Raw genomic sequence first — 144,179 nt, forward strand, 5'->3', positions numbered from 1 at the left:
CCCCTTCGCTGCTACTGCATCCTACGTTGGCAGTAATATCCCTAGGCTCCATCTTGAGGAAACAATTGAGAAACTTGCTTAGAAACTTAATAACCTTCATAATAGCTAATGTTACCATACTATAAGACTAGTTTAACATTCCCAATATCGACATACCCTAATAACTCAACATTCTCATTCTATCTCAAGTTCTAGCCCTCAACTCAAAAACAAAAACCGTCAATGGATTGTCGTGATTTTTTGAATCGTCAACTGATCTAGAAAAACACAGAAGTCAATCAATGGATTTCTGTCTCCAGGTTTACAAAGCGAAACTCAAAAATCTTATTTTCATCATATACTCTACTAAGGTCTAGTCTACAGAACCTAGCGACCTAAGTTTTGAGCATTTCCATAACCATGTAGTGTGGATCTTATCACACTTACAGCTAGCTATGGCTCTGATACCATCTGTAATGCCCCGACCCAATAGGTGGGCTCGAAGTGCTACTATTCATACATAGTGTAACAACACAAAAATTTACACCATTTTTTAATATAATTTACTCTGATACCCCTGTAATACCTACTATAACATCTCAAGGCCCATATGGCATTGAGGTATCCCTATACATAAATCGACACACCTATGCAGCGAAAAACATAAAGTCATACATTCATATTTATAATACCAGAATTCAATGTTTCCAAACCATACATACATGTTTATACGTCACCCCAGTTTCATCTACTCCAAAAATACCTTCCCCTAAACACACTTAACCTTTAAAATAGGGCAGTACAAAAGAACTCTCTATCTGCGAGCTTGATCTGCTCGCTTAGTTAGATCACCTGAAAAATGTTAAACTACTAGGATGAAACAACGCTCAGTAAGTGGAAATATGTTATTACTAGCATGTGACAACTGAATTTCATAAATGTTATATTGACATTATCTGTGACTGTAAAAGCTGATAAATCAATATACAATATAATTTGCATTTATCATAGTTTAAAGTATAATTGTAATGTCTGAGTTTTCTACTTTTTCATACTTCTAGAATCATACTATATTGCTAATATTCTATAAATCTGTATACATATACATAAATGAAAATTTTAACCTAGAAAATTGTATGTCATGATTTAACCCCTCATAACAAGGTTCTTCGGCTCGTAGGCGGGACTTAATCCTAGTAGGCCTACTAGGTAAGTCAACTGTACTCTACCAATCTTCAGTCCGGCCAAGCTACAACCTCTCCTAGGCTCAGAACTGGTAACTACCTCGTCAAACCGGCCTCCTTAACCCAAAATACTAGGGAGACTGCAATCTCTCCATAGGTACAGTTGATGGAATCCATATACTATCTGAGATATGTGGTTGCACTCTGATATGAAAATAGCAACGGTACCGTGCTCTGCTAACTGAACATAACTTGATTCATCGGGGTTTGATACTGTATATACTATTTCTATAGATATTCTACTGTTTTCATCATGATTCCAAAATAACCATAACACTATAAATTTGATCTGAAAATACTATAATATCTTACTGTAATATATAACTATTATAACTAACTGAATAATCTATAATGTCTGAGTGTTATGGTTTTGGAAAACATGGCATTCTGTAAATACTATAAAATACTTGTCTGTATAATATTTGTAAAATATCTGTCTGGTAGATATCTGTCTATAAAATATATCTATCTATGTATACACTGTAAATCATGATGTACTGAAAAACTATATAAATTTTGTACTTAACAAATATCTACTCAAGCCACACAATTAATAAAACTCATGTTATGAAATCTGTAAAACTGCGTAATTTATACCCTATATATTAATAAACAAATACTATAATTTACTAATAATATTTTGAATTTCCTACCATAGCATATTTCCCCTACCTAACTGGCTAGGAGGCTCGCCTCCAACTTAATCCTCACGCTCTCAGTGTACTATCCCCAAAATCCTGAAATAATACATATATGCATATTCCCAATAAATCAACTATATTTCCCTGAACCTACATACTCATAAATTTCTGAATTATAATTTACTTGGGCTCCTGAGAATATTCACTGGGTCCTCAGCCCTTGCCTATAGGGTCCCAAAAACACCCAGTCCTGAAATCATGACATCCTAATTTTATTTCACAAAACTCCAGTATATTCTCATATAACTTAAAATTTAAACTCAAATAAGTCTGATACAACTGAAAATACTCAAATATTCAACTTACCCAAATTTTGGGATGGTACCCAAGTTGGCCAAACCAATAATTTATTCCAGCAGACTTGTAGAGAATCTCCCCAAGATCAACGTGGCGATTTCAGATCGTCGAAACGAGGGACGAAGTGAGAAATGTAGAGAGAAGTGAGAGGAACCAAGCAGGAGAGAGAGAGAGAGAGAGAAATGAGGAAAAGAAATTTTTTCTCGCTGAATCCCAATTTTCTGCTATTTATAGACCTTTTGTCACGTGGCCTCATTGACGAGCCACGTCACCTCGTTGACGAGTTCAAGAAGGAAGTTCATCGACAAGCCCCTAACCCTCATCAACGAGTTTTAGGCCTCGGAAATGGCCCCTCAGTAAATTCTTGTCGACGAGACACATGTCAACGTTGACGAGCCCAAAAAGACTGTTCGTCGACAAGGCTCTACTGTGTCCCCCTTTAAAATTCTTTCTCCTTCTCTTTTCTTTATTATTTAATTCCTATAATTATCCAGGTTACTACACATAGTCTGCACATATTTGATAACATACATAGACTACCCGCCCTAAATAGGGACATACGGGTGTATTCATTTGTGCTTTCATACATTGCGAAAAACATAAACATTCATATGGATTCTAATAGACATACCAGAGTTTCTAACTATATTCTTACATACATATGATCGTACTTAAAACATAACCTATATTACATTCCCAAAAATACCACCTGAACTAAGTCCAGTACATATACAAAACACTTACATAAGCTAAAAGTACTAAGCTTCGACGTCCCTCTAAAAGCCTAGGATCGGTATCTTGAAGGACCTAAAACAAAGGTTGTAAGTTGGTGTGAGACACTTCTCAGTAAGGTGGAATATATTACATCAGTGTGTGACAACATGTGTTTAAACCAATTGCAAGCAGTTACATAAATAACATATTCTCAATACTGTAATATAAGAGATATAGAGATATAAATTCTACAATAGCTAATTCAGCATCATAAAAAGCTAGAGTTCCCAAGGTTAGGGTAGGGTACATGTCCATACACTATACAATCCCTCCGCCCGGTACTCAAACTTGTGACTTTGCCCATTTTTGTTTTTAAATCATGCATATGTATATTTAGAACACCGTCCAACTTTGAAACAATAATAACTATACCGTCCAGCTTATCAGGTGCCTCATAGAGGCCAACAGAGGAATGTAGCCCTGGCGATGGTTTATGCTTTGACTCCGGGAGACGCAGAGGATGCAAACAATGTCGTGACAGGTACCTTTACTACTTTATCTTAACAAGCTATTGTTTTATTTGATACAAGTGTCACCCACTCTTTTGTGTCTATGGGGTATGTTAAATTGGTTGGTGTTGAGACACGATTATTAGATGTTGAACTATCGGTAGCAACACCGACAGGGTTAGTGGTGAGGTGTCATAGGGTGTTTAGGGGCTATCTAGTAGAAATTCAGGGGAGAGTATTACCAGTTGACCTAATTGTGCTAGATTTACATGGATTAGATGCAATACTAGGTATGGACTGGTTGGCTACTAACCATGCTAGTATCGACTGTCATTTGAAAAAGGTGATTTTCATACCACTAGGAAAGTCAAAATTTAGATTTTTGGGGTCGCGGGTGCATTCCTCACGTTAGTTAAGGTCAGCCATGCAGGCAAGAAGACTACTTCTGGACGGATGTTAGGGGTTTATGGCTTATGTAAAGGAGGTGACAAAAAATGAATTGAAACTTATCAGTACACCAGTGGTTAAGGAGTTTCCAGACATTTTTCTAGGAAAATTACCCGGGTTGCCTCCTGACCGCGAGATAGACACTATCAACTTACTTCTAGGGACGACGCCGATCTCTAAAGCTCTTTACCGAATGGCTCCAGCAGAATTGGGAGAATTAACAGATCAATTGTAGGATTTATTGAATAAAGGGTTTATCAGACCTAGTGTATCGCCCTGGGGAGCTCTAGTGTTATTTGTGAAGAAAAAGGACGGGTCTATGACGATGTGCATAGATTATAGGGAAATAAACAAAGTAACAAATAAGAACAGGTATCCTCTACCCCATATAGATGACTTATTTTATTAGCTTCAGGGTACATGGGTCTATTCCAATCAACCTCAGGTCAGGTTATCACCAGGTGAAAGTTAAAACTGAGGACATCTTAAAGACAACTTTTAGGACCAAGTATAGGCATTATGAATTCCTAGTTATGCTATTTGGTCTAACGAATGCTCTTGCTATATTCATGGATTTGATGAATAGAATCTTTCACCAGTATTTGGACTAGTTCGTTATAGTTTTCATTAATAACATACTGGTCTACTCAAGGAGTTTTGAGGAGCATGAGACGCACCTAAGACTAGTACTTCAGATGCTTAGGGAAAAGAAATTGTATGCCAAGTTTAGCACATGTGAATTCTAGTTGGATAAAGTTGTGTTTCTAGGGCATGTTATATTAGGGGATGGAATTTCAGTAGATCCTAGCAAAATAGAGGCAGTGGTAAATTGGGCCAGACTGAGAAACGTATAGGAAGTCGAGAGTTTCTTAGGACTGGCAAGTTATTACCGATGGTTTGTAAAGGGATTCTCAGTATTATCAAGGCCTCTGACATGACTAACCGGAAAGAATGTTTGGTTTGAAAGAGATGACAGTTGTGAGCAGAGCTTCCAAGAGTTGAAACAAAGGCTCGTCACAGCACCAATATTGACTATTCCATCAGGAAGTGATGGTTACATGATCTACTGTGACACGTCTTTGAGGGGGCTTGGATGTGTATTGATGCAGTAGGGTAGAGTAGTAGCATATGCCTCTAGACAATTGAAGGAATATGAAAAGAATTACCCCACTCATTATTTGGAATTGGTTACAGTGGTTCATGCACTGAAGATTTGGAGGAATTATCTGTATGGAGAGAGATGTGAAATATTTTCATATCATAAAAGTTTAAAGTACTTCTTCATGCAGAAGGAGTTGTAAATGCGGCAAAGAATATGGTTAGAGCTCATCGAGGATTATGATTGTACAATCAACTACCATCTAGGTAAAGCAAATGTGGTGGTTGATGCACTGAGCCGAAAGTCCATGATAGCAGCTTTGTCAGCAGTGGAAATTTAGCACCCGATCTAGATGAACTTGGAGACGCTTGACGTAGAGTTAGTTGAGAGTGATCCCTAGGCATTGATTGTCAACCTAGTGGTGCAGCTTACGCTATATGAAAAGATTAAAGCAGCCTAGAAGAATGATGTAGAGTTTATAGATTTGATAGAGAAAGTACAGGACAGATAAGGGGAGGAGTTTAGTATATCAGATGATGGAGTTCTGTGGTTCCGTACCAGATTATGTGTGGCTCACAGGTCCCTATACACAGTATATCCAGGTAGCACTAAAATGTATAGGGGTCTGCGAGAGTTTTTCTGGTGAAGCGGCATGAAGAGAGAGATTGTCGAATTTTTGCAGCAGTGTTTGACATGCCAGTAGGTAAAGGCTGAGCACCAGAGGCCGGCGGGCTAGCTACAGCTACTTTACATCCCGGATTGGAAATGAGATCACATTTCTATGGACTTTGTGACGAGTTTACTGTTGGTACGACAGAGGCAGAATGCTATTTGGGTTGTCGTAGATCGACTGACAAAGACTGCTCACTTTATTCCTATTAAAGTCAACTACTCCATGGACAGACTGGTAGAAATATATATTCAAGATATAGTGCGATCACATGAGTGCCAGTGTCTATAGTATCAGACTGTGATTACGCGTCAAAACTGCGTAATTGGGCACTTTAATCTAGTCTTTACGGCTTATATTCTTAATTAAATGTCCAAATTTATCCAATATTTAAATAAAGTGCCAAAATTATCATTCTTGAGTTTTATTGTGCAATTTATAAATTTTTGGTAATATTTTATCGTAGGAAAATTCTAGGAAACCAAAACTGATACCTGTTCGTATTTCATATATAACTTTTCTGTCCGAACTCTAATTGAGACGATTCAAATTTTTGGACAAAGAGGAAAATATTATTTACAACTTTTGTGTTTTGAGTTTTGCGAAAAATAGGCTCCAAAAGGGTCAAAACAGGCTGTGAATGCAGAGAACAAATAAAATAAGAAAATAATATATATATATATATATATATATATATATATGAGTATTTGATGTGACCCGGCCATGCATGGCCGGGTCGGTTTAGCTAATCTGGGTAGGGCAATTTTTCTCTTTTCTTTATAACTGGCCCGCGCAGCTGCTCCTCCTCTCTTCTTCTTCTTCTTCTTCTTCTTCTTCTTCTTCTTCTTTAATTTTTTTCTTTCTTTCGATCTTGTCTCTCTTCTCAGCTCTCTCTCTATCTTTCTCCTTCTCGTTCTCTCTTCTCCTCTCTCCTTCTTCCTCTTCTACTTTGTTCTCTCTTCCCTTAGCTCTGTCTCACCCTCTATTTCCCCTCTGTTCTCTGAGTTCTCCTCTACTACACCAACTCTGGCAGCATCTTCAGTCCTGCAACTCAGCCACTGCACAAGCATCACACACAACCAGCCCCGAAGCCCCAACACAGCTGCAAACTCCACACCAACTGGAACCCGAGCCATCCTCTCCAGCAGCAGCTTCAGCAAGCATCTTCCCATGGATCTCTCTCTCTCTCTCTCTTTTATCTTTTCTCTTTTAATATTGATATAGGATGGTATTGTCTTTTTTATTTACTGAAGGTATTTAAAAAGTTTGGGTTTTGAATATTTTATTATCTTTGCAATAGTTGATTGTTTAATTATTTGTTTTTTGTATTTTATTTTATTGGTAGATTTAGTTGGAAGTTCATATTTAATTACGCTTGGGTTCATATTTAAATTAGTTATTTTTTTCTTTCCAAGATTTAATTTTTTTTTCGATGTTCAGTTTAGTTAGGACCGGTTTTATCAAAGTTCGTATTTTTATTTTCTGTCATCGTTCTTTTTTTATGTGTTGCATTTTGATTTGAGTTCTTGGTTTGTGTTAAAGTTCTGTTTTTTAGTGCGTGTGTGTGTGTGTGTTTGATTGAGTTTCCATTGCGTGTTTTTGATTCCATGTGTTTAGGTTGCCATCTTTGATTAACGCGTATTTCAGTATTTCCTTGAGTAGATTAGAGTTTCCATTTTTGCTCTCAATTTCAGTGCATGTTAGGTCTAGAGTTTTAATTCGTGTGTTATTTAATTCGTCAAAAGTGAAATTGAACCATCTTGAAAATCCCGAATCTGAACTGAGTTCAGTGCATTTTTATTTTCGATGGGACGAACGTAAATTTTGAGATTAAAACGCATTCCCTAAGGAGACGATTTAGCCTTTGGGCTTAATATTACACGACAGAACTCCTATACTTGGGATAGCTTTCGAGCTGCTCATTTTTTGAATGAGTCAGACCGTGACCCACGCTTTACGTCATGGTTTTGGAGGAGCTTGTAGGAGGCTCTAAGGTGTCATTCAGCACGACATTTCATCCTCAAACGGATGAGCAATTAGAGAGGAAGATTAAGATATTAAAAGATATGCTACGAACATGTGCGCTGGATTTTGGGGGTAGTTGGACCTCGTATCTACCACTGGTAGAGTTTGCATACAATAACAACTATCAAACCAACATCAGCATGGCACCTTACGAGGCATTATATGGTAGGAGATGTCGTTCTCCTCTATACTAGGATGAGGTAGGTGAAAGGCGAGTTTTGGGACCAAAAATAGTGCAACAAGCATACGATAAAATCTGACTTATTAAAGAAAGAATCAGTACAACTGAGAGTCGGCCGAAAAGCTATGCAAATAATTGTCGCCAAAAATTGGAATTCGAAGTAGAAGACCATGTATTTCTGAAAACAGCACCATTGAAAGGTACTATGAGGTTTAAGAGGAAGGGTAAGCTGAGCCCTAGGTTTATTGACCCTTTCGAGATACTTGAGAGAGTGGGGTCAGTTGCCTACCGGCTAACTTTACCACCAGTTTTATCCAGAATACATGACGTGTTTCATATTTCTATGCTGAAGAAATATGTCTCAGATCCCTTCCACGTGGTCAGTAATGCAGGGATAGAACTCAAAGAATCACTAGCTTATGAGAAGCTTGAGGAAGAAATATGATAGAAATACCCGTATCTATTTAATGGGGATCAACAATATTTAGGAAAATATGCAGGTAAATATGTTAAGTTTCTTTTGTGTAGGTTAGTTAGTACATGTAATAATTTTCTGTTAGTAGGTAGTATTTTGGTTTAGGAGAATTTTTTTTATTTTATGTATTTGTAATCTCCAAGAACCCTAGACGTAACCACGGTATTTCTCCGCCACAAATGAGGGTAAGTAATAAAATAAATAGCCTATTTTCCTTAAAGGATAGTTTTCAATATAGATAGTAAATTTTGAGGACGAAATTTAATAAGGAGAGGAGAATGTAGAGACCTGAAGAATTATAAAAATTAAATAATAAAAGAAATGAGAGAAAAGAATTTTTCAAAAAGGGATTCAAAAGGGTCTCGTTGACAAGTGCAGAGTGCTCATCGACAAACAGACTTCTTGTGCTCGTCGACGTGGACGCATGTCTCATCGACGAGGCATTACTGAGAGGGCTGATTTTAGGGCTTGAAATTCTTCGACGAGGGGTAAGTGTTCGTCGACGAACTCCCTTCATGGACTCATCGACGAGGTGACGTGTCTCGTTGACGAATTCGCACCTTATAAATAAGTTGAGCTCATATTTTTTCACCGATAATTTTGCATGAACCTATTTCTCTCTCTAAGTTTCGACTTCCCCACTTTCTCTCTAGATTTTGGATTTCATCCTTCGCCAGTTCGACAATCAGAAGCCGCCACGCTACTTTTGGGAATATTCTCTTCAAGTCTGCTAGAGTAGTTTGTTAGTTAGGCCAACTTAGGCACCATCTCAAAATCTGGGTAAGTTGGGTATTTTGAGTTTTATAAGGTATTTGATGTTTCTAAACTGAGGAAAATGCTTAGATAGAATAATACTGAAGTTTTGTTGGGAAAAATGTAATTTCAAGGCGTTGAACTGGGAACACCACAAGAGTAGGTTTGGTTAAGTTTGTAGGCTTCTTAGTAAGTTAGGTAAGGGGATAAATTAAGTCAGACTTTTTCATGAAATTATTTATTATTATACAACATTTATTTTCAAGAAAATATGTATGATATAGAACTATGTTTGGGAATACTGCTGTTGAACAAGGAAATGATTTTAACACATTTATTATGGAAATATGATTTCAGAATAAATTATGAGTTTATGAGGCTATGTACATTTGTGTGGCATGAGTATAACATTCCCATGAAAATTATGTTATATTGAAATATTATGATTTCTCCAAAATAAGCATGTTATAACAGTTTTTAGGAAAACCCTAAAAACAATACAGGAACTATGGTTTTAAGATTAGATTAAATAGTGTGCGAATTTATGTTTATTATGTTATGAATTATGCCAATGTAAATGTCGTGATTTTTACATTATGAATTATGCCGGCGTAAATGTTGTAATTTTTACGTTATGAATTATGTCAGCATAAATGTCGTGATTTTTACGTTATGAATTATGCCGGCATTGATGCTATGATTAAGTATGATGTGTAAGAAATTATGAAATATGTTGATGTCAAATATTACTCTGAATTACGAAATAATTATGTTTTAATATGGAATGTATTATATATTATCAGAACCTGGATAGCTTAGTTTAGTTTTATAAAGGACGGTATTGTAGCTATATGTTCACGATTATGAATATGTTAGTGCTACCACACATTTTATGTAGAGTGTGGGAGATGGAAGTCGATGCAGCTTTATGGGAGTGTCATAGTTCCCTTAGTAGTCCGGCATAGGTGGAACAGGCCCATCGTACTTACACACCTATGTTTGACTTAGCATAGTCGACCAGCCATTACTAGGTCCTGCCTTCAAGCCGCACAACCCTGTCATGTGAGGGGTAAGACATGACAATAGCTAACTAACTATCTATCATGGGTAATAATTTAAGTATGATATGTTTATATAAGATGATTTTTCAGTAGAGAAATTTAGTATGTTAACCTATGTCATGACAAATCATGTTTTATTTGAATATGATACAAACCGTTTTTACCAAATATGAATTATGTACTGTTTATATGTATATCATGAACAATACTCATGTGCTACACACTGATATTAGTTTATCTCCCATACTGAGAGGTGTCTCGCCCCAGGATTACAAACATTTCAGGAAATCCAGGTAGGAGGAAGGATAGAGCCTCGCAGCAGTAGAAGTAGATTGAGCTACCCTATCTGTAGGGTAAGTGGGTGAGCTAGGGTCAAATGGATTTTTGGGTTATGACCCTAGGATACCTTTTAGCCTTTTTGGGATGTATGTATATGTATATGATAGATTTAGTATAACTCTGGTATGGTTTCTAGTGTTGTATGACATGTATGTAATTTTATGTTTCCCACTACTTAGGTATTAGAGTTGTATGATAGGTATATACCCGGTACCCACGAGTCTAGGTTGATCATGATTAGTCCAGTTTATAAGTAGGTTAACAGGTTATTAGAATTATTATAAATGTTATTATGTGGAAAAAAATAAATATAGAAAAATAGGCAGGTCATTACAAATCCCTATTTTTTTATCCTTCAATATTTTTATATATCTAGAATACTAGCGGAGCACTTGGGTGAAGATCAAATGCTTGCAGTTGTGTGCACATCCTATGCAGTTGCATGTGCTCTTGAGAAATATGAACAAACTAGAAAAGTACAATTATCATCTTGCACCTCATTCAATTGCAACTGAATTAGGAAGGAACATAAGTGGTCGATTTCTTGTTATATGTCTTGAGGATATAAGGTAAAATGGGGAGTTTTTTCATTGTATTTATGAAATATAATTAGTGATTGTTGTGGCAGATTTTCCACACGTGTATGTTTGCATTTATTGGTATGATTGTTTTGCATACACTCCTTTAATTTTAATTGGGATATGGCTTGGTGAATTAGAACACCCGATGTAGGATCCTTACACAAAGGCCCTATATGTAAAACAACTCTTATAGATTCATATAATAAGTTTCTGATGCTATATTGTTATATGAACTCCATGAAAACACCCGCATGGTTTATGGACTTTCGATTATTTTGGGAAAATTCTAATGAAATGTTGGCAACATGCTGTCAGTAAATAGAGCATTTCCCTATAAAGACATGCTCTAAAAACCTGGTTGTTTACAACAAGTAATTTAGATTCAACATGCAAGAACCTAAAAATATCTACTAGCATGCAATACACAAGTCACTGCATCAGCCATGCAGTCAACGTTGCAGACAAATATGCGATCCAGAATATTTAAGCGATTCAGTATAGTCCAATATAGTTCATGCCAAAATATAAACTATCCACAATATGGATAGTAGGTTGTAATGCTGATCTCATAAGGCATATTGGACTAGAAAGTCACAATGAATATCTCTTTAGGTTTACTTTGAACCATTCAGAGGAATGACATGAAACATGTGGAGACTAACGTCTCATTCTTAATTAGTATGCCAAAGGTGTATAGTGAATTCATATACCAAGATTTGTCATTTTAGGCACAAACCACTTCCTAAGCCTTTTAGTCATCTCTACCCCTAATCCTAAGAACTAAGGAAGGATTAAGCAATTATGTAATTCCAATCGGAATCCATTCCTCCTTAGGTCTTAAGGGGTTTGCTTTCATGATTACCCATATCAATTTCTTATTCTTGCCTATGGCACCTCTAAATGAACAAGTGAATTTGAGGTGCCCTTGCTTTAAGGTCTTTCCGTATTCAAATGAGTGAAGATTATGAATTCCAATATCTTGTTTGTAGTGGTGGGTTAACGACATCCACAAGAATGTCAGCTCAGATACAAAATGAGAAGACCCTGGGGTTTTATCATGGATAAATTAGTCATATTTAAAGAATTAAAAGAGAAATTAGGTTTTATCACTTCAAGGGGATCTGCCTCCAAATTTGCCAAAGGCTATGAATTATGTTATTGCTTCATTGCTTGCTTTAATGTCAAAAGCCCCATAGGGGTCACATATATATAAGGTAAAGAAACTGACTTCTATTAGGGCTGTAAAATATCCCCTCGAATCCTAACTAGTTTGGGAATCCTAACAAACACTAAATAATCCTAACATTAAATAGAATCCTAATTGATTTATGAATTATATTAATTATAAATCGCAATTGATTTGGGAATCCAAACTAACATTAAAAAATCTTAACATTGAATATAATGGCCATGTACAACAGTAATATCAAAAACCCTAATGAACAATATATATATACCAGAAATATTTAAAAAAAAAATGAAAACGAAAACGTTAGCCAAATTTATACCGCTTAAGTAAACGAACTAACATCAGTTTTAGGTTCAAAAACCACTGAAAGTGAAAAGCCATACAGCCTCGAATTATTTCTTTAATAAATATCTTTTGGGAGAAAATTATTTGTTGCACAAATACTTCCTTGAACATAAACTCCAAATTATCCAAACACTCTTACTTGCAAAAATCTTTGTTGGAGAACATATTTCTCGTTTATATATATTTATATATATTATTTGTGCAAAAATTATTGATAGAGCAAACCCTAGGTTCTCCTATATTACTATTGAAATATCTTTTTGGAGAAAACTTTTTATTAGGATTTAAATATAGTTAAGCACCCTTACTCTACTTAGCATTATTGCATATCATATTAGAGTGCATTTATTTGAGCCTAAACGTGTACATCTCAACTTGTGTTTTTAGAAGCATTTTCATGTACAAAAATGGTTTTAATGTACTGGTTGGGTTCAACCCATGAATTGAACTAGGGAGTCTCAGCCCCGTAAATGAGACCAGTTTGGTTCAGCCCGAAATAGAACTGGGAAGGCTCAGCCCCGTAAGTAAGACTAGTTCGGCTCAGCCTAATAATTGAGTTAGGGTTTTGGTTTTCCTTACCCCGTAAGGAGAGGATGTAAAAGGCTTTTGCTCCGCCCGGTTAAGTGAGTAGATATAGTGGAATCCTTGGGAAATATGCCCAAGGCGGGGATGTAGGCTGGTTTGATCGAACCTCGATAACAAATTTGGTGTCACTTTCTATATCTTATTTAAATTCCTCTACTTTAATTTCAACATATGTATGAATGTTTATTTAATGTCAAATTATACTCATGCACACATTTGATTTAAATAAGATATTGCACACGTGTATATTTGCTTTTATTGTTAAACTTGCTTTACATACATGTGTATATGTTGAATGGGATATGAACTGTGGTGAATCGGTGAAACATTTAAATCAGCCGAAATATTTTTTTAAAACCCAATTCACCCCCCTCTTGGGATCACACCAATTCCAACACACACACACACACACACACACACGCGCGCGCGCGCGCGCATACACGGATACACACACACACTCACACACGCTGAACCCTCACAATTTGCGCACACACACACACACACACACATACACGGATACACACACACAGACACACACACACACTCATACACGCCAAACCCTCACGATTTGCAAAAGACCAAGATAAAGAAGAAGAAGCAGAACCTAAGGAGCTTTGGCTAGATGGCTCATCTAGGTCAGGCGAGCGGTGGCAGCAACGGCGGTGGAATGACCTCAGGTGAGCAGTGGCGGCAGCGACGGGGGGAAGAGCTCCCATGAGCAATGACGGCGGTGGGAGCAACGGTGGCAGGACGCACAGGGAAAGAAATTTGGGAGGAGGGAAAAGGAGGAAGGGAGGGAAATGAGGGGTCATCAGCGCGGGCATAGGGTTATTACAGGGTTAGAATATTAGTGGCGGTTTTAAAACTGTCACTAATACCTTAAATCTATCACTAATATGTAAGTAAATTGTTTTTATCTTTGTTAAATAAAAGTAATATTAGTGACGATTTTTCTAAACCGGCACTAAAAACATACTATTAGTGACGATTTAGAAAAACCGTCACTAATAACTGACTATTACAATTACTTAAATTCTATGCATAATATATATAATATAATATTAAATGATTTTTAAGGGGATGCTTAAAAGTTATAACTTGGCACATTTATTTAGCATTAATTAATTTAGATTAATTTTTTTGTTTGAGGAGAAAAAGAAAAAAAATAGCAAGGAAATTAATGCTAGGTATGTGTATATATATAGGTGGCATGCAGCACGGCAAACTGACATGCATGGATCATTGTATGTACTTTCTTCTATATATATTTTGTAAGAAGGAGCTACAATTTGCTACTCCCATTTGCAGTGTCCCCACATGTGCGCGCAAGCAGTACTTGCTCGATCTTATATATATATATACTACACCTTCACTAGTCTGTATACGGTCATTCCAAAAGGTATGGATTTGAAAAGATTGAAATTTATAGAATCTTATCAATCAATATTCACTATCAATGACAACTCTTCCATTTTTTTCATCCACTATAAGTTAAAAACAATCCCAATCCATGGCCAGACATATATTTATTTACTTAAGATTTGAAAGATCGAGGTTGCTTCTATTAGGAAAAGTGATAATAGATCTTCAGGACTTGGTTCATCGAAGAAGTTAAAAATGAGTAATGCTTCTGTGAAGTCTTTGCACAATACTACAAAGTTCATCTCAAAGAAACTAGAAAAATCTATCTTTCGTACATTATGAGGCATGAAAGTGGGGCTTCCTTGGGGGAAAAGCTATATACTATGATGTGTAACTGCTATGGTCCCATTAACCCTAGGATCGACATGCTCTTCTAGCTCATTGTCTCATATGCTTCAACTCATCCAGATTTTTATTTGGTTTAAATTGATAATTAGAAGATGTCAGAGCTTTACCTCCCCTACTATTGACCGAGTGTGTAGTTGCTTGTCTCACTTACCAACATCTTTGGTCTTAGGGCGCTGCTTTGGAAAGTAGAATGATTTTTGGGGATGACACCTGAAAAGATAAATTTTTGAATCTGTTTGGATACCTGACCACATCCTAGTTTGAATCACGTAGCGCCTGACTCTTAAATTGCTCATTCAAAATGTACATGATTTTAGGTAGTATTGGTTTTGTCTTATTTTCATCTTGGCCACTACTTAGGTGACCTAGAACAGTACTAATGGGGTTGGCATGTTTATCTAGCACGACAAGGTGAGGTAATTCTTTGGCCATCTTTATCTCTGTGGGAAGGCCTTACCTTTAGGTGTTAATGATCTGTAAGCTAAACTGTTTGTTTTAATTATTAGTGACAGTTCCAAAAAATGTTACTAATATGATCTGTCACTCTTCATTTGTTTTTATTTTATTTTATTTTTCCAATACTATATATGTTAAGAACAATATCAGTCCATATATGGCTAGACATATAGATTGATCTTTCCCTTCATATAGATTTGAAAGAGCTAGCTAGGTTGCTTCTATTAGGAAAAGTGAGAAAAGATCGACCTTCAGGACCTGATTCATTGAAGAAGCTAAAAATGAGTTGTGGAATTGGTGTATTCCCAAGAGGGGGGTGAATTGGGTATTTAAAAATTTCTCTTAGGCCAAATCCAAATCATAGACAGTATAGCTCAATCTAGGGTCTGTCTAAACAGATACCAATTACCCAACAAGAATTTAACTGAGCACATAATCAAAGTAAGTATAGCAGGCTCAGTTTATCCTAATCATTCACAATATTTAAATCATGCACATATTCATAAATAATTAAATATTAGCATATATGTGCAGGAAATTAAAGTGCAAGAATTTAAAAGCGGACACAAGATATGTTATCGGGGTTTGGCCAATACTGCCTACGCCCCCGGCTCAAGCTAACAAGTAAGAGGATTCCACTAAGTTGCTCACTTGTGGGTGGAACGACACCATTTACAACACCTTGCAGGCTGGTGCAACTAGTTCTCTTAAACCGGTTAGAACCAGTTTGGTGCTCTCCTAACCAGGTCTGAGCAAATCCGAGAATTTTCACAGGGAAAGTCTCCCTCTTTTGACCACACATCGGGAATACAACAGGTAATGATTTGTGTACAAATAAATGCTTCTAACACAAGTAGGAATGTACCGATTTAAGCACAATGCACTCACATATGATATGAAGTAAGCTCAAATGAGGTATTCACAAAAATATTTTTTTCGATCTTTGAGTGAGATGTATATGATAATTACCTCAAAGATTTGAACCCTAATAACTATTTCTCCAAAAAAAAATTCAAAGAAAATACAAGAGAACCTAGGGTTTATGCTTTTCAAATGATTTTGCACAGTAAAAAATTTTAATGTTTTTGAAATCTATGTGCAAAAAGGTTTCCAAATCAAAAAATATTTCTCCAAAAAAATATTTACCAAGAAAATATGTGGAGAAACTTATAAGCTCACTCTCAAAAAAGGTTTTCAATAGATAAAGACAAGCGAGGGAATAAAGCTTCACAAAAAGGAAGGCCCAAAAAAAATGTTCTTATTCAACAACCTTCAAATGCAAAGAACTTGCAAGTGAAAGAAGTAAAGGAATTAAACAAATTCTCTCTTCAAAATGATTTTGAAATAAAAGTGTAAAAGAGTATGTACAATAAAGCTTTTGAAGATGAAATGTGATAAAAAAAAAATTTGGTAGAATTTTCCTCACTAATCTGCTTTAAAAAATAAGTAATGAGGGGTTATAAATAGACTCATGGAAAATTTTGACCGTTGGGGACACATTAGAAATTGCGAAAACAGTATATTAAATTTTTAACCCCAATTACCGCAGTTAATTTTAATGAACCCAATAGGTTCGGTCGCTCGATCCTTAGGGCCGGTCGCCCGAACAGACGCAAAGCTGTTTTTGGGTTCAGGTGACTGTGGGGAGAATCGGTTGGCTGGGCCAAGGCGATTTCCCAAACCTTTGTAGGTTCAGGTGCTTGGTTCACAGCTCGGTTTGCTAGTTCTTGGCATTTTGGTCGCCCGACACTCATTTGAGCTAAAGGTTCAATCGGCCAAGGAAGGTGAAGGAACTTAGTTTTATCGTTCGATCAACTGTGGCAGTTTAGTTCAAATAGGGGTTGGTCGCTCAAGTCTTAGTCAACATGTTGAATTTTGGCCTGTTCGGTTGATTGAGGTGTTTATAATGCCCTAAGGTCGGTCTCAAGAGGCTATTTAATTTTACTATTTTGCCCTCAATTTGACCCAAAAAATCCAACGTCAGCCAACCGTTGTAAAATTGTTTTTAACCCTAAATGATTTTCCTAAAAATTTGTTGGTCCTTAGGGTCTGTCTACGGTCGTTCTAAGCTTGTCATTCACATCATGCATGCAAATGCATTATTACAAACCAAATTATAAAACAAAATGCAATACAAATGAAATTTAAATGTCTTCAATCTTCTTTACTCTTGTGACTTCCTTGGAATGTGCCAGATGATATGATCTTGGAGTTTCTTCTGGCTTCCAAGTCCCTTAATCTTATGTGTGCAGAAATTTATACCTGTTCACATACTTAACCACACATAAGATACAGGTACTTTGTCAACATCAAAACAGAGACCGGACTCAAAAAGTCAACATGAGTAATGCTTTCGTGAAGCCTTTGCACAATACTACAAAGTCTGTCTTAAAAAAGTTGAAAAAATCTTCCGCGGATGATGAAAGTGGAACTTCCCTGGGGGGAAAAGTTATATAATATAATGTGTAACGGCTCTGGTCCCATTAAATAGAGAATACTATTAGTGATAAAAAATTCGTCTCTAATAATAAACTATTAGTGATGGTTTATAAAAACTGTCACTAATAAAAGACTACTAGTGACGGTTTCAATAAATCGTCACTAATAAGTGCCTTTTAGTGATACTTTAACCTCGTGACTAACACTCCAAAAAATGTTGCTAATATTTTTCCAAGTTAGTTCTCACACGAAAAATGGTTTCCTGTAATGGTTTGGCGGGAAAATTTGGGTTTTAGTGACAAACGTATTAGTGATGGAACCGTTACTAGTACTTACACTAGTAGCAACGATTTTTAAAAATTGTCACTAAAAGCCACTTTTATTGACGAAATTGAAACCGTCACTAATAATTTCGTCACTAAAAACCAGTTTTTTTGTAGTGTATGTTGGGAGCCACACTATAAGGCCATAAAAACAAACATTGGGAGACTACATTATAAGACCATGTACAATATAGGCCATCAAACTATGCAAGACTCACCATGAGACAAACAACATGTGTTGACTACACAATACAAGTATAGCTGTTAGACCCTCGATGACCTTGAAATTGCCAAGGCATGTGTTGTAGGTTACTCATATACTAAGGTAGTAACATGAGATGGCATGTTATAGCTTACCTTGACATCCGATGCCTTGACAATCTAAGGTACTAAGGATAGGATACTTAATTGGTAAGTTGCCTACTTGACATGAACTGGGATGGACATGGTTAAAGTCATGATCCTTGACAAGGTTACTAGAAATGACTAATTTCATCTAACATGGTTGATGGACTTGGGTATGTCAAGAGTCTCATTGACATGTTGACTAGGCAAGGTGATTACTTAGCAGTTTTCCTTGTAAGGCTGATAAATAGGTTTGTCCAAAGGATTAGCTCATGAGTTGAAATTTGATAGGTTTCTAGCCATGTAATTGTAAACATAGTTGTTTATGCCTTATAGGAAAATGTTGGTCGCATTTGGTACAATATAGATAGCTAGGGTTGTCTATAGATAGCTAGGGTTGTCAACTGCAAACCCTAAATAGTAAAGGATGTCAACTATATTAATATGACATGTGGGTGGCATAGGACATTAGAGGGAATTCATGTATGATGTTTTTGTAATGAGTTTGCAATCCTTGTCTTTTGTCAATAGCCATTATGACTAAATGCCTAGAACGGAATTTGGCAAGTTTTGTTTTTTTTTTTTGCATTTTTGTACCTTCTACCTTTATGTTTTTTCCTTTTATATTTTATTTTTGCCATTTTTTATTGTCCTATGTGATCCAGAATGGCCCAAAATGGTATGGTAGAGTTTGACAACAATTTTGATCGCATGCATGCAAATTGGGGCAAAATTCCTATCATTTCAGGCTTTTCTGCGCTCTTTCTATCAAATTTGACTACACTAGGTGATTTGTAGTAGTTTGAAATAGTAAGAAGTCATCTAACAGCGATTTTGACTTTGGATACACAAATCGAGGCAAAGTTCCTATCATTTCAGGCTTTTATGACCTTCTCATGTTAAATTTGGCTGCACTTCAAAATGATACAAAGATGTCTGATAATGATTTTGACTTTGGGCATGCAAATCGAGGTAAAACTCTATCGTTTTTAGTTTTCGTTGACTTTTTGAGTCCGATCCCTATTTTGATACTGACAAAGCACAAGTATCTTATGTGTGTAATTAGTGTGTGAATAGGTTTACATGACAGCATATACATAAGATATAGGTGAAATGGAAGCCTAAACGGAACTTAAAGCTCACATCATCCGACATTCCATGAAGACACATGAGCAAGAAGATTGATGACATTCAATTTTAATTGTAAATGCATTTGGATTTTATATTTTGGGTCTATAATAACTGCATCTAATGCATGATAAGTATTTAATGCTCAAAACCATAGGCTGACCATTAGGACCTAAATGCTATAACTTATTCACTCATGGTTGAATAAGTTCAAGGACAAAAACAAGACTTACACAGACTTCAATCGACCGACGTTGGTTTTTTGGGGCAAAATTGGAATTTTAACGCCCTTGGTCGACCAAATTATTCGTATGCTATAATCTTATGGTTGACCGTGTTGACCTCATAGGTCACAACCAATTTTTATAATGACAAATACTCAAGTATTTGATGGCTATCTAGTTTATGTGCAGGTTTATATTCACAGATACTTTGATGACACATGAAGTAGAGCGTGAAGACCCTGAAGATCATTTTATGTTGTAGTTCATTATTATTCAATTTGGGTTTATAATAGTAATTAGGAAAAAAGGTCTATAATAAATCTCTGCATATCATGCATATAGGCTAATTGTAAGCTCATAGACTTTAGAGAGACCTTAGGTCCCTAGACAAGTGCACAAAATAGTCCCCATAATCACTTATAATATCAAGGGAACAAATTGAAATGTAAATGGACTTAATAAGAAAAATGAGGGAGGACAGGCGACCGAACCCTTTGTGTTCAAAACACATCGAGCACCCAAACCGTGGACAAGTCAACATGTTGACTTGGATTCGGGCGGCCGAACATATTTGACTGCACCGTCCACGGTCCACCGAACAGCTGAGGTGACCATTCTCACCAACTCAACCAACCGAACTTTATGTTCAAAATGTCCCCAGGCGATCGAAACGCGGACAAAATGATTTTCGCCTTGGATCAGCCAGCCAAGCCCAGATTTAGGCACCTGAACGTTTAAAAGTTGCTTTTTTAGCTGAATCTATTTGGGCAACTGAACCAAGGTTTAGCCACCCAAAAACTCTCGAGGTGCTTATTTTTTTACCGAGGTTAAAATGCTTAAACAGGGTTAAAATTTCTAAATTATTTTTTAAACAATTCTAATAATACCCTACATGTCCTAAACGGTCATAATTTGCCCAACTTCTATATATGGGCCCTCATTTGTGTGGATTAGTAAGAAATTAAGAACATCATTAGTGCAAAATCCTCTCAAACTCAAAAACCTATTTTGCCTATAATACTTCCAAATACTCTCATACCTTCATTCCTTTGATCAATATTAGCTTTATGAGAGTTCTTGTTTGTGTTATTGCTTAGTATATATTGCTTAATGCTCCCATTACTTTTGTTTGATTGATTTATTTATTTTGGGGAGTTAAGCAAAGTTTATCCCACAGATTTAAGTTTAATAAATCTTGTGTTGGGATAAACTCAGTAGCTTGAGGATCTTTGCATTGTCATTACAAGATTCCCGTAGCTATATTTTTGGTGTGCAAATTTTTTTTACAAGCTATATTATCTTTCAAACAACTCTTGAGCCTATTTCATTGAAGAAAATATTTTTTGAGTTGATTTGAATATTGTTGCAGCATCTTTAAAACCCTGATTTATTATTGAGATTGAATATTTTGTTTCAAAGAAATAGCTTGTTTGTACACTCTTGAGCATACTTGTGATTATATCTTGTTGAGTGTTGCTTGCACAAAAATCACATCATAGAGCTTACATTACCTATACTGTTCATGTGTGGTTGATTGATTACATTTGGTACATATATGCTTGATTGAGAAGCATAATCATTGTACCCTATTTGTATTGTGAAAATACTATTGTATTCCATGCGTCGCCTGAGGGGATGGTAATCCAGTCCGGTAAGGATTGTATGTAAAGGTTGAAGTCAGCCCTGTGCTAATTGTCCTAATTGTTTAGGTGTCGCTCCACCCATTAAGTGAGCTTATAGTGGTACTCCTTGTGCATGTTAGCCAAGGCGGGGACGTACATTTTGCCGAACCTCGATAGCATTTCTGGGTGTCATCTCTATTTACTGCTTCATTGTGCATGCTTAGCTAAATTAATTGTGCAGTTTAATTTACACTGTATATTTATATTGATTTACTTTATCTGCACTAAATTGACCTTAGGCTTGCCTAATACTACTGTTAGGGGATTGACCTAAGGGATAAAATTTGAAAATATCAAGTCACCCCCCTCTTGGGATTACGGTAAAGCTAACAGACCAAAACACTATTTGCCACGAAGTCAAAATGTTGACCATAGCTCGGTCGACTGACTTCTTGGTGTGTTAAATGCCTTGGTCGACCCAACCTTGAAAAGTCAACAGTTTGAGTTAGCTTTACTGTAATCCCAAAAGGAGGGGTGAATTGGTATTTTAAAATTAATCCACTAGGTCATATTACCAACCGTAGTATTACACAAGCCTAAGGTCAATCTAGTGCGAATAAAATAAATCAATATATATTCTGCGAAAATTAAACTGCACATGTAATCTAATTAAGCATACAAGGGAAAGCAGTGAGAGAGACAACACTAGAAATGTTATCGAGGTTCGGCAAACTGTTTACGTCCCCGCCTTGGCTCACTAGTACAAGGATTACACTATGGGCTCACTTAATGGGTGGAGCGGCACCTTAATACAACTAGGTCAATTAGCACAAGGCTGGCCTCAACCTTCACAACCAATCTTTCCGGGTTGGATTACCGCCCCCTCAAGTCACACCTGGAATACAACATTATTTCACTACAAGATGCGTACAAATATAGTTCTTCTTAATCAAGCATATTTGCACCAATGATAATCAAAACACACCGATCATGTAAGAACAATAAGTTTAATGGTGTATATGCCTAATCAACACTCAGAATAGTGATTATCTCAAATCAAGCACAAGAGTGTATCTACAAGCAAATCTTTGAAACTAAGTAATGATAAAATCTCAATCTCAGTTTAGGGTTTCAAAGATTCAAACCAATAGAAATTTAGAATATCTCAAAAATTGTTTTCTCAATATTAAAGCACAATGAGATATTCATATCCAAGCTTGTAAAAATATTTTTGCACACAAAAATACAAGCCCTAATGAGTCTTGCAATGATAATGCAAAGACCCACTTAACTTTAAGATTTTTCCCAAACAAAGATTTATTAAATAAAATCAAGGGGAAAAATATTTGCTTAACCCTCAAATGAAAATCAAATGCAATATACAAATGAGGGTTTTAGCACACTAGAACAATCAATACACACTCACAAAGATTTGATTTCTTAAGAGAGTAGTAAAATATGAGTGTATGAGTTTGTATAGCAAAATAGGGCTTAGGATTTTTCATAGGATTTTTGCTTAATCTCTTTTACTAATTAATCTCTAATCTAAGCAAATAAGCAACTAGATATAAAGAAAAGCTTAATTTTGACCGTTGGTGTGATGACCCGAAGAATAATAGTATTTAAATAATGATTAAGAGGGTGGAAAATAGAGATAGTAACAGAAGGAGGAAGTTGACTTTGTCGATGAACGCGAAGCATTCGTTGACGATATTACACTTTGGAAGGAATAACTGGAAGAAGTTATCAAGGCCTCGTTAACGAACACAGGGAATTCGTCGACAAGGAAATATCGAGAGAGGTTTTTGAGCAGACTGAATTTCGTCGACGAGGAGTGGGTTTTGTCGACGAAATTATTAAGGGACCCGTCGATGAGATGACGTGGCTCGTCGATGAATCCAGTCCTATAAATATCAAAAATCCAGATTTAACTTCAAAGTTAAGAAATCTCTCACTCTCTCTCTCTCTCTCTCCCCACGGTTTCTCTCTCTTCTTTCTTCGATTTTGGGCCGGACTTCCGCCGGTTCGACGATCTGAAGCCACCACGACGCTCCCGGGGAAATTCTCTCCAAATCTGTCGGAGCGGATCGTTGGTAAAAGCAAGTTGGAAATCATCCCTAAGTTGAGGTAAGACTTTTTAAGCCAAATTTGATCTTACGGTAATTATAGGAAATGATATACACGTGAAAATATTGAAATTTAGTACTGAGAGTTTTCATTTTCAGGGTACTGATCAGGAAACCCTACGGGTGTTAGACCAAGATTTTTAGGGGCTTTCTCAGTAGCCAAGTAAGGGAATAAACTAAAGTAGTTATTTTTCCACGCAAATTACCATTATTTCTCAGCAAATTGATTTTCAAAAAAACATGTATTATATATGAATATTATTGAGTAAATGTATATTTGGGAAAATATTGTTGTATACAGGAATTCTGATTTTAAATGGAACGTATGATTTAATTCAGCATTGTGTGGCATGAGTATTATTTTTCATGAAACGTATTATGTTACGACAATTTTACGAATAAGCATGTTTTCAGGAATTACGTAATAATGCAGTATATGATGATTTTGAAATACATGATAATTGATTTATTTTCAGAATGATATATATGAAACGTTCGGCATGAGGCCGTATTTATGAAATGTTCGGCACAAGGCCGTAATTATGAAATGTTCGGCACGAGGCTGTAATTATGAAATGTTCGGCGCGAGGTCATATTTATGAAATGATGAAAAATGCTATAATATCATGTATTATATGTTATCAGAACCCAGATGTTAGTTTAGTTCAGTTCATGAGCACAGTACCGTAACTATATAGATCATATATCTATGTTCAGACTTGTGCTAACCACCCCACGAGGGGGTGGGAGATGGATAGTCGATGTCGCTTTCAGTGTAGAGTTGTAGACGTCCACTAGCAGTCCGGACCGGGGTGTGGCGGGTCCATCGTACTTATAGACATTTTTGTCTCGACAGTGGTCGGCCAGCCATTGTTGGGTTTTGCCTTCAGACTGCACAACCTGTCATGGGGGGTAATACATGACATCAGCTAACTATTCATCCTGGGTATGTTTTCGGTATTATATGATATAACATACGATTTATGAATGATATGAGTTACTAGAAAAATATGAAAGTATATGAAGATTTAGTATGTTATGATGAATGTTTATAGATATGTGAAATGTATTGTGTATGTATAACTGCATTATATATTCATGTTGTCACACAACTATATTTAGTTTATTTTCCCTTACTGAGAAGTGTCTCACCCCCGAACCTAATTAATTTTTTAGGAGACCCTGAGAGACCGGCGGGTTGTGGCCGCCGTTGAGCTTATTGAGTTACCCCACCAGGAGGGTAAGATTTTGTACTAGGATCATAATTATTTTATTATATGATCCTGGGGTTATTTTGATGTTTTGGAGATTGTATATAAATACTGCATTTTGGAAAGTAGTAGACTCTGGTATTATGTAATTAATGGTTTGATGGATGTAATTTATTTTTTACTACTGCTTAGGTTTCTGCTTTTCATGTCAGGCTATCCCCGCTACCCACGGGTTCGGGTTGATATTATTATTATTTATGTTTATTATGAGATAAGTTAAGCAGGTCGTTACTGTTGGGGACATAGGGATAATTGTTAAAATTATTTCAAAACTATTTAAGAAAATTAACCTTATTTAACCTTTCTTAACCGTGATAAAAATTAAAACAACTCGAGAGTTTCAGGTACCTGATCCACAGTTCGGTCGTCCGAATAGATACAATGAAAAAAATTGATTTTTGAAGTTCGGGTCTATGAATCATGGCTCGTTTTGCTAATTAAAGGTGATTTCCATTCTGTTGCGGTTCGGTCGCTTGGTTCAGCATTTGGTTTACCGAACTCATGTGTTCGATAACCCAAGGCATTTTTGAACATGAAGTTCGGGCTGCTGAGTTGGTGGGAAAAGTCAGAATTGTGGTGTTGACCAAGGACAGTACGTTCCTTTTGGTTCGGTCGCCCGAGACCAAGTCAACATTCTGATTGGTCAATGGTTTGGTTGGCCGAAGTGTTTTGAACACAACAGTTCGGTCATCCGAAGCCTCACTGATTTTACCCTATAAGTCCAGTTTTACTTCAATTAATTCCCATGATAATATATGTGTTTTTGGGGACATCTTATGTGTATGTGCAAGGACCTAAAGTCTTTCTAAGGTCTTTTGAGCTTATTGCATTTACATGCATGATATGCAGTGATTATTATAGGCCTTTTCCTATATTACTATTATAGACCTGAGTGAGCATAAAATAAATTACAACAAGAAAAAATCTTTAGGGTCTTTAGACTTTAAGTCTTCTCATGTCATCAAGTGATCTTGCAAATATGAATCTGCACACAAACTTGATAGATATTGAATACCTGAGTATTTGTCATAATCAAAACCAAGTATGATCAATAAGGTCAACAGTTTGACTTGCCTTGGTTGACAGACCTATTTTGAACTAACCTTTCTCGGTCGACCGAACTGTAGAAATATACTTTTCCAACTCCTTAGTCGATCGAACTCACAGTTCAAAAACACCATGGTCGACCAAACCTTATGAATGGTCAACCGGCCTCTTATCATGGTCGATCGAACCCACGAAGGGTTCAAAATCACCCTGAGATGATCTACCAAACCTACAGTTTAAAATTGTCACGGTTGACCGAACCTTGAATATGGTCGACCGAACCTCTCTAGTTGGTGAAATTTTTACCGCAGTTAAACATGATTAATTTTCATTAAACATAATTAAACAATTTTCAAAATACCCTTGATGTCCCCAATGGTCATATTTTGTGGGATTCCTATGTATACTCCCTCATTTGTCCTAATTAGTAGAGAATTAGAAAAAGTGATTAGCCAAAAATCCTCTGAAATTTTTATTGTGCTAAAATCTTTCATACTCCCACATTTTCATAAGCTCATTGTTAAAACTCTTTCACATACTCCATTGATTACATTTTTTAGAAAGAGTGCAATGTGTTCTTCATCTTCATTTGCAAAGTTATTGCAACTTGAGGATTGAGTGAACACTCATATCTCGTGGGCATGTATACATTTCTTTGAAGCTTAAACTCTCATATACTTGTATTGGTTGATATTGCTTTTTGAGTGTTAGCTGAAGTTTCTCCCATTGTATTTTCATTCATAAATATCTCTTGGGAAAAACTATTCATAGCTTGAGAACTTGCATCCTTATTGCAAGATTCAAAAGCTTGCTTTGTGTTCTTGATAAAAATATTTTTTTGCAAGTTTAAACCCTAATATCTATTGTGCTTGATATTTGATAAAATATTTTGAGATATTTGCTTACGGTTTTTAAAGCACCTTTGATTATTCATTTGTTGAATATACTATATTGAATCAAAGGTCTCACTCTCACATATGTTTATATGTATACACACACACATACACACACACTGTAACGACCTACTATTTAATTGGGGTTTTCTTTTTTCTTTTTTTTTTATACTGTAAAATTTACGATGCTCTAATACCAAACTGAATTAACCCAACCATTAACTTAAGCAACGAGAAGCAGAAATCAAATAAACATAATTGTATATAATTATATACAATACCAGAGTGCTAAAATGTTTCTCAAAATACCCTCAACTGGCTAGGGCTATACAAAATACTCCCAAAAATACTCACTCTACTGTCAGGGCAATACTGAGGCCCCTCTATCTGCGAGCCTGGTCTGCTTGCCTACCTGGATCACCTAAAAAATGTTAAAGTAACGGGATGAGCCAACGCTCAGTAAGACAAAATATGCTATTGCTAGTGTGTGGCAAATGAGTTACAATATTATGAAAATTTGTTGCTATATAATCATGTATAATTCAATCTATAAATACAGTACAAGTAATAGAAACCACCACCATTTCCATGTTGCTTAACATATCTGCATTTTAGGTTTCTACTCAAAACACTTTTAACATAGATAAGTATATTTTTTGTCTCGGTAAATCTGTATATATTTTTTGTCTCGGTAAATCTGTATATACATAATAATAACTGAAAAACTTCCCTGTAGATAACTGTGTGTCATGATTTAACCCGTCATGACAAGGTTGGGAGGCCCGTAGGTGGAATCTACCCTGGCTGGCCGACCAGGGTAAACCACTACACTCCCTCAATCAGATTGGCAACTCCTCAACCCATATCTGATGGGGAACCTGTCCATGTCTGGGCATGATTGACCTACTACCACGTATTATCTGAATAGGTGGTTGCACTCTGAACTGAATATTTGTAACTACGGTATCGTGCTCTGCTGTACGGTCCAACAGGGTCTGATACTATATAATATATTTCTATATACAACTATCTGATTTACCATGATTTTGAAATAATTATATTAACCATGACACTGAAATAAACTGTAACTGTGTCAACTGTATTTCTAAACTAAACTGTAATCTATAAGTCATGGTACTGAAAACTATATAATCATGGTATTCTGTAATTACTATAAAACATATCCACTGGCTGTATATTCTGTAAAACATACCCTCAAAACACGGTAAACATACTTCTGTTCTATATTTATATTCTCAAGCCACACAGTATTTTAATACATAATATTCATAATTAATAAACTGTATAAAGTCCTGCTATGAATAATAACCTGGTAAAAATATACATTTCATATTAGAAATCATCTTAGAACTACCTAGCATAGCATATTTCCCTTACCTGATTTCTACTAAAATCCCCCTACTGAGATGGGCCCTACACCCGCAGGGCTTCCTATTCCACACCCTGAAAACCACATTTTCCATAACAGAATATCAATATTTCTTGGCCTACATCATTTCCTACAACTTCCAGAAGGCCAAAATTTGACTAAAAGGTCTTACCTTGATTCTGGGAAGAAATTTGACTCGATCCCACCGACGATCTGCCACAGTAGACTTGAAGAGAACTCCGTCAGGAGTGTCATGGTGACCTTAGATCGTCAATCTGGTGACTAATGGGACCGAAATCGAAGAGAGATGGGGGAGAGGCCGTAGGAGAGAGAGAGAGAGAGAGGATAGAGAGCGGCGCTGATTTTCTGTGTTTAACCGAGGTTTCGCACTATTTATACTGCTGGATTCATCGACGAGCCACATCACCTCATCGACGAGTCCTATAGAAAGTTCGTCGACGAACCTACCCCCTCGTCGACAAATTTCAGACTTCCTAATAATTCTCTCTCGGTATCTTCTCGTCGACGAGATCCTGAAGAACCCTCGGCGACGAAACCCTTGTGTTCGTCGACGAGTGCTTGGAAAATTTCTGGGGTTATTATATCCAAAATGCAATGTTATCAACGAAGTCTGCTACCTCCTTCTGCTCCTGTTTCCATTTCCCTCCCTCTTTATTATTTAAATGACATTATTTTTCGGGTCGTTACACACACATTCTTGAGAGTTGACATGTAACTTCACATTAGCATCTCTCACATTATTATATAATTTATTTGATTGAGAGATATATTTAATATACTCATTGGAGCATTAACTCTTATCATATTTGAGTGCATTGGTTGTATTTTTCTTATTATGATACATATCTACTTAGTGTAAGAAGCATCTCAATTGTACACAAATTTTATATTATCCGATTGTATTCCAGGCGAGGCCTGAGGGGGTGTTGATCTAGCCCATAAGGATTAGGTTGTAAATGTTGGGGCCAACCCTGTGAATTTGACTTGGGGTTTCCCTCACCCAATATGGAGAGGATGTTGTAAACGGTGATGCTCCACCCATAAGTGAGCAAAGGTAATGAATCCTTTTGCTTGTGGGCTTGAGGCGGGGAAGTAGGCAGTGTTGGCCAAACCCCGTTATCATACTATGTGTCATTCTCTCTTTTCCTTATACTCTTTATATTTCTGCACTTTGATACATGCACATGTATGTTTAATTATTTATTGCTTTGATCGTTTCTCATACATGTTTTGAATATTGTGGGTATTGGAATCTGTTTAAAAAGACCCTATGTTGCAATACATTGCTTGTGGACTCGAATTAAACCTAGGAAAGTTTTAAAATTTCAATTCACCCCCCTCTTGGGAATACACCAATTCCAACAATTGGTATTAGAGCCTCGTCACATAGACTTAAACGTTTTTTGTAAAAGATTATGGTGGCTTGAGTTGGTATATCCCCATCTTGTCAGGGTAGGTTATCTACAAACCCTCCAATGTTTTACGGTGAAAATTCCACCAAATGGAAATTTAGAATGACTATATTTATTAAAGCATTAAATTGGAGGATTTGGAAAGTTATTGCTCATGGGAATGTTGTGCCTATAAAAACTATTGATTATGTTGAAATTCCCAAACTAGAAAATGAGTTGAATGAAAATGACAAGAATTTAATGCAAATAAATTTTGATGCCATGAACACTTTTTTGTATGCCTTAGATACTAACATCCTTCATGAAGTTTTGGCATATCAAAGTGCCAAAGAAACATGGGAGGCACTCAAAAAGAGGTATGGTGATATTAAGTATGAAAAGACTATCACTCCAAGCGACTCAAGCTCAAAGGATAATGGAGGAGATAATCAATGCTTTATAGCCTTAACCGACGAAGAGGTAAATTCATCTCCTTCTACTTCTTTAAATAATTCATGCAATGATTCTTGCAATAAATCTTATGATACTTCCTGTAGTGAATCTTGTAGTGAATCTAATGATGATTGCATGCTCACTTATGAGGAACTCAAACAAGAATATATTAAAACTCATAAGTCTCTTGTTAAAGCACTTAAACGCTGTACTATTTTGAAAAACAAGAATGAGGCATCATTGAAAGAACTTGAATAAAAAATTCTTGTTGAAAAGGAAAATGATGTGAAAATAAAAAATTTAGTAAACAAGAATGAAAATTTGGAAAAAGAGCTTAATGTCTTAAGATCTCAAATCTCTAATGATAACAAAAAGGATCTTATTGCAGAACTTGAGTGTAAAGCAAACACAATATCCAAAGAATTCATAAAACTACAAAGTGTTTGCAAGGGTTTAAAAGATATAAAAATTCAAGACCTGGAAAGAAAAATTGAGGACCAAGTTAAGATCATCCATACATTTACTAGGGGCAAAGAAAACTTTAACAAGCTCCTAGGTTCACGAAAGAAGACCTTAGATAAAGAAGGTATAGGTTTTAATGGAATTGAAAATAGGAAAAGAAAGAACCTATGCATGGAGTACTTTGTAATAGCTTCAAAACACTATGCTAGTACCTCCTCCAATCCGCATACTCACACCACCTGCATCTTGTGTAAAAAGAGGGGGCACATAAAATTTGATTGCCCATTTAAAAGGAAAGGTGTGAAACCCAAACTGGTATTGAGTGTCAAAGTACCACTTGGTCCTAACCCATTAAGACTCAAAGATAGAAAAATGGTATGGGTTGCCAAGAAAGCAAACTCCTTAGGACCTAAGGAGGAACGAATTCCAAATGGAATTACATAAATGCTTATTCCTTCGTTAGGGTCTAGGCTTTGGGGGAGTGATGTCAATTGGCCTATGAAGTGATCTGTCCCTAAAATGTCAAATTTTAGTAATTTCATTCCACCTTTGATATACTAAGATTATTTGAGAATCAAGTCAATCTGCAAATCCAAGGATATAACCAATCTAAACTTAATGCACATATTCATTGGTTGAAATATGAAATCATTGAGTGCTTAAGTAAAAATCCACTTCCAAATGGACAAGGCATGTTTGCCTAGTACTTAATTTTAAACGCTTAACTCATACTTAATTATGAAAATCTAACGTCAAGCATACTCTGTCTATTGTGCAAGACCGAGCTTTAGGAAATGAATCATATGTTAAGCATCATCTAATCCTAAACTCATCTTGGAGCCTTAAAAGCCTAATAAAACTTTAGTAATCTCTCTAGGCTTAATTAATGTTGATCATAACTCCTTAATTCATCTGGTGCTTATCAATAGACATCCTTCTTGTAATCAAAATTAGAGGCATTCACTAAGGAATTCAAGTTTTTTTGTCAAATTAAAATATTTCCTTTGAACCTTAAATGCAAATTTCTCTAATTTTGGTTCACGCAAAAGCCTTCCTCCTCCACAAGAAATCTTTACCACTTCATGATTATATTTGGTAAAGTATTATCCATCCATGGGCTTGTATCCTTACCTTAACTTGTAATTATATTTCAATGGATACCCTCCAGCCATGATTGATCTGAAATTACCAAAGAGCATCATTCTTTAAATACTCATACACTTCATACTGCTCTTTGCTAAAATTAGTTAGGACATTTTGTTTGGCGTGCTCATCATGCATAATGTCCTGCTTCCTTAAATACTCTTCTGAACATAATAGAAATTTAATCCTTAAGAGTATTTATCCTTACTAGCTTCATAAGCTCTCAAACGTTAACATCAAATTATTTAGAGCTTCATCTTATTAGAACAAGTTAAATGGCAAAGATGATTGCCTAGGTTTAAATCTAGAGGAAGTCTAAATTTCAAAGAAACCTATGCACATGCAGTTTAAATCGAAAGCCATTTGAACTTGTGCCTCTTTGTTGACTTTTTGAATTCTATCTTGTTTTTTATAATGACAAATACAAGGTATATAATGTTTTCCGAGTTTGAGTGCAGGATCAAATTGGCAATATCATATGGTGCACATGGACTTGAAGTGATTTGAATACAAAGTATTTAAATTGTTGTAATCTTTATTTTAATTCTTTCGGGTCTGTAATATTTATTTATTCAGACAAGGTCTGTAATAATCTGCATATCATGCATGTAGGAACTACAAGCTCAAAGGCCTTACAACGACCTTAGGTCCCTACACATCACTTGGAAATCGAAAGACCTTAGACAAGACTTCGGATAGTCTTGTCCTTGCACTTACACCTAGGATAGTCTCAAAATCACATATACTATTAGAGGAATGAATTGAATTAAAATAGGACTTAAAGGGCTAAAATAGTAAGGTTTCGAATGATCGAACCTTGGTGTTCAAAACACCTCGGTTAACTGAACCATTGAAAGGTCAAATAGTTGACATAACTTTGGGTGACCGAACCAAAAAGGACTTCACCATCCTCGGTCAACCGAATATGTACCCTGTCCTTTTCCAACAACTCGGGTGCCCGAACTTTACGTTCAAAATACCCCCGGGGGACTGAATGATTAATTTCGGACTAAACTTGATACCAAGTGATTGAATCATAGACTTTTGGAAAATTGCCTTGGTTCAGCAAGTCGACCCTTTCCTCGGGCACCTAAACGTGAAAAACAACTTTTTCACCTGTGTCTATTAGGGCGATCGAAACTCTCGGGTTGCTCAATTTTTACTGCGGGTAATTGAGATTAATTAAGGGTAAATTGATTTTAAAATTCATTAAAAAAATTAAGAATACCCTTTGTGTCCTAACATTTATATTTTTGTTGAAGGCTATATATATATATATATCTTCATTTGCAAAAATTAAGAAGAGATTAGAGATTAAATTAGCTAAAATTTCCTCAAAAATTTTGAGAGCTCTATCTTCCCATACTAAGCCAAATACTCTTCCATTGATCATTCTATTACAAAATCCTTTTAAGTGAGAGTATCTTAAGAGATCCTACCCTAGCTTATACTCTCATATTGATTGTTGATTTTTGCGAGAGTTAAGCCCAAAGTGTTCCCCATTGGTTTAATCAATAAACTCATTTATGGGGAAACTTTTAGCTTGTGAGTCTTTGCACTATTATTACAAGACTCATTAAGCTTGTCTTGCATTATTTTCTTGCAAAAATTACTTTGACAAGTTTATACTACAAATATCTCTTGTGCTAGATTTTTGAGAAAATCATTTATAAGATATTTTTTTATTACACTTGTTGGAGATCTTTGAAACCATACTTGTGATTGATATGCTTTGGTTTATTGTTTCAAAGATTTCTTGAAAATACACACTAGGACTTGATTGCATATTGATATCAGATTGAGTGTGATTACACTTCCTTGGCACTGAGCTTATAGTTCTTATCTTGTTGATGTGCATTTATTAATACTGTGCTGAATTGTTGTATAAATCTACTTATGTTAGAAGCACTTTTCATTGTACGAAAAAGTTTACCTAATTGTATTCCAAGCGTGGCTTGAGGGGGTTTGATCTAGCTCGTAAGGATCAGGTTGGGGTAAGCCCTGTGAATTTGACCTAGGGCCTTCTCCGCCCTGCAAGGAGAGTGTGTAAAGGTTGAGGTCATCCCTATGAATTTGACTTGGTTGTAATTAGTGCCGCTCCACCCATTAAGTGAGCAATAGTGGTAATCTTCGGGCTTGTGAGCTAAGGCGGGGACGTAGGCAATATTGGCCAAATCCCAATAACATATCGTGTGTCTACTCTATAATTCCGCAATTTATTTACAGCATATGTACGTTATTTTCATTAGAATGTGAAAGTTGCGCATGATTTAATTTCCGTATCGTACATTTATCTGTACATTTGGGTTTATGAGCATATAGACAGGCCCTGGGTTGAGTATTACTGCTGTTGATTTTGACATACCTAGAAATAAATTTTAAATATCTAATTCACTCCCTCTTGGGAATACACCAAAGTCAACACTATTACACATTGAAAATCATAAAGAGACAGAAACAGACTTGTCACACCTAAACGAATATACATTGTGACTTTTTGGTCCAATAAGCCTATGTTTACAATGCCAAGTTTAAATCACTGAAAAATCTTATGGTACTTGGTTTAAGAATTTGAAAAATTGGAAAAGGCATAAAATGGATTAGGGTATAATTCAGGGGGAGCATGTCTCTTTCATGGCTATAAATTTAATGCTCTCATGATTCTATTTTTACCTATATGCCTTTATGAGAACTGCACTGAACTCATAACTATCCATTGTTATTTTTTGTTCATATTATCTTGATGGATAGTTTATTTTTTATGAATGGTTGATTAAACTGCTGAAATGCATGCTTGTGTTGAATGCCTCCTAGATGGCGGATGCAGTGACGAGAATTGCATGGCGGTAGATAATTTAGGTTATTGCATGATTTATATGAATATTTTGTTGAAAACAACCAGCTATCAAGTACAGGTTTTGTGGGAAATGTTCTATTTACAGATGACATGCTGCCGAAATTTCGGTAGAAATTTCCTAAAATAAAACCATGTACTAAGGATGATTATGATAAAATAAATGTTCTAATATTTTGAAAGGATGAGTGAAAACTAATTGAATATTAAATTTATTCTAGCATAATCATCAAATATTTAAAGGAACTCAGCTCCATCCCTATAGAAAAAGCTTAAAGAACTCACATGCATATCTTTGCTTTTTGAATATTGAGGCTCTTCTGAAAAACCTTGAACATCATATCCAGTGTTTAATGATCTATAAATATATATGGATTGTTCTAAGTTATGAGCACTATTGAAATGCCTTAATGTATATTCTCCAATTCATTTGTGGCTTATAAGGACGGCCATACTAATCATAATATAGTTGATAAATCATTAGTATAGTTGGTTTAAAGGATTTAAAATGAATGGCTTATACTACTAGGCATATTGAAATTAGTCTTTAACTAGTATGAGCAGCTTATTTCGTCTAAGCCTGAATTCAAAACGATAGGGAGGGCATCCAAAATTAAATTTCTATCTTATTATGTTCACCAACTTGTCTAGCTTAGATTTGTTTTGGATTCACTGTGGCTCATATGCTTAATTATGATGATTTTATTGAATATCTTAAATGAAAATATATTTTTTTGCCACAAGGTCTTTATTTTTTGCCATATGATCTTGAATTAAATTGTCTATCTTTAAGATTTATATGGTTGTCCTATTCTAGTTATATTATGAAATTGTACTTAAATGCAAAATCAGAATGATAGTTGCTTGCTTGCTTTAAATTAAAGTATCTTTTTCAACAAGCACATCCCTAGTATTCTTTGAAAACATCAAAATTGGAGAATATCTTTTTTGTCTTATGGCAAGAAATACTTTAAAAGCTAAAATTCTTTATATCTTGCCTTATTATTATTATTATTATAATATATTTTAATTGGTTTGCTAATCATATATGAACATGCATATGAACCAGTTAGACTACATTTATAATCAAACCTACACTTAGTGGTCACAAGCCGCACACTTTGAAATTCTAATTTTTGTGGGTCTTATGCCTTGAGAAAATTGAAATGGTTTGTGTATATTTCTGATCTAACCTAGTTTATCATGTTATTTTAATCTTTTATGACCAGTTATACTATTTGCTTCATGTGTGCTAAATTGCTATAATTTTAAACACTTGCAAATTTTTATGCCCAAATGCTATATCAAAAAGGGAAGAATTTATTTTTTAGCTTATATGACTAACGGGGAAAGTATTTCAAAATGGGGGAGAATTTCTTTTTAAGCTAAGGTTTCTTTTAAAATGAACAAATATTTTTTTTACTTAGTTTAACCCTTTTGCTGATGCCAAAAGGGGGAGAGGTTTGTTGAGCAAAATGCATGTGTGTCTGTGTTTTAATGTTAAAACAAAATGCATGTGCATCTATGCTTTAATGTTAAAACGAAATGCATGGTTTCTTTTGAAATGTCTTCTTTCACGAATATGCTTAAGTTATACTATTTATCTTTAAATTATGCATATTGTTAGGGGGAGCCTTTTCTGACTTATCCCATTTTTTGTTCGTGTGTATTTGTCATCATCAAAAGGGGGAAGACTGTTGACTTTTTGAATCTGGTCCCTGTTTTGATGCTGACAAAATACAAGTATCTTATGTGTGCAATTAGTGTGTGAACAGGTTTACATGACTGCACGAACATAAGATATAGGTGAAATGGAAGCCTAGACGGAACTTAAAGCTCACATCATCTGGCATTCCATGAAGACATACAAGCAAGAAGATTGAAGACATTCAATTTTAATTGTAAATGCATTTGGATTTTATATTTTGGGTCTGTAATAAATGCATCTCATGTATGAAAAGAATTTAATGCTCAAAACCATAGGTTGGCCATTAGGACCTAAATGTTATAACTTATTCACACATGGTTGAATAAGTTCAAGGACAAAAATAGGGCTTACACAGACTTCAGTTGACCAACGTTGGGTTTTTGGGGCAAAATTAGAATTTTAACGCCCTTGGTCGACTAACCATTCGTATGCTATAATCTGATGGTCAACCAAAACATTGTTTGCCCTGGAGTAAAAATGTTGACCATAGTTCAGTCGACCGACCTCTTGGTGTGTCAAATGCCTTGGTCGACTGAACCTTGAAAAGTCAACAATTTGACTTGCCTTGGTCGATGAACCTGTTTTGAACTAACCTTTCTTGGTCGATTGAACTGTAAAAATTTACTTTTCCAACTACTTGGTCGACTGAACTCTTAGTTTAAAAACACCATAGTCAACCAAACCTCATGAATGGTCAACTAGCCTCTTGCCATGGTCAACCAAACCCACAAAGGGTTCAAAATCGCCTTGAGACGGTTGACCAAACCTACAGTTCAAAATTGCCACAGTCAACCAAACTTGTTAGTGGTCAACCGAACCTTAAATATGGTCTACCGAATCTCTCAGGTTGGCAAAATTTTTACCGCAGTTAAACAGGGCTAATTTTCATTAAACATAATTAAACAATTTTCAAAATATCCTTGATGTCCCCAACAATCATATTTTGTGGGAATCCTATATATACTCCCTCATTTGTCCTAATTAGTAGAGATTAGCAAAAGTGATTAGCCAAAAATCCTCTGAAATTTTTATTATGCTTGAAAGTTGAGGTGTACTCCCAAGATAGGGTGAATTGGATTATTAAAATTTCTTTTAAATTCCTTCTATAAATTCTTAACCCCTTGTTGATTTAACAATTACACAACAAAGTTTTATTTACTTATTCAATCCACAAAACTAATTGTTAGCTTTACCGTGATCCCAAGAGGGGGGTGAATTGATATTTTTAAAATTTAACCCCTAGGTAAACCTTCTAACAACAGTATGTTCACAACCCTATGGTCAATCTAATGTGAATAATATAAATATATCAGAAATTAAATGAAACAGTTTAATTAATCGCACAAGCACCAGAAAGCAGTAAAGAAAGGGTGATACACAGATATATTATCGAGGTTCGGCCAACTACCTATGTCCTCGCCTTGGCTAACCAACACAAGGATTATCACAATAACTTGCTCACTTACCAATCCTTACCGGGCTGGATTACCGCCCCTTCAGGCCACGCCTGGAATCTCTCAGATATATAATCAAAAGGTACAATATAGGGGTGCTTTCACGTAAAGCAGATTTGTACCACAAATGCGCACAAACACATACACCACAGATGATTTAAAATGTAAGCTCAATGTGGTCTAAATAGTTTAACTCTCAAAGGTATTTTCTATCAGTGTAGTACGTACGTGAGAGTATCAACAAGCAATCTTTGTATTTCAAGATGTTCTCAATCAAGGTGTTCAAACAAAGATATCATGCAAGATTCAATTATCCCAAATAGCAAAATATGTCAATCACGTGAATAGTGTATTTGCTTGGTTTGCAAGATATATGTAATCTTTGTATTTCAGCAAATGATATAGACTTGAATGGATATTGCCACAAAGATTAATATAACACACACAAATATCTTTTCATAAATATATCAATATAAATAACATAAGATATTTGAGTACGTTTGAAAATATTTTTGCAAGCCAAAAACAATTACAAACTTCCTAAGTTATTACAATGAGAATGCAACACTTGGAAGTTTAACAAGTCTTCTTAGGATAGACTTATTAGAAAAGTCTCCTAAGAATACTTAGGTTATGCTCTCGTAAGAAAATCGATTCAAAGAACTTCAAACAATGAGAGCAAACCTCTAAACAATAACACTCAATACACTTGCAAATGATACAAAAGGATAAAGAAGGTAAGTTTGAGTGGATTTTATAAGAGTATGAGAAGTAGGATGTATTTAGCTTGGGAGAGAATTTTTGAGTATGTTTGCTAAATCAATTCTTAATTCTTCCAAATGAAAGGGTATATATAGACATACCAAAATATTTGACCGTTGGGGACCTATTAGGGATTGTTAGAAATGATTAATGACATTTAAAGCATTTTAACACTGTTTAAAAATTTTAACTGTGGTAAAAAATTAAGTGCAACCCGAAAGGTCCAGTTGGCCAAAACAAGTTCGGTCGACCAAGTCTCATATGGTTCGGTCGACCAGGAGACTTTTGAACTGAGGGCTCGGTCGACCAGGAGAGGGCGATTTCTCAATTTTCTGAGGTTCGGTCGACTAGGCCATTTTAAACTGGTTGGTTTGGTCGACCAGACCGCTGGGATTTCTCCTGAGGACCCTCGGTCGACCAAGTAGTTGGAGTATAAAACTGGTTTGATCGACCAGATGGTCAAAATGTTGACCCAGGGAGGTTTCGGTCGACCAGGCCTTTTTGAACTACCTGGTTCGGTCGACCACGGCCTTGGTCAACAGTTGACCGAGGCTTGGTTCGGTCAACCAGGGCAGAATAAACTGCCTGGTTCGGTCGACCGAAAGTGCACCAAGTGTGCATTTCAGTCCCATTTTGAAACATACAAACCCTATTCAAGTGCCTAATAAACATATGTGCAAATGTGAGTGTCCTAGGATCATTTATGTCCAAAATCAAGACACCCAAAAAGTCCAGTGTCGGTCGACCTAGGTACACCCTAAGGTTTCTCTATGGTCACTTTTAGTTCGTATTTGGTTTTAAGCTTACGAGATAAATCATACATGTGTTGTGTGTGCTTATTACAAACCAAATACCCTAATTATTATTACAGACCAAATTAATATGAAATGCATTACAAAAATAGATTTGGTCTTCAGCTTCACTTTCTCTTTGTGCCGTCAATGTATCTGCCAATGTGGACCTGCACATGAACTAGATATTCATTAGATACAAGAGTATTTGTCATTATCAAAACCAAGGCGTGACCTATAAGGTCAACACCAATACTTAACATAAGTAAACCAAAGCTCAAACAATCCACCAACAACTTTAAAGTAAACAACCAAAAATACCAACTCAAGATATAATATGCAACTCTATGGTAATTCTCAACTTTTATAAGAATTCAAAGTATTTGTTTGTTGGCAGCCCTGTGTATATAAATTTAATTCAATCCTTGTATTTAATGAATTTGATTCAAGCCCTATAGATAATGAAATTTGATTCCTTAATGCAAATCACAACTCAAATTTCCAACAACTAAAAATTTAAATAAACTCTTAGTTAATTTGTCTTTGGGTGTTAACTAATCAACGTACTCCCTTTGAGGTTTTCGCAATTAATATTGATCAACCAACGTACTCCCTTTCGGTTTCCGCAATCCCAAAACCAAATTAAACCTTGGTTTATTTAATTTCCAATCCACGTAATATTTATGATTAAAAATTAAAATTCATCCACGCAGTTAATATATGCTAGAATTTAAATGAGAGTAAGGAAGAGAGTGAGACGAGATTTTTACGAGGTTCGGCTTATCCCCAGCCTACGTCCTCGCCTTAAGCAAACCACCTAAGGATTCCACTATATCTATTCCTTTCTGGACAAAACAAAACCTTACACACTCTTTCAATAGGCTAGAGTAATCACCTCTCCAAGCGATACCCCACGCTTGGGCACTCCTTCAATAGGTTATAGTAATCACCTTTCCAAGTGATACCCCATGCTTGGGCAACAATCCAACAACCTAGAATCGTCCAAGAACTACAAGAACTACAAAATAATTGCTGCGTACAAGAACACTCTCTTAAAGAGCAAATTAGTACAAATTCAGCACTATGTACGTCAAAATTTAAATATCAAGATGAAATAAGATGAAACTCAAGTATAGAATTCACCAATTTCTTATCTAAATGAATATCAGTAGTAGGAACTCAAAGTAAGATGGATTAGCAACTCAAAAATTCAGCAAAGCGGATTCTGCAATGAGTGAGCAAGAGAGAGCAGCAAGATAGCTTTCAGCTAAAACAAAATTTTCAATTCTTTTGATCTTTGTGTAAATTTGATTTGAAAAACCATGTATTTATAGACTTCTGAAAGTATCTTCGTGATGCCCAAGTTTACTTGGAGTATCTTCTATGTTTTTAGAAAATTTGGGGCACAAACAACCTTAATTTGAAATTTAAAACATTTAAATTTTCTGACCGTTAACAGTGTTCAGACGACTAAATTTTCGGATTCAGTCTTCTGAAGTTCCTTAAAGTTTTGAAAAATTGAACTAGACACAGGGTCAAGTGTCTGAAGCGTAGGTTCAGACTTCTAAAGTTTCTGTTCAGATGACTGAACTGACCGTTCAAACGTTTGAAGGTGTTCTGCCTGTTCTGCGTTTCAAAAATAAAATCTTCAGTCTTCTAAATTAAATCTTCAAACTTCTAAAGAAATTCTTCAGACGTCTCATCAAGTAATAATTTATTTGAATTTGGCCTTCCTAAAATGCTAGAAAATAAAGGAAGGCAGACAACAATGGAAATTTTTTTTTCCCCTAGCTAGATAAAGTCATACAAGAAAATAAAAATGTGAAAGTGAATTTCCTCATCCTCATTTATTGTTAATACTTGTTACATCTTATGTTACTCAGGCAGGAAATGTTGGTATCTAACTAGTTGCAATTAAAATTAATAAGATGTTCCGAACACTTACACCATTAAAGTTGGAATTCGAACAAGTTAATTTTACATTATTTTTAAATATGTATTCCAAATAGTGAAGTAGTTATAATAGAAGTTGATAACTATTGGCACTTGATATCTATTGACAAAGAGAATTATAATTGGCAGTCCAAAAAATATTGTTAATATTTATTTATTTATTTGTAGTAAATGACAGTACCCTTTAGCTTTTACTTTTATTTCTTAATTTTTTCATTTTATAAGTGAAAAGGTACAAAAGAAAGATGGTGGTAGGGTAGCAAGCGTAAATAAATTAATGTTATAATTATCTTTTTATATTTATTTTTTAAATATCGTAAAATCTCAAAATGGAAGAAATTATAATTTAAAGTATAACATTAAAAATTGAAAAACACCGAACAACTTAAATGAGCGCATACCACACATGCATCTTATATGTCAGATGATTTGTTCCAACTATCATGAAATAGGTATTACATGACTGCTTTCAAATCTCATCATGAGAATATCTATTCTTATCTTATTTCATATTGGTTGAAATTATATTCACTTGCACATATATGGTCTTTTACCGAATAAATGATACTGCATTTTGAAAATTCTTCAATGTTATCAAAAAAAAAAAAAAATTTCTACCTTTGCACATTATTTATTGTATTTTCATCTTACCAACAAGTCATAAAATAGAGGTACTAGACATTTTAGGTACCATGTGCTTGTCCCGCAAGCATGGACTTTACATGTCAATTCTAAAAAAATCTATATTTTTTCTGCTTTGTTTGAAAAATTTGAGTTTTGGAAGTATAATTTTCATCCTAAACGAAATTTGAAATTATAAATTGAAGTTGTTTGCATATGAAACTTTGACATTAAATTATGGATGGCGCTTCCTCATGTCAATTGATTTGTAATTAATTTCTCATTAATTGACTTGTTCGTCAGTATCATTCATTACTTTGACTCATAACAAAAAAAACACTCAAAGCTAAGTTCTTGGAGGCAAAATTAAAATTAAGTGATAACGCAAGTATAGTTACTTCATTTAACATAACAACCTTCTAAGAATCATCTAAATACATGTTTACGTGAGCATCCGCATTCTTCCAAAACATATGGCATCCACATACTTCCACTTCCCAAAAAATTAATATTAAAAATAACTCCTTTGTGAACAAGAACTCCTTGCTAGAGTGGGATTTGGCAATGATCGGATCTGCCTACATACCTTACCATGAGTAAGGTCTCCATATGGAGTATGAAAATAGCAATTTGACCTATTTACCCTCTGCGAGTAAGGACTCCTAGTTAATAAATTTGCCTGCTTTTCGTAAGGTCTCCTTGTCAATTTCTCGCACAAGAAATTGGTATTAGAGCCTATGTCCTAATATCAGTGTTTCTCAGGAAGAGAAATATGGTATTATGATCAGCAGAAGAGATAGAGAACAAGGGTCACTTTTCTATCAGAAGGCTTCATTAAAATCCAACATAAGATTTTATGAGAATTTAATAGAAGAAGTTTGGAGAGAGAAATACTTCAAACTAGATTCTTCTAAAGCTAATTTTGAATCAATCCTATTGTGATAGATCTAAAAAGAGTTAAGAAAGGTCTAGAATCACAACTAATAGAGATTGAAAGACATATTAATCTTTATCAATATAGGATTAGACAGTGTGAGTGGCGGTTAGAATAACTCCACAGAACTCTAGGATCAGAATCAGACGGCCAAAATCTCCTTCATCTTCAAAAATGAAGGATAGTCAGTCCATCACGAATAAAATTAGAGAAATAACGAAAAGTTATGAGGACAAAATACGATCTCTCAGCAGGGAAGAAGACACTCAAACATCTCAAGTCAAAAGTAGCATGTCAGGAAGATACACTGCTAAAGACCATGAAGATGCACAGGAACAGGAGGTTCAGAGTGCTCTCAAAGACATTGATGAGACAAAGGTTTTGTCAAACATAACTAATGATATCCAGAATGCTTAGGACGATTTGGATAAGCTTCTTCATCGTGAAAAATGGACAGAGAATGAAGTCTCAGAGATTCAGAAGAGAATCAATAAAAGGCTTAATGAGGTAGAAGACCTCAAGGCTAAGAAATTAGCCAGTGCTGAAAAAATCCTTGCAAGAACCAGTAAGGGTTCAGCAAGAGGTGGAACTACAGAAGCAGGACCATCAAGTTTCAGGGAAATAGTACCAGTAAGTTTTCCAGAAGTTTCATCTTGGGATGCTAAGCCAGTATGGCAGCCCCTAAGAATGGAACCGCACCCGTGGGAGCGAAAGAAGTTATCCTTCAAGGAAATGCTCCAAACCACGACAAAACAGTAGGAGTCTGTTTTAAATTACCCAGGAAGAATTCAGGAGGAATTCGAGCCAAGGAAGAGTGTTCCAGAGGGAGTACCCCAGAACAGAACCATCCTTAGGCTAAATTGCGAGAAGGATCCTGCAGTTGCAATTGATGATTGGGCTATGGATATTAGATATCATATCCTTAGCAAAGGAATTGAATCTTGGTCGGTGGAGCAAGCATATAAATTTGCAGTAGCCACACTAAGAGGAAATGCTGGAGATTTTTGGGAAATACTTCAAAGGAACTCAGATGTGAGTACCATCATTATTAATTCCATCAAAACTCCAGATGAAGTAATTGCTATCATAGCTGATTTCCTCAAACAGGAGTTTGTAGGATATTCGCTAGTTGATAGAGGGGACGAGCTAGTTAAGAAGGCTAGGATGGCTCTCACAAAGATTCAGATCTGTGACATGTTACTTTGACAAGTTTCTTTGTGAATACCAGTATTGGTATTATAAGTTCGGACCACAAGATCAAGCGTATGCAAAAGAAGTCTTCATCAATAAATTAACCGGTAGTTGGCCAGAAGTGGTAAAACAAGCTGTTAAGCAGAGACTAGAGAGAGATACAGAAGTATCAGATACTCTCAGAGTCAGAGCAAAAACAGTAAGGCAAATGATAAGACTTTATTGTATGCAGAGGCATATGTTTTAGGATATAAGAAACATGCCTTATATGAATTCAGACTGTTGCACCAAGATAAGTGGGGTAGCAGGAAGATATGGATGTAACCAGAAACCAACTAAATACTCAGACCGAGTAAAAACTAGTTGTGTAGATGGAGTTTGTCATAAGAAAACTAAAGTATCCAAAGTCAAAGGAAAGACTTGGAAGAAATTTGGGAAGAGAAAGAGCTCTAAAAAAGGGCATAAATACCTAGAAAAAAGATACCTTAGACCTAGTAGGGTAAGAGAAGATGTCAAGGAATCGTTCAAAAAGAAATACGAACGATATCCCAAATGTCCACAAGGAAAACCCTTGGAAAATTGTGACTGTTGTTGGTTTTGTGGCAAGAAGGGTCATAAGGCTTATAATTGTCCAGAAGCAGAGAAAAGGAAGGGTAGCCTTAAAAGTATTTTGATGGAGAACACTTCAGAATTGCTTTATGAACCGATTTGGGGTGAGGAGATAGACTTAGATTATGAGAGTGTTTATTCTATTTTCTTATAATATTCTGAATCAAAAGAAGAGGAAGATTCAGAGGATGAATCTCCTTATGATCTCAAGCTGAGTCAGTTAAGACTAGCTATGATAAGAGCAACACCAGAACTAGTATCTTTAGCAGGGGAAGAAGAAGATCTAGTGCAGAATGCAGAAACTGAAATTCCTTCCGAAAGTAGGGATTGTCAGGAATCGAGGATGCCTCGAGCCAGTTGGGCAAAAGCATACCAGACCTCATGGATACCTTACAAAGAGACAGTAAAGGTGATCGAGAAAGAGGTAACAACAGAAGTATCCAGTACGGATGCTGGAACATTTATAGTTCCATTGTTAACCACACAAGAAGTTCAAAGAGCAATGGATAAGAAGGCAAGATATGTCCACTATGGAATCATCCAGGTTGGAATTGATCCCTTAGTAAGAAAAGGACAAGATCTTCCTATTCTCATTGCAGTTATGGATGGAAGTATTGGAAATTTTGGTAGATCCTTGCTAGGAGGAGCAAGAGCTAACTTGCATTCAGGAGCAACCTGGATAAAAGTTATACCAGATTTACTTGTTGACCTCCAAGATAAGAGTGTGGAGAAAACTCTACAGATTAGAGTTAATACGCGTGACTGGCAGAATATGTTAAAATGTGGCCTAGATAGGAGGTGCATTAGAATTATTGCTAGATTATATTTAAAGTTCTATAATACGAGGAAACTAGCCATCAGAAGGGGAGTTAGTAGGTTCACTCAACTCTTCAAGACAAATCAAGCGGACTTAGTCAGAGGATTACAGCTCGAAGTGGTGAATCCAAGAGCGCTAAGCTGGCCTCAGATTTGGGTAACCCCAAGAACAGAAGAAAGATTGAAAAATCTTTTACGAGAGTCAGTAAGACAAAAGGCAAATAGATTAATCATCGCAGAACCTCTAAGTGATTATACTCCCAGTAGAGCGAGTGTATCTAGAGAGGAAGATATTAATTCAGAAATTAGGTCAGAAGGATCTGGATCATCTGAATTAAGACCATCAAGCAGCAGAAGGGTAGTTGGTCAAAGAACCATAAGAATCCCTATCTATGCAGATGAAGATGAAGATGAAGACTAGTCTCATATAGCATATATGGGAGCATCCATTTTAAGTGCCAAATTTGAAGAATGGGCAACACTAGTTAACATTTCTATCGAGAAGATAGAATGCACAGCCCTTGTTAACACTGGGTGTACTTGGTCATGCACTAGGATTAGATTTCCAGAAGTGACTTGGGAATCAGAAAGTCTTAGAGTTATAATTGGTAACAGTGCTATTCTCCAGATAGGAGAATTTGCCAGAAATGTTAAAATTAGGATGAATGGCAAAGAATTTGTATGAGGAACAAATTCTTTGCCTAATTCCAGACAATTTCCTTTTAGGAAGTAAATTCCTTAGAAAATATCAGCCATTTATAATATTTTCAGAATGAATTATCCTAGATAATCATTTCATTCCAAAGCCCTCAGGTACTACTATAAAGAATTACATGTTAGTAGAGGAAGAAAAATCGGGAGAAAAATCTAATTATCAAGAGAAACTTGATAACTGGAAAGAATTGATATCAGGAAGTATTCTAAAGGTAAATCAGTCAGCAGAAAAAGAAGAAAGTAGTCTTGAAGAAATCAAGAAGATGCTTTCAGAAAATTGGTTGGAGAATCCGCAAGCACTATGACAGAAAGTCATGCCAGAAGCTGATATTGTGCTTAAAAATCCCGATATAGTTATCAGAAGTAAAGGGATTAGTTATCCAAATGAAATGATAAAAGAATTTGAGAAGCAAATTCCAGAATTGTTAAATTTGAGACTCATTAGGCACAGTACGAGTGAGCACAGAAGTGCAGCATTTATGGTAACAAATCATGCCGAGCAAGTAAGAGGAAAAGCCAGAATGGTTATTGATTATAGAAATCTAAATAAGGAAATAAGAGACGATGGGTATAACTTACCTAATCAGGAATCTCTTAGAAATAAAATAAGAAGGGAGAAGCCCTCAGTTTATTCTAAATTCGATCTCAAATCAGGGTATTGGCAGATAAAGGTCAAAGAAAGAGCAGTAGCTCTTACAACCTTCACAACGCCCATTGGACTTTTCGAATGGCTAGTAATGCCATTTGGACTGAAGAATGCCCCAGGCATTTTCCAAAGAAGAATGGACAGAGCGTTTGGAGGAATGACTAGATTTGTTGCAGTTTACATCGATGATATTTTAGTATTTAATAAAAATATTAAGGATCATTTAGAACATTTGAGGCAGGTGGCACAAGTGTTCAGAAAAGAAGGAATGATTTAGTAGTAGTTAGACTAGAATGTTAGGATGATTAAATGAGTGCTCTCCTTATTGAAGTGTGACATAGTAGTAGTCAGACTTGCTTTCCCTCCGCGAGCCTAGAAAGACTATTTGCTGGGAAATATTATTTGGTAGATTGGGTCTACCATATTGTCTATATACTAATCCAATTAAATGTTGACAATTCTTAATTAAATAAATAAGCAAATCTTAATCAATTGTTCCTTCTCAAAATAAGCACTAATTTCCTTTCTTTTTTTCTTTTTTTGATTATATAGGAACTCCAGCCACCAACGAGCCCTTTGAATCCCCTGGTGTGGCACCAAACCTACGGATCAACGTCCTCCGCCCCCAGATCTCGTTGATTAGGGTAAAGTCCGAAATGCGGACACGACTTTCGTGCATCAATTGGACGTTCGACCAACTCAACCCCCGGGACACATCTCCATTATCATCTACGGTCCCTGCTGGCTCATAGCGAACTCTCACCATCCACGGTCTTCGCTGGCTCACAGAGCGAACTCTCACCATCCACGGTCTCCGCTGGCTCACAGAGTAAACTCTCACCATTCACAGGTATCGCTGGTTTCGTGGATGTAATTGAACACCCGATTCTCCTTCTTACTTGCTGATGCCTTTCCACCGCGCCATGCCGTGGGGGCTAGTAATTTCCTTTCTTGTTTAGGAGATAAATGTCTCTTTTTTACCTTTTTATGTTTTTAAATCTATACATTTTTTAAAAGAAAAAAAAATCACATTCAAAAGTAAAAAAACAAAAAAGGCATTTTGAGTTTAAGACATGTCATAGTCTTATTTTAGTTAAAGAAAAGTAAAAAAAAAAGTAAATTACATTTCTTACTACGTACCATAGACGAAAAATTGAGAGTATATAATTTTTTTCCAAGAAAAAAAATTAGAATATAAAGTTATCTTAGAACATAAGTAAATTATAGAAGATCCTTTCTTAATTCTTTAGGATGTGTCATGTTACAATAATATTACAATATAAATAATAAAAATATAAATTTTTCCTAATAATTATGAGAAGAAGATGATATATATAGTATATATTTAAAAAATACATTTTCTAATAATTCCTTTTATGAAATATATAAAAATATATTTATTATTTGTATTATAAGACTATTTTATTTATTTTATTTGTTTTTAAAAACTCTTATCTGGACAAGCCCTCACCTAGACAACACCAAATTAGAGGAATGAGAACATTACACTCTACTTATTGGCGCATCCTTGATAATTTATTAAGCAAACTATATGATACATTTTAAAGAGTTAAGAAAAAACTTTTATAATTTGCTTATATGTCAACTTTATCTTATTTTATTTTTTGGGTATTATATACTCTCAATTGTATAGGTAACATAATTTATTTTTTCCCTTTCTTCAAGTAAATAAGATCATGTTATTTCTCAAACTCAATTTTTTTTTTTTCAATTTTCAGTGTTATTTCTCCTTTTAAAATGTATAATTTAAATACATAAAAGGTAAAAAATATGTATTTATTTCCTAAACAAGAAATTAAGAAAACAATGATTTATTATGGAAATAAATAATAATTAGGATTTACTTATGTGGTCTATTTAAGAGTTATCACCATTTAATTCACTTAGTCTATAAATGATGTGATTAATCCAGTATACCTAATAATTAGTATAACTCGAGTGTCAAACTATTTTTCATTTTGTTACTTGTAAGAATATGCTCTTCCTTCCCAGAATAGCTTACTAGTTGGAAATAGAATAACTATGAATCTAAGATTTCAAGGAACTAGAAAGTTTAGATAGAAACAAAATTACTCACATTCACAACTCTTCTCTCTATTGAAATTTTTTATTTTTTATATTTTTTTATCATTGTAAATAATTTCTATTTTAGAAAATACATTATATGTTCATTCGCATTTATATAAAAATTTATTATATAATAAAACATTAAAACTTTGAATCACTCCCCCCCCCCCCCAACAATTTTGTTCAAGCACTTTAATTAATTATCAAGGGAAAGAGAATATTAGTAGATATTAAAAAATAATTAACAATAAACGGAGGAGCGTTTACCTGTTTATGTCATTTGTAGGTTGCGACTTTTTCTTTGTACTAATAATTCCATATGGGTGGACCAGGGTGCTGATCAGATTTTTGCAAATAACAATAAGAAACCTCAAAGGCTCTGTCCAGGAACCATGGGTCTTTCCACCTGAAAGGTTAAACCAAAAGGAGAGAGAGAGAGTGAGAGAGAGAGAGAGAGAGAGACAATGAGGGCGGAGGACGTGATGCAGTATGTGGTGGAGAAGCTGAAGGAGTTGGTGCAGCTGATAGAGAACTTTGGTGGCTATTTGGTAGATGAAGTGGACAAGGTGTTTCCGCCGGAGACAAGGGGAAGCAAGCTGCGTCACTGGCTCGAAGTGGCTGCCCCTTTACTCGTCGCCGGCGTTATTCTCCTGCTCTGCATCTGCTGTTGCCGCCGTTGCTGCTGCGGGAGGAGAAGGGTAAAGATGATGAAAGCTCCAGGCAGAGATTATCTGATGCCCAGACCCGATTTTGAGAAAGATCCCAGGTCTTATTTCAGAGGCCTCCGCGCTTCTCAAATTGATGAACTTGTCTAGTCCTCTCCGCCGGCCCCCCTCTGTTCGAACATTTGAAACTACTAGCCTCATCTAGTTTTCTTTCTTTCTTTCTTTCTGTCTTTTTTTAAGTTATGTCTTATGTTAAGGCCTAAGAGTGGTGTTTGATCTGATCAGAAGAGTTATATATGTAATGGTGTGATGTGCTGCAACGGGTGCTTGGTTAGTGGGAATATCTATGGAAAACCAGCTGGGTCTAGCCGATCGATGATCGATCGATCGATCGAGGAATGAACGAATTGTGTTTTGTGTGCACTAAGGCGTGAGGGTGTTTGATTTGATCAGAAGAATTATATATGTAATATTGGTGTGATGTGCTGCAGTGGGTGTTTGGTTAGTGGGAATATCTGTGGAAAACCTGCCGGGTCTAGCCGATCGATCGAGGAATATTGAATGAATTGTGTTTTGTGTGCCCTAAGGCCTGAGGGTTTTTTATTGGATCAGAAGAATTATATATTTAATATTGGTGTGGTGTGGTGTGCTGCAATGGGTGTTCGGTTAGTGGGAATATCTGTGGAAAACCAGCTGGGTCTAGCTGATCAATCGATCGATCGAGGAATGAATGAATTGTGTTTTGTGTGCACTTTTCTTCTTTTTCCATATGGCATGCAAGGATATATAACAGCTTATTATAATTGTCGAGCGATCATCGATGCTAAGATGGCAGCCATGTATAAATGAATATTGATTTGGTTTCATTCAGTATAACCAACTGCAAAGTGACTTCAAACGGATGATCACCTACAAGAATTTCATGGGAATTATGTTAAGACGATTCACACAAGATTAGGAACGAATTATAATATTATCGAAAAGTAGAATATAAAAAAAATAAAGAAAATACTCGCAAACTCTTTAACGACATATTTACAGATTTAATGGCCAGCCTAGTAGCAGATCAGGTGCATTCTTTGTTAATAAATTCACAAATCATTCACAAATAATAAAATGGGGAAGAAGTAAGCCAATATCCAAATTTGAGATGCAAGTATACCGTAAAAGTAAGTTTTTTTTCGATTAATCTTTTTTTTTTAAAAAAATATATTAAATAATACCATATTTTGAGAAGTATTTCTTAAAATAATTTTGACGTAATCTCGATATATAGTCCAATAAAATTTAAACAAATCTCATCGGACCAAATAGTCAGATATGTTTCGTGTCAAAATTAAATCAGTTTATTTTTTTTAAATCTCCTTACTTGATCTAAGGAGATTTGTCATGTATTAAGATCAAATTAATTTATTTTTCATGTAAATTTCTCTGGACCATCGGTAAGATTTGCACGGCATGCTCTTAACCTTAACCCTCTCTTATTAATTGACTGGAATAGATGGATGGATGGATGGATGGATGGATGGCCTGTCATACATGCACAAGTATGGGATAAGACAGTGGGTAGGAGAGGGTGGGAGTGGGAGTCGACAGTGGGTAGGAGAGGGTGGGAGTGGGAGTGGGAGTGAGAGGGAGAGAGCTTAAATATTAAATTTATATATACATATTAAATTTATAATGTACAATGAGCTCAGCTTTATAACTAAGAAATTTTTTTATTTTTTTCCATTTCAAGTTAAATGTTTTAAAAATTTTTTTTACATAAATCCAATAACAGTTTTATATGAAAATTTTGTCAAGACTACTAATATTTTTATTGTATTAAAATTTTATAATCAATTATTTTAATATGCTTCTCCAAAAAAACACGGTCACTTTATTGAAAAAAAAAATTATAAGCTCCTCCTTTTTTTAATTAAAAAAATTAATTAATTGCAAAATAATTTTAAAAATTATAAGCCCCTCTTTTTTAATTAAAAAAATCTATAAGTCCCTCCAAAAACACGCTCTCTCTCTCTCTCTCAGCTTATATAATATTTTCTGCTAGGCGGTATTTGTTTAGTTTTAAGATCTCTTTCTCTTGAGCTGCTAGACATGCATTAATTTATGTATGCGTAACTTTAAAATATAGTAAAAAAATTTTAAACATAAAATTTTCTCCCTATAAGTTTATAAGAAGAGGTAAATTTGACTTAGTAATTCCTAAATAATTTATTAAAAATAAGTACTTGTTATACTGTCAATTAAATGTGTTTAACAAAAAGTAAATTGAACTATAAATATTAAAAAGCATTATACGATTTTGTGAATTGAAATTGAACTAAACTATAAGTCATAGATCAATTTTTAGTTATTTAATTCGAGTTGATTCTTGTAATATTACACTTAAAATTAATCATGTGAACTATTTTTTTAATTTTAAAACACATTTTATATTATTTATAACCATATCTACATATGTGCATTATAAATTTAATATGTACATATAAATTTAATATTTAAAGTCTCTCCCTCTCTCTGAGCTGTAGGAGGAATTGCTAATTAATTATTAAAAAAATAGGTCCCACTCCCACCCTCTACGTACCTACTTTCCTATGCTATGTATATGCATGTGATAACACTCACCATCCATCGATCCACCAATTAATAAGAGAGGGTTAGAGTTGGGTGCCGTGCAAATCAAGTTGGTTGGTCCAATTAAATTTGTCTAAGAAATGAATTTATCTGATTTTAATACATGACAAATTTTGCTATTTGATCTAAAATAAATCTCGTTGGAGAAAATAATGAGATTACCAAACAAAAAATGGCAAGCTGCAGCTTTATTTCATTTTTTGCAGTGGCATAGGGCAGTCCAATTCTCGTGCGCATAGTTGTTGGCTGCAGGGGTTGTCATTGGCTGGGACATGGCGTAGTGCCGTAGTCCATAAGCAAGCGCTTATGATTTGATCTCACGAAAACAGGTTGAAGGTAAAGCGGGCGGCGGAAGGAAAATAAAGTCGAGAAAAGATGTTACTTAAACCAAACAATAATAATGGAGATAAAAAAAAATCATGAAAACGAAAATTAAAAATGAGAAAGAGAAGGGTTAATCAAAATTTAAAAATTAAAATAAACAAAGAATTTGATCTAACAAAAGGCTAGTGGACTTATATGAAATTTAATATATTTTTATATTATATTTTATCTCAATAAAAATAAATTTCAATATTTTTTTCTAAACATAAATATCCTTTAAAAAAGTTATAAGTTTTTTCTAAACTTGGACCTTACTCTCTCATCCACATCAAATTTAGATCTCATATTAGGAGTGTGCATAATTTAATGAAAATCGAATTTATCAAAATTATTAATCAAATTCGGTCGGTTTGGTTCGGTTAATTTTTAATTCAATTTGGTTTGATTTTATATTTCAGTAAAATTGATTATTTAGTTTTCAGTTCAGTTATGGTGAAATTATATTTCAATTAACTGATTTAACCGATTATATAATTAATTAATAATTAAATTTAAATTACATAATTTATAATTAGGTTCCCATTTCCCGCCACTCCACTCGACATGATTCCAAACTTCCCCTTCCACATATTGCCTTTGAAAATTAGGGTTCCCAAGTTTTCAACTTCCCATTCGGCTAGCGATGACTTCCTAGTCATCCAGCAATGAGCGACGACGCCGATGAGCAACTAGTGTCCATCACACCATCGACTCTTTCGAAAATTGAGACTTCAAGCCTCTACAGTCCAAGCCCTCCACCCTCTAGTGTCCATCCATCCTGATCCAATTATAGCCAACCTCCATGCCGATCGCTGACCAACCAACCTCTGCCCTTCAAGAGTTTGAGTCGCCTCGCCCTTGGCCCCTTGTTGTCGCCCTAGCCCTTGTTGTGAATTTTGAAAGCATATAATCATATATATATTTTTTCTTGATAATTAATTGTAATTAGATTCGGTTAAATTCAATTAACCAAATTAACCAAAAATTTAGTTCGCTCGGGTAAGGTTCGGGTAAGAAGGGTAGTTCGGTCGATTCAATTATGATGACTAGTTAACTAAATTTTTTTGGTTAATTCGGTTAATTGACTTCGACCGATTGCACACCCCTATCTCATATGATAATAAATAAAAAGAAACTAGGTCATCAAATTTGAAATTCTTGCCCAAATTAAAAGAAACTTCCGAATTTAATGGGATCTAAATCTAACCAACATGCATGATATAAATTGAACTTTATTAGTTTTAGGGATCCAATTTTTTAGACCTATGGGGATATAACGTCCCTCAATTTCTCAACATAAAATGTCACATAATAGATCAAATGGTTAACCCGAACCCGTGGGTAGCGAGGACATTTGTCAAACACAGCGGAAAACCTAACAGCAATAAACATAAAATCTCAAACATCCAATCATAAAACATAATACTAGAGCTTTCTATAACATTATAAAACTGTACTTCTATACATCCTCATATACATCAAAATATCTCTAGGGTCAAACACAAAATAACTCTGATCCTATTACAAAATCTTACCCTTCTCATAGTATAATCTCACTAGCTCAACGGCGGCCCTGACTCGCCGGTCTCTCAGGGGCTCCTAAAATTAATTAAGTTTGGGGGTGAGACACTTCTCAGTAAGGGAAAATAAACTAAATACAGCTGTGTGACAACATGAATATTTAATGCAATTATACGTATACAGTACATTTCATATTTTATAAACGTTCATCATATCATACTAAATAATCACATGCTTTCATATTTTCTAACAAGTCATATCATACATAAAACATCTGTTATACTGGTAATACTGAAAACAAACCTAGGATGAATAGTTAGCTGGTGTCATGTATTATCCCCCATGACGGGTTGTGCAGCCCGAAAGCTGGACCCGATAATGGCTGGCCGACCACTGCCGAGTCAAATATGTCTGTAAGTACGATGGGACTGCCACACCTTGGTTCGGACTGCCAGGCGGACGTCCACACTCTATTGAAAGTCATATCAACTATCCATCTCTCATCCCCTCATGGGATGGTTAGCACTAATTTGACGTAAATGTTTGATCTACAATATAGCGACGGTACCGAACTCCTGAACTAAACTAAACTAACATTCTGGTTGTGATAACATATAATACTTGATCATATATATAACATAATTACGGCCTCGTGTCGAAAATATAGTAATTACGGCCTCGTGCCGAAATCATACATAAATACGACCTCGCGCCGATATAAAAAATACAGCCTCGTGTCGATAACATAAATACGGCCTCGTGTCGTTAACATATATACGGCCTCGTGCCGATAACATAAATACATGGCCTCGCGCCAAAATCATTTCAGGTATATATATTCTGAAAATAAATCATTTATCATATATTCGTCAAATTCATCACAACATAACTCATCTTTTCATAATACCTGAAATCATGCTTTGTTCGTAAAATCTTTTACATCATAATACATTTCACATAAAATAATATTCATGCCACACATATGCTGTTAAAAGTCATACTTCATATTCTAAAATCGTGATTTTTCGGCATCTCATACATACATATATATTTTAATCATCATAGCAGTATTTTCCCAATCGCACATTTCATTCATAATAAACAATATAGCATATGCTCTTCTGAAAATAAATTTACTCATAATTAATAATAATTTGCATGAAAAATAATTGCTTTAATTTATTCCCTTACCTGACTACTGAGAAATTCGTTAGGACCCAAATCCTACGCCTTTGGTGCCCAAAATTCAACTCCTGAAATTTACATTTTTGTCAGATTAATTAATCTATTTCTCTAAAATAATACTCATCTAACCTTCCCTAGGCTCCATATACCTCAAATTAATATTTAAACTATTATTTAACATCCCCACTTAATTTTTTAAATTTTGCCTGCAGGTCCCAAATTTACACCCGCGGCGCTCACCCAGTCCTAAATTCTAGAAATCCTATTTCAGTCCCAAATGCTTAATATTTTAGCATTTCTAAATTAATGCTAATTAATTAAAAATAAGCCCCTTAATAACCCCTGCACCCCAAATTTGGGGTTTTGGCCCGACACCCCCACGAGAATTTCTTCCCACTAGACTTGTAGAGAATCATCCATAGATTCTCGTGGTAATGTCCGTTTGTCAATTGGGCTTATATTTTACAAGAAATTAAAGAAAAAGAAAAAAATGGCTTACCCCAGACAATACGCTTACGCCGCTCCTACCACCGATCCGCTCCTGTAGAAATGACGACAGTGGCAAATGGAGTCCAGTGATATCTTCGAATTTTTGATCGGGCGAAAATCCGTCACGAAATCGAGGAGAGAGGGAGAGAGAACGTGAGGAGAGAGGGAGAGAGAGTTCAGAGAGTTGCAGAGAAAAGAAAAGAAAAGAGAAGAAGAAGAAGAAGAATAATAATAATAATAATAATAATAATAATAATAATAATAATAATAATAATAATATTTAATTAATATTAATAATAATATTTTTTTAATAAAATAAAATTTAATTTTAATTATTTTTTTTCTTCTTTTTTTTAAATTCATTTAATTAATAATTTTTTTATTTTTATTTTATTTTTTTGAAATCATTCTACTAATATTTTATATCTCTTTTGGGGGTTTTTACAGGGGATGCTACAAATTAGTGTTGCAACATTATCTAATTTTACACCATGTATCTTGTATGTTAGGTTGGTGTTACACCTAATATTGTCAAACTTAACTTTGACTCTGAAAAATCTCTCTTTTAAAATTATTGTGTTTTTCGAGAATTTACAAGCTCAGACCTCTCTTTCATTAGTTTATGATTCATATATGTTGTTTATAGTGTGGCTCTTATACTTGGAATTTCATAAATAAGGGAAGGAAGAAAAACATGGAGGGGCTGCATAGCAGTGACTCATCGATGAGTGCCCTGAGCTCGTCGACGAGTAAATACCGAGAGCCAAAATTTCTCAGAATTAAAGACTCGTCGACAAGAGTATGGACACGTTGATGAGTGGTCTTCTTTGTATCGTCGACGAATCCTTGTACTCATCAAAGAGTGTCGCCTGGGATGTAAAAAGAAATTCAAATTTTGAATTTGGACGTTATGGTAGTTGGATATTTAGAGGGAAACCTCCGAGAAACTTCTATTTATGTACTTCTGTATGTATTTTGTATATAGAAAACTTTATAAGAACCCTGATAACATATCGTGTGTGTACTTTATATTCTCAGCACTTTACATTTCTGCACGTATATGTTATAGCACATGATTTAATTTCCGCATATTATCTGCACATTTGGGTTTGTGTATATAGAAAAACCCTAGGTTGTGTAATACTGTTGTTGAATTAGCTAAACCTGGGATTAATTTTTAAATACTCAATTCACCCTCCTCTAGGGGATACACCAAAGCTAATAGTACCTTCTCTTTACATAACTGTACTCCCAAACTTTATCTGGTGACCTAGACAATTGATTATTGATTTCCTTAGACATGAGTGTAGTTTAGAAACCAATGAATTGGTAGTATATTAAATAGGTGTTCTAATACTACCTAGAGTGGAAAAAAAAGTTAGTGGTAACTCTAGTAAATCATGTATTGACTCATTTCTCACAACATTTATTGCCCCTTTCAATTGATGTCGAGTTTGCCACCTGTTGACTTATTAAGTCCGATCCCTGTTTTGATGCTGATAGAGCACTTGTATCTCATGTGTGCATTTAGCGTTTTTGAACTGGTTCATGATTCAACACACATATGAGGTAAAGGACATGGAAGTCATAAGGGGCGTAAAGACCACATACTCAGGCGCATTCCATGACACCAGAAGTGCAAAAAAAGAAGACACTTAATTTAAGTTGTATATACATTTAATTTTTATTATTTGGTCTGTAAAAATGCATGCATCTACATGATATGGTTAAATGCTCAAACAACACCATAGATTGACCATTGGGAATCAAAGACTATAGTTTGACCTTAGAACAGACTTCTGACATTGGATTTTTAGGCTTAATTAAAAAACCTACATCGACTAACCACACATTAGGGCAAAAGTCAAACATTTGACTTAGCTCGGTTAACCAACTTGCTTATGCCTTATACCCCTTGGTCGATCGACCGCACTGTTTGATGAAGTCAAAGTTTTGACCAAGGCTCGGTCGATCGACCAAATCTTGAACGTACCTTCCACAGTCGATCGACCTTTAAGAATTTAACTTTTCACCTGCCTTGGTCAACTGGCCTCTCAGTTCAAAAATGTCATGGTCGACCGAGCCTTATGAGTGGCCAACCGACCTTTTGCCTTGGTCGACCGAACCTACGAAGGGTTTTGTGTTGCCTTTCGTTCAGTCAACCGACCCATGCCTAGGTCGACCAAACCTCTCGAGTTGCAGCATTTTTAAGGGCTTAAACATAATTAATTTTTAACGAAACAAATTTCAAAATTCCCCCTGTGTCCCTCAACGATCAGATTTGCCAAAAATCTCTAAATACCTCATCATTACTCCTGATTAGAAACTTTGATTAACTCCAATTTTTTCTCTAATCCTTTGTTAATCAAAGTTCCCCCAAACTAATTTTTCTTGCTAAAATTATTCTTTTTGGACAAAATCTTTTAAACAAATCTCTCCAACTCTCTTCCATTCTTTTATTTCAAAAATTCTTTTGAAGTTAGTACATTTATTTTTGGGCATTCATATTGTTGATCCATAGCTTTTACTCTCACATAACTTTTATCTTGAAAATTATTTTTGAAAATATTGCTTGAGTTTCTCCCAATTATTTTCTTGATAAATATTTTTGGGAGATATTATTTATTGCATAAATATTTTTCTTGAGCTTAAACTCCAAATTCTCCAAAAATTTTTTATCTACAAAAATCTTTGTTGGAGAACATATCTTTATATGCACACATGTATTAGTTGTATAAAAATTATTTGATAAGTACCCTTACTCTACTGAACATATTTCATATCATCGAAGAGTGTGTTTTTAGAGCTTCAATGTATACATTTCTGCTTGTATTTTTAGAAGCATTTTTCATATACAAAAATGGTTTTAATATATTGGTTGGGTTCAGTCCGTTAATTGAACTGAGGAGTTTCAGCCCCGTAAGTGAGTCCGGTTGGGTTCAGCCCATAATTGAACTGGTGAGTTTTTGCCCCATAAGGGAAACTAGTTCGGCTTAGCCTGGTAATTGAGTTGGGGTATTCCTCACCCCGTGAGGAGAGGTGTGTAGGTTGGAGTTAGCGTTGTAATCTGACTTGGGGTTTACCTCGCCCCATAAGGAGAGGTTGTAACGACTTCTACTCCATCCGTTTAAGTGAGTAGAGATTGTGTAATCGTTAGGGGCTATGCCCAAGGCAGGGACGTAGACTGGTTTGGCCGAACCTCGATAACAAATATCGTGTGTCACTCACTCTCTCTCTCATATAATTACTGCACTTTAATTTCCATATGTGTGTGCTTGCTTATTTACTGTTATAATTATTCACATGCACACATTTAATTTAAATGAAATATGCTACACCCGTGTATGTCTGTATTGATAGTTTAATCATTTTACATATACGCCTTTAATATTGAATGAGATATGAATTGCGGTGAATCGGTAAAATATTTAAATTAGCCAAAAAATTTTAAATCTCCAATTCACCCCCTTCTTGGGATCACACCAATTCCAACATCACCCATTAAGGTGATTCAAAGATTCAACCTTTTATCTAGAGTTGACCATTCAAGATGTTATGACACTTGCAGATTTAGCAAAGTTCTCGAAACAAAAAGAAGTATTAGAGAAAAAAAATATTTTGGAACATCCATAAATAAGGGCAATCTCAAGGTTGATGGGGATCAACATGCCTTATGTATCCCTTTTACTGATATGATAACACATGGACGACCTCGCGATCTCCACTCCTTTGCTGACATGGTGACATGTGGACGACCTCCAGATGTCCACTATTGTTTATATCTATTTTGCAGGAACACATGGGATTAATTGAAGATCTTTTACTTCTTTGATGGAAAACTTTTTTTATGTGAAGACTTTGCTATTGTGTTAATTTATATTTTTCGTGGATATGTTATTTTAAGATTATTAGGTGCTTGAAGACCATGCTTGAAGACCCAAGTGAAGTATTGAAGCAAAATCCAACTCAAAACCCATGTGGCCCCCACATGGCTCTTATGGGTCCCACACGGTTTTGGCTTTCTTTTTGGAATATGTTTAAATTTCAAATTTGAATTGTAATAATGCAAGACAACTAAGCTTGACTTGTGTGCTTATAAGTTGGAGTTCCTTGTTTTTCTTGTAAGTATTAATTGTGTTAGGTTAATAGTTGTTGAAAGTTGTTGAGAGTTGTTGACTGTTTAGTGTTTTGTCTCCCAGGCTATGCCTATAAATAGCCTTCTTATTGTAAGAACAAGAGACATGAAATTGAAATTGAATATAGAAGAAGCATCTCTTTGCTTGAGCTTGTAAAGCTTGTTCCTCTCATTGTGAGTGAGTAGTGTGAGGCTATGGCGTTCTCTTCGAAGATCAAGTGGTGAGAGACCACTAAACTATCCAACGACTCCATCAACCCTTCCTCCATCTAATACTCTCATGGCCCCCATCAACACCATTCGGCCAGCATCTTCATAAACCCACACGACGATCATCATCTACACTTCATTGCTGTGTTCATCTTGTGATTCAAAGCTTGTATGAAGGACCTACGGTGTGACCTAACTACGTGTGGAACAACATCAAGTCATCTAAACCAATTCCTTGGAAACTTAAGTACTTGTGTTTGAATCCTTTGTTATATTTTGTGAACCCTTGTTAGTAGATTAAAATCACATCTTTAAATAACCCATTTGATCCATAGATTGCAATATTGGTACTTGCTAGTTAAAATCAATTGTATGAATATTAGTTTGCTAATATAGAACTTATATTCTTGAATCTTTGAAATAACAACTTTTTAGCATATAACTTGATTCCTTTGTGAAAGAACCATTTGGGACTTAATTGCTGAACAAGTCATACACCTTTTGAAAATCCTTAGACATGTGAAATAAAGCATGATTTATTGTGTTTATGTTTGAATAATTAAATTCTTAAATTAAAGTGTTTAAGTGTATGTGCTTGTGTAAGGGTTGAATTGTAGGACATAGGTTGACCATTCCTGTGACAACCCGAATAAAAATGGAATTTAAATAATAAATAGGAAGGGAAATGGAAAACAGTAACAGAAGGGGGAAGTCAACTTCGTCGACAACATTGCACTTTCAAAGAATAACCGAGGGGAATCAATAGCAGGGCTTTGTCGAAGAATACAAGAAATTCGTCGACGAGGGCTTAAGAAAGTTCGTCGACGAAGATAGGATTCGTCAACGAAGAAATACCGATAGAGGTTTTGAGCCGACTGAATTTCGTCGATGAAGACTGAATTTCGTCAACAAAATTATTAAAGGATTCGTCGACGAATGACGTGGCTCGTCGACGAATTCCCTGCTCTATAAATATCAAAATCCAGATTTTTGACTTCCTAAAGAAGCTATCACTCTCCTCTCTCTCCTCGCTTCGTTTCTCTCTCTCTCTCTCTCTTTCTCTCTCTCTCTCTCTCTCTTCGATTTTGGGCTAAATTTACGCCGGATCGACAGTTTGAAGCCACCACGACGCTCCTGGGGAAGTTCTCTCCAAATTAGCCAGAGCGGATCGTTGGTGAAAGCTAGTTGGAAATCATCCCAGAGTTGAGGTAAGACTTTCTAAACCAAATTTGGTCTCGTGATAGTTATAGGAAATGATATACACGTGAAAATACTAAAGTTTAATACGAGGGGTTTTCATTTTCAGGGTATTGGTCAGGAAATCCTACGGGAGTTAGACTAGATTGTTTTGGGAGCTTTCTCAGTAGCCAGGTAAGGGAATAAATTAAGCTAGTATTTTATAAAAAATGTATATATATTATTATAGAACTTGATTTCAGGGAAATGAATATATTTATATATGATTTATATTCGAGAAAATACGGTTATAATGATGGTATGTTAAATTTGTGGAAAATCTATTAGTGTGGCATGAGTATAAAATGTTACGAAACCCTGTTTTTTGGAATGGGATTATGATACGGATTTTTATAATGGGAAAAACCGGCATACGGGCTGAGATTTTTATATATGTTTGCCAGCGTATGAGCCGTGCTATGATATGTTTGCCGGTGTACAGGTCATGCTATGATGTGATTTGCCAGCGTACAGGCTGTGCTATGATTTGTCAGCGTACGGGCCGTGCTACGATGTGATTTGCCAGCATACAGGTTATGCTATGATTTGCCGGCGTACGGGCCGAGTTATGATAAAAAGTGTAATACCGAAATATGGGCCGATGATTTTCATGATATATGTATATATGCAAAATGATATGATTGATGTGAAAATTAATGTTATGAAATATGTTGACCTTATAGGTCACGCCCGGTTTTGATAATGACAAATACTCCTGTATTTAATAAATATTTAGCACATGTGCAGGTTCATATTAGCATATCATCAATGGCACGAGAAAGCTCAAAGCTTGAAGACCAGTTCGTATTTTCAGTTGTAATATATTTAGTGGTCTATTTAGTTTGTAATAGTAATTAGGACATTTGATTTGTAATAAGCACACACAACACATGCATGGTTTATCTTGTAAGCTCAAATCAAATCATAATGCAAAATAACCTTAGCATGACCTTAGGGCATATCGTCGACCGACACCAGACTTTTTTGGTGTCTTCAAATTAGACCCCAAGTGACCCTAGAACACACACATATACACATTTATTTGTTAGACATTTGAATAGGGTTTATATGCTTCAAGATTGGACCGAAATGCACACATGGTGCACTTTCGGTCGACCAGCACATTCAGTTCATTTTGGCCTAGTCAACCGAAACTAGGCCTGGGTCAACAATTGACCAAGGCTTTGGTCGACCGAACCAGAATAGTTCAAAAAGCCCCGATCGACCGAAACCCTTTTTGATCAACATTTTGACCACCTAGTCGACTGAACCAGGTAGTTCAAAAGGCTATCGTCGACCAAAACCTCCTTGGGTCAAAAATTTGACCATCTGGTCGACCAACCCTTTTTGTACTCCAACTACCTGGTCGACCGAAGGGTCCTTGGGAGAATTCCCAACTGTCTGGTCGACCGAACCAGCCAGTTCAGAATGGCCTGGTCAACTGAGCCCTTAGTTCAAAAGCCCCCTGGTCGACTGAACCATATGAGTCTTGGTTGACCGAAATTGATCTTGTTGACTGGACCTCTCGGGTTGCCATAATTTTTACCGCGAATAAATAATTTTTAAATAGGGTTAAAATGGTTTAAGTGTCATTAAACTTTTCCAACAATCCCTAATAGGTCCCCAATGGTCAAATATTTTGGTATGTCTATATATACTGTTTCATTTGGGAATATTAAGAGGTGATTAGCAAAAACCAAAATCAAAATTTCTCTTTTAAGCTAAATATTTCCCATTACTCATAATCTTTCAAAATCTACTCAAGCTTACGTTCTTCATCTATCTACATTATTTGTAAGTGTATTGAGTGGTAGTGCTTAGAAGGTTTGCTCTCTCATTTGTTGTGTATTTGAATCGATTTTTATTTGAGAGCATAACCTAAGAATTCTTAGGTGGCTTTTTAATAAGCCTACCCTAAGAAGACTTGTGTTAAACTTTCTAGTGTTGCATTCTTATTGCAATAGCTTAGGAGGTTTGTATTTGTTTTTGGCTTACAAAAATATTTTCAAAAGTACTCAAATAACTTGTGGTATTCATATTGATACATTTGTGAAAAGATATTTGTGTGTGTTATATTAATCTTTGTGGCAATATCCATTTAAGCCTACATCATTTGCTGAAATACAAAGATTACATATATCTTGCAAACAAAGCATATACACTATTCATGTGATTGACATATTCTGCTATTTGGGATATTTGAATATTGCATGATATCTTTGTTTGAGCTTCTTAATTGAGAACATCTAGAAATACAAAGATTGCTTGTTGACACTCTCACGTACGTATAACACTGATAGAAAATATATTTGAGAGTTGTGAGAGTTGAACTATCTAGACCACACTGAGCTTACATTTTACATCATCTGTGGTGTTTGTGATTGTACACATTTGTGGTACAAATGTGTTTTACATGAAAGCACCCTTATACTGTACCTTTTGTTTGTATATCTGAGAGATTCTAGGCGCGGCCTGAGGGGGCGGTAATCCAATCCGGTAAGGATTGGTAAAGGTTGAGGTCAGCCCTGTGCTAATTGACCTGGTCAAGGTTGAAGTCAGCCCTATGATAATTTGACATAGTTTGTATAGGTGCTGCTTCACCCGTTTAAGTGAGCAAATTAGTGTGATAATCCTTGTGCTAGTTAGCCAAGGCGAGGACGTAGGCAGTTGGCCGAACCTCGATAACATATCTGCGTGTCACCCTTTATTTACTGCTTTCTGGTGCTTGTGCAATTAATTAAACAACTTCATTTAATTTTTGATATATTTATATTATTCGCATTAGATTGACCATAGGATTGTGAACATACTGCTCTTAGGAGGAATACCTAAGGGTTAAATTTTAAAAATACCAATTCACCCCCCCTCTTGGGATCACGGTAAAACTAACAAAATATTCGTGTATCACAGTTTCATTATATGTATATGATATCAGAATCTGGTTGGCTTGGTCTAGGCTAGCACTTACATGGTACCATTGCTATGTGTCCATGGTCTTCGTGATTATGATATCTGTGTTAACGCCGCTGTATGGAGTGGTGTGAGATTGGATGGTCGATGTGGTTTTAAGTAGTGTGTGATCGCCCTTGGTGTATGGACCAGGTCAGGCAGACCCATCGGACTTACAGACTGTACTGTTGACTTGGCAGTGGTCGGCCAACCATTGTCAAGTCTTACCTTCGGGCCACACAACCCAATCATGTGAGGGTAATACATGACAACAGCCAGCTAACCTACCAGAATGTTTTATGTTATTATTATTATATGAGATGAAATATGCTTATGAAAATACATTATGTTCTGTTATGATTTGACATATATATGTTTTCCTAGATTTGACGAAACAGTTACTGAATATATAATGTATGGTATATGTAGAACACGAAATATTCATGTTGCCACATACTGGTATTAGTTTATTTCCCTTACTGAGAGGTGTCTCACCCTTAAATTTTATAAACTTTTCAGAAGCCCTAAATAGGAGAGCGGGAAAAGTCCTGCCGATGTAGAGCAGTTATCTGCCCTTCTTGAAGGGTAAGTTTTGTAGGGACAGTTAGATTTTGGGGAAATGTCCCTAGATCTCATTTTTGGGTTGTATATATGGATATATAATGGTTATAGTGACTCTGGTAGTTATGGTAATGTGATGGATGTTTTAGTATTTATTATATTGTGGTTGTATGTTTCCTGCTGCCTAGGCTTCCATTTGTATTCAGATGTATTCTTGATACTCACGGGTCTAGGTGGATTATAATCTGTTGAGTTGGGATATGAGATATATGATATTGATTGTATATAAAAAAAATGTGGAAATTAAGCAAATGGTCACAATTCCCATCCTACATCAAAGGTCAAGAAGATCATGTTTCACAACACAACAACAAAAAGATGATAATATAAAAGATTGCACAACTTGTTCATCTTCTTAATTTAGATGAATGACATGATGCTTTTGAAGAATTATATTGCAAATAAAAAAAAGCCATTATTTTATAAGATTAATTAAAGATTGACTATGCTAATATCTTTATAACTTATAAAATCAATAATTTATACACAACACTTTTCAAATTCCAAAAACAATAGAATTGAGATCTCTTGTACTTTATTTATTTACTTACCGATTCTTGGTTTAAAATTCTAGGCGAGGTGCATATTTAAGTAGGGTGGAGTACACATCGAGATATTTGAACTTGACTTGATTTGATCAAAATATTTTAGTATTAAATCTTAACTGGAACTTGATCAATTCTCTAATTATTGACCTCGAGCTCAATTTGTTTATTCATTTGCTAATTCTCAAGACTCAAGATTTAATTTCAACTTGATTAAGCTTGTTTCGATTTTAAAATAATACAAAATATGGCTACTATTGAAGTTTATACTTAATTATTAACCCACTCAAATGACTTTAGGATGAAACAAAAACTATTTCTTTTATTTTGGTCTACGTTTTGTTAATTTTTTCCTTAGATTGATTCACGTCGTAGTAATATTTTTGCTCTACTTGAATGCTACTTTTATTTGAAAATTCATTCTCAAATCTTTGTTAAAAGTTTATTTGTTAAATGATATTAATTTGGTGCTTTTAATTGTTTATTCATTTTAATTTTTAAATGTAAGGATATGTTTATTTTTATCAATAAAATAATTTACAATGAATGATTTTTTTTTCTTTTTAAGTTCAAAAATTACTTTATTTTAAATAAATGTATGTTTTTTTATTTAATTTCTAATACTATAAAAGATATTCTTACTTTGGTGTCATTTTTTAAAATGTTAAATGTATCGTTAAAATTACCAATAATTATTTCAAAATACTCATTTAACTACGCACAACTATTTCAAAATACCCTTATAATTATATTAAATTTATCTTTATAACTACTTATAATTATTCCAAAATACTTTTATAATTATTAACAACTATCTCGATGTGCCTTATACCATTTATTTTTTTATAATTTTTTAAAAGTTTTAAAAAGCCGTGGAGCACGCAAATACTGCGTTCCCATTGCTAGTCTTAATAAAATTTATTTTTTATAATAATATTTGTCTTTAATATTTTTTCTACAAAATGATATTTTGAGCAAATGGCCAGTCAAATTGCGACGAGAAGCTTGGAAAAACAGGTCCAGACCTAATGGGTCACCCATGACCCATTCGGTTAAAACGGATTCGGGTTAACCCGTCATCCGCCCCTTTATAAATGGGTCAACCCGAGTTCGAGTCGGGTCACCCGTTTACTTGGCTACTGTTGATTATTCCAAATTCCTAATCCTTGTCGCGGATGCCTCCTTTAGGCTCCAGACTCGCCTCCTCAATTTCTCCCTCCATGAGTGACAACGATGATGAAAGCTTATTTCAAGTGTGCTGATGAGTCCTTGGATAGGAGGCTCTAGCAAGAGAGCTGTGCCACTCGCCGGTCGCCATCGCCATCGCTGGAAGAGGCAGGAAGAGCTCCTCGCCATCGCCACTCGCTGGTCGTAGTTCTTCTTCTTCTCCTTCTAAATGGCTCCGACAGGAAGAGCTCCTCACCATCGCCACTCGCCGGTCGCAATTCTTCTTCTTCTCCAGGTCTCCTTCTTCAGACTGATTTTGATTTAATGTTTTAAATCCCAGGATTTAAAAATCTAATTTTGATTCCTCCTCTTTCATCGAGAGAGACCTGATGAGAGATGAGATATGAGAGATGAGAGTTAATTTTTAAAATAATTAATTTTTTCTTTTAAATTTTAAAATAATTAATTTTTTTAAATGGGCAACCTGTGACCCGTTTATTTGTAATAAATGGATGAGTTAGGATTTATAGGGTTGTGACCCGTTTAACTTCGACCCGCTTACGATTCGACCCACTTACGATCCGACCCGTTTTAACCCCCCCGGTTGTACACCCGTTTTGCAGCCCCTAGCGAACAGGCTCGCTTCCCTCGCAAGTTAATGACCGATGAGAGAGGGGCACTGAGCGATCGAGCGGCTTCTGTACTGTCGTCGAGAGTCGGAGTGAGTGATAATGGCGGTAGATGAAGCCCCGTCCTCTCCCTCTCTGCCCCCTTCTTATATCAGGTATCAACATATAACCGTTCATTCCTCTGATTCGCATCATCGTGTTTGTTCACAAGAATCCAATTCGTTTATGTTGCAGTCAAGCTCGTCACTTCTACGTAGCCGTCGACAGACTCCAGTTCAAGATGGTCTCTCCTACCAATTTCTATTTGGAATTCTAGCATCTTCTGATTTTCTCAATTGTTGTTTCTAATATCTGTGTAATTTTTTTCAGTTTTTGAGCATTTACTAACTAAATTGGCAGGAGACGCTCGTGGATCTGCTGGGCGTCGCGGGACGGCGTCCCTGGCTGCCGACGGTGCTGTGTTGCAGCTCGCGTGACGAGCTCGATGCCGTTTGCGCAGCTGTCTCCAACATCCCTTTTATTTCTTTAGCCTCTTTGGTATATTATTATTTTCTTCTCATTTTTTTCTACTTCCTTTTAAATTTCCTTGGAAATTTGGAAACAGTTTATATATATGCAATATTTTGTCAGAAATTCTCATTCTCCTTTGAAATTTGGTTGACAACTTTCTTCTTTCGATGAATTACTTTCTTCTAAGATGGAATTTCAGTATAAATTGTACCCTCAATTTGTGTGTGCAAGTGTGGATGCTCATTCAGAGATGCATGGATAGCTGTTACTGAAGTTTTTGTTCTTGAGTTTTTGTTGAATTATTCTGTACGCCTTAGGTGTAGATGTTGCTTTGAGTGCAGTACGGCAGCACCCCTCCCTTTTCTTTTCCTCCTGTTTTGGGACTGGATATTCTCCCAGGCCATGATAAAAAGCAAGGTCCTCATTTGGAAAATTTTTATGTTCAGTTTTTGATTCCAGAAAGGCAATTTTGTTTGTTCAAGGGTCAGCGTCCTGAATAATCTGTATTTGTGTTTGACAAAATATTTAGGGTCTGAATTCATTGAGTTAGGTGCCCCAATGTCAATATCCTTGTTAAATAATCTATGGGCAGATGGAGATATAATATATTTAAAAACTCAATTTATTGTGTCTTACTCGTATCATAATGTTAATGATTATAACAAAAGATTAGAATTAATTTTGTTTTAAATAAATTATATTTGGAGCTATGCTGAAAGCAATGAATGCTTATGGGTTCTGGTTGGTGTGATTTCCTTGCGGGAATCTAAAATGTGATGGTAAATTGATCTAGTATCGTGTTTGTTTCCAATTTTCCTGCTCATCAGTGCATTCATTTTGCAGAATTGTTGTTCAGGTGTCTTAATCAGTGCTGGTTGAGAATATATGTCACTTGAGTGCAGTTATACTTAGGTTGGATTGTTCAACCAGAATAAATTGCTGTTTGAGCTTATTGGCATGACTTAGCCAATTAAACTCTAGTTATTTTCGGAGACTGCTAGTTCATGTTTTTCCTTTGCATTTGGATTTCAACCATTCTTTATCATATGTGTTCAAAGTGAGTGGTTGCAAGTGGGTAAACCGCATTTGGATTTTTTTAATTGTCCATTGTGGTAACAAAAAATTGGTGGCTTATATACTATGTTTAAACTTCGTAGAAGCACATCACACACATGGAGAAACCTTTTGTAGTATGTGTAGGCTAGAGCATATGCGATTGAAACTTGTTTCTCCCAACAAAAGCAATTGAAAAAAATCCACTATCAAATTAATATTAAATACCTCTTTGTGATGATTAAATAACAAATAGTAATAGTTGTTGTAAGACTATTCAAATAATCATAAACTTCTCAAAAACCTTCATTTTCTTCTTATGTGATGGAGCAATTAATTCTTTCATGCTTAATTGGAGATTTTTTTTCATTATTTGTTGTAAAATTTAATGCAGGAGTTTAATAAATGTGTCGATGTTGTATATTTTATAGTAGATATTTCTAATTAGATAGTGGCAACTAAATGATATGAAAAAAAATAAAAATTAATAATTTTTAAATTGAATAATTTCTTTGAACTAAACTAATTAAAGCAGAAGTAGAATTTTAAAATTATAGTGTTTCGACACTTGAAATACCAATAGATCTTAACTTCTCTCTCTTGTTCTAGAAATCAATACTTCTTAACTTGAATAATATCTTTGACCTAAACTAATTTTTAAAGTAGAAAGATAATTTTAAAATTATACTGTTTTCACATTTGGCACACCAATAGTTATTTGTTATCGTCTTGTTCTAGCACCAATAGTTTGTTGAGTGTATGTTCTTTCCTTCGTTGTTACTTGTGTATATCGATTTCTTTCTCGTATAACCAAATTGATGAATTTGTTTATTTAAAATAAATTTTTTATATGGAAATTTAAAATTTCTATAACAATAGTTAAGAGAAGATGCATAGGCTTCTTTGGAGCAGCTATCAAATATTGTAGTGCTTAGGCTGTGTTTTGCACAAGATGTGACTTTAGTGTCTATGGTTTTTATTGTGCCTTAATCATTGGTTGGAATTTTCAATATTTTTGTGATTTAAATAATAAGAAACATTTTTTGTGGTTAAATCTTACCTTGAATGAATACCATCTAGCATATGGTCAACTTTTAAAATAAGATTGGCAGAATACATTGCTGAATTTCTTAGGAAAGGTTGAAGAGTTTGATGTGAATACATAGTAGGCAGTGATAACTTGAATCCGTGTGTAAAAATGATAGATTTGTTGGAAAAGATTCTGTAAGGTAGCTGCAGGAAGAGATGGGCATCAAAATCTTCTTGTCTAGCTGCAGCCCCCCCAAAAGAAGAAAAGATGGTTGGAAGCCTCTAGTAAACCTCTGCTGTGTTTCAATAATTTTTGTTATTATTTTTTAGTTGGAGTCTTGTTAAATACTTAAATTTGAATGGTAGGTCTGAAAGTCTGATTGAACAAGTATGGTTTCTTTTTCTAAGCTTATTTTCTAAGATTTTACCCAAATTCGCATTGAAGCAGGAACATTGTTCTAGTGAAATCATTGCTGAGAGTAATATGGTTAAATCTAGTTCTCTAGGGATGTTTTTTTTATTTTAATTTTTTATTTTTATATGATAGGGATATCTTTGGCTACAAAAATATTTTACTGTATTTATATTTTCCATATAGAGAATAGACATGGACATGTGAGGCACTGCCACATACTTTTTTTGTTTATGCATGTATGCATGTGTGCGTTTTTCCCTGGCCCTAATATAATGCAGCCACTCTTAAGTATTTTTTTTTTTATTGTGTGTATCACATGCAGTTCATATTATATTCTAAAATATAATGCTGGTTTTGTGAGTTCTCTTTTTGTGATATTCTGTTTAGTGTCCTAGTTTATGATTGAAGCTTTGACTTTTGGGCTTTACCTTCTTAAAACTTAGTTTGCTGCATGGACAGGGACATTATTTGTCTAAATTTTGGTGCAATACGAACAGAAAATTCCTACATAATTTTTATACTCCTTGATATAGCATTTTATCTTGTGTTGTCAATTCTTTAAGATTAATAATTTTTAACAGTGGGACCATATATTACTGAGTATAAATGGTATCTTCCTTTTTAGACGTGTTAGAATTTTAGTCTTTGATACATATGTTGTAGTTCACATTGTTGCAATGTAAGTATGCTGTGTATCTTGTCATCATTTTGAACATTAGTACTAGGGTCAGCGATGATGTTACTGCTTAGTTGTTTCCCATTGCCGGTGAATGTTTGCTAATGCACCAAGAATTTTGTGTTGATATTTCAGTACAGTGACCTGGCTGAAGCAGAGCGTATGTTGGTCTTAGAAAATTTTCACAAAGCAACTTTAAGGTGGAACCAACAAGTCAGCGATCAGTCGGGGGATGATGGTGAAACGGGAGAAGAGCAGAAGTCTCATATGATCATTGTAACAGATGCTTGCCTTCCACTTCTAGCTTCAGGAGAGTCTCCTATTTCTGCTCGTGTGCTGATAAATTATGAGTTGCCAACAAAGAAGGTGGAGTTCCTATTGTTCCTTTAGGACTAATATGTCAGAATTGCATCCATTCTTTCATACTTGCTTGCATTATGCATTGTCATTGATGCATTACGTGCACCTTTTTTCACCATATCTAAGCTAAATTGTATGTTTTTGCTGTTGTATGTTGAGTTTGTAATGTGGATTGCAATTGTTCTTTCAGGGCTTATAATGTATCAGAATTGCATCCATTCGTTCATACTTTCTTGTATTATGCATGGTCATTGATGCACTGCCTGAACCTTTTTTTCACCATACCTGAAGCTAGTTGTATACTTTTGCTCTTGTATGTTTAGAGGTGTTTGGTATCACTGTCAAAAATTATGAAGAAAAAAAAAAAAAAACTAGAATTGGAAACTAAAAAACAAATACAGAAACTATAAACCTAAAACCAGCAACCTGTTTGGTTAATATTTCTAGAACTAAAATGGTGATGTCTTGGATGTGCACTAGTGGCATAAACTCTTCACTCAACAGCTTCAACTAAGGCTAAGATTTTCTTGTGATCTTATCATTAGCAATTTTACGATTCCCTCTTCCTTGGCACTCCCTCTCTCATGAATCTCCCTAGGGTTTCGAAGGTAGCCGGTGCTGCTTTGACGACCAGAAGAGTTGCTGATGCAGAGATAGACCAGAAGCAGCGACTCATCAGAGGAAGATTTTTCTTCCTCTTCGATTCTCCTTAGCTGGCAATCTCCTTCTCTCATGAATCTCCCTAGGGTTTCGAAGGTAGCTGGAGGTGTTCCGACGCTGGCCTTGCAGTGCTCCTGGGCTCTCCCTCTCACAAAATTACTTTCCCTCTCTCTCTCACAAATCTCCCTTGGGTTTCAAAGGTAGCCGGTGGAGCTTCAACGACTGGAGGAGTTGCCGCAGCAAAGATAGACCAGAAGCAGCGACTCATTGGATATATATATATATATAGATATATTTTCGTCTTCAATTCTTTGGCTCTGGTACTTCCCAGTTGCTACAGTGATAAGCTCTTTAGAAGGTAGTGGAAACCTACTGCCTGCAAGACTGCAAGTTCGTAGCTTCATATTCATGAAAACCCTAGCAAGGTCAAAGCTTCTTCTTTGAAAGTCATCTTCAGGGTTCAGAGTGGGAAGGTCGGGGATGTCTCTATTTCTCTTTCTTGTTCTCTCTCTTCTTCTCTCACAAAACAATCTGCAAATGCAGCAATGAAGCTTATGGCTGTTGGGTATGCTGAATCGAGTGCTACAGAATCTGTGCTTGGACAAGGGGGGGGGGGGGGTTGTCTTTGGTTGTGGTTGAGAATAATGTTGTCCGAAACAGGTGGGTTAGGTTTTTGCGAGAGGCTGCATCCTGGTTTGCTGATGGATTTTTGGTTTTCAGTTGGATGGATGGGGAATTTCAATGTATGTGTAAAGATATCACACAGTATTGGCTGTCTATTAGGTGGACAAAGGTGGGGAAGTTTTTGGATGCCACAGCACAAAGTGCAACTGGTGGCGTCACTTTGTGAGCGATTTCAGTGGGTTGGCTGAGGAATTTCACAAGGATTTTGGAGGCTGCAGATGGTTCTTCTCGTCCTTGATCGTGGAGTGTGGTGCTGTGAGAAGGTAAAAAAGGGGAAGGTGAAGTTTGCAGCAGTCAAAATCTATCTGAAAATCACGATAGGGAGGTCGGAAGAGAAGAGCGGTGCTGTAGGTGTGGAGGTACAATACAAAAGAAGGATTATGGGTTCTCGAAGACAGGTTCCTGTGCTATTCATCTGGAATCAACTGACCAGAATGCAAAGGAAGCTAGGATTCTGGGGGAAGCTGCACATCTCTCTAAGGTGGCTAGGGTTTTTTCTGGGGAGGAGATCATGAAGAGGAGTGAGCTGGGTCGTTTTTTTCTTGTATTAGGCTTGACCCAAACTCTTGAAAATGGAGGTACATGAGTACGTCTGTCTTGTCTAAATTGGGTCAATTATTTGAGTAGGTCCAATGTTTAGGTAAGTCTGATCTGGGAAGTAATATGGAGATTAAGGGAGGACCACATCTTTTGGGTTCCACGTGAGGGAACAAGGTGATTCAGGCACTTCCTTGCTGGATCCCAATAATGGGAGGCCCAAAATACTGTTCCTGGTATTCAAGAGTCGATGAGTGGGAAGGACTTTTTACGTTTTGATAATGGACTCTTTCACAGGCTCTAGCTCTCCAAGATACAAATTCAAATGATCAAGCTTTGAAACAAAATTAGAATAGTAGCAGGTCAGTTTTGAAATAAGATTGTGATGTTAAAGATGAGACTAGTATTGAAGACGTGGGCAAGTAAAGGAAAGGAGATAAAGAAATGGGGGGATTTTTCAAATTAAAAGAGTGACGATAGTGGGGCTTCTTGTTGGATGAGATTTGAGAACAATATGGTTATGTTTTTTATTTTTGGGACGAACTAGGGAATTTATCTAATGTTCATCCTCCCTCGCTGGAAGTTTTGGATGGAGCATCTATTTTTGGAAATGATGGGCTGGTTTATAATTTGTAGTCTAGGGGTGAAATTTTGCTCACATTGGTGGAGGAGATTCCTAAGAAGGAGGTAGAAACTCAAGACCCTTTGGATAAAATGGATTTAAAGTTGATTGATTTGAGAGGAAATGAAGTGCAACTAGATGTTGGCAAAAGTCAAAAGATAAAGGGTCAAAGAGAGTTAGCGAATTTAAAGAGCTTGATAACATATGATGGAAAGGGTCTAAAAAGTGGTTTCCTTGGTTAATTTAGTATAGTTTTATTTTGTGATCTTGAGTGTTTTGCTTTCTTTCTTTTTTCCTTTTTCTTTGATGATCTTTTGTTGTTATTTGGCAGACTCCTTGCCCCCGCATGTTGTACCTTCTCTTCTTATTATCTAATATAGCTTCTTTTATTATCTATAAAAAATATTTCTAGAAACTAAAACAAATTAAAAACTTGATTAAAAAAAAATCTTTTGATCTTGAATCAAATAACACTTACCAAATATGATTAAAATAATAAAAGTACAAAGTAATATAAATTAAAAATACTGTAATGAAAAACAATTTTAGTTATTTTACTTAATTATTATATTTCAAAATTCACTTTATAAGAACAATCTTATTGTATATGACAATTGAGATATTGTAATTTTTTTTTTAAATTGGCTTTTATTATTTTTTATTCTTTTGAAATTTTATGGGCATTTTTTAATTTTAATTATATTTTAAATTCATTTGATCATTTTATTTGAATTTTAGTTAAAAAGTTAGGATAAAATGAATTTAATTTATTTATTTATTTGAAATTTTATGGGAATTTTTATTTTAATTATATTTTAAATTCATATGATCATTTTATTTTAGTTCTAATTTAAAAGTTTGGATGAAATGAATGATTTACAAAAATAATGACAAAAAATCAAGCCTTAAATCCCAGGTGGGTTGACTACATGAGTCATTTTTTCCCAATTTATGCAATTGGGTATAATTTCTTTCAATAAATTCAAGGCTATTAAATCCTTACTATTTCATTCTAAGTTATTTTAGATCTACCACTATCCCTTACACTACCCTCACAGTAACTAAATCATTCTTCCTCATTGGCGCACTACGTGGCCTATATTGCAAGTGCCCAAATTATTTGAGTCATCCCTCCCTTATCTTATCTTTTACAGGAGTTACGCCTAACTTACCACGAATATATTCATTTCTTAATTTATCTTTTAGCGTTATACCACTCATTCATCTAAGCATTCTTATCTCGGCATCTTTTACTTTTTGGATATGTTGTTTCTTAGTTGCTCAACATTTTGATCCATGTAGCATAGGAAGTCTTACAATTGTTCTGTAAATCTTCTCATTAAATTTTAAGGGTATTTAATGATCACAAAGCACACTCAAAACACTTCTCCATTTTACTTAATCTGCTTTAACTCAATGTACTACATCTTCTTCAATTTCTCCTTCAACTTGCATAATGGACCCAAGGTATCAAAATCTACTAGTGTGATTGATTTCTTCATCATTGAATTTTACGTTGTCTCCAATATTCCTCCTACTATTACTTAAATTACATTTCATATATTCTATCTTATTTATACTTATCCTAAAGCCTCTAGATTCTAAAGCTTCTCTCTATAATTCTAGCTTAGATACTACTCCACCCCTAGTTTCATTAATCAAGACAATATTATCTGCAATCAACATACACCATGGAACCTTATTTTGGAATTTGGATACTCGTAGTCAATTCATCAATCACTAAAGCAAAAAGACAAAAGCTCAAAATAGATCTTTGATGTACATCTATTGTGATTGGAAATTCTCTAGTCTTTCCACCTATAGTCTTAACACTAGTCATTACTCCCATACATATCCTTAATGACATAAGTATACCTACTACATACACCCTTTTTTTTTTTTTCTAATACCCACCACAGAACTTCCCTAAGTACCATATGCAAGTTCCTTTTTTTTTTTCCTCAACTTTTCCATTAATCTTCTTAAAAGATATATAGCTTCTGTAGTGGATCTCTCAGGCATAAAATCAAATTGATTTTATGAGACCTTCATTTCTAGCCTTAATCTTTGTTCAATCACCCTTTCCCATAGTTTCATTGCTCATAAGTTTAATTCCATGATAGTTGTTACAATTTTGAATATCTCCTCTATTTTTGTGTATAGATACTAAAGAGCTTTTCCTCCATTCATTTGACATTTTATTTGTTATTATAATTGTTTTAAATAAAATAGTTAACCATATAATTCTGTTATCATCTAAGCATTTCCAAACTTCAATTGGGATTATTTGATCCTATAGCTTTTCCATTTTTCATCTTTTTTTAGTGCAAACTTAACTTCGTTAACCCTAATCTTGCGAATAAATATCATATTTTTGGTCTTTTCCTCATTTGTCAATTCGAAGTTTAAGTCTTTTACTTGGTTTTATTAAATAGCTTGCTAAAGTAACTTCATAATCTTTCTTTTATGTCTTCTTCCTTAACTAAGACAATATAATCCTCACTTTTTTATACATTTTACATTACCTAAGTCCTTACTCTTTCTTTCTTTAGCTCTAGTAAGTTTAAATATGTATTTTTTCCCTTCTCTTGTATCTAATCTAGAATACAAATTATTAAATGATTTATGTTTAACTTCAACAACTTTTTTTTGCATCTTTTCTCTTCTCTCTATACTTTTCAAAGTTATTCATGTTTCTACATTTTTTCTATGTTTAATACCAAATTATTCTTGTCTTTACAACTTTTTTGACATCTTGATCCCACCACCAACTTCCTTTGCTATTCAAGAATCTTCCTCTTTTGCTATCTTTTTAATAGAACTATCCTACTCCAAAAAGTGTTTGTGTCTACACCATCCTTCATAGTCCAATCTTCATCTTTGATCATTTTATCATTAAATTTTATTATATTTTCCCCCTTTAGGTTCCACCACCTAGTTCTCTTACATTGGCTTATTTTATCCTTTCTCATTCATTTTTTAATACATATATCTAAGATTAAAATTCTATGTTGTGTGGTTAATTTTTCACCTGGGATAACTTTACAATTCTTACATGATAAATAATCTACTCTCATAGTTAAGAAAAAATCTATTTGACTTTTATTTTGCCCACTCTTGAAGGTTATTAAGTATTTTTCTCTCTTCTTAAAGCAGGTATTTATTGTAATAAAATCATATAACATGGTGAAGTCTAAGATCATCTTCCTAGGCTCATTTTTGTCTCCATATCCATATCTTCCATGTATCCTCTCATAACCTTCATTAGCCCTTCCAACGTGTCCGTTCATATCCTCCTATGAATATTTTCTTAGTCCTTGATATGCGTTGTATGATACTATCCATATCTTCCCAAAATTATCTTTTAAGATTTTTTGCTAAACTTACTTGAGGAGCATAAGCACTAATGACATTTATTATCTCTTGGCCTAAGACGATCTTGACTTTTATAATTCTATCCCCTACTCTTTAGACATCTACAATGCTATATTTTAAGTTTTTGTCTGCAATAAATGAATGATTTAATCCAAAAAAAAGAAGAAGTTAATTTTGGATACTAAAATCTTCTATTAATATGTTGTCAAAACAACTAATAACCAAAAAACATGGTTTTCAGGATTTCACAAACTGAAAACTGTCAACAAAAACAGAAAACAGGCACTGCAAGCAAACTTGTTTCCATAATCTGTTCTTCACTATACAGAAACGAAAGCAAAAACAATACCAAACAGGCCCTAAGTTTGTAGTGTTGAATATTTGCTTTTACCATTCAGTCATTGGACTACCTTGTGTTGCTTGTTTCTAGTTATGCTATTGCATTTATATATGGTTAAATAGATACCTGGTTCATTTTTGAACATGAATCAAGTAAGTGTAATGTCTCTCCAAAGTTTAGATAAATGAAATTGAAGGGTGGTTGCAACAACTAGAAAAAAGATTCTGGTTGGTTCTTGATGGACAATGAAAATGCCATTGTGATGTCCAAATCACATTTAGTTTGTCCAGAATATATGATATAAGATCCTATAACTATGCATATATTGTATGTTTTTTCACCAGAGAATATATTGTATATTTTCACTTAAAAAATAAATATTAAATGTCTTTTTATAAAAAAAAAAAAATGCACTATATTATTTTAAATCTGATTTGAGCAAGCTTATATCAGTTAGTTTTCTGCCGGGCATCAAATGTCTTCCCTGGTGAGGGGCTGTATTAGTTATATCCAAATAATTCATCTAGAGTCAATGAAAAAATGACTCAGTTCAGTGATTAAGATTATAATTTCACTTATATTGTGTTTTCTTAACTTGGTTACGTTTCGGGCATTCATTTTTTTGATAACCAATTGTATGAAAGGCACGAAGGGGGTGCTAGCCCAATTTCAAAAAGAAAGTGGTACAGAATTTATTTCCAAAAAAAAAAAAAAATTCAGGATTGAAAGTCTGGATATAAAGTTTCAGTTTTCTGAAAAAAAAAAAAAAAAAAAGGGAAAAAATAGAAAAAAACAAGGTTCAACTGAACAAAGTTTACAGGTCCTGCATGGAGTTCTCAATCCCAGTTAAAGCTCTGTTCTTTCTATCCATGAACGCCAGAACAGACACAGGAGCAATTGTCAACGCTCTCTTTCCTCGACGAGAATCCCTGGTTCCAGCACTGATACAAAGATTTCCCAGTGTCTGGCATGAACCCAAAGCATTGCCATAAAAAACTCCACAATTCCTGGCAACTCTATAATGTAGGAGCAGATGATAAGGAGTTTCTCTATTCTAAGATTGTTCCTTGACTATAGCATCCCGTGTAGCTTACAATGTAAAAGTACTTGTCTTCACAGGGACTGGAGGAATCCAAATAGCTTTCCAAGGAAGATCTCAGCCCCATGGATCATAATACTAATGAAGGTCTACACCACACCCCCCACCACCCCCATTTAGGGGTGTACAAAAATTACTGAAAAACTGACACCGGACCAAAATCAAACTGTTTTACATTTCAGTTTGGTTATTTGGTTTTCGATTTTGATTTTGGTTTTGGTTTATAATTTTATAAAAATTCGGTTTTCGGTTACGGTTTCGGTTTTGTTGTGAGACTGAACCAAAAAACCAATATATATATATATATATATATATATATATATATATATGCATATGTTTTCTTTTAATATTTATGTTAAATGCATTGTAATTATTTTTCATTAATTAATTTTTTATTAAGACCCAAAAAAGAATAATAGATTAAATATTTATAGAGCAAGAAGACTCTTCCCCTTCATCTATTTGTTGATGTAGGACACTCAACTAGGAACAGGCTGTAACAGAGGCTGGGGTGGCAAGCATTGACAGTAGGTAGCTTGTCCCACATTGTTTAGATGAGGAAATGTGAGTCCTCACTCTTATAAAAACCCTCCCAACTTCACATTCACCGCTGGTGAGCTAGAGCCTGAACGTGTTCGCAGTGCATGAGCTAGATCTGGGCTTTATTGCCTTGGGCCTTATGCTGGGCTTAGTTGCTTAGCTCCAGTTTTAAAATACTGTTTTTTTTTGTTAGGCATTACTGTTATTCGAGAAAACTGATGAGAACTGAACGAACCGGTTTAACCGCAGTTTAGACTTTTGTTGAACCGACAGTTTTTTGGTTTGGTGTTGGTTTGAGAATTTAGAAAACCAATTATATCAGTTTGATTTTTGGTTTTGGTAAAAACTGAACCGAATAAAACTAATTACGCCCCTACCCTCATTTGACATAATCATCCTTGAGGCTCTCAGAATTTGTTCCATGCAGAACTCTCAGCTGATCTTCCACTTTAGGGAGTTCCCAATCATTACAATCCATTTGGAACTAATGTCCGAGTCACTGAGGTTGAGCCAAAATTGAAGAAGGCAGGAAATTTGTCTTCCAAATTTGCATCACTGCTCCAAATATCCAACCAAATTCTAGTACTGTTGCCTTTCTCAATTTCAAACAGTATATATCTGGAGAACTCTTCTCTGTCTTTCATGATGCTCTTCTAGACACTGGCCTCAAACATCCTCCATCTGTGCTGCCAGACTTGGCTATCACTACTTTCTTCCACTACGCCTCATTCTGCTCCGCAAATCTCTAGTGTCATTTTGCAAGAGTTGCACTGTTTTAAGTCCAAGTTTTGTCAATCCTGAACTGCCATAACTTATTGGAGATCAAACAGAATTCCAGTTAACAAATGAAATTTTTGTTTATGAGAATCACTTCCCCAGACGAAGTCCATTTGAATCCTTTCCAGCCTGTTGGAAACTGCCTTTGGATTAGTAAAAAAAGGCAAAAGTATGTTGGCATACTAGCAGGATGGAACACCTTTTGTGCGAAAGCATAAGCCTTAATGCTATGCATTTGCCTTTTGGGAGTTTGGTAGTTAGACTATGCCTTGGGGTGTTTTAGGCGGCCTCATCTAAAGGCAAGCTTCAAGATAAGCCTGGATTGCATATTTTAAAATATTCATATCGTTACGCTAAATTGATCCTGTTGTATGCTTTATGGACTAATTATTTGGAGTGAGCCAAGCCAATTGGTAATAATGGCACGCTTGTCAGACTTGTCCAATTGTCTGGGGTAAATATATTCAACTGAAGCAAAATTGACTTTCCCACATGCCTTAGTCCTTACTGGAATTGTGAACATCTATCAAAAACAATTATTTTTGGTTGCTTGTATTGTTTTATGTTATTATGTGAAATGAACGACTATGGCAAAAAGTGATTCATCTAAACCCATAATGCTAATATTTGTCTTCTTGTGTCGAATTGCGTTAAGTTAAAACACTTGTCTAGATAGAAACCTGAGGTTGAAGAAAGCAAAATAGAAATTGATGTATGTGTGTGTGTGTGTATTTTTTAAAATCTTGTGGACCAAACTATTTGTTGCGTAGGCTGATAATGAGAATATCTTGCAATTTTTATATAATTTCACTAAGACTCAATATTTGTGGTGTTTTTTTTGCTGATTTGTTTGTTAGACAACTTTTAGTGATGTGGCACAAAAGTGGATTCATCAATAGAATCAAAGTTGATCCTTAAATTTGTTTATGAATGTCCCTTGCTCTGCTGTATATTCTAGATATCACTGGCATTCCATGTGCATATGAAAATTAAAAACATCTGGTCATTTCAAGTAATGCCTGCATATCTCGAGAGAGTGATATAATCACCTATTGTTGGACAAGTTCTCTATGCTATCTGATCATAATACAATCAACTTGCCTCACATATAATTTGAAGCCCTTGGCTTATTCCTTATGGTCCTGCCATATATGAAACATTAAGAAATTGTATGACACCTGCAGGTTTTCCTTGTCCATTCTCTAATTGGCCGTGGGACTTGGGGCACGTGCATATAGAAAACGTCATTCCTGAAAAGGTTATGCAGTCTCTTGGGTTGGTGGGGACCTTAATAGCTTATCCTGTTCTCTGAATTTAGAAGTTTATATAGACAAGGATAAAAACATGCTTGGAAGAGAACAACTTTTGAAAATTATAGTGGAATATCAGAAGGTTTGGCAGAGTTGACAAATCAAGGATTGTTGAATAAACAAATCAGCTGGTTTCTTAGAGAGCAGAAAGGTGTTAAGGGTCTTCACACCTTTCTGAAGGCCGACTTCTAAGCCCGTCAATACTATATTATAGAAGAAAAGAATTTAGCTATTGTTTTCCATGTGTTCTATTATTATTTCGCAACTTGTGGCTCTTTATTAGTTGCTGCATGTCCTGTAATCACGTATAAAATTTTCCTAGTAGTGCGCGACATGTGACTGTCTTAGCACGTATATAAATCTCTCTTTCTTTCCCTCAGTTCTCTTTCTTTTCCACAGTCGATGCATATCAAAAGTGATTTTTCTTGTTTCTAATACTACTTTATTTTCAAAATAATAATTAGAATACATTCTTATATTATAGTAAATGCATTAATTATAATATTAGAGTATCATTAATATGGCAAAAAAATTCTTCAACAAGTTATCTGGGCATGGCATGGACAATCTAGTACAATTGGAAACTCTGTTTAGTAGTGTCTGCTCCTGTGCTTAATTCAGTTAGCGGGGAATACTATTCTGATGGGTGGTTTCTTTATTATATCTGTTTTAACTAGGTTTTTCAGAGGACTAAACTGGTGCATTGAACACTTGGAAAATAATGCATTAATTATAATATTATACTGCACTTAATATAGCAAAAAACTCAACAACAAAGTGTCTCTGCATGGCATGGAGCCATGGACGCATATCTAATTGGAAACTGTGTTAAAACATAGCGTCTACTCTCCACTTTGTGGTTTGTCTATTATATCCTGTTTTAACTAGTTTTTTCTGATGACTAAACTTGTAAGTTGAACACAATGAATGATTCATATGACTAGTTGAATATGCGGAATACCACAGAGCACCCTAAGTCTTACCTTTATGTGGGGTGCTGAGAGGTGTTCAGGGATGCTTTCAACAGTGCCCAGGTGTAAGCCTGCCCAGGGTTTTTGTTTATTTTTTTTGAAAAAAAAAGAAGTCACTATCCAAAGTTTTATCTGCTACAAATCATTTAAGTTACTAATTGTGTATGTAACAACAAATTTCCCTGCCACTTTTAAAGTTACCTTCCATCTGTTACAGTTGTCCCCACCATAATAGTTGTTCGAATTTTTTGTCATATGATTTGATTTCATATTGGTGTCTTTTGATTAGTCATAGGTGTCTTTTGCCAAATGCACAGTCAGGGTTGCAGAAGGCTAAAGACCTTGAGGTCCTACATATTGAGTGCTAATTCTGATGTCTTCGTGCTTTCGACATTCCTTGTTATTGCCAATATTACTGTGCATCCACAAGTTCTTCCAGTTTCTCCTTATGGTTGATGCTTGCTTGCAGGAAACATATTCAAGGCGCATGGCAGCTTGTTTGGCACCAGGTCCATCAATGCATCAATCCTTTTTTAATTGCATGACTCTGCATGGTTTTTAATGTTTGTACGTAATTTGTTGTTGCCATGTGCAGATGGAGTAGTGATCAACATGGTTGTTGGTGGTGAAGTTGTCACCCTCAAATGCATTGAAGAAAGCAGCAATCTTGTTATCGCTGAGATGCCCATACATGTAAGTTCATTGTTTGCTTTAAGACTTGGCTTTGCAGTTTGCAAAACTTGGTCGATAAAACTGAAACATGGTCATTATACTCGCAGATTTCTGAGATTTTGTGAGGATGATTGAAGGATTTGATTCCAGCAGATGAAGTGTCTATGATAACTGGATGCTGATTTGAATTAGGTGAAGAAATCGTCTCGTGTCCGAACTGGGCGTACTTTTCATTATTTCACAAGCTCTAATATGTGTAGGTGGCACCAGCAAAGGAAATGTTTAGAGCTTGTTCAGCTGCGGAAACCTGTTTTTCTTTTTCATTTTTAGGTTTTCAAATATTGCATATTTGCACTTTGTTTTCAAGCATTTGAATTTGTATAGGAAAGTTGAAAAACATATTTCTATTGTTTTTTAAGTTTTATTATAAATATTGGAGAACTGAAAAACAAGGTGGCCATTTTTGTAATTATTGGGATACGTGAAAGTAGAAAAAGGAAAAAATGTTCACTGAAATTGAGCAGACTTTTAACTTCATAGGCTAGCGTTAATTTTTTCTTACTATGGTTTGTTGGGTGCAGATGGGAAGCGGTGAAGCTCAAGAGAAGTGATAAGGTTCAGAATAACCCATTTCCAATCCTCTGGGAAGGACTACCGGCTAAGTTTTGAAGAGCATGCATTCATCGACCACAAAATTTGAGAACTAGTGGATAAGAGAGTATAGTAGGTAGTCGATACATGTGTTTATGAGAGGGTAAGCTGGCTAGATAGCTAATGGCCTACTGCCATCCATTAGGTTGCTCCATCCTTGCTGCTGCTTAATTGTTGGATTCAACTCTCCAAAACTTAGCCGGTAGTCCTTCCCAGGGGATTGGAAATGGGTTATACTAAACCTTATCACTTCTTTTGGACTTCCACCACTTCCCATCTGCACCCAATGCAGCACATATAATTATATGAGTAAGAAAAATAGCCTCCCTGACTTGCTATTTATATTTCACTATTATAACATTACGTTATAGGATTTATCATACATAATATTATATGATATCGTAACCAATTATGTTATCATAACTTAATGTAATAAAATTATATTGTTGTGACGTAATAATATAGTTTTATATTTTCAATATTGTAACAAGGAATTATCATACTGCATGATAATAGTACATTTTAAGTATATTCTTATATCATTTTGTGAATATTATGTGTCATAACATTTTGTGATAATATTATAGTACAAGGGCTAGTTTTGTATAATATTATTTAAGGCGAGCGTAAGAATGAGATTTTTCATAGGAATATTTCAATGTTAGGCAATAAAAAATGATCATGTTTTAAGTGCTAAAAATATAATGTCGTGAGCATCATATTCTTGTCAATTCCATAGCTCCAAACAAAATGTTTGTTAAAATGGTATCAAATTAAATATTTCTTGTGTATGCAATTAGGTAGGGATGGAATATAATAAAAATTGAATGAAGAGAATGAAGAAATGAGTACTAAATTTTATTCTACTTTGTCTAATTTTATTCTATTTTTATGTACCAAACATTTAACTTGATATAGAACAAGAAGTAATACCTTGGGAAGATTGTGTCGGAGAATATTTAAGAAGAATTGGGGCAAGAGATTGTTGGGTTTACTCAGTATCTAATTACATATTTAGTTTAGGATTATGTGTATTTGGGAGCATGATTGTACTATTTGTGTATTTCAATAGTATGTAAGGGTGAGCAAACTATCTGTTCGGGAAAATTCGGTTAATTAACCGAAATTTTTGGCTAATGAAAACTATTAACCGAACCGACCAAATATGGGGGCCTCACCGAACCGAACTTGACCAAATTTAACTGAATTAATTTAAAATTAATTAATAAAAACATAATATAATTGTAGATTTTTTATCAAATACTAATTAACATATTAACAAATTAACATATTAATATATTAACAAATTAGCATATACTAATTAACATATTAACAAATTAACATATACTAATTTATATTTAAATTTTATTAATTATTAAATCGGTTATTTCGGTTAACCGAATTAACATTCCTCTTAATTGAATTGATTAACCGAACTTTGTAAAACCATAACCGAACCGATCGATCCTATGTTCTTAACCGAACTGAACTGACTAATTTGGTCAATTAATTCGGTTAATTCGGATTTCTCCGGATTATGGTCACCCCTAGTGGTATGTTGTAATGTAATTAGTTTTATGGATTTATGTGTAATTTCACGTGAAGAGACTTTCTTATTAATAGTGTGCGAAAGCCATACTGTAGGGGTCGAAGTTGAATTAGAATTGAGGTGAATGCGTGTTTCCTCCTTGTATCTCGTGTCTCCTCCCTTCCCCTTTCTTTCTCACTTCAATCTCTTATTTCTCCCATGGTTGTAGACCATTGATGCTATCCATGCATCATTTGGTATAACAGCAAGCCATGATTTCGTTCTTCTTCCTCCTCTCTCTTATTCTTCCTTCTTGCCTTCTCTCTCTTTTTGTTTCTCTTCCTTCGTTCTCTCTCCTATTCTTCTTCGCCTTGAAATTGTAATAAAAAAAAAATGAAAAAACTAATTTAATTTATTTTTTTTCTTGAAATTCCAAGTGCCCCCATCTGTACAAACACTTCTTTTCCAGACACATTGTGCAAAATCACCCATCCCTTACCCTTTGAAACCACCCCTTCAAATTTTTATAACCGTGTGTGGCCTGATGTACCAGCACTAGGTTACCCAATTGTTGGCCCTGCGAAAACTCTAACCTCCTATGCTTTCCTCATCGCACCACCACCACCACTACAATCCCCATCCCTTGGTCTCCCTTTACCCCGACATTCATCACTAGAAGAACCTTTACGAGCGACGCACGCACCGGACATGCCGACGACTGCAAATTCCTCTGTCGAAGTCTTTTTGTGTTTCCAATTTCATGAGAATTTACTTCATCCATGATAATTTGATTTTTGTCAATGATATTTTAACCTGCAACAAGATGTTTTGGTTGTGGTTCTTTTATTTTTCAAGCAACCGTCATGCTTTGTTACATAGGAAAAGAAACGGCACTGAAAACTATGTCCAATTGCTGTATTTTGTCAATTTTCTAAGTAAATTTGTATCATTTATGGAACTCACAAGAACAAAGGTGAATTGAAGATGGTTCTTGAAAATGAAGAGTCAAATTTGTGGTTTTGCAAGAGTAGATTGAAATTGAGGGCAATTTTGTTAAGGGCTTTTGATGATATATGGTTGCAGACTTGCAGCATATATAAATGAGTCCAGCAATTAATATGGTGACAACTTATCGAAAAAATGAATGGCTTTTGTCATACCGTAGACATAATATCAAGTCATTCAATACCTTTCTTAAGTGTGGAGAAAATGTATGCAAATTCATTATTAATAGAAGATATCCTATGAACCTGGTTTCTGGAAGTGAAGTCTCGTATGTAATTTCATTTAGAACATTACTTAAAACCTTATGAAAGACCTTGGGTTGATAACTTTATATGTTTGTGAAATATGTTTGGTTCTATCCAAATGAATGAGTATTTTGATAATGTTTGATGTGATATCACACCCATGAATATTAGCCACGTACTTTTTGGTTCTCTTTGGTTAGATGATTTTAGGACATGAGAACACATGTCTTCCACTACAATGGGAAGAAAATCATTTGAAGCCTGCTCTACCAACCAACTAGGATAAAGAATTTGAGATTAGTGATCATGTCAAATTTACTCTACTTGAAGATGCCACAGGCAAGACAATGAACTAAAGTCTTTGAGACATTCTTATTGCTAAGTTTATTCTTTCTCGATATGTTTATTGATGCTATATGATTGTCCATCTAGGGAAAATATTTTATGTATACAGATATCAGATGATTTACGTACACAGAGAAACTTATTACAACAAAGTACATTTATATTGAAAAGTATGTATTTTAAAAATATATATATATACAGGTGTGAGTGCAGATTTACATGATATTATCAGTTAAAGTTAATTATTTGAAGTATATATTCATGCTACACCAGAACTCATGTTGTCATACACTGATAATCTATTCTGTCTTACTGAGAAGTGTCTTACCCCATGATTATCCAATATTTTTTAGGTGCCATGTGGACTATAACAGTGATCAAAGTAGTGCAGGAGAAGCGTGGGTGGGATAGAAGGTTCTATTTAGAATAGATATTAAATAAAGTTTGTTTTGTTGAGTCCAAAATTTTAGGGATATGAATTATGCTATTGAAAATGATATTATTATATTGGGATAATTAATACTCTAGTAATTTAAATTTGAGGTCTTTCGCTGTCTATATCAGTGATTACTATAGTATGAAATATTCAAGTTATTACAGCTGATATTAGAGAAATTGAACGAAATTTTTCAGGTCGTCACATATTGAGTTAAGTTAGTAGCTAATTGTGTGTAGTTTAGGATTGTAATATTTTTGTATTCTTGGTGTTGTTTGTAATGTAATTAGTTTTAGAATTTATGTGTAATTTCATATGAAGAAGCTTTTCTTACAAATAGCAATGCTAAAACTATGTTGTAGGAGTTGATGTTGAACATTTGTTTCCCACTTGTACCTCCTCTCTTCTCTTCTCATTCCTCTCTTCAATCTCTTCTTATGTCTCGCAAGGCTATAGACTATTGATGCTCCCCCTGCATCACATGTTCTTTATTGTTTTTCATTCCCACTCATGGTTTTGACTTTTGATGCTATTTTAACGAAGTTTCTTTTTGATGCATAGCTTGAAATAGCCCTAGTGAAATATAACATGCAGTTTTGAAAAGGTATTCAAATGCATGAACTCGAATAACATTGGTATGTTTGAAAAATGTAATGATGTGTTTGTGAAATGAAATAAGATAAAAACAAAATATGATAAAATATTGATATCACAAATTAAATTTTATTCTATTGATATTTACTATACATTTACAAAATGAACTTGGATTTTATTTTTCCTCTTAATATGTTATAACTAGTGGAAGTAAAAATAATAGATTTCTTTATGTTTTTCATATACTAATGACCAGAGATGTTAATGCTTTGGATGGCCGAAGCAAATTGCTAGATGTCAAATCGAGTTGAGTGTATGATTTAGTGATTTTGTGAATCAATATCAAATCAAATTCATTAATTAATTAATAGTTTGATACTTGACGGTTTGATTTGATTCAATTCAAATAATTGTAGGTTCATGAACATTAAAAATTGAAATCAATAGCCCAATCAATTTGCCCAATCCGACCAACTCAATTCGAACCAACCAAAAAGATCAATTTAGAATGGTTTATGAGTCGGTTGACGATTTTCCATTGTACATAACTCGATCATATGGTTTGGTTTACGGGTTTAGAGTCCAATCCATCTCACCAAACCTCAATTGCTTCTTTGTACACACACACACACTATATATATATATAAACATATGCCTACTATGTCTCAAGAATTATGAAATGATGCATATGATGGACATGATGGGCACACACATTTTGGGATGTTTTAATTTATATATTTTTATTTCTACTTCTATTGTAATAATGTTTATGGATATGATGTTTTAGTCGTTTTGATGATAATAGGCAAATTTTGCATTTATATTTTATATTATTAATGATATGGATGTTACAAATAGACATAATATATTTTTGATTAGTGTCAAAACCTTCTTTATGAGAGAGAGAGAGAGAGAGAGAGAGAGAGAGAGAGAGAGAGAGAGAGAGAGAGAGAGAGAGAGAGAGAGAGAGAGAGAGAGAGAGAGATGGAGTTGAGAGATAATCCTAACAATAGTTTTAACTGCAAATAAATAGTACAAAACTCATATTAAGACAGCACAAAAAAAAAGGTAACAAGTGAATAGACTATTTAATGAGAGAGAGAGAGAGAGAGAGTCGAAGAAGAGAGTGGAGGAAGGAATGGAGCCGTGGGAAGGAATGGAGCCGTGGAGGGTTGGAGTTGCTCGGGTCCTCTCCAGCAGTAGACCTGCTGCCTTCCTGCGGCACACAACCTTCACGCCCCCCAAAAAACCTTAGCTTCCGCCCCTAGGGCGTAGCTCAGTTGGTAAGGGCAAATTCCGGAAGTGCCGCTTGACGGTTAACAGAAATGCCTCCCGGGTTCGATTCCTGCCGCAATCTCCTGAATTAACCCCTTTGTGGTGTGTGTGGGGCCACCGCTACAGGGCGTTGGATTAGTCATGACCGGTGCGGCGGACCGTAAAACAGACGTCGTTGACGGTTGTGGACACCAGGCGATATTAAAAAAAAAAAAAAAAAAAAAAAACCTTAGCTTCCTTTCAAAGAAAACCCTAAAAGCCCATATATAACCCCCCTCCAAAAAGCAAGCCTCCCATTTTGACTTTTTCCTTGCCTTTCTTTATATCTCAATTTAATATATTCTGGCCTTGTGATTTCTCTCAGTGCCCAACACTTTAAGGAACGGACCGGCTGCATGGTTGAGTCAAATCAAATTTTTTTTTTTTTTTTTCTTTCTTCCTTTTGTTAACACATAATCAGTTTTATACTTTTAAGGCTGATTTTGACCTAATAAACGTCCATATCTCTCCAAGCTCAAAACATGAAAGTTGTAGAGCTCTTTCTCAGATTTTCATGGAATTTTGAATCGTCTCGATCGGAGCTCCAACAAGAAAGTTATGCCCAAAATACAAAGTAGTATTATTTTTTGCTTCCAATAATTGTCCTATGATAAAAAAAAATACCAAAAATTCATAAATTACTCAATAAGACCCAAATATTATAAATAGGACACAATGTTAAAATATTGAAAGTAATTAGACATTTCATTAAAATATAATTCGTATCGCATGAATTAAAACACCTAATTATGCAATTTAAGCGTGTAATCATCTTGCGTACCAATATGCCCTAGGGGGTTCTAACCCAATCTAACATGCCCAGAAAGGAGATTGTTCCATGAAATTGCATCTTTGTCAGTCATATCTTTGAACATTTTGTGTACCTTTATTAAATTATTAAAATTTGCGCACATATCTATAAGTGCATTCTTTGTCACGCTATTCGATTTCAGCCCAAAAGATGGGCACAACTCATTAGGTAAAGAAGGACCGACACAACTAAGGCTTGAAGACAACCCAAATGATGAGCAAAACATATGAAGGTAAGGGAAAACTAGTTCAAAGAAGCTGCTCGGCACAAAAAGCCTTCCAAAGAGCTACTCCGCACGAAATGCCCTCGAAGAGCTGCTCGGGAAGAAATGCCCTCGAAGAGCCACTCGACATGAAATGCCCCTTAAATAGATGCTCAGCACGAGATGCCCTTGAAGAGCTACTCGGCATGAAATGCCCTCAAAGAGCCGTTCGACTAAAATGCCCCTTAAAGAGCTGCTCGGCATAAAATGCCCTTGGAAAATGGTTCGACATGAAATACATAACAACAATAGGCTCAGAAAAGCCGACACTGCTTCAAACTCGGCTTGGGAAGTCATGTACCTAGAAAAGTCAACTTGGATAAGCCGATATTGCAACGGTCTCGACTCGAAAGCCGCGTACTCACCAATAATTGGCTTGGTTAAAGCCGACACTGCTTCAATCTCGGCTTGAGAAGCCGCATACCCAGAAAAATTAGATCGGATAAGCCGACATTGCAATGGTCTCAGCTCGGAAGCCACATGCTTATCAATAACCTGCTCGGTTAAAGCTAACACTACTTCAATCTTGGCTCGAGAAGCCGCGTACCCAGAAAAGTCAGTTTGGATAAGTTGACATTGCAACGGTCTCGGCTCGAAAGCTGCGTACTCATCAATAATCGGCTCGGATAAGCCAACGCCGCAACGATCTCAACTCAAGAAGCCGCTTTCTCATCAACAATTGACTTAGAAGATTTGACAATATAACAACGCTCGGCTCGGCGAGCTGTATACCTAGCAAACAATCGGCTCAGATGAGCCGATAATGCAATGATACTGGCTCACCAAGCCCCACACACGTCAAAGTCAGCTCGAAAAAGCTGATATCCCAACAAATTCGGCTCGGTAAGCTATATACTCATCAGGTCGGCTCAGATAAGCCGTCTGCTCACAAAATTTAGCTCAGCAAGCCGTAAACCCTTCCACTCGGGAAGCCAAATAAGAAAAAAAAAAGAGATAGGGCAACTTTCGAGTTTTGGAAACAAGCTTCAAAAGTTAGAAATTGAAAGAGGGGGGAGGGGGGCTGATATATCCAAAATATATCACCTGCCATATGTCAAGAGAAGATTAGAGTCCAGCATTGATAAGGGCAGTTACCACTCAAGTCAATTGTTCGGTTAGAACAATTGATGCTAGTGCCATGATGACCTGAACGATCTACGCCAGCATTGTAATAATCAGAGAGATTCACACCAAGCGCCATAAACACGCTCATAAATGACAAATCTCATAAGGGTCAAATCTCGCTAATATAAAAGGGGAGCACAGCAAAGAGGTAAGGAGATCTAATATCATTCTAACTTATTCGACTATTATTTATAACCTCTCAAGTCAATCCCTTACTTAGGTATCAGGGAGATCCTTCGAAGTACACCCTGGGTCCTCCAAGTCACTCTTATTTCATCATTTTTTAGGAAATCAAGATCGAAAAGTTCATTGAAGGTCATTCGATATTTCTATTCTGCAACAAGTAGATCCCAAGTTCAATAAAAAAAAAAAAGCATCAAGAGAGTTTAGGAGATAAGAGTTCCATAGCCAATTGTTGTGGAAGAAGAATATATCCTTAGCCATTTTCAACCTCTACTTTAAAGCCAGGGTAGGCCAAATATGTCCCTTCACAAATATGCGTGGCACCATTTTAGTTGAAGTGGAATAATACTCCCTAGCCACCTAATTTGTTTTTTGCATATTCACAGATCATGTGTTGCCATCACGTAAAATGCCTCCCTCTATGGGGCTAAATAAAGTAGGTTAAAGTGAGAGAGAATTATAAGGAGCTGTTGTTGGATTTAGGGGTGAGCAAAATTCGGTGAAAACCGAATTAATCGAATTAACCGGCCGAAATTGGTCGGTTCGGTTCGGGTAAAAATCCCGGTTCGGTCGGTTCGGTTATAATTCCATTAAAATTTCGGTTAATCGGTTTCGGTTCGGTTAAGGGTAAAAAAATTTCGGTTAACCGAATTACTAATTAATTAGATTTTAAATATAATTTATGAATATAAATTTTACTTTTGCAAGTGCATGAAGGAGTTTAATTAACATATTTCGATTCTTTGTTTTACGGTAAAATATTATTTTCATTAATAAAATGAATAAATAAGGTATTTAATTAAGTTAGATTTGGTTTTAAAAAAAATTTATAATTGTATTATATTTCTAACAATTAATTTTAAATGATTTCGGTTAAAATCGGTTAACCGAATTACCCGAATGAGCAATTCGGTCGGGGTCGGTTCGGTTTCCATCGTCAATTCGGTCGGTTCGGTTAATGGTTTTATTTAACCGAATTTTTCGGTTAATTCGGTTAATTACCCGAATTTAACCGAACCGACCGTTTGCTCACCCCTAGTGGGATTTGAAATATTCTAAGTTCCAATTAGAATTTACATGAAATAATATTACTTATTTGTGTAAATCTAAATATTATCGTAATATTTAGTAATTGGAGAATTCCAATTCTTATATGAAGAGAATTCCATCTCTTACAAGTCTTTCCCAGCCAAGAGATTTCTGATGTGGTGGCGCCAAGGAGGACGGCGAACATGACTTCTGCCACTATTGCCCAGAGGCGGAGTGTAAAATGGGCAATCATCCATTGACACGCCGCAGCTTGTTCCTGCAAGAACATATTCCTTCCTCTTCCTGATTAAAAATAAGCGTGATAGGGACAGAGCCAGAGAGAGAGAGAGAGAGAGAGAGAGAGAGGTTCTTCCCTTTTGCAAGCTTCTTTTTTTTTTTTGGATTCGTCCGGGTATCCGCCTACCGTCAACAGTATCAGTTTTACTGTCCACTGCACCGGCCAGCGACTTATCCCACGCCCCGTGGATCCGGCCCCACATCACCATGAGAAGGATAAACCAGGAGCTCAGAGCGGAATCGATCCCGGGTGGCTCATTGCTGACCTCGTGAGAGGCACACCCTGGAAATCGCTCCACCACCTGAGCTTAGCCCTGGGGGCCCTTTTGCAAGCTTCTTTGCATCTCGGCCTACCTTCCCTCGACGATTGGCCCTTGCTCGCGTTCGTATTGATAGCTTAGAATATAATTTTTCTCTCAAGTTGAATGAAGCTGACGCGGAATAAGAATCCCAAACTCAACGCACAGGACTACCTTTACTTTTCCATTCAAATGGGCGAGCAAACAGCACAAATCCCACAAACGTTCTAACTTCTAATTGATTTTGCTCGCATCCTACCGCCTCACCACAATGTCGAATCTGAGTTTCCTCAATTTCCATTACGGAGTTTCAAAAACGCCCAACCCAAACCCACGAACCCCGAGCTTTTCAAAGGCAACACAGAGACCCAACTCCTCAAAATCTAATTCCCACCGCCCAATTAACATCAAAGCTCAGGATTTGAAATGCGTGTTCGACAAATTCGACACGAACAGGGACGGGAAGATCTCGCCGGAGGAGTACAAGTCGGCGATGAGGGCTCTGGGCAAAGGGGAGGCAGAGATAGAGGGGTTCCGGGCCATGGACTCCGACGGAGATGGGTTCGTGGACTTCGACGAGTTCGTGGAAATGTACGGCGCCGGAGGGGTGACGGCCGGCGAGATGGAGCGCGCGTTTCGAGTGTTCGATTTGGACGGGGATGGGAAGATAAGCGCGGAGGAATTGAGGGAGGTATTGAGGGGGTTGGGGGAGAGGTGCAGCTTGGGGGATTGCAGGAAAATGGTGAGAGGGGTGGACAAGAACGGGGATGGGTTAATAGACTTGGATGAATTCCTGGTCATGATCGGGCACTCACTGAAAGTAGCTTGAAATCTTGGAAGCATGCTCATTGCTCTGATTTTCTGGTTTTCAAATTTTATTCTTAGCTTGTTTCGCGAATGTATCTCTAAATAACATTCTTCTTTCCTCTACTTTTTTTTTTCTCCAAAAATATCAAATTTATCTCTAAATTATTTTAAAATACTAACTATTCTAAAATATTTTTATAATTATGTCAAATTTATACTTATAACTAGTCATAATTATCCAAAAATACCCTTATAACTATCTATAACTATGGATATAACCATCTACAAATATCCTAAAATACCCTTGTATTATTTAATTTTTTTATTATTTTTTATGATTTTTTAAAAAAATTTAAAAATAGAGAACCGTAGAGTAGACACATAGTGCATGCCCATGACTAGTAATATATTATTTTGATGCACAATAGGTTATTATCGAAATGAAAAATGCCTTGTAAGTGGTAATATCTCATCTTTTATTTTTTTATGACCCAAAATTTTTACTTGGTCAAGTCCTTTAGAGTTACCTAGATCGCACCAAATTGGAGTTGAAAATATTGGCGCTCGACAATTGATACATCCCTGATATGAGACAAACCACAAATAAAAAATTAATCTTGTGACATTAGAATTACCAATGCCTAACTTTACCGTGCCACTTGAACAAATTCAAATGATTGATAATATACATTTTATAGTTTCATTTCTTACCTTCACAGTCTATACTTTCTTGAAGGTTGCATTGGATGGGCACACTATAAAATTAGAACTGAAAATCAGGTTCATTATTTTTTGGATTTAAAAAAAAAAAAAAAATTGATTATTGGTTTAGTTTTGATTCATTAATTTTAGTAAGGACTCTTATTTGAATCAAAATTACATCATATTCCTAATCTTTAATACTAAAAAGGAGACTTTGCTTTATCAATATATATATTTTTTATTTCACAATATGCTCCTAAAATTACTTCCAATATTACATTAATATATCCCAAATTACCCATCTTTTATTTTAAAAAGAAAAAAAATACCATTTCATTCTTCTGCAGTAGTCTATGTAGCAAAAGTGCAATTAATAGTCTAAATGATGGAAAGTAAGGTGTAAGATGATATTATATAGATATATATTTTTAAGAAACTAACATTTTTTTTTTGTTTACGATTTTTAAAATTTGTATTGCTTTTGTTTTATGATGATTATAAATAATAGAAGCAATAAGCAGCAGCAACAACAATAACAACAACAACAACAACAACAACAACAACAACAAGAATAATAATAATAATAATAATAATAATAATAATAATAATAATAATAATAATAATCTTATTTAGGTTGAGTTTTTAGGATATGATACTCCATTCCTTAAGTTTTTTGAAAATTATAAAAAAAAACCTCTTGAGTTTTGGAGGTTATGGTCTTTAAAATTTTCAAGATTTATATTTTGAACCTTACACAACTATTAAATGTCTAAAAGATGAGAATTTCTATCTGGAGCCAAGGTTATGCCTAAGAATTTTGAAATTTGGTGGGCTGCTAATTAATATATCAATATTCTTTAAGATTGAATTTCATAATTTTTTGAAGTCATTTGATATGATTTTTTATTTTTCAAAACTATAGTTGGTATGCTGTCAGTATGCTGTTAGAGCTACAACTAGATTTAGGTTCCGAATTTATTTTATAACTTCTACTTTGAACCTAATCATGAACTTTGGTAGGCTCATATATAACATATATAGGAACATATGGATTTAATCTGGTGATTTTTGAAACTCGAGAAGATGACTTTTTGATTTTTCAAAGTAAGTGTTGAATTCGGGGATGCCCAGTTCAATTAGTAGAAATGAAAGTCAATTTCAAAAAATCAAGTTTAATGACCAAACAATGTTGTATGGATACAAAATTTGTCTTTAAATTCTAAGCATAAAAAGAAGATCATTTCGAGACAAGTCTCATATTTTTTCCGAATAGTGCTTTATTAAATACATTCGAATTTAGAATTAGATCTTTGAGGGGGTTCAAAACGGAATTATAATTCATTTTCTAAATCATGGATTTGTGGTTATCTTGTGATAGGTTAAGGATTTACTAGAAAGTTTTATAATCTAGAGGAGATCAAGGTAAGTGATTTTGATTATGCTAGCTCTTTATAAAATATACCCGAGTTTATTTTTAAAGAAAAGATTTTAATTCTCTTGGGTAATTTACAGCATTATGATATTTATATTGAGAATAAATGTTTTTAACACAAAAATCGTGTGATATGAGCTTAATTTTATTAAAGTTTGTTACATGCTTTATGAAACAATGAACAATGCTGATATTTTTATTATGCTATTTTTATTACATGATTTTATATATTAGTATGTTTTAAAACCCTTATGTCTGAAAGATTACAAAGTTACAGATGCTTGGTTTTATAGCTTACAGTTTATAGTTACAGAGAGTGCACCCACACTATTCTATAGAGTGGTTTTTAGAGCAGTGGATTCTCTCAAGTACACACCTAGTTCCAGACCAGGATTTAATAGGGAAAATATCACTTACAGTTATAGTTTGACTTAGTTTGGTTGACTTCTGACTAAATTCAGTTTTCGGATTGCACATCCTTGCCATGGGGGTAAACATGACTCAGTTTACAGTTATAGCCCAAAGGATGTTTTATAGAACAAGTATGAGAGGAGTTACATTTCACTGTTTTAAAAAACAATTACAGTTTACAGCTAATAGTTACTGTTTTACAAATGCAGTTTTGAAACTATAGTATTAAATGTTAATTATTACAGAATTATGATACTGTAAAGCTCATCATAGTTACACACTGATATAATCTTTCTAACTTACTAAGTGTCGTCTCACTAATTTATTTTCCCACCTTATAGACAACTTTGAGGAGCGTATTGAAAATCAGGCATAACAAACACGTAGGTGGGATTAGAGAGAGCAGTTTAGAATAAATACTAGTATAGTATCAGTTGGAAATGCTTTTATGTTTTGGATTAAGAATGTTAATTCTAATGCTAAAGATACTCCTGTAATGCAGTTATTTAGCACTCTGGTGTAAAAGTTTATGAGGTTATATTTATTTTCGTTATTTCTATTTCTTATGTGGTTTGTGCAATTTTTATAGGAAATCGCACCTTAGATCCTAACAGATTTGGGGTGTGACAGACATCACCTGCCCTAGCGTCACCCTGCCACATGGGAAATAGCGATGGAACAGGTGATTTAAACTGCAATCGCTGACATGGTGAGTTCCTAGTTGTTTAGAGAAAACAAAAATTCAACAGCTAGGATTGCACCATATTACACGGGTTATGTCACCCACTTCTATGGATGCAATGGTGCCACTTGTCATGTACGAACTGTGACACGTTTCCTATTCTTTGCCCACTCTCTCTCTCTCTCTCTCTCTCTCTCTCTCTCTCTCTCTCTCTCTCTTTCAACCCACTCGTCCCCTTTCTATATCTAGTCGCCGCCATGGTCACCAACTGCTGCCTCTCTAGTGGCCTTCGTTGCCTAAAGTGGATATAGGTCTCTCTCTCTCTCTCTCTCTCTCTCTCTCTCTCTCTCTCTCTCTCTCTCTCATCTCATCTCATTCCTCTTTCTTTTGCTTTTCCTCTCATTTCCTAAATCCCTCACTTTGTTCTTTCTCTAGACTCCCTTCTCTCACTCTCTTTCATTTTCATCTCTTTAACTCGCTCTCTCTCTCTCTCAGATCTCTTGCAGGTCATGAAAACGACTCCCCAATGGCAAAGAGGTTTAAGATCATTGCCCCCTTCTCTTCTCAGATCCGAGTACTGATCCTACTAAGGTAACGAACCCTTCCCCCCCTTTAGTTTTTGTTTGTTGATTTTTTTTATGGCTTTTATTGGGAATTTTTGTGTTTGTTGTTGGATTTTATTAAGTATTTTCTCACGAATTCCTATGAGTCAAACAATTTCTAGGGCTTAGTTGATTAACTTGAGGTTTAACTTAGGTTGGGTTAGGTTTAGGGTAGGTTAAGTTGGGTGTATTAGGCCGTGGGCTTGGGTTAAATGGGCTTGGTGGGTTTTGGGTCTAAGACAGGCCCAATTGAACCATAGGGGTTGGCCTAAGACAAGCTCAATTAGGCCTTAAATTATGAAGGGCTGAGCTCAAGTTTAGGCTAGGTTGTTTGGGAGTTGGCTAGGCCTAGGGTCTAAGTTAGATGGGTTTCAGGCATGGGTTTTGTTGGGCCAGGTTTAGGTCTTAGGCTTTGGGTTGGAGTCTTGGGACTGGTGAGGTTTAAGCTGGGTAACTAGGCTGTGGAGAATTTGGGTCTGCATGGGTAATTTAGGTTAGATCAAGCCCAATTGGGCCTAGTTTGGGATTGGGCTAGGGAAATAGGTTAGGTCTGGGAGGGTTTTGGGTCTGGATCTAGGGTTAGTTGACCCTTGTCAACATTAATGTGGATCTAAGTAAATGGGTCACACCCGGGTTGTGGTTATCAGAATCATTGACTTGGACCCAGGTTGGGTTTTGTTTACTGGATCTGGGTCTTTTGACTCGAGTCTAGGTTCTCGGATCCCGTTTTTTAGGTTTGATGTTTTGGATTCAATTCTGTTTTGGGGGTTTTTATAGAATTTCATAGATTTTTTTTCAATTTTTTGGGAATTTGGGGCTTAAATTTTGGGGATTTGGTTAGGACATTTTATTCTTGGTTGGGACTTTAGGGTTTTTGGTTTTGGGACTTTAGGCGATTTTGGTTTTGGGATTTTAGGGGTTCTAAAATTGGGACTTTAGGGATTCTGAAATTGGGACTTTAGGGGTTTATAAATTTAAATTTTTGGGAATTTGAAATTGGGATTTTGGGAATTCTGGGTTAGGGACTTTGGATTTTAAAGGTTCTAAAATTAGGATTTGGGGGAATTTGAAATTGGGATTTTGGGGATTCCAATTTTCAGATTATGAGATAAAAAGTTATATCTTTACCAAATTTAGGTGAACACACTAATATACTTAAAAGAAAACATATTTTGGGAAAAATAGGGACCGACCTCTAGTCTTCAAAACTCTTCTTGATTTGCCTTATTTTATGCTTCTTACCTTCCTTTCCTTTTTACCTCTTCTTCTACCTTTTGCGGAACTTGTTGGGCTATCCCACATTGGTTATGGAAGGGGCTGGTGGTCAGTTATTAAGTGTGAGGGAAAGTCTCACCCCTTGAGTTAGCTTTTGGGGTTGAGAAGACCTTAGACCTCCTAACATTGGTATCAGAGCCTGGTTCACCAACATTATCCCTAGTGTGCCGTGCCGGGGGAGGCCCCAATGGTTGCCTTACCGAGACAGATCCCAATGTGTGAGGGGGAGATTGTTAGGTTATCCCACATCGGTTGTGGAAGGGGCTGGTGGTAAGTTATTAAGTGTGAGGCAAAGTTTCACCCCTAGAGTTAGCTTTTGGGGTTGAGAAGGCCTTAGACCACCTAACAGAACTCTCATTACTTTCCTCTTTCTTCTCTTATATTCTCTTTATTTCTTTCTTTCTAGCTCAGCCCTCTATCTTGCTACTTAAGTTGTCTCTTCTATTCTTTCCCTTCCTGACCCTTTTTTTCAAAAATCCCCTTCTTTTTATAGGCTAAACAGAAAAAAAAAAGGGGGGGGGGGGGAGGGGAGGAGCTTGATTAGCTCCAAATTTTGTTGGAGCAAGTAATAGTGGTATAGGAGAAGTAGGATCTAAGGAGCCTACTGGTTTTTTTGTGCTACAAGGGAAGCAGGTGTGGGGAAGGGACTATTGAAGTGGGGCTAGGTTAGATTTTATGGGAATATTGGGCTTGAGCAGAGGCCTAGTTGTGGATTTGGGCTTTAAGGAAAAGGGGCCTAAGGGGAATGCAACTTGGCCTAAAAAGAAGCCCACAGTGGGCCTAGTTTCCTTAACTTAAGCCCATTGGAGCTTTAAAAATCAGCATAGACCAATCACGAGCCTTGAATTCCAAAGTAAGCCTAGTTGAGCCGCTACTCACTTGAACCCTTATTTTTGGTGTGTGGAGGTGCTCAGAATGCTGGTCTACAGAGTTTGAGGATGCTGAGGCTATATTTTTTTAATATTTTTGTTTATATATATATATATATATATATCGTTTTTTATTTTATTTTAAAAGAAAAATGCAAATAAAAGTTTGTACAAATTCTAGTGCATGGACATGCAAGCAAATGGTGAGGTTGAGCGAATGGAAATGAGACATTGTGCCTAGGCAAAGACCTTAGTCGACATTCCACTGCATATTTAAAAAAACAAAACCACTCTAAAATGACTTAAATCAAAATGAAAATAAGGTAAAAAGGCTAAAATTTACTATATAACAACCGGGCAAAATAAGGTGTTTACAATAATAGATTGGCTTAAAAATAAGGCAGAAGCCTAATATCTAGAAATGCTTTTCAAATTAGATTTAATCAATTGAGCACTACTCAAGAATAAGAGGAATCAATTTTTCATGCAAATAAAATGATTGAGTATATATTTAAAAAAGTGAAATATAATTTAAAAATCAATCAGATTGGCTATTTAGTAGACTTATGACTCAATTAAATACCACATTTAATAACATAACAATTTGGATAAAATCATGAAAAGTAGGTGAATTGTCTTGAACAAGGGTTAATTAATTAATATAAATTTGAGTTTTCTTCCTTCATATAACATTATTATTTTAACATAGAATAATTAGCAATCAACTTTACACTTTTAATTTATAAAGTGCGAATTTTGAAATTTTAGTTTTTTTTTTCCTAACAGTATGTTTGACCCACTTGAATTTAATATATTGACTTGTGTTTTATTTGTTTTGTAATATGTTTAGTTATTCATTTTTTTAATGAAAAATACAACAAAATATTTTAATATTATAATTATTAGGCATTTTTATGATTTATTAGTAATTTTTATTTTTTATATATTTTTAAAAAACCATTTTGTTATATTGATGTCAATTGGCTAATCTAAAATTGTTAGACATGTTAAACTAGTCAATTCAATTTTTAAGATATTATATTATTTAGTTTTTTAAATTTAATTTTGTTGTGGGATAAAAATGGTGATGAATTGCGAAGCTGCCCTCTGACTTCCGATGACCTGAAAATGATGAAAACAAATCAGGCTTGGAGGACCCAAGGTGTACTTCGGGGGATCACGCCAATGCGTAAGTAAGGGAGCGCTTCGAAGAGGTTGAATGCAACAGTAAGATTGGGTTAAGAGTGAGTTACCTTGGCCTCTCGCTCGAGTCCCTATTTATAGTGGCAGAAGTTGTCCGAGGGTGTATGGCTATTTATTGGCGAGTTATGGAGCAGGCGTGAATTGCTCTGGCTTTTAAGGAGCCGATAACAGTTATCTGTGGTGCCGGCATGGATTGCTCTGGCCTGCATGGGGTTGACCCCTTCAGAGTAGCTGTCATTGAGCGATGATGGCCCTGATTGTGGCTGCGCCAATTTATGGCAGATGAACTGTTTTTGACCCTGATATATATATATATTTAGGGTATATCAGTTGTTCCCCCTTAATTTCGAATTTTCGGAACTTTGTTCTTGAAAGTTCGAAAGTTTTCCTAACTTTCCCTTTTTTTTTTTTTTGGGTTATCAAACCAGAGTGGAGGAATACGGCTGATCTGAGCCGATGCCGAGATGAATTTGACTGATCTAAATCGATATTAAGAAACATTCGGCTTTGCCGAGTCAGATTGGAGGAATATGGCTGATCCGAGTTGATGTCGAGCCAATGCCAAGCTGGATTGGAGGAAGATGACGGATTCGAGCTAATGCCAAGATGAGTTTGGTTGATTCGAGCTGATATTAAAAAGTGTTCGAATTTGCCATGCCGAATTGGAGAAATACAACTGATCCGAGCCATTGCTGAGCCAATGCCGAGCCAGATTCAGCTGATCCGAGTCGATATTAGGATGCGTTCGGCTTCGTCGAGTCGGATCGGAGGGAGACGACTTATCCGAGTCGATGCGAAGCCAATTTCGGTTGATTTGAGCCGATTTTGAGACGCGTTGGCTTTGCCGAACCGATCACTCTGAGCAACTCTCCTCACGGATTTCTTCTGAGCAAATCCTCAGCTCTTCTCGAAGTAAACTTACGAGCAGTTCCTCTTGGGAAACTTTGTTCTGAATAACTCTTCTCGAGAAATTTTTTCGAGCAGCTCCTCTTGGGGAACTTTGTTCCGACTAGCTTTTCTCAAGGTAAACTTCCGAGCATATCCTCTTGGGGAAATTTGTTTCAAACATCTCTTCTCGAGGAATTTTTCCAAAAAGCTCCTTTGTGGAACTTTGTTCCAAACAGCTCTTCTCGAGGAATTTTACCGAGCAGCTCCTTTTGGGGAACTTTTTTTCAACCAGTTCTTCTTGAGAAATTCTGCCGAGCAACTCCTCTTAGGGAACTTTGTTCCGAATAGCTCTTCTCGAGTAATTTTACTGAGCAACTCCTCTTGAGGAACTTTGTTCGACCAGCTTTTCTCAAGAAATTTTGCCGAGTATCCCCTTTTGGGGAACTTTATTCTGAACAACTCTTCTCAAGGAATTTTGCTGAGCAACTCCTCTTGGGGAACTTTGTTCCGACCAGATTTTCTCGAGAAATTATGTCGAGTAGCTCCTATTGGGGAACTTTGTTCCGAACAACTTTTCTCGATTAATTTTACCGAGCCTCTCGGGGAACTTTGTTCCGACCAGCTCTTCCTGAGAAATTCCGCCGAGTAGCTCCTCTTGGGAACTTTGTTCCGACCAGATCTTGTCAAGGAATCCTACCAAGCATGTCGAGTAGCTCTCTGTATTCTTTGCCTAATGAGCCATGCTCATCTTTTGGACATCTTTCGCTGCCTTATGAGCCTTAGCTCATTAGTTGGGCCCGTCTACTTTGCCTAATGAGCCGTACTCATTTTTTGGGCATCTCTTGTGGTCTCATAAGCCTTAGCTCATCAGTTGGGTCAGTTGTCTTTGCCTAATGAGCCGTACTCATTTTTTGGGCATGTTTTGTGGCCTCATGAGCCTTAGCTCATAAGTAGGGCCGGTCGTCTTTGCCTAATGAGCTGTGCTCATCTTTTGGGCATCTTTTGTGTTCTCATAAGCCTTAACTCATTAGTTGGGCCGGTCTTCTTTTCCTAATGAGCCATGCTCATTTTTGGGCATCTTCTTTGGGTCTCATGAGCATTGCTTATTAGTTGGGTCGGTTTTGAGACGGGTTCGCAAGCAGTGGTGTACTTTTGAAGTTCAAAGAGTTTCCATAACTCGCTTTCACTTGTAGAGTTTCAAGATTTTTCGTTAAGTGAGCCATACCTTTGGGGTATCATGCTTTTCCTCAGGACCATACATCTCTTAGGTGTCCCATCTGGTTGGGAGATGTGCCTATATAGAGCCTTTGCCAGCACGTGGGTGTTGGAAGATATCTTTTTCAGACTACAGGCCCGTATGGGGACTTACAACCTTTTCCTAGAGACATGAAATAATCAATAATCCAACCTCCTCTGGATTCGTGTTCTTGTAGAGATTTGGGCCAACTTTTCTCTATAAAAGGCGCTTGCTAGCCCATTTGCTTATTGTCTCAACTGAGAGGTTCCCTTGCTGCTAGGTACACCCTCGCTCCGCCCTTTTCCTTGCGTCTTTTCATTCTTTTTCTTGGCATTGTGTGCTGATTTTTTCAGTTACATTCTTCATATGTTCTTAATGTTCTTCATAACCCCAATAAACACAATAATACGCTCATCAATGTCGAATTGAAAGAGGGTCAACCTCCATCACTATAAAAAGGAATTCCGCGAGGAGGTAAACATCTCATTCTTACATACTTCTTTCTAATGTTACAATTCAAAGCCTCCCACAAGTCTTTGACTTAAGCATCAGAGTGATCCCCCAGAGTACACCCCAGTTCCTCCAAGTCATCCACATTTGACTCTTTTTAGGTGGTCATAGTTGAATGACGATTCACAAAAGCTATTCGATTTTCGGTAGTAAGAGTGGGTATTGTTATATAATACAATTATTTAAAGTAGCGAGTAAGAAAAAGTGTGATGTTTGATAGGTAAGTGTATCATTACTAATTTAAAATTAGTTAAAGCATATTTCTCGATATGGGTTAAAGACTCATATTTCTATTGAAGTGATGTGTTTAAATAATAAAACCTACATTAAGTTCACCTGAAAATTGACAAGATCAAATATTTTTTTAAACAAGCAATCATCCTTAACTTGTAACCCTGTTTTGGCTAGATGTTGGTGGTGTTTTTTTTAGGAGACCTTTAAAGTTTTGTCTTTGATTTCTCCCTTTGATTGCCTTGTAACCACGGTATTCCTACGCCAAAAGTGAGGGTTTATCAATAAATAAATGGAGGTACCGCCCTCCCTTGAAAAAATAAAAAAAATAATAATAATGATCATTTTCACATCTTGATCACCAAACCTGCTATTTGATGGACATTATAATTTCTTTATTTAGGAAATTCCAAAAAGTAAGGTAACCAAACTAGTTTTCTTTGTAAAAATTAACTATAATAATCCAATTTAAGATTGTTACCTCTTACGATAGTAAAGTGCTCTTTCATCGAGAAAGACAAAGTCCATCCTACTTTGAAATTTGATCATGACATATACCTTGAAAGCTTGCGGTCCAGATGATCAAACTAGTTGATGACAAGAATCACTTCTAAAGCATATTAATTAGTATCAAAATCATTATTTGTTAGGTAGTATTTGAGATTATGGATTTTAGACCTTAGATTTGGATATGAATAAATTTTAATACAATTTTATATTACATTTTATCCAAATCTAATACAACTCCAAATTTAAAGCCTCTCCAAACATAGATTAGAAATAACATACATAACTCTCTCCAATTAGGATTAATTAAACTTCCCTAATCCTCAATCAAAGTTTTCACAAAGGTTGATAGAATCAAAAGGATTTATTTATTCTTTGTAAAGAAAATAACCACCAATATACTGTACGGATATTCCTTAACCATACAAATTTAAAATTTGATCATACTGGTTTCATTCATTTTGATTTTAAATTTGAATTTTGCCTACACAAATTTGTACGTGCATATTATTACTTACCATTCCACTAAACTAATCTCTTGCCTACTTTAACTTGATCCATCAGTTGTTCACAACCAAAGATAATGTGATAGATCAGACTAGGGGCCAATTTGATTATTTGAATCATGTCATCACTAATTCGACATCAACTTGTTAAATTTAAAACAAGTACAAATTAACATTATCAATAAAATGACTGCAATAAGATCGGTAGCTAATTAAACAAACCGTGTAGTGCATGATGCAGTACTTCACTCTTATTTAGTTAATTATTTTGGGAACACCAGGAAGCCAGGCCGCCAAACAATTCACCATGCACATATATAAAGCGCACACACAAAGCAGAAATAAACACAAATTAAACGCGCACACAACATATATCCTCCATAATTAATATTTTAATTTCTACTTATGGGAGCCTGGTGAAGTCTTCCTGTCTTTCAATGGAGTTCCTTCCCCACCAGATCCACCATTTCCTTCCCCACAACTGCTGCACCCTCTTCCAGAACCAAGTCCTCCATGACCACCGTCACCGCCGCCACCTACGCCGCCGCCGCTGCCACTTCCAAAGCCCGAGCCGCCTCCGCCATCTCTGCCGCCACCGCCGCCTCCTCCACTACCGCCGCCGCCTATGCCATCGCTTCCCCACCCCGAACCGGTACCCGAGCCGGATCCAAAGCCAGACCCACCTGGACCGCCAGAATGGCCGCCACCACCACCTTTGCCACCCCCGCTGCCGCTACCGCTGCCGCCGCGGCTTACGACGCTGCTAGGAGGGGATTCTTCCGGGCATGGAGGATCTTGAGCGTTTGTAGGTCGAGCACACCAAGGGATAGTCGTCAAAAGGAAGAAAAAGAAGCAGAGTAAAATCAACCGAGCCATTTCTAGCTATGTCTACAAGAAACAGAACAGATCATGTATATCGGTTGCCTATATTTAGAAGCATGGGCTATATATAGACATACGTGTTAGAAGAGGTGCAATTCACTTAATTGTTTTAATTTTTAATTTTTTTTAATTTTAGTTTTTATTTATTGAGAAAGCTAAAGGTTAAAAGAGAAGATAGATGCAATTTGACACTTCTCCTAAATATAGTATAAAACCAGCTAAAATTAGAATTCAGTCGGGTCCTTGTCATCTCCTTATATTAAAAGCTAAAGCTAATTATATAACATTACTCTGAATCATCCTAAATTATTCAAAGAAGTTACAATGTTGATATAAAGTCATCCAAAGATATATATATAGTCTCCCAAGTTTGAAAAGTGAGCAATCAAAACAATATTATTAATTTAAAAAATTAAATGAAGCCTTATTTTTTTAAAACCATGCACTCATCTCTTTAGTCCTGTCAAGCATATCATGTTTAGTTTGCTCATGCACACTGCATAGTTGTATTTTTCAGTACCCTTCAAATGAGCTGTTCTAATTACTGATGGCATAATGATCACGGTCGAAGGCATCGAAAATGTGGCAAATTTATGGCGATTCAAATTTGATAATCTGTGGTGGATGTTAGATAATTCATCATTCCCATCCCTAACACAATCTCTTTTTTTTTACCATTCGATGAACAATTTATCCGTGACAAAATAACTGAATTTATTTTTAAAATTTTAATTTGGTAATTGTTAAACATTTAAGAACTAGTCACAAAATTATAATTTTTATATCTTTCAGATCATGAATTTAAGGGGGTTAGAGCAAAGCCCAAAATGGCATAACCAAATGATTGTTTAGCCAATGATGGATTTCGTTTGTTTTGATCATCAGGATTGAGTATTTGTACTTGGGTTTGAATGTGGGCATGCAATAGACCTGAAGATCTATATAATAATGCAAGAGTTGAAAGTATGGAACTAAACTTTGGCCAATAGAGCTTATGCTAGTTGATTATGCCTAGGAGCATGAGCATATGAGATGGATTAAAATTTTCAAATCATATTTGATTAATTCAATGTTTGAATAATTGATTTAACCGAGTTGAATTTGGTTCAAATTAATAGATTTTATCTATTATACCAGTCAAATCGTGTAGCTGCACAAGAACAAAATGCCCGTCCACTAAAGAGCTAGCTAGCTAAACTACAGTCAAAATGAGATCATGGTAGACCATTTTGGATCACCAAGTGCGTAGGCACATGCAGAGCAGAGTGTATAAAACATGACAATGGGCTGCAGACCAGTTGGCCAACCATTAGTTAAAATATATATATATATATAAGCAAGATAAGGGCAAAGGCGTGTTGAAATTTCAAGATTGCAATGGTTTGATGCTAGCACGAATATTAAATCATTTTATTTTAAATGATGCACACGTGGGCATATATACTCACAATAAAATTAAGAAAAATTGAGCTTTTATATCCATAATACTTTTATCAAATATTTCAACAAATACACAGAGTAAACTCCGCATCAATATGCATGTATAGTTTCTATGGTACATATTGCTACTAAAAATTGAATGACTTTCATAGATTGTCGACCATGACCACCTGAAAGAAATTAAATAAAAATGGTTTGAAAGACCCGAGGTGTACTTTGGGAGATCATTTCGATACCTAAGTTAGGGATTGTGGGAGGTTTAGGTTGAAAAAGTAAAGAAGAAAGGTTAAAAAAGAGATGCTTACCTCCTCTCGGAGTGCCCTTTTATAGTGGTGGAGGCATATCCTCCTTTAATTTAGTATTTATGAGCATATTATTACAATTTGGGGGATTATGGATAATTTAAGGGCATTTACACAGGGGTGTTAATGATGTTTTGATAACTATGCACTCATCTCTATGCTCCTATCAAACATATCAACTTTAGTTTGCTCATGCACACTGCATAGTTGTATTTTTTAGTACCCTTCAAAAAAGCTGTTGTAATTACTGATGGCATAATGATCATGGTCGAAGGCATCGAAAATGTGGCAAATTTATGGCGATTCAGATCTGATAATCCATGGTGGATGTTAGATAAATTATCATTCCCACGCCTAACACAAACTTTTTTTTTACCATTCGATGAACAATTTATTCGTAACAAAATAGCTGATTTTTTAAAATTATAATTTGGTAATTGTTAAATATTTAATAATCAATCACAGAGTTATAATTTTTATATTTTTCAGATAATGAATTTAAGGGTTTTTATTTTGATGATCAAAATTAAGTATTTGTACTTGAGTTTGAATGTGAGCATGTGATAGACCCAAAGGCCTATACAATAATGCAATAGTTGAAAGTATGAAACTAAACTTTTTTTTTTTTGATTTGTAAAGGTAAATATATTCTTCAAAATAGTATGTACATATATATTGGGCATCCTCAAGATTCACATCTGACAAAATCATACATGAGAGGCAAAGTCCTAAAAACAATCTAACCTGGGCATACCTAGGGGAAAACCAGCCATTCGAACAATCATATTACATTCAAGGATAATAAATCTATAACAAAAGGGTAGACCAATCAACTCAACTCCTCAGCTCCTGAAGATATGGGAATTTCTCATAAACAGTTCTATAAACATGCATCTGAATATGTTTGATCATAACATCAATATATGTATCATTCGCTTCAATTTTTCTCATGTTTTCGAAATTCCAAATCCCATAAATAGTTGAGGCCAAGCAGGCTCTTTTTGCTATTGTTTGGAATCTGGATCCTCTAACTTCCTTATGAAGCCATTTCAATGCTGCTTTCAACGATGTCATGGACCGTTTCCATCCAAGCCAACCCCTTAAGTAGTTTCAAACCTCTGAACTGATCTTGCAGCTGAAAAATAGATGTTCCACTGTCTCCAATTCAACATTGCAAAGGGTGCATGGCTTGTCGTTTACATCACCTGAGAGTTTGTCACTTGTTAGTAGCCTATTCTTAGCACTCAGCCACAAAATGGATGAATGCTTAGGTGTACAACCCATTTTCCAAATCAAGGCATGCCAAGGTTTTATGATTCCCTTTAATCTCCAAAACTGATAAGCATCCGAACAGGAAAACTAATCACCTGAGGACCACAATCTGAGCTGTTGTTTAGCACCTCCATTGCCTCCACATTGCTGCATCATTAAGCTTTTTAACTCCATCACTTTCTTGAATAAGGCGGAGTCTTCATGCCCTATCAAAGCTTCCTAAACACTACCCCCTTGGAGGTATACCTGATTAATCCATTTCAACCATAGGGTGTCTTTTTTCATATGGATGTTCCATAATATTTTTGTAAGCAAGGCTCTGTTGCAATTTTTCAAGTCAAGCACTCCTAGCCCACCTTCTTTCTTTGGAAGATACAACTCTTTCCATGCCACAAGTGGCTTTGCTCTATCTCCCCATAGAAAGACCCTGCACAATCTAACCACATAATTCAGGACAGCCACAGGAATTGGAAATATCAAGAGCCAAAAGCATTCTGTACCTTGCACCATTGAATTGATTAACTTTAATTTTCTAGCATATGACAGAGTCTTTATCAATTCTTGCAATCAAAGCGGAGTAATGGGTAGCATTAAGCCAAGTAGAAGCTAATGGAATACCCAAGTATCGAAAAGGAAAACTTCCTTGAGTGAAACTAGTAAGGCTTCAATACTATCCAACTCATGGCCACTCAACCTAGTTGTACATATGTTCAACTATGAGGGGTTTGCTCTCAGCCTAGAACATCTCGAGAAATCTCCAAACAATTCACCAGTTTCTTAATTGATCAATAATCCCCTCTAGAGAAGAGAATAAGGTCATTCGCGAAAGCCAACTGGGTAATTAAGAGATCCTTACACCAGGGGTGAAAGTTAAATTCATCATCATCCTCAAGAGACTTCAATATTCTTGACAAAGACTCCAGGTATAAGACAAAAAGGATTGGAGATAAAGGATCCCCTTGTCTCAACCCCTGCTTCCCAACAAAGAATCCATAAAGGCTTCCATTTAATGAAAGCGAGAAGGAAGTTAAGGACACAAATTCCATACTCCATTTCACCATTCTATTAGCAAACTTTAGTTTTATCAACATCTCCTTCAGAAAGTTCTAGGAGAGGGAATCATAAGCTTTCCTCAAGTCAATCTTTAGCATGCATCTAGGTGATATTCTCTTTCTAGCATATTTATGAACCAACTCCCGAACCAAGTAGATGTTTTCAATCATACTTCTTTGCCTCACAAAGGTAGACTGTGCTGGATTCACAAGCTTCTCCAGAACTAGGTTGATCCTGCATGCTAGAATCTTAGAAATGATCTTATATATTATATTGCAGCAAGATATCGATCTATAGTCCTGCACTGAATTCGCATGCTTTGATTTGGCAATTACAACAATTGCCATGTGATTGATTTGCTTATGTAAAGACCCAAATAATAGAAATGATAAGAAAAATAGAAGAAAAGAGGAAAATGGTCTGGTGAGGAGAAAACTGGCGACAATTTTTTGAAGTGTTAAGAAAACCGTTGACGGTTATATAGTTTTACCGCAGTCAGGTAAAAGGGTAACAGTGAAAATAGGGTTGGTTTAAGAAAAAACCGACGAAGGTTTTCTGGGAGCCTAAGAAAACCAGCGATTGTTTTTGCTAGAGACAAAATACTATAAAAGGTGTTGTAAGTCATTTTTCTTGTAAAAATTCAAAGAACTCTCTCTCTCTCTCTCCTCTGGAAGCTACGAAAACCCTCTTTCTCTCTCTTCATTTTCTCATTCTAAACTCACCCAATCGATGATTAGACTTCGTATCTAGGGCCTAGCGGTGATCCTCGTCATTTTGACCAGGAGCAGAATTATGTTCTGAGGATCTCAGGCACCATCTCAAATTGAGGTAAGGAAGTTGTTTATGATGTTGTTTAGTGTTTTAACTGGTTTAATGGGTGTATAGGCCTAGGAATGTGAATATGAGCATAATTTTGGAATGAACTGATTAATTGAGATTTGTGGAATATAGGGTTTTGATGTGAACGTCGCAGGCATGGGTTTAGGGTTCCCTTGGGCGTTTCCATAGGGAATGAGGTAAGGGTGATAATAGTTAATTGTTTGATGCTTCCTTGGTTAAATGGAGTATGTGGGTTTGGGGAAAATGTGAATGTGATATTATTCTGGGGTTACATGATTTCAGGGTTGTTGAGTTCTAAATGCCGTGGGTGTGATTATAAAATTTTAGCAGGCCTCTCGATGATCTGGTAAGGGGAATAAGTTAAGCCAGTTAATTTTTGGGAATTTTATTAATTAAAGTATAACATGTGTTTATGAGATTTGAATTTTTCATTTATTATATGCTTGTGAAATTCAGAAATTTGGGTTACAGGAAAGTTTTATAGATGATATATATTATTTCTATATAGCTGAAAAATATAGTTTTTCCCGTACAGATTATAGTATAAAAATATCATTTAAAATTGTGTGGCATGAGAAATATCAGATATAGTACAGAGATTTAATACATAGTTTTATACATCTTTTACGGAACCATGATTATATACAACTTTTACAGAACCATGATTATATCCAGTCATTACAGAACTATATATAGTTATTACAGAGCTATGAATTATAGTTATTATACAAAATCATGGTAATACAGTTTATACAAAATCACGGTTATTTCAGTTAATAAAAAATCATGGTAAAATAGTAATATAAAGACATAGACCAGAGCAGATCACAGAGTACGGTACCGTAACTATACAATATAGATAGTGCAACCACACATCTCAAATAGAGTGTGGATTATTCAGTCGATTGTACCTAGAGGAGAGGTGAAGGCCCCTAGCAGTCAGGTCCAGGTTGAGGAAGCCAATCGTACAACAAAGGTTATAGTTTGACTTAGTCTGATAGGCCAGTTAGAGTTAAGTCTCACCCACAGGCCGCACAACCGGAGCATGCGGGGTTAATTCATGCATACAGTTATCCATACAGGGAAGCTTTCACAGTTATATAGATACATGTATATAGTTTTACAGAGAACATGAACTATATGCTATAGTTAAAAGTATGTTCAAATAGAAAACTTATTTTAAAAGGCATAGGTGTGAGTTATGGTGTGTTTTACATTGAAATGCTATCATAGTTATAGATGATTTAATAACTATGTTATTCAAGTAAAACTCATTTTCCAAACACTGGTTGTAATATATTATGTCTTACTGAGAGGTGTCTCACCCTAGAATCCCAAACATTTTAGGTGATCTAGATAGACGAGCGGAGCGAGCTTAGAGATAGAGGGGACTTTAGTACTGCCCTAGCTACAGGGCAAGTTTTTGAGTTGGGAGTTGTATTTTTTGGGTATGCCCTAGGAAATTGGGTTTCTTTTGGGAGATGCATATGTATATTTTGAGAAATATTGAAACTATGGTATTATAAATAAGGTTAATATGTTTTTATGTTTTCATACTACATAGGTGGTATGTTTTGTGAATAGGTATCCTTAGAACCACTTGAGGTCCGAGATGTTATAATGGATATTGTTAAAGGTATCATAGTAATATTATATTATTGCATGATATATATATATAATGGTAATAAATTTGGGGTCGTGACAAGTTTGGTATCAGAGGTTAGGTTGTTAGGTTCTGTAGACTTTAGTGTTCAGCAGAAAACAATACCAGAGTATAGTGTTGGAAATGGTGTGATCCTAAGGATTACACTAACCCTACTCACTTCAATGGGCGGAGCAGAAGCCTTTTACATCCTCTCCTTACGGGGCGAGGAAAACCCCAGTTCAATTATTAGACTGAGTCAAACTAGTCCCACTTACGGGGTGAGACTCCTCAGTTCAATTTCTGGGCTGAACTGAACCAGTCTCACTTACGGGGCTGAGACTCCCCAGTTCAATTAACGAGTTAAACCAAACCAGTACATGGAAAACATTTTTGTACATGAAAATTGCTTCTAAAATATACAAGCAGAAATGTACACATTAAGCTCATAAAACATCCACTCTCAAAAGATATGAAATAAATGCTTAGTAGAGTAAGGGTGTTTTCAAAATGATTTTTACACTGAAGATTTTTTAATGAAATCATGAATGCAAAACTATATTTCTCCAACAACATATTTACCATGGAAATATGTGGAGAAATCTCAAAGCTTACTTTTAAGATGATTTTCAAAGTGAAGAGTAAATGAGAGTATATAGCTTTGAATGAAAACAAATTGCCCAAATAAACACTATCTTGTAAAAATGATTTTCAAGAAATAAATAAAAGAGAGTTATTGGAGAGTAAAAATATTTGTCCAACAATGATTTTTGAAATGAAAATGTAGTTGGGGGAACTTTGATTAACTAAAAGATTTGAGAGAAAACATTGCTAATTAAAGTTACTAATCTGAGTTATGGAGGGGGTATTTATAGATTTTTAGGAAATCTAATCATTGAGGGACACGCTCGATACTTTGGAAAAGATTAATTAAATTTTAATGACGTTTTACACTTCAAAATATTTCCAACTCGAGAGGATCGATCGACTATTTTTAAGGTTCGGTCGACCATCTCACTAAGTTCGGTAGACTGGGGCATTTTTGAACTACAAGTTTGGTCGACCGTCCAAAGGCGATTTTGAACCTCCGAGGTTCGGTCGACCAAACTTAGTTCGATTGACCAAACTTCATGAAATTTGGTCAACCAAGTCATTTTGAACATGGAGGTTCGGTTGACCAGGGCGTTAGGACTTCTCATGTATCTGTTCGATCGACCGAAGGGTCAAATTGTTGACCTCAGGGAGGTTCGGTCGACCGAAAGGCCCTGAGTACTAGGGTTCAGTCGAACGAACATGCCAATTTCGAGCATTTCAGTCATTTTCCTCTTATGTAATGTCCCTATTCACATTATACTTAAGTCTAAGACAATAGGGGACATTTTCATGCAGAATTATGGGTCCTAAGGTCAGTTTAAGGCTTTTGAGAAATAACCCCAAAAATTTGGCGTCGATCAATCGAAGGGTGTCCTATGGTCATTTGGTTCCCTATGGTCAATCTACGACCATCTGAGCATTTAAAACATATCCTGAATGATGTATGCATTATTACAAAAAAAAGATATAAAATTAAATGCAATACAAGAAGAAATAAATGTCTTCTTCTTTTGCTCTTCTCTTCATGGACTGCACCAAGTAATGTGTTCTTTGAGCTCTGACTGGCTTCAATCTCAAACCTCTTATGTGTGTGTTAAATTATAATCTGTTCAACCACTAGAAACACACATAAATAACTTGCGGTTCGTCATTATCAAAACCAGGGATCGGACTTAAAAAACCAACATATAGGAATGAATTTTGATGAGGGTAGAGATTGATAGATTGAGATGTTGGCAAGTCAATGGGGGGTGGGGGATTAGAAAGAGAATTTAAGGTTTTGTCTTACAGTTTGGACACAGGAATTTCGGGGTGGTTTTGGTGTTTTTCTTGGGGTTATGATTTCGGGAAAGCCATGGTAAACTATCATCGGTTTTGTTTCCTAATGTTAAGATTGAGCCTTAAATTAGTGGATTGGTGGTATAAGAAGATATGTTATGATTGTTAGTTAGATTAATGTAAGAAGTTTATTATGAAGTTAGGATTCTTAGATTATTTTTGTAATATTGCAGGATAGACCTTGGAAATAGCAATGCACACGTTGGTGGTAGTAATGATGCAGGGCCTTCTAGTATGGGTGGCAATAACTTTGATTAGGTGCTGCGTAGTGTAGCATAGCAAGTTATGGTAGAAATCGCATAGAATACTAGAGAACAAGGCTTCCCACTAGCTGATCACAGTTGTACGATCCAGCAGTTCACTGACATGAATCCTCCAGCGTTCTCTGGAGGAGCTGATCCTGTAATTGCCAAAAATTGGATGTGGGAAATTGAGAAAACACAAACGGTGTTGCACTGTACTGATGATCAAAGGATCCTCTATACCACATATAAGTTGATAGGTGAGGCTGAGAGGTGGTGGACAGCCGTGAAGTTGTTAAAGGAACAAAGACCCGTACCAAAAGCCATAACTTGGAGCCGGTTCAAGGAGGTGTTCTTTGACCGATATTTCCCTGCCATTGTTAGAGAAGCTAAGGTAAAGGAATTCTTGAATTTGGCGCAGGGGAATTTGACGGTCCAGCAATATGCGGCGAAATTTATTGAGCTGTCATGCTTTGCATCATATATTGTTCCAAGCAAGGCTAAGAAGGTAAGGAAGTTAGAGAGAGGCTTGAGGCTAGAAATCTAAGAACAGGGTGGCAGTTCTGAAGGAGCAAGACTTTTTAGAGTTGGTTAACAGAGCTTCTGTAGAAAAGGCAAGCATACATAGGGCTACTGGGATACAGAGCCAAAGAAAGAGGCCCACGCCTCCTGGGTTTCACGTAGGTACTAGTTGGGGTCCATGGAGGGGAGACTAGTACGGCGGAGGTCAGAGGCAAACGTCGGGAAACCGTGGAAACTAGGGTGGGAAGACTTGGCCTATCTGCCCTAGTTGTGGTAGGAGGCATATGGGAGAATGTCATCCGTGAGGAAATATCTACTATCGGTGTGGGACACCGGGACACATTGCACGGGCATGTCATGGGCTGTTGATCAATGCACTAGCTTTGAGACCATTTTGGGGAAATAACCAGGCACCCCGAGGAGGCCAGCAGAGGAACACAGCTCTGGTGAGGGTCTTTATGTTGACACTGGGAGATGTTGAGGCTGTCGACGATGTGCTGATAGGTACCATTAATATGCTTTCAATTAAAGTTGTTGTTTTATTTGACTCGAGGGCCACACATTCATTCGTGTCTGTGGGGCATGTCAAACTATGTGGGGTAGAAACTCAGCTGTTAGACACTGAGTTGTTAGTAGCTACACCAACATGGTCAGTAGTGAGGTGTTAAAGGTTGCTTAAAGGCTATCCAGTAGATATTCAGAAAAGAGTATTACTAGTTGATCTCATGGTATTAGATATGCAGAGGTTTGATATGATTTTGAGTATAGAATGGCTAGCCACTAATTATGCTAGTATTGATTGTCATCATAAATAGGTGATATTTAGGTCTCATGGAGAGCAAGAATTCAGATTCGTGGGGTCTTGTGTGCGTGCCTCACAATAGTTGGTGTCAGCTATTCAAGCGAGGAGACTACTCTGGGATGGTTGCTAGGGGTACATAGTTTGTATAAAGGAAATGCCAGAGGGAGAATTGAAATTTTTTGATATTCTAGTAGTTAGGGAATTCTTAGATGTTTTTTCAGAGGAGTTACTTGGTTTACCTCCAGATCGTGAATTGAGTTTGCTGTTGATTTATTTCCAGGGTCGGCACTGATTTTTAAAGCACCCTACAAAATGGCTCTAGCCAAATTGAAGGAACTGAAAGATCAGTTGCAAAAATTATTAGACAAAAGGTTTATCAAGCCTAGTGTGTCGCCCTGGAGAGTGCCCGTTTTATTTGTAAAGAAGAAAGACAGGATGATGAGAATGTGTATTGACTACAGAGAGATAAATAAAGTGACAGTTAAGAGCAAGTATCCTCTTCTTCGTATTGATGACTTATGTGATCAGCTCTAGGGAACTGAGGTCTACTCTAAGATTGATCTTTGATTAGGATATCATCAGGAAAAAATTAAAGCAGAAGATGTTTCGAAAATAGCTTTCTAAACCAAGTATGGCCACTACGAGTTTTTGGTTATGCCCATCGGATTGACCAATGCACCAGTAGTGTTTATGGACCTAATGAACATGGTATTCCACTAGTATTTGGACCAATTTGTTGTTGTTTTCATTGATGATATTCTTCTTTACTCAAAGAGTTTTGAGGAGCACGAAAATCCTCTAAGGATGGTGCTACAAGTGTTGAGAGAAAAGAAGCTGTATGCTAAGTTTAAGAAATGTGAATTCTGGATGAGGGAAGTTACGTTCCTTGGATATGTGATCTCTAGGGATGGTAATTCGGTAGATCCGAGTAAGATAGAAGCGGTGGGGAATTGGATAAGACTAAAAAATGTTTAGGAGATCTGAAGTTTCTTGGGTTTGACAGGATACTACCGGCAGTTTGTAGAGGGTTTTTCCAGCTTATCAAGTCCTCTAACACGGCTCATGAGGAAAAGTGTGAAGTTGGAGTGGATTGACGAATGTGAGCAGAGCTTCCAGGAGTTGAAGCAGCGACTCGTCACCGCATCAGTTTTGACCATCCCATTAGGGGATGGAGATTATGTGATCTACAGTGACGTGTCTCTAAGAGGACTTCGGTGTGTATTGATGTAGTAAGGAAATGTTGTATATATGCTTCTCTGAAACTCAAGGAATATGAAAAGAACTATCCGACGCATGATTTAGAGTTGACTGCAGTGGTGTACGCCTTAAAATCTGGAGGCATTGTCTGTATGGTGGGAAATGTGAGATCTTTACAGATCATAAAAGTTTGAAATATTTTTTCACACAGAAAGAGTTGAATATAAGACAAAGGAGATGGTTGGAGTTAATTAAAGATTACAACTGTACCATTAGTTACCACACAGGGAAAGCAAATATGGTAATTGATGCCTTGAGTCAGAAATCAGGGAATGCCTCTATGTCAGCAGTGGTTATGCAGCATCAGATCGGAATGGATTTGGAAAGACTTGGGTAGAGCTGGTAGAGATAGATCTCCTAGAGTTTATTGCTAGCCTGGTACTTTAGCCAACTTCGTTGAAGAAAATTAAAATTGCTTAGATGTAAGATACAAAATTGGTAAAGATCAGAGATAAAGTACATAGTGGACAGGGAGCCAATTTTACTATTTCAGATGATGGTGCTTTTAGGTTTGGTACCATACTATGCATACCTATAGATACTGAAATTAGAAGAACCATCTTGGAGGAGGCACATCGATCCTTGTATACAGTGCACCCAGGAAGCACTAAAATGTACAAGGATCTTCAGAAATCCTTTTGGTGAAGCAATATGAAGAAAAAGATAGCTGAGTACATAGAGCAGTGTTTGACGAGCCAGCAGGTAAAACTTGAACACCAGAGACCGATGGGACAATTACAGCCGGTCCATATTCTTGAGTGGAAGTGGAACATATTTCTATGGATTTTGTTACAGGATTGCCACCAGCACTTCATGGTCAGGATGCTATCTGGGTAGTCGTAGACCAGTTAACAAAGACTGCCCACTTTCTTCCCATCAAAATTGGCTACTCCATAAGTAGGTTAGCAGAGATATATATGTATATATACAGGAGATAATGAGACTACATGGAATGCTTGTGTCCATAGTCTCTGACCGAGACCCATGGTTCACATCGCAGTTTTGGAAAAGTTTGCAAAGAGCCATGGGTACACAACTAACTTTCAGTACAACGTTTCATCCTCAGAGCAATGGACAGACGGAGAGGACGATTCAAATACTGAAGGATATGTAATGAGCCTGTGTATTCGTTGTAGTAGGCTGACGTCACCTGCCACATGGCGACTTATTATTTTTTTTCTTTATAGTAGGGTGACATCAATATGACATCACCCGCCATGTAGCAAATCTTGGTTGGCTCTGGGTATCTAGATTTAATTATCTCAGGACCAATTGGGCTTTGGACCAGATACATGATCAATAGTTAATGGATCCAAGTCCAACTTGGATTGAGGTTTTGTGTCAATGAGCCGGATCTAATCCAATGGGTCATGGGTCAACATGTTGGTCCGACGCAATGGGTCGGATCATTATCGGTTTCAAAATAAAAGTTGGAAATTCAAATCACCGGATCTTCAAAAATTTGTGCAATCTAAAAGCAAAGTTAAGAACAAAAACAAAGACGAAACCAACCTTGGCCTTTAACTCCTTTGGTCTTCAGATTCAATATCAGTCCTTCAATTCTTCTTTGATTCTTTTTGCAATCCTTAAACCTCAAATTTTGACTTTCAAATTTCAACCAGCTTTTATAGAGACCTGGAAAATAGAAATAATAAGAAAAATAAAGAAAAGAGGGAAAATGGTTTGGTGTAGACCAAACAGTCGATGATTTGGTGGGGGAGAAGAAAACCATTGACGATTTTGTGTTATCACAGTTAGGTAAAGGTTAAACGGTTAAAATGGGTTTAATTAAAGACCAAATCGTCGACTGTTTCCGGGCAAACCGTCGACAGTTTTGCTGCGGATCTGTGAGCTATATTAGGCATTCAACTCATTTTTCCTTAAGAAAACAAAACTCTCTCTCCTTCTCTCTCTCTCTCTCTCTCTCTCTCTCTCTCTTCGTTTTCTCCCCCAAATTTCGCCCAAATTGACAATTGGACACCACAACAGGGTCCTAGGTTCAATCCTCGTCAATTTAATCAGAGCGGATTTGTGTTTCGAGGATCCTAGGTACCACTCCAAAGCTGAGGTGAGGGAGATGATTTATGTTGTTTTTTTAAGGTCTAACTAGTTAATGGAGTGTGTGGGCCTAGGAATGTTAAAATAGTTATAATTCTGGGGTTGAACTAATTAAACTTAGGCATGTGAATACATGGCTATGCTCCGAACGCAGCAGATGTTGGTTTAGGGATCTTACAAACACAGTCTCCGTAAATAGGTAAAGGAAAAAAATTATGTCAGGTATTTTTTTTTGAAATTAATTGGTTAATTTAAAAGATGCGAATATGAAATTATTATTGTATATGATTTTATGATTTATCAGGCATACGGAAACAATGGTTTTGAATTATCAAAATATCTTTAGACAATTATTATTTTATCAATATTATTGAAAATTTGTGTGGTATGAGAAATAAATTTGATAATAGTAAAAAAAAAACATGTGATTTATATTGGGATATATGATTTATACTGAAATACTTGATGATATAAGATTTATGTAGATATGTTTTATACAAAAATTATGAGATGTGATATGTGCTAGTTTGTGGAAATAACATAATGATAGTTTTTACTTTGAGTGGTGGAAATGAGAACTCTGATGGTGATGTATATGAGAGCACGCTATCGTTGCTAGTGATTAAGTTAGTGCAACCACACAGCTCAGGGACAATGTTGGTATTGGAAGTTGATTGAGCCAACGGAGAGATGTTGACCGCCCCTCGGTCCGGACCAGGCTGTGGTGGGCTAATCGTACTACAGACAAGGTATTTTGATCTAACCTCATAGGCCAACCATGGTTAGGTCCCGCCTTCGGGCCGTACGACCCGGTCATGTGGGGTGATTACATGACGATGATATGTGAATGTTCACAGGGTAGTTCCTCATTACAGACATGATACACTCATATGATTATGATTTATAAAGATATTTATTGAGCATGATCATATTTTCAAGAAAAAATATATGGTTGAAAATGTGTATATATATGTATGTATGTATATAAGTACAGTTTTCATGATTTCTCAGTTAAATTAATACTTACATAAATGTGTTATGATACACTAAAACTCATTTGCCACACAATGATAATAATTTATCCCCACTTACTCAGAGGTGTCTCACCCTAAGAATCTTAAATATTTTAGGAAATTCAGGTAGCCAAGCTGAGTGAGCTCTGAGATAGAGGAGGCGTAGTTTCAGTAGTTTAGGGTATGTAGTTATTTTTTTTGGGACTGGGAATATGTTGTATAATCCTTGGGATATTATGATGGATTTTTTTTGGAGGGTTTTATAGGTATATTTGTAGAGATTATAGACCTTTGGTATTGTACATAAGGATTTGGTGTATTGTGTCTTTTCGTTGCATGGATATTATATAAAAATGGACAGGAATATCCCCGGTACCCCACTTTGGGTCTGGGTTGACTCTGTTAATATTACTGTGGTATTAGAGATGTATGATTATAAAAAAAAAAAAAAAAAAAAAAATTACGGCATCACAGTTGGTATCAAAGCCTAGGTTGTTTGATTCTGTAGACTCCAGCGGATAACAATACCAGAGTATTGGAATAGTCTTGAAGAGGGTAGGAGATCGGTAGATTGAGGTTTTAATCAGTCATTGTTGGAGGTTAAGATTAGAATTTCGGGTTTTGTCTCGCAACTTGGAGGTAGGAAATTCTGTGGTGGTTTCTGTGATTTTCCTGGGATGACGATTTCAGGAAAGCCATAGTAAACTATGACCGATTCTTGTTTCTAAGCGGTAAGACTGAATCTTAAATTGGAAATAAGGACGTTACTATGATTGGTATAGGAGGATATTTTATGGTTCTTAGTTAGATACATGTATTAGTCATATTACAATGATAGGATTCTAAGATTTTTTTGTTCAATTTTCAGGATAGACCCTAGAAACGATAACGCGAATGCTGGAGGGAGTAGCCATGTGGAGGCTTCTAGCTCAGGTGCTAGTGATACAGATCAAGTCCTACGTAGTATTGTTCAGCAGGTTATGGCCGAGATAGCACAAAATTCTAGGGAGCAGGGTTGCCCGCCAGTGGACCATGGCCGCACTATAGAGTAGTTCACCCATATGAATCCTTCGACCTTTCCAAAAAGTGCCAATCCAATTTTGGTAGAAAACTGGAAAAGATTCTAGTAGTACTGCATTGCACATATGAGTAGAGAGTTTTACATGCCACATTCAAGTTGACAGGAGAGGCTAAGCGATGGTGGTCAGTGGTGAAGCTTCTAGAGGAATAGAGGCTAGTACCAGTAGTATTGACTTGGGGACGGTTTAAGGAGATCTTCTTCGACCGCTATTTCCCCACCTCTATTAGAGATTCTAAGATGGAGGAGTTCCTGAATCTGACTCAGGGCCATCTGATAGTGCCACAATATGGTGCTAAATGTGTGGAGCTGTCATGTTTTGCCCCATTTATGATCCCGGATGAATTCAGAAAGGTGCAAAGATTTGAGAGAGGGCTGATAAATGAAATATTTGAGCAGGTGGCAGTTCCTGCAAGTACGAAACCTCTCAAACCTGGTGGATAAAGCCACTGTAGCAGAGACTAGTCGGAAGAGGGGCATAGGAGTGCAAAGTCAGAGAAAGAGACCAAAGCCTCTTGGATTTCAGGCAAGCATTAGTCAGGGCCAGTGGAGGAGACATGATGTAAGCTAGCGACAAGTAGGGGGATACTGAGTTCCTCAGGGTAATCTTGCACCCCCTACTTGTCCTTAATGCTATAGGAGGAATTTAGGAGAGTGCCGAGTTGGGGTAGTCACTTCCTATCGACGTGGTCGGCTCGACTACTTGGCGCAATATTTTCGTGCACCATCAACCAATGCGCTTGCCCCTAGACTATACTGAGGAAACTACCTAGCACCCTGTGGCGACTAGCAGAGGAATACAGCCCTGGAGCCGATTTATGCACTGATCGTGGGAGACGTAGAGGTAGCATGCGATGTGTTGACAACTATCATTTATATTTTGCCATATAAAGCTATTGTATTATTTAATTCAGAGGCGACACATTCCTTTGTGGCTTGAGAGTTTGTTAAATTGTGTGGGATAGAATCTCAACGACTGGATGTTAATTTATTAGTAGCTACACCGATCGAGACCATAATGTTATGTAGGAGAGTACTCAAAGATAGTTCAATCAGTATTTAGGGGAATTCATTGCTAGCTAACTTGGTAATCCTAGACATGTAGGGATTTGAGGTGATTTTGGAGATGGACTGGTTAGCTACTAACTATGCCAGTATCGACTACTATAAAAAAGATGTAGTATTCAAACCTACAGGAGATAGGGAGTACAAATTTGTGGAGACATGTGTGCGTTCTCCACCACAAGTAATATGAGTTATTCAGGCGAGGAGGTTGCTTTTGGAGGGATGCCAGGGGTACCTGGCTTGTGTGAAGGAAGCATCAGAAGGGGAATTAAAGTTAGAAGATATCCCGATTGTGAGGATTTTCCTGATGTATTTTCAGAGGATTTGCCAGGGTTGCCTCCCAATCGTGAAGTTGAGTTTGTGATTGATCTACCTCTAGGGATGGCGCCGATCTCTAAGGCTCCGTACTGAATGACTCTAGCAGAATTGAAAGAACTAAAGGAACAATTGCAAGAATTGCTGGATAGGGATTTTATCAAGCCCAGTGTGTCACCCTGGGGAGCAACAATACGCTTTGGGAAAAAGAAAGACGTGATGACGAGGATGCGTATTGACTACAGGGAGATAAATAAAGTAACAATTAAGAATAAGTATTCTCTTCCCCGTATTAACGATCTATTTGACTAGCTCCAAGGAACACGAGTATTCTCTAAAATAGATCTTTGATCCAAATACCATCAAGTAAAGGTCAAGGCAGCGGATGCCTCGAAGACAACATTCCAAACTCAGTGTGGCCATTATGAGTTTCTGGTTATACTGTTTGGACTCATGAATGCTTCTATTGAATTCATGGATATAATAAAGAGTTTTCCACCAATGTCTGGATCATTTTGTTGTGGTATTTATTAACGATATTTTGGTATATTCAAGGAGCCTCAAGGAGCATGAGGATCATTTGAGGATAGTTCTCCAGGTGTTGAAATAAAAAAGGTTGTATGCCAAATTCAAAAAGTGTGAGTTCTGGTGGGAACGTGTCACATTCCTCGGGCACGTGATATCCGGGGGGGTAGTATTTTTGTGGATCCGAGCAAGATAAAGGCAATAGTAGACTGAGTGAGACTGAAAAATGTCTAAGAGATCAAGAGTTTCTTGAGATTAGCAGGATACTATCGCCATTTTATAGAGGTATTTTCTAAATTGTCAGGCCCTTTGATGAGATTGACCAGAAAGAATACAAAATATGAATGGATAGATGAGTGCGAACAGAACTTCTAGGAATAAAAGCAGCGACTCATCACTGCATCGATGCTGACAATCCCTTCAAGAGAAGGGGGTTTCGTAATCTACAATGATGCGTCTCAGAAGGGGCTTAGATGTGTGCTAATGCAACAGCATAAATTTGTAGCCTATGCTTCTCGACAACTTAAGGAGTACGAGAAGAATTACCCAATATATGATCTGAAATTACTAGTAGTGGTATATGCATTGAAGATTTGGAGACATTATTTGTATGGCAGAAAGTGTGAGATATTTACCGATCACAAAAGTTTAAAGTATTTCTTCATGTAGAAGGAGTTAAATATGAGGCAGAGGAGGTGGCTTGAGCTGATTAAAGATTACGACTATACCATCAGTTACCACCCAAGAAAGACTAATGTGGTAGTTGATGCATTGAATCGTATGTCATGGTATGCATTCGTATTAGCAATAGTAACTACACATCATATCAGGATGGATTCAGAGAGGTTGGGTGTGGAATAAGTAGGGGAAAATCATCAGGCACTTATCGCCAGTTTGGTAATTCAGTCCACCTTACAGGAAAGAATTAAAGATGCTCAGATGAAAGTTGGAATTGGCGTGTTCCCAAGAGGGGGGGTGAATTGGTAATTTAAAACTTTCTTGTGTCAAATTCAAATCACAATCAGTATTTCCCAACCTAAGGTCTTTCTAAGCATGAACCAATTCAGCATAAATCAAACTGAGCAAAAATGTAAAGCAATTGAAGCAATCTCAGTATTTCTGAAACATTCACAGTAATTAAAATAATAAAATTCAAGTGCATAAATTTAAGTGCGGAAATTAAAGTCAACATAAGAAATATTATCGAGGTTTGGAAAAACTTGCTTACGTCCCCGCCTCAACTTGCAAGCCCAAGGATTCCACTATTGCTTACTTAACGGGTGGAGCGGCACCATATACAACACCAGGTCAAATTACCAGAGCTGATCTCAACCTTTACAAACTTTCCTTATGGGGTAGAGAATACCCACCTCAAGTCACATGTGGAATACAACAGATAATCAAATATAAATTTTCGTGTACAATTTCAATGCTTCTCCAATAAGCAAATATGTACCAATACACAAAATATAACAAATTACACTTCAGTATGATAGGAATATATAAGCTCAGTGAAGTCTATATGCCAACTCTCAATAATATGCAAATATAACAATTAATATGTGAGAGTGTTGTGAATAAATCTTTGAGTCGCACAATATATATTAATCACAAGAACAACCTCAAAGATCTTAATAACACAATCAAATATCTTTAGAACAAATTTCAAGTATCAAGCATAGAAGATATTCGAAATTAAGCTTGTCAGAAAATATTTGGCACTATCACAATACAAGCTCTTGAATCTTGCAACAAGAATGCAAGACTCATAAGCCCAAGAGTTTTCCCAAAGGAGATTTATGGATTAAATACCCATGAAAAACTCTAGCTCACTCTTCTAAAAATCAGTTTCAAATAGGAATGTGCAATGAGAGTGTGAGCTTTTGTAAATGAAATGGATGATCTTAAAACACTCTTACTTAAATAGTTTTGCAAGAGAGAATCAGTAGGAGTAAAATATATGAGTTTGTTTGAGTGAAAGTATGAGAAAAATTTGCAAGAATTTCAAAGAGATTTTTTCTAATAAAGTTTGCTAATTCTTGCTTAATCTCATCAAATGAATAGGTATTTATAAGTTTTCAACAAATTATGACCTTTGGGGGACACAAGGGCCATTTTCGAAAAGTTTAATGTTGGTTAATTAAAATTAACCTAGTTTAAACGAAGTAAAAACTCAAGCAACCCAAGAGGTTTGGTTAACCGAAGCTCAATGACGATCGACCGAACAGAATCATCAATTTTGAATATTTTTCCAAGTTCGGTTTGCTATGGGAAACGGTCAATTGACTGAACAGAGGCAATTTCCCAAACCGTTGAGGTTTGGTCGCCCGTCGACCGGTTTGGTTTGCTGAATCATAAGGTTCGATTTTTCGAGCTCATTTTGAACTGAATGTTCGGTTGGCTGAGGAAGGTGGAAGATGTCATTGTCACAATTCGGTTGACCATGGGTAGTGCGTTCAATTTGGTTTAATCGACAGAGCCAAATCAACATATTGACTTTTTGGTCGGTTAGTCTACCGAGGTGTTTACAACGCCAATGGTTCGGTCGACCAAGGTCCTTTGAAAATTTTTCTTCTTCTTTTGACCTTATATAATTTTATCCATATTTGAATATTTTTGCATTTAGGCTTGAGGGGATTTTTCATGAAGTGAACTAAGGTCAATCTAGGGCCTAGAGTTAACCTAAAAAATCTAACGTCGGTTGACCGAAGGTAATCCCTATGGTCAATCTACAGTATTTTGAGCTTATGCATCCTATCATGCATGTAATGCAATTATTACAAACCATATTATTATAGACCAACATAATTAAATGCAAATACAATTGATAATGGTGGTCTTCATTCCCTTTGCTTCTCCAAACACCATCATATGGTGTGAGCATTGAGTTCCTTATGGCATCAACTGTATCTTTACCATCCATATGTGCTAAGAATGGATCTGTGCAAAAACTCAAGGCATTAGTAAGATACAAAGCTATTTGTCATTATCAAAAAGGGATATAACCTATAAGGGCAACATGAAAGATGCAGAATTGGTAAAGATTGTAGATAAAGTTCAGAGCAGGTTGGAGACAGATTTTAATATTTCAGATAACAGAACTTTGAGGTTTTGTAGCAGGTTGTTTGTACCCAATGACGCTGAAATTAAAAATATTATTTAATAAGAGGCGCATCGTTCCTTGTATATAATACATCCAGGAAGCACAAAAATGTACAGGGATCTACAGGTATCCTTCTAGTGGAGCAATATGAAGAAAGAAATTGCTGAATACATAAAGTAGTGTTAGAAATGCCAGAAGGTAAAAGCTAAGCAGCAGAGACTGGTGGGACTGTTGCAACCACTTCACATCTTCGAATGGAAGCGGAAGCACATTTGTATGGGATTTGTCACAGGGTTACCACTGACACTTCATGGATAGGACGCCATCTAGGTAGTCATAAATCGATTGATAATGACTGCCAATTTTATTCTAATCAAAGTAAACTAATCCATGAGTAAATTGGCAGAGTTGTACATACAAGATATAGTTAGATTGCATGGCGTGCCAGTGTCCATTGTATCAGACTAAGACCTATGGTTTACATCTCAATTTTGGAAGAGTTTGCAAAGAGCCAGGGGTTCTTAGTTGACATTCGGCACAACATTTCATCCTCCAACCTATGGACTGCAGAGATGACAATACAAATATTGGAGGATATACTGCGAGCTTGTGTGCTGGACTTCGGAGGTAGTTGGATACATTTTTTTGCCATTGATTGAATTTGTTTATAACAGTAGCTACCAGGTCAGTATTGGGATGACACCATATGAAGCATTGTATGGTTGGAGGTGCCGATCTCCATTATATTGGGATGAAATTAGTGAAAGACAGGTTTTGGGGCCAGATATTGTTCAGCAGACTTCAGAGAAAATCATGCTCATCCGAGACAGAATTAAAGCAGCTTAGAGTCGGTAGAAAAGTTATACAGACACTCGTTGATGAGAGCTGGAGTTTGGTGTGGGGGATAGTATATTCTTGAAAGTTGCACCAATGAAAGGAGTTATGAGGTTTGGGAAAAAGGGTAAGCTGAGCCCTAGGTTTATTGGACCATTTGAGATATTAAAAAGAGTTGGTCCATTCGTCTACAGGATAGCGTTACCTTCAGTGCTGTCTAAGATCCATGACGTATTCCATGTATCTATGTTTAGTAAATATGTCCCAGATCCATCACATGTAATTAGTTATGAAGCACTAGAATTTAAGGATTCCCTATCATATGAAGAAGTGCAGTGTAGGTAGATTTTGGACCGAAAGAAACAAGAATTATGCACTAAAAGGATCTCATTGGTAAAGTACTCTGGCGCAATTACGCAGTTGAGGAAGTTTCATGGGAGTAAGAAGAGAAAATGCTTCAGAGATATCCACACCTATTCAGCAGCGCCCGAGTTGAACTAGTAAGAGCAAAGATAAATGACTGTTTTGTATATTGACTTGTATAGTGTATGATAGTTGATTATAGGTTAGTGATTTTGGTTTAGGATATGAATGGTTTTGGGAGAATTTTATTTTCATGTGATAAATTGTAATCTCTCAAGACCCTCAATTGTAACCACGGTATTCCTCCACCATAAGTGAGGGTAATTAATAAAATTTCAGTGTTTTCCTTAAGGTTGGTGCAAGTGATAGATAGTAAATTTTGAGGATGAAATTTTTGTAAAGAGGGGAGGATGTAAAGACCCAGAAAAAAGAAATAATAAGAAAAATAAAGAAAAGAGGGAAAATGGTTTGGTGTAGAACAAACTGTTGACGGTTTGGTGGGGGCGCAGAAAACCGTTGACGGTTTCGTGTTACTACAGCCAAGTAAAGGTAAAATGGTTAAATAGGTTTGGTTAAAGAACGGTTTCAGGGCAAACCGTTGATGGTTTGGTCTTTAACCAAACCCATTTTAACAATTTTAACTGTTAATGGTTTTCCTATGAGTATGTGGGCTATATAAGGCATTCAACTCATTTTTCCTTAAGAAACTCACTCTCTCTCTCTCTCTCTCTCTCTCTCTCTCTCTCTCTCTCTCTCTCTCTCTCCCTCCCTCCCTCTCTTCATTTTCTTCCTCAAATCTCGCCCAAATTGATGATCGGACACCACTACAGTGCCCTAGGTTCAATCCTCATTAATTTAAGAGGAGTGGATTTGTGTTTTGACGATCCTAGGCACCACTCCAAAGTTGAGGTGAGGGAGATGATTTATGTTGTTGTTTTAAGGTTTAACTAGTTAATGGAGTGTGTGGACCTAGGAATGTTAAACTAGTTATAATTCTGGGGTTGAGCTTATTAAACTGAGGCATGTGAATACGAGGTTGCGCTCTAAACACCGTGGGCGTCAGTTTAGGGATCTTACAGGCACAGTCTCTGTAAATAGATAAGGGGAATAAATTATGTCAGGTATTTTTTTGAAATTAACTTGTTAATTTAAAGCATGCGAATATGAAATTATTATTGTATATGATTTTCTAATTTATCAGGTATACGAAAACAGTGGTTTTGAATTATCAAAATATCTTTCTGGACAATTATTATTTTATCAATATTACTGAAAATTTGTGTTGCATGGGAAATAAATTTAATTACTCTAAAAAAAACATGTGATTTATATTGGGATATATGATTTATACTGAAATAGTTGATGATATGAGATTTATGTAGATATGTTTTATACATAAATGATGAGATGTGATATATGCTGGTTTGTGGAAAAATATTATAAATGCGACAGATATTGTGAAGTGAAATATATGAGAGTACGGTACCGTTGCTAGTAATTGAGTTAGTGCAACAACATTGCTCAGGGAGAGTGTTGGTATTGGAAGTCGATTAAGCCAGCAGAGAGATGTTGACTGCCCCTGGGTCCAGACCAGGTTGTGGTGGGCCAATCATACTACACACGAGGTATTTTGATCTAACCTAATAGGCCAGCCACAATTAGGTTCCGCCTTTGGGTTGCATAACCTGGTCATGTGGGGTGATTACATGACGATGATATGTGAATGTCCACGGGGTAATTCCTGATTACAAACGTGATACACTCATACGCTTATACTTTATAAAGATATTTATTGATGTTGGAATTTGTGTATTCCCAAGAGGAGGGTGAATTGGAAATATAAAAACTTCTTCTTAGGTTTAACTAGATATCAATAATACACAACCTAGGGTCTTTCTAATCATATACCAATTGTGCAGATAATGAAATGCGAAAATTAAATCATGTGCAACATTCACAATATATTAAATATAATATACATGTGCAAGAATATAAATTTCTGGAAATCAAAGTAGACACATAATATGTTATTGGGGTTCAGCTAATACTGCTTACGTCCTCACCTTAGCTCGCAAGACTAAGGATTCCACTAATGCTCGGGTGGAGTGGTACCGTATACAAGCATGTCAAGTTATCAGGGCTGACCTCAACCTTTACAACCTGATCCTTACGGGCTAGATCAACACCCCCTCAGGCCACGCTTGGAATACAACAAATAATCAATAAAACTTTTGTGTACAAAAATACGTGCTTCTCCAATAAGCAGCTTTGTACCAGTATAACCAATGCACTTCCAAATGATAAGATCTATAAGCTTAGTAAAGATATGTAAATCTACAACTCTCAAGATAATGTCAATAGGCAATCAGAGTGTGAAAGTGTGATATAATAATATCTTTGAAACTATATATATATCAACCACAAATACGGTTTCAAAGATTTCAAAGTATAATCAAATACCTCAAAAAGATTTTTAGAAACTCAAGCACAAGAGATATTTGCAAAGCAAGCTTGTCAAAAAATATTTTCTACAAAAACACTAGACAAGCTCAAGAGTCTTGTAATAAGAGTGCAAACACTCACAAGCTTACAAAATTTTCCCACAAAATAATTTATGGATTAAATCAAGGGGGAAAACTTTTGGGCTTAACTCTTAATAAAAACAACAAGCAATCACAACCAAGAGAGTATAAGCTTGTATAGGAAGTGTGGGTGATCTCAAAGATACTCTCACTTAATAAGATTTTGTAAGGGAATGAGTATATATGAGGTATATAGACTTGAAGGCTTAAGGAATTTTAGAGAGAAAAATTATTAATCTAACCTCTAATCACCACCTAATCTTTGCAAATGAACTCATATATATAGCTTCTTGCAAAAATATGGCCATTAGGACACATAGGGAATTCTTAAAATTGTTTAATGAATTTTAAAACTAAATTACCCTTAATTAATCTGAGTTACTGGGGTTAGAAAATTGAGCAACCCAAGAGTTTCGATCACCCGAACCTTAAGTTCGGTCGCTCAAATAGGCACATACAGAAAAGTTGATTTTTGGATTCGGATGCCTAGTGAGCGGTTCGAGTGGCTGAGTCTAAGCGATTTCCAAATTGCTCGAGGTTTGGTCGCCTGACAAATAGTTCAGTCTGCCAAAATTAAGAATTCAGTCTCCCGGAGTAGAAATGAACTCAAAGTTCGGGCACCCGTGGAAGGTGAAAAGTGACCGTTTTAAGGTTTAGTCAACCATGGACATTCAGTTCGAATTTTTTCGGTCACCTGAGCCATGGTCAACAGTTTGACTTTTTAACAATTTGGTTGACCGAGGCGTTTTTAACGCACATGGTTCGGTCACCCGAAGTCCTGTTAAACTTAAGAATTTGGTCCTATTTTTTAGTATGGTTTTCCCCTGTTTGCATAGTTATGGATTGTAAGATATATGGAATTTTCCTAAGTGAATGTGAAGGGACCTATGGTCTGTCTACGGCCTAAGCTTTTTAATTTAGCCTAAAAATCTAGCGTCGGTAAACCAAAGGTCAACTGAAGTCTTGTCTAAGGTCTTTGAGCTTATAGTTCCTACCATGCATGTCATGCATTAATTATTACAGATCCGAATGATAAATATAAAATACGAATTAAAATAGAAGAAAAATTCATGCTTTACTCCTCTACAATTTCATGGAATGCGCTGAAAGATGTGCTCCTTTAATTGCTTCTCAGCTTCCATTTCTTAGCTGTCATCTGTGCTTAAAAAAGTAAACATGTTCATACACTTAGCACACAAATGAGACACTGTGGTATCAAAGATATATGATTATAAAAAAAAAAAAAATAAGGGCATCATAGCTTCTTTCTTTCACGATATCTCGAACTCCCAAGCTCCATAGCTCACCGACCAGAACTCTCTAATTTTCTCACAATTGTCTGTATGATTTCTCTATGTGCTTGTGTGTCTCTATGAATGTGTGTCTCTAAATGGGTGAATTTTTCTCTCAGAAAGCCTCTATTTATGGGCTTGGGAGCATTGATCAACATTAAATTTGATTGATAAATCAGCATTTAAACTTGATTAATCAAATAAAAAAACAAATCAATCAAATTAAAAAAACAGATAAATCAATCTTTATTGTTAATTTCCTAATAGCTTATTCTTCCATATGTGCCCTATCCCTCTAAAAGAGCTTCCATTTATAGGCTTGGGAGCATTGATCAGCATAAATAAACATTTAAACTTGATCAATCAATTTAAAAAAAAATAGATCAATCAAATTAAGAAACAGATCAATCAATCCTTATTGCTGATTTCCTAATTGTTTATTCTTCCATGTGTATCCTATCCCTCTCAAAATACTTCCGTGTATAGGTTTGAGAGCATTGATCAACATAAATCAACATTTAAACTTGATCAATCAATTTATTTTTTTTTTAAAAAATGAATCAATTTAAATAACAAAAAAAATCAATAAATCTTTATTGTTGATTTCTAAATTATTTCCTTTGCGCATGTGTGCAAGTGCCAACATGGAATTAGAGGAATGTGAATTTTTTTATTTTTATTTTCTTTATTTTGTTGTTCTTTTCAATGTAAAAGTTTATTTCCTTGGATTTTTTCCATTTTATGAAATAAATTTTTTGGTCTAATTTTGTTATATAAGCCCCAGACAAATTGGGGCGTCTACAGTTGTCTCTATTTATAGGTTTGTTACCTTAGGATGACAGGCATATCTATCTCTCTTGACATCCTATAGTAACAAATCTATAAAAACAAAAGACATAAATTTTAGACTAGACTTTATATAACAAAATCCTAACAAGATAAAATGTATGAATTTACAAAGATGTATAGAATCCAAGTCAACTTAACAAGCTCACAGAGTTAGGTGTAAATTGACCTAGTTTATGGAAAGATCATTATCACGGGTTTGGAAACTATGCCATGTACCTTGAAAATAACTCAAAAACTTGAAAAAAAGACTACTCAAATTTGGGAAATAAAGTCACATGCCTTTGAGATAATCAAAACAACTTGAATGCGACTATTTGGATTTGGGAGCTCCTGCCACGTGCCTCCAAAATAGTCAAAATAAATTGGATAAGATTACTAAGATTTGGGAACTATTAATGCCACATGCCTCTGAGATAGTCAGAATAACTTGGATGCGACTACTCGGATTTGGGACCTATCAATGCCATATGCCTCTGAGGTTGTTAGAATAATTTGAATGTGACTACTTGAATTAACGAGATAGTCAGGACAACTTGAGTGTGACTACTCGAATTAGCGAGATATTCAAAGCAACTAGAATGAGACTACTTGAATTAACGAGATAACAAGAACAACTTGAATTAACGAGATAACAAGAACAATTTGAATGTGACTACTCGAATTAATGACTACTCGAAAGACTATTATAGTCTCCGAAGTTTGAAAAGAGAGTAATTAAAACAATATTATTAATTTAAAAAATTAATTAAATTTAATTAAAACCTTATTTTCCAAGACCGTGCACTCATCTCTATAGTCCTGTCAAGCATATCAAGTTTAGTTTGCTCATACACCCTGTATAGTTTTATTTTTCAATACCTTCGAAAGAGCTGCTGTAATTACCGATGACATAATGATCATGGTCGAAAACGTGGCGAATTTACGACTCTTCGGATCAGATAATCCGTGGCGGATGTTAGATAATTCATCATTCTCATCCCTAACACAATCTATTTTTTACCATTCGATGAACAATTTATTCGTAACAAAAAAACTGAAGTTATTTTTAAAATTATAATTTGACAATTGTTAAACATTTATTAATCAATCATAAAATTAAAATTTTTATATCTTTTAGATCATGAATTTAAGGGTTTTTGTTTTGATCCTCAAAATTGAGCATTTGTACTTGAATTTGAACGTGGGCATGGGATAGACCCGAAGACCCATACAATAATGTAAGAGTTGGAAGTATGGAACTAAACTTTGGCCAATGGAGTTTATGCTAGTTGATGATGCCTAATAAGCGAGATATCAGTGAATTTATACATTAATTGTTAACGGATATATTTGCAAATATCCATTGGATAAAATTTGAAATTCGTTAGTCGACTGTGAATTAAAATTCAATGTTTGAATCGGTGATGAGTTGATTAACCGAAAATCTATTATACCAGTCAAATCGTGTAGCTGCACAAGAACAAAATGCCCGTCCACTAAAGAGCTAGCTAGTAGCTAAACTACAGTCAAAATGAGATCATGGTAGACCATTTTGGATCACCATGTGCGTAGATACATGCAGAGCAGAGTGTATGAAACGTGACAATGGGCTGCAGGCCAGTTGGCCAACCATTAGTTAATATATAAATATAAGCAAGGATAGTATTTCTTGTACGTTCTGGGTAGCTTCCATCATTGAATTTGTCATATTTCTTGATTGCGCCATACATGACTCCAAAATGATGACTCATTTTAATTAGCTGGTAAAGGTCTTCTGCGTATGGGTTTGATTGAACTCTTACGCTCGTCCTTTTGCCTGCTTTCCATTCTTTTGCATCCCAAAATAAGAACACTTTCAAGGGGCAGCCAGTGAAAGAAAGTGATCAGGCAATTTTAACTTGGAGTGGATATAAAGACGAGGGCAAAGGCGTGTTGAAATTTCAAGATTGCAATGGTTTGATACTAGCACGAATATTAAATCATTTTATTTCAAACGATGCATACATAATACTTTTATCAAATATTTTGACAAATACATCTTTGGTGATATCCCAACTAAACACAAGAGTAGACTCCGCACCAATATGCATGTGTAGATCCTACAGTACTTATGTGTCTCATTGGATGTGTTTGTTGGGATGTTGATTACTTGTTTTTTTTTTCATATATATATATATATATATATATATATATATATATATATATATATTGTCAATAGAAACACTTGCCTTGCACATTAGGAGATCTCCGTGCCTATGCTAGATGCAACACATTGTTGGTTTGGGTTAGGCCAAGTCGACTAACCTACCTCACCAGTGTGTTGTGCCAAACTTGGATAGATTGTCCTTGCTCTAACCTAGTCATTGTTGAAGTTTACTTATATCTTAACATAAGGAAACTTAGAAAATGTATTCATATTCTTTTGTTCTATATCAAAAACTTGAAAGAATTAGGAAAGATTTATCAAATATTTTTATTTAGTAGTTAAAATTGAAATTAGAGAGAAAATTAGAGCAAAAAACATAATTATAAGTTACATATAAATACACAGTTATAATCAGTTGCTAGAATTAATTGTCCTTATTAAAATTCAATTTAAACTTGAATTCAACAATCATTGATCTTCTTTTGAAAAGACATAACTCTTTAAATAGATGTGTTTATTTGAAAAAGCATCATTTGCAACTTTTCATATTTATAATAAAATGGTCCAATTGAGAAGAGTTATAATGTAAAAATAAAAATTCTTCCTTCCTTTTCTTAGTTCTTTTATAGTCGACTTTGTTCTAGAGAAATTTTGTACAGAAATACCTTGATTTGTTATTATTAGATTTCTTATAGATGATTTGCAATTATTTTCTTATAGCAAAATTATGTTATAGGATCACTTGTTGTATGTTAAGATGTATATATGTATAGGTCTACACACTCATACATCAGGTATCGGGTTAGGATACCACTTCAGATGCATTTGTTGGAAGACTAATTATATTTGATATGCCCTAAATATATCAGGGTCAAACGTTTAATTTCCAGAATTAAAGCACATCCACGATCAAGGCCACCATCGCCCAAGGACAGCTGCCCTGAAGGGGTCTACCCCATTTAAACTAGAGCAATCCACGCCCGTGCCACAAACAGCTCTTGTCAGCCCTATAATGGCCAGAGCGATTCACGCCCGCACCATAACTCGCCAATAAATGGTCATACACTCTCGAGTCAACTTCTGCCACTACAAATAGGGACTTGGGAGAGGGGCCAAGGTAAGTCAATTTTAACCCACTTTATTGTTGCATTCAACCTCATTGAAACGTTTCCTTACTTAGGCATCAGAGTGATCTCCCGGAGTACACCCCGGGCCCTCCAAGCCTACTATGTTTTCACCATTTTCAGGTTATCGGAAGTCGGAGAACAGCGTTGCGGATCCCAACCATTTTTATTCCACAACAATTGGCGCCGTTTGTGGGAACTGTTCCTGAGAGGTGCTCATCTTGCTTCTAACCTCCTATTCCCAAATACGACAACAACCCATGGTTCAAGTGTCGGCCCTGCCGCTGGTAAAAGATCACCCCAGTCCAATCATTCCAAGCCTGGAGATCATTCGGGGGTGACCAAGGAGGAATTCCTCGCTTTCCAAAGGAGAATGGAGGCCTCCCAAAAGAAAATGGAGGATATGTTCAACCTACTCTTCCAGCAAAAGAGTAAGGAAGAATATGTCCCCCACCAACAAAAGGTCAGCCTTGGCTCACCTAAGAAAGTGGAGAACCTAAAAGAGAGTGAGGGAAAAACTAATCTCACTAAGAAGGTGGAAGACACGAATGACGTAGGAGTAAACGAGCAAAGATCGAATAAGTTAGAGGAGAGGATAAAAAAAAAAGATCAAATAGGGAAGATGATGAAAGAGAGGCAAACCACCCCCTCTTACGGGTATTTATAGTAAACAGGTCCAATTGAGAAGAGTTATAATGTAAAAATAAAAATTCTTCCTTCCTTTTCTTAGATCTTTTATAGTCGACTTTGTTCTAGAGAAATTTTGTAGAGAAATACCTTGATTTGTTATTTGTAGATTTCTTATAGATGATTTGCATTAATTTTCTTATAACAAAATTGTGTTTGAACACTTGTTGTATGTTAAGATGCATATATGTTGGAGTGTCAAGTTTAGAGGAATCCAGGCCATCCATTTGATGGGATGATCAAATGACTGTTGTGTTTTTATTTGTTAAGGAGGGGCATTGTTATAATTTGCTTTTTTTTTTCTTTAGTTGTAAATTAAACAACAGGGGCAGGGGTTTTCATCTTGCGGTTTGGCAGCTTCAGAACATTCAGCACAGAGGAGACGTTTCACTTCCACAGCCGCAAGTCTTCAGCGCGCGAGAGGGACCTGCAGCTAAGAGAGATCCTTCACCTGCATGCGAGAGAAGGAGACGGCAGGAGGGCATTCAGAGTTGGGGATCTCCAGCGGAGGTGCACGCTCGAGTAAAGGGGAGGTAATGTACAGATTTGTTTCTTAGGAGGGATTCTTTGGGAAAATTAAGGAGAAGGATAGGAAGAAGCCTAGGGTTCTTCGCAGGTGCGAAGAGGGGCTTTCTTAGGTCATTCTTGAGCTAATTTCCAGAGGAGATTGGTAAGACAAGAAAGGGTAAATCTGTATGTACTTGTATTTATTTCCACCGATTTAATATAGTTTCTCTGAAGGTGAGTTCCTGCGGTGGATGTAGGCTAATTTTTAGGCTGAACCACGTAAATGTGTTCTTGTGAGTCTGTGATTGGCATGTTTATGTTTTACTGAATTTATTGTGGCTTTGCTAAATATTGGATTGGTGAACATATATTTTTCTTGATTAAGCTTGGCACACACGCACACATTAAAATAAACAAGTTTTAGTTTAGGTGTGGTTGTGGTTGATGCTTAGGTAAAATCAGATTCTTACTATTTGATAATTGATTAAAATATGAAAATTAGAATAATTAGAAATCAGCTTATACACACAACAAGTGGTATCAGAGTCTGACTATGTGATGGGAACCGCTAGGTTTGAAATAGAAAAATTCACTAGGAAAAAGGACTTTGGTGTATGGAGGATTAAGATGTGTGGCATCTTGGTACAACAGGGGCTTGAGGAGGCTCTTCTTGGAGAAAAGAAAGGGGCTTCCACTTCACATGAGGGGAAACCAAGCTTACCCTCCGCCGATAAAGTGAAGCCTAAAATCCTCTGAAAGGCACATAGTGCCACCATCTTGTCCCTAGGAGACAAAGTGCTTAGGGAAGTTGCCAATGAGGATACGGCAGTTGGAGTTTGGTCAAAACTAGAAAGTTTGTACATGAAAAAATCCCTAGCAAATAGACTACATAAGAAGACTAGACTCTACACCTTTTGAATGACCCCTGGAACATCTATTGATGACCATTTAGATGAATTTAATAAAATTCTTTTAGATCTTGCTAATATTGATATTAGTATAGATGAAGAAGACCAGGAAATTCTTTTATTGAGTTCTCTTGATTCCACATATGAAAATATTAAAGAAACTATGATGTATGGGAGACAGAGGCTGACTTTAAAAGATGTGCAAGCTGTTTTGCACTCTAGGGAATTGCACACTAAGTTTGAGTCAAAATCAGGGTCAGGGGAAGGGTTAAATGTGAGAGGTAGGTCTAAAAAGAGGGACAAGAAAGGAAAAGGCAAGAGGTCTAGATCAAAGTCTAAAAGCGAAGCACTAAAGAATTTTTCCTGTCACAAGGAAGGACATTTTAAGAGGGACTGCCCTGAAAGGAAAAAGGTTGCCAATGCCACCATCTCTGAATCAAAGGGTAAGACAGCTGTAGTTTTAGATGGGTATGATAGTGTAGAAGTGTTGAACTTCTCTAAGTAAGATTCAGGAAAAGAATGGATATTAGATTCAAGATGTTCCTTCCACATGTGTCCATTGAAAAACTGGTTTGAGCCCTTTACATGCATAGAAGGAGGTCATGTTGTCCTAGGAAACAATAAGTCATGTAAAATACAGGGTATTGGGACAGTGAGGCTTCTAATGCATGATGGGATTGAAAGAGTGCTAAGAGATGTGAGGTACATACCTGGGCTGAAGAGAAACTTAATTTCTCTTGGTACTTAGATAAGACAGGGTACACGTTTAAGTCTGAAGGAGATAGCCTAAGAGTATGTAGAGGTTCACTGGTAGTGATGAAAGGGGTACTAAAGAATGAGTTGTATACCTTGGTAGGAAAGACAATGATTGGTGAGGCTTCACCTATTAATCACAGGGTAGAAAATCAGGTTTCCTTATGGCATAAGAGGTTAGGACATGTTAGCCAACAGGGCTTAAAAGAGCTAGAGAAACAGGGGCTGCTTGGGGATAGAAAACTTGAGGAATTGTCATTCTGTAAGGAGTGTGTCTTGGGTAAGTCTACTAGGGCTAGTTCTAAGAAGTCCACTCACACCACAAAACAGACTCTTGATTACAAACATTCAGACTTGTAGGGGTCTGCTACGGTTAGTTCTCATGGTGGCTCTAAGTATTTTTTGTCAATTATAGATGACTTTTCAAGGAAAGTATGGGTTTATATTATAAAACAAAAAAGTGATACTTTTGAAAAGTTTAAAGAATGGAAAATCTTAGTTGAAACTCAAGTTGGAAAAAAAGTTAAAACATTGAGAACAGACAATAGATTAAAATATTTTTCAAATGAATTTTCTGAATTTTGTAAAGCTGAGGGCATTGCTAGACATAGGACTGTTAGCGATACTCCCCAACAAAATGTGAAATTAGGAATAGCTTCCCAAGAGGGGGGGTGAATTGGCCTTTGAAAATTTCTTTTTAGTTCTTTCTAAAGTCCTTAACTTCTTTTAATATTTAACCAATTCTTTTCATTGTTTATCTATTTTGTCAATCAAACAAGAACTAAGTAAATATTCAATCTTCAACCACAACACTTATTTCTTAACCAAACAAGTAATCAACTTTTCAACCAAACCAATCAATTTACCATGATTATCAAACCAAACAATCATAAGAATTCTCAGCTTGTGTGTAGCCCTGTTGTTAATATGACTTTGAACCAAGCCCTGTATATATGAATTTGTTCCTTCAATATAATATTCAATGCATCATCCAATCACCCTTTCCAAATATTTAGAATCCAAATAAACTCTCAATTAATATATCTTTGGGTGTTTAACCAAGTAACGTACTCTCGTATGGTTTTCGCAAAGAATGGTTCAAAATTAAACCTTAAGTTTGTTTAATTTCCAAATATACATAGTTTATATTTTTTCAAATTTATACCATCCATGATATTTAAATATGCACTGAAATTAAAGAATAGGGAAAGAGAGAGTGAGACGGAGAGTTTTACGAGGTTCGGTTTCAACACAGCCTAAGTCTTTGCCTTTGGCAAAACCACCAAAGGATTCACTAAACCTGTTCCATTGATGGGTGGAACAAACCTTTACAACACTCATTTGTTAAGGTACGAGCCCACCTTCTCCAAACAATATCCCCTCGTCCAGTCACTCCTTAACTAGGCTAGAGCCCGCCTTTCTAAGCAATATCCCCTTGCTTAGCCAACGATCCAAACAATCCTTAGAATCGTCAATCTACAAGAAAAATAAAAAGAATAGTTGTGTACAAGAAACACTCTCTAGAAAGAGTAAGTTAGTACAAGTTCAGTACTATATACTTCAATGTAAAATATCAATATGAAATAGAATGAAACTCAAGTGTAGAATTCACCAATATCCTTTTTAGATGAGGATTAGCAGTAGGAATTCAGAAGAGGAAGGATTAGCACTTCAAAATATCTCAGCAAAAGAGTTTTTCAATGAGTAAACAAGAGAACTTGTAAGAACAAGAGTGCTTTTAGCTTTCTCAAACAGATTTTTTAATTCTTGGTGTGTTTTTGATTTGCAAAACCATGTATTTATAGGCTTTCAAAAGTTTCCTTGTTGCTAAAGTTTCTTTAGATAATTTCCTAAGTTTTTAGAAAGTTTGGAGCACAAGAAACTAATGTTTAAAAAATAAAATTTGAAAATTTTTTGTCCGTTAACAGTGTTCAGATGACTGAACTTTTAGGTTTAATCGTCTGAGGTGGTTCTGCCTCTTTAGAAAATTCAGCAAAAAATCTTCAGATGACTGAACTTAATCTTCGGTCATCTGAAGTTATTCTTCAGATGTATGAAGTTACACTTCGGTCGTTTGAAGTTACACTTCGGTCGTTTGAAGTGGTTCTGTGTGCTGTTCAATCAGCTGAAGTTCCTCCCGTGAAGTGGTTCTGTGTGCTGTTCAATCAGCTGAAGTTCCTCCCATGAACAGAGTTCGGTTGGTTGACAGCTGTGACCCCGCTTTAGTATTTTGGCCACAACATTTTCTATATAACTCTAAATTAGGTTTTATTGGTTCCAAAAGAAAGCTAGGAGAAAATCCTATAACTTTCATGTTTAACACTTTTTAAAATAAAGAGTTTTTGATAGATAAAAATACACCTCAATGCATATGTATAAAAACATTAAAGCACTTATATGAGACTTTTAAGACATTAACATTCTAAACGCTCAAGTCTTTATGCTTGCTTTGGCCCTTTCTTGGTCTTCAAGCTTTAATATTCTTTGAGCTCTCTCACTTTGCTTTTCTTTGGCTCTTTTGACTTTAAGCATTCCTTAACTTTCAACAAATCATGCATGACCTCATATTCTTCAAGGTTTAATATATCATCTTTAAATCCATGCTTTGACTCATTTAAGCTTCAATTTTTTTTTTTTTTTTTTTAAAAGAAGGGCGGTACCTCCATTTATTTATTGATAACCCCTCACTTTTGGCGGAGGAATACCGTGGTTACAAGACAATCAATGAGAGATAACAAAAGACAAATGTTAAAAATCTCCCAAAGAACAACACCAACATCCAGCCAAAACCGGGTTACAAGTCCAAACAAAACAAAACAAATTAGGACCTACAAAACAAAATTCACACAACATAACAAACAAAAGAAAAATAGCAAAAAGCATGAGCAAAAACCAAAAGAATATCAGCTAAACATACCTCATATAAGCCATACCCATCTTCTCCAATTTATACAAACCATTGCTAACTTTAGGGAGTTGACTACTATTTGTAAACAAACTATTCCTCCCCATAGCACCTTGTCGAGCCAAGGCATCTGCTACTTTGTTCCCTTCTCTATACATATGATTTATCGAAAAATCCACTCCTTCCAATAAACCAATAAGCTTCTCCCAAAAATCCCACAAATACCACAATGAGCACTTCCTGACTCTAATCTAATTAACTACAATATTCGAATCACATTCAATATCGATACATGTATGATCCAACTGTTTGCAAATCTTTATTCCTTCCAACACAGCTCTCAATTCAGCTTCATTATTTGAACAACAACCAAAATATTTTGAAAAACCAAATACAAAAGAACCTGTATGGTCTCTAAGGATGCCACCACCACCCACCGGCCCTGGGTTCCCCAGGCTGCTCCCATCCAAGTTTAGTTTCAATCTCCCTTGCCTCGGTTTTAACCATCTTATACTTTGCATAGTTTTAATTCTTTTATTCACAATTTGCACTTCCAGATTCTGCAAAACCTGAAAATCAGCATCCTTTAACTGAATCATTTCTGTCATGTTCCTACTCAAAACCCCCACCCAATACTTAATGGAGAGCCACACATCAGTACTATTCTCTAATTTTCTTCCCATTCTAGCCACACATCTCCTTCTCCACAGCCTCCAAACTACTAAACAAGGAATCAAACCCATCAATGAACCCAATTGAGAGAACCTAGAAGCCCTATTAAACCACATTTGGACTCTTTCTTTCCAACTTTGTTGCCTAAGGAAAGGAACACCTACCTCCACCGAAACCTTCCTCCAAACCTCAGAAGTAAGGTCTCCCTTATTGTTATACATGCTCCAAATCTTCTGATTGCCTCATCTCACAACAATTACATGCCGAAACCAGAGAAACCCCCACCCTTCTCACCTTTTCATCAACACTTAGGCACTCAAAAGTAGCCTTCCACATACAAATAGAAATTTTCTTCGGTAACCATTTGTTCCAAACCCACTTAGCCCAATCAAATTTTGGAGCTCTTACTCTGATAACATCCCATGCGGATTTTGTATTAAAGTAGCCATCCTTTTCTGGGAGCCATATCAGAATGTCCGAAAAATTTCTAAGATTTCCCACCTTTTCCATCACTTCATTCGCTTTATTATACCCTAGAATCCTCTGCAAATTTTCCACATCCCACGCATTGTTGATAACCAAATCTTTTAATTTGATATGAGATTGTGCATCATTTGGACAATTTGCCTACAAAGGTCCCGAATCTAGAAACTTATCATACCACAATTTTACATCTCCTTCTCTAACCTTCCACTTAGATTTACTTAACAGATCAGGCATACCCTGCAGAACTTTCCTCCAAAAGGAAGAATCTGATCCATGCGATCTGCATAGAGCAATATGTCCTCCTTTCACATATTTAGCTTTAAAAAATCTAGCCCATAAAGAATTCTGCGTTAATAAATGCCAACCAAACTTCATGAATAACGACCGTTGCCCTTCCGAAATGTCCCTTACTCCAATGCCCCCTTCCTCCACAGGAACACACAATTTCTTCCAAGCCCTCCATTTCATTTTTTCTTTTCCATCCTTAAATCCCCAGAAAAAAGAAGCAAACATACCTTGAATCTTTTTGATCACCAGTTTCGGTACATTTAGAACAGCTAACAGATGCAATGACATACTTGAAAGCACATGCCTCAACAAAACAAGACGACCTCCTTGAGACAATAGTCTACTTTTCCAGCCCTCAACTCTCTTACTGATTTTTTGGATTAAAGGGTCAAAATGACAGCCTTTCAATTTACCATCCACTATTGGCACACCCAAATACGTAAAAGGAAATTTACCCTCAATAAAACCAGTCTCTTGAAGAATTTCTCCTTTCCTCTGGATACCCAACTTGTTTGAGAAAAAAATAGCTGATTTATCTTTATTCACCATTTGGCCAGTCCAGTTTTCATACTCCTTAATCACCTCCATTAATTGACTAACAGATTTTTTTCCAGCATTAGCAAAAACAACAACATCATCTGCGTACATTAAATGCGATATAATAGGTGCACCACACGGGTGTGCAAATGGTAAAATCCGCTTCTCAGACAGCTTTTTTTGAATTAATTTAGAAAGAATTTCTTTCATGATGATGAAAACATACGGCGACAACGGATCCCCTTGCCTCAAACCCCTTTTTGACTTGAAGAAACCTCTATAAGTGCCATGCATCATGACAGAAAACCATGGAGTGGAAATACAATTCTGAATCAACTTACAAAACCAGTTTGGAAAACCAAGAGCCTTAAAAATCTGATCTACCACCTGCCACTCCACTCGATCATACGCTTTGCTCATATTAATCTTTAGCATTATATTACCTCCTCTCACCCGCCTATGTAATAATTTTGTCATCTCTTGAGTAAGCGTTATATTTTCAAAAATACTCCTCCCTTTCACAAAAGCACCCTGTTCTAAAGAAATTAAATCACTCATCACCAACGAAAGCTTACCAACAAGGATTTTGGAGAAAATTTTATAGATTACATTACACAGGCTTATCGGCCGAAATTTATCAAAAGACTGAGGATCCTTTACCTTAGGAATAAGCACTATGTAAGAGGAACAAAAATACCGAGGCAACATATCACCTTTGAAGAATTCTTTTACCGCATCTATCACATCATTTTTAATAATCTTCCAACAGGTAATATAAAAAGAAGACCCAAACCCATCAGGTCTCGGGCTACTATTGACAGAAATAGACGAAACAGTTTCATAAACCTCCTCCTCGGTTGGGTCTTCACTTAACTGACCTATAGACTCCTCAGAAACTACCGACTGGATAATCTCTTCCAGGTTTGACCTTTGCACCGAACTATTTTGCCCTAAGAATTGCTCAAAATACTTCACAGCCTCATCATGAACCATCTGCATATTTTCTAATACCGAACCATCAGGAAGCGTCATTGAATTTACACAAGAATTTCGTCTCTTTTGCGTCATCACAGCATGGAAAAACTTTGAATTTTGATCCCCGTCTATCAACCATTTC

General features: G+C 35.9%; 3 protein-coding genes across 6 annotated transcripts; 2 read left to right on the forward strand and 1 right to left on the reverse strand.

Annotated features, from left to right (window-relative positions):
* The first annotated feature begins 66,557 nt into the window (after positions 1–66,557).
* LOC131157447 (uncharacterized) lies at positions 66,558–83,337 on the forward strand. 4 transcript variants are annotated; one of them, XM_058111632.1, is made up of 8 exons: positions 66,567–66,857; positions 67,084–67,346; positions 67,426–67,474; positions 67,591–67,728; positions 71,010–71,240; positions 82,619–82,658; positions 82,745–82,842; positions 82,929–83,337. In XM_058111632.1, exons 2-8 carry the CDS (start codon positions 67,294–67,296, stop codon positions 82,944–82,946), a joined length of 627 nt encoding a protein of 208 aa, XP_057967615.1. In that variant the 5' UTR covers positions 66,567–66,857; positions 67,084–67,293; the 3' UTR covers positions 82,947–83,337. The 4 variants fall into 4 exon arrangements, with proteins under 4 accessions (XP_057967631.1, XP_057967615.1, XP_057967607.1 ...); XM_058111624.1 differs by having other exon boundaries at positions 66,580–66,857; positions 67,186–67,346; XM_058111648.1 differs by lacking the exons at positions 82,619–82,658; positions 82,745–82,842; positions 82,929–83,337 and adding an exon at positions 81,053–81,557 and having other exon boundaries at positions 66,558–66,857.
* A 9,475-nt stretch (positions 83,338–92,812) lies between these two features.
* On the forward strand, positions 92,813–93,875 carry LOC131158879 (calmodulin-like protein 30). The gene has a single exon (XM_058113811.1). The coding sequence runs from the start codon at positions 93,217–93,219 to the stop codon at positions 93,772–93,774; it is 558 nt and encodes a 185-aa protein (XP_057969794.1). The 5' UTR covers positions 92,813–93,216; the 3' UTR covers positions 93,775–93,875.
* An 11,331-nt stretch (positions 93,876–105,206) lies between these two features.
* Positions 105,207–105,683, reverse strand: LOC131151406 (putative glycine-rich cell wall structural protein 1). The gene has a single exon (XM_058102672.1). The coding sequence runs from the start codon at positions 105,681–105,683 to the stop codon at positions 105,207–105,209; it is 477 nt and encodes a 158-aa protein (XP_057958655.1).
* Positions 105,684–144,179: the final 38,496 nt, after the last annotated feature.

This window comes from Malania oleifera, chromosome 1, assembly GCF_029873635.1.
Source record: "Malania oleifera isolate guangnan ecotype guangnan chromosome 1, ASM2987363v1, whole genome shotgun sequence".
In the NCBI taxonomy this organism is placed as follows: domain Eukaryota; kingdom Viridiplantae; phylum Streptophyta; class Magnoliopsida; order Santalales; family Ximeniaceae; genus Malania; species Malania oleifera.

Excerpts from the sequence above, each read along its gene's own strand:
- LOC131157447 (XM_058111632.1), top strand. The coding sequence starts at position 67,294 with ATGGCGGTAGATGAAGCCCCGTCCTCTCCCTCTCTGCCCCCTTCTTAT. Across the intron at positions 67,347-67,425 it reads CTGCCCCCTTCTTATATCAG|TCAAGCTCGTCACTTCTACG; the intron begins GTATCAACATAT and ends TTTATGTTGCAG. Across the intron at positions 67,729-71,009 it reads TTATTTCTTTAGCCTCTTTG|TACAGTGACCTGGCTGAAGC; the intron begins GTATATTATTAT and ends TTGATATTTCAG.
- LOC131158879 (XM_058113811.1), top strand. The coding sequence starts at position 93,217 with ATGTCGAATCTGAGTTTCCTCAATTTCCATTACGGAGTTTCAAAAACG.
- LOC131151406 (XM_058102672.1), bottom strand. The coding sequence starts at position 105,683 with ATGGCTCGGTTGATTTTACTCTGCTTCTTTTTCTTCCTTTTGACGACT.